The sequence below is a fragment of the Platalea leucorodia genome (genome assembly GCF_965183815.1).
Source record: "Platalea leucorodia genome assembly, contig: HAP1_HAP1_SCAFFOLD_180, whole genome shotgun sequence".
In the NCBI taxonomy this organism is placed as follows: Eukaryota; Metazoa; Chordata; class Aves; order Pelecaniformes; family Threskiornithidae; genus Platalea; species Platalea leucorodia.
In genome coordinates, this window is record NW_028121373.1 from 8272 (window position 1) to 149803 (window position 141532).

Consider the following 141532-nt stretch of genomic DNA (forward strand, 5'->3'; position numbering starts at 1 on the left):
TTGTTGAGACTGCCGAGTTAATAGGTCTATGGCGTCAGCGGTTTTGTTGGTGATAATTTCTAGGGCTGCTTGTAGTCTGATTATTCGGTTTAGATTATAGATTGGTTCTCTTGCCCCTGCAATGGCTCGTTCGGGTTCCAGGTTGCTGGTCCATAATGTTCAATTATTCGCTCAGGGGGCCATTCGTCATTCCCCCATTTTTGTCTCCCACCTAAATTTACCTTGGTAGATCGCGTCTTACGGGCAATACTTCTATCCCCGAGGTTATCATACACTTTTACGCCTAATTGGGGTCCACCAGTTTCCGGCAAGAGGAAAAATAGGGGCCTTATGATTCCTATGTAACAAACTCCTGACCACCCCGCGGGTAAGAATTTGTATGCCGTATTCCCACAGATCCAATAATGCCGTTTTTTGGCTTTATTTCCCTGAGCAAATGGCCCATCTTTCCCTGGTGGAAACTGAAAGTAAGTTGTGTCTTTGTCACCCAGAGGGCTGAAAAAGGTGGTTGCCCCATCCCTTATTCGGCCGGTACAATACCAAGCCCCAAAGGTACTGAACATTCAATATTTACATTATTTTTACATATTTTTTTTCAATATTTATTTTGCAAAGAAAACTAAACAATTACATTTTCTAAGCAAGTACAACATTTCATGTTACTTGGCTATTAAGTTTTCCCGTATACAGGACTATTTAATGATGAAAATAAAGGCAGATCAAAAAAAGTAAGAATTATATATATAGTAAATCATACGTTGAACTCCTTGAGATGTCCAACATAAATAGGTATCATTGGAAAGTTATTGGGTATTTTTTCTTAAATAAGCACACACACATATACGTGCTTAGACATGCACCAATTAGATGTCTTTGTACTATTGCATAAAGACTGTAGTGCACTGAAACATCTAACATTTAGCCTGTTTGACATAGATACTACATCTAGAATTATTCATAGAGCTGCAATGAAGTACAAACATGTATACACACATATGGACCACCAATTATAAAAACTGACATACACAGTGGGATATTCTAATGGGTTGGTGTCCCTGAGTTAAAATGATCCAAAGTAGCAGGTGCATCGTGGTCATATCACCGCCCTTAAAAAAACAGAAATAGGAACAAGCTCGCTCCTTGGGTAAGAAGGAGGGAATAATCCATTTGGTGTGGATTTTGTTGGTTCTCCCACTGGTATCTTTCGCTTTCCATGTATATTTGTTTAGGGGGTGTATCTAATATGAGAGGCACAGCTCCCACGGTGGGAAGCTCGACCAGAACCGGCTGGCTGGGGGAGTAAGATGATGCACCAGGGCAATTGGGGTTTCGAGAGACACGTACCATGGTTGGCGCCTGTGGACAAAATGCCGCAATTTTCGAGCACCCATTTGTACCCCAGTGATTATTGACATTGGCCACTGCCTCCCCCACCCGCTCGGCCCATCCCGGTTGGTGGGGTTTAGTAGATCTCCCTTATTATTACAGGTGAGTTGTCTGATAAACGTCCGCCCTCCGCCTCCCTCCTCACCCTGAGGGGGCGGAGGTTTTAGTTTCCCGCCACTCTTTTCATCCTTCTTAAACCCTTCCTCCCTGTCCAATGCTGGCGCAGAAGGTGGGTTCGGTTTGGGAGGGGGTCCTTGCCTGGACCACCTCCGCACCAAGAGCTTCAACTTTTTGGTGGGGAGCCCATCCATCAAGTCTCGGGGCACCCCCTTTTGCAGTCCCATTTGCCACAATCCTTGTCGGAATGGGGGTTTCTCCCTTTGCGTTAGGTCAGGGCTTCCCCCCGAAAAAGCCAGCGATTTATATGCCGTCCTCGCTGCCCGCACGGCCCTAGTTTCCACCTTGTGGTAAGTCCTGCCTACTGGCCCATATTTCCTCCCATAGTTTATTAGTTCCTGAGCTATCTCCCCCCAGGTCCACACCTTCCTCCCCCGCTGCCGCTGTTCCAATGTTACTGTTCCCTCCAGGGCAGCTGCAATTCGCTCTTCGCGAGGCACATTTTGGATTCTCCCCTGTAATTGGATCCCGATAGGTTTTAACGAGTTGGGGAGTCCTCTTATTAGTGGCGTCAGCCACTCGGGGTCTACCGGTAACAACATCGGAGAGCTTAAATTTGGTTTAAGTTCCCGGTCATACATCATTTGCAGGCATGCTGCCTTTTGTACGTTTTCTAGTAGTTGCTCAACCGAACCAGTTACAGCTAGGGGGTCCCCCCTCTCTAATGGGTTCAGCCCCCCCGCCCAATATGCTGCCCTCTGGGTCAGAGACCATGGGGCCCGGCGATCGCCCGTGGTGAGGAAGACGCCTTCAAAATCATATTTTGGCGCTTTTCCTCCTCTAGCGCCCGTTTGGTCTCTAGTAGTTGCTCTCGCAGCAGAGCTATCGCCGCTTGCAACGCAGTGGCCACAGCCTCCGCTTGGCAGGGCGCTCATTTCTTGTCCTCCACCGCCGCTGCCAGACACGCTCCTAACACAGCACAAATGATGGCTTTCCCTTTCCCCTTCTTCACCCTAGCTTCTTTATGCAAAACCGCTATTCGGTCCATAACACTTTGCAGTTGGAACCAATGGTCCCGTGCCCAATCTCGTCCCGGGGGCGAGGGGCGAGAGCGGTATGTTTCTAAAAACTCATATAATTTCTCCGTCTCTTCACAAAAATCGCCTGCCTTTTGGGCAGCCATATCCTACAAAGGGGAGTTCGTCCCGGGAGGGTCAAACCTTAGAAAAACCAAGTTTCCCCTATACGCTCCCAGGAGGCCAGTCCGCACACTACTACAAGACAAAGAGGAGCCTACAAAGGGGATATCGTCCTGAGGGGGTCACACCGTACAATCCAAACTTCCCCTATACTCCCCCAGGAGGCCAGACCATAAACTAGTATGAGACAGAGCAGAGCCTACAAAGGGGATATCCTCCTGAGGGGGTCACACTATAAAATTCAAGTCTCCCCTATACGCCCTCAGGAGCTCAAATCACAAACTGCTACGTGTGTTTCAGTGCAAAGGTCTCAACACCCACTCCTTCCTTGCGCTTCGTTCGTCTCCGGCTGCTTCCCTCGCGGGAGAGCAGAACCGCGGATCGGAACTCCGCACTCGCTTCGTACTTGCTCGTACGTCTCGTTCACACACACTCGCTCAGCACACCGTAAGGTTGTATGACACTCTCGTCTCAAGGGATCCTGTCCATGACGCCAATTAAAATGTCCTGATCCAATGTCGGGAGAGGTTTCGATACGATCCCAAGGACGAGATTAAGACGCAAACGAGGTCAAATGCCGTACAACCTTTTGACTTTATTTTGGCGAATGAAGGGGTGAGGACCGGGTAGGGAGATGGGGGGGGGGGTAGGAAAGAAAAAGAAAAAAAAAGAGAGAGAGAAAAGGGAGAAAAATAGAAAGAGTGTGCTCAGGTGGGTGAGAAAAGAGCCACGTAGGGGAACTAGCTACTGCCACTCCGAGTCCGGCGTTGTCCCGTCGATCAAAGGTCCAGTCGGTCCAGTCTCTGTGTCCGCAGGAGCAGCTTCCAAGGAGGTGTGCGGGGAAGGACGAGAAGAGAAAAGAGAGAGAGTGAGGACCTCAAAAGGTGCACACGGTCCTTTTATAGGGCCATGCACATGCGCAGAACAGGTCTGCATACATGCAGTTTGGGCTTCTGCTTTTCGCGCCCTGGTCTCTGCGCAGGCGTGCGTGCAAGTTCATGGTCCCGCCTTTCGTGTCCTGGTCTCTGCATGGGCTGTGGTGGTTTCGTCGGGGGCTGGATGTCGGACCCAGAAGATGGCGGTAGAACGGCAATGTCGAGACAATTCTGGTTAGTCCTCGAGACCTCCTCCACACGAAAATCCTCCCAGAAGATCCCATAGGCAGTGGGATGTACCCGCTTTACGAGATCCCTCCAGGAACCGCATATGCTTTTCCCTGCAGCCAGAGACTTCCTGTGCAGAGGGCTGTGAAGATTTCTCCCACAGTCAGCTCTCTGCATGCTCTCACCCCACACGAACGTTAACCTCTCTCTGCCTTGCTCCTCTCACTTTGGTGCCTGCAGGCAGTGCCCTCAGCCCCGCTGTTCTTTGCAGAGGAGCTGCTCCTGGGCAGAGCTGTCTCTCTGCAGTGCTGCCCTCTTGCCATGAGCTCCCTCCATCCCAGGAGCCCAGCCCAGCTCAGCAGCAGAGGCCCAGCCCAAGGCACCACTTTCTCTGCCCCCTCTGGGCTCCCTCCAGGTGTCCCTGGGGCTCCAGGGGAACCTCTTGGGAAACAGCCTGAAGGATTCATCGATGTTCCCCGCCTTAGCTGGGGAGACACACTTACTCCCAGCAGTGGAATTTCTCCTGCCAGGAGAAAGATTTGGGCATGAAAATCATGTTGTCTTTTCCCGTCGTTAGACAGGACACCCAGAGAGGGACAGGGAATGATCTCCTTTACCCCTGCTGAGGGAAGGGATTCAGCTGAGTCAGTCAAGGCATCTCCTTCTGGGTTTGTAGTCCTTGGGCTAGAAGGGGACTAAACTTTATCCCATGCCTGCCACAACCCCACAGGTGGTGGGTTTCTTCTTGCCTCAGTTCATACATGTGCACAAAATAGGCTCCTGCATGTGAGTTCCTTGTCTCAGCTCCCATGCTCATTACTGGGGGTGGAGGCCAGGAGGGAGCTGTTCACACACAAACACCTGGTGACATTGGAGGTGCCAGAGGTGGTCAGGCAAAAATGCCAGGAGGCCTGCGTGGAGGAACAAGGACCTCCCGGCCAAACTCAGACATGAAAAGGAGCACAGAGAGGGTGGAAGCAGGGACAGGTAACCTGGGAGGAATACAGAGAGACTGTCCAAGCATGCAGAGAGGCAGTCTGGAAAACCAAAGCCCAAGTAGAATTGAATCTCATGAAGGATGTTAATGGCAACAGGAAGGGTTTCTGTACTGACAGAGCTGGCAAAAGCTTTGAAAACAGTGGGTGCATTGCTGAAGGAGGTGGGGGAGCTATTGACACAGCACATGGGAATGGCCGTGGCACTGAATGCCGCCTTCACCTCCTCCTTTACTGGCAAGACAGGCCTTCAGCAATCCCAGGTCCCAGAGACCAGTGGGGAAAGTCAGGAGCCAGGCAGCCATACCCCTGGTGCAAGAGGATCAGGTCAGGGAATACGTAAGCAATCTGGACATACCTAAGTCTCTGGGCCCTGACGGCATGCAGCCACGAGTGCTGAGGGAGCTGGCAGATGTCATTGCGAGGCCACTCTCAATAATCTTTTATGAGTCATTGAAAACAGAGGAAGTGGCCGAAGAGTGGAGGAAATCAAATGTCAGTCCTATCTTCAAGAAGAGCAAGAAGGAGGACCCAGGGAACTAGAGGCCACTCAGCCTCACCTCTCTCCCTGGCAAGGTGATAGAGCAGCGAATCCTGGAAACTGTATTTCCAGGCACATTGTACTGGTTTTGGCTGGGATGGAGATAAGGGGAAGTTTAGGTTGGATATTAGGGAAAACTTCGTCACTGAAAGGGCTGCCAGGCACTGGCAGAGGCTGCCCAGGGAAATGGCTGAGTTTCCATCCCTGGAAGTATTTAAAAGATGGGTAGACGTGGGGCTTGAGGACATGGTTTAGTGGTGGACTTGGCAGTGCCGAGTTAACGGTTGGACTCGATGATCTTCAGGGTCTTTTCCAACCTTAACGATTCTATGATTCTATGATTCTATAATTTTCTTCATAGCAGCCCGTATGGTGCTATGTGTGGGATTTAGGACCAAAAAAGTGTTGACAACACCCCAATGCTGTAGCTAGTGCTGAACTGGGTTTGCACAGCATCAAGGCCTTCTCTGCTTCGCTCTCTTCCTCCCCAGCGAGTAAACTGTATTTGTGGATGAGGGAAGAGCAGGGGACGTCATTTAGCAAGGCAAAGCTTCACACTGTGTCTTGGTGTCCAGGTGCAGGTTTTGGTAGCGGGGGGGGCTGCAGGGGTGGTGTCTGTGAGAAGAGACCAGGGGCTGCCTCCATGCCAGGCAGAGCTGCTTCCAGCTGGCTACAAACAGACCCATCGCTGGCCAAAGCTGAGCCCAGCAACGAGGATGGTGGAACCTTAGTGAAAGTGTATTTAAGAAAGGTCACAACCGCCAAAGTGGGAGAGGAGTGAGGGAAAAAACAGTGTGAGAAACAGCCCTGCAGGCACCACGGTTGGTGAAGAAGGAGGTGCTTCAGGCACCAGAGCAGGTTCCCTGCAGCCCATGGCAGAGAGCACGGTGGAGAAGGTAAGCCCTGCAGTCTGTGGAGGACCCAACACTGGAGACGCAGGATATTTCCTGCAAGAATGGTGGCTTGAGGAGAGCCCATGCTGGAGCAAGTTTGTCTCAAAGGACTGTAGCCCACAAGACGGACCCCATGGGAAAAGTGTGAGAAGGAAGGAGCAGCAGAGAGGACCTGTTCTGGACTGACCACAGCCTCCATTGCCCATCCCCCTGCACTGCTCAGGGGTAGAAGAGTTGGGAACAAAGGGGTGAAGCTGAGCTGGGGAAAACAGGGTGGTGGGAGGGAGGCCTTCCATGGGGAAGGAGATAAGGTCTTCCACCAGTCCCACAATTCTTCCACCTCGAGCCTTTGCAGCTGCCCATGCCTGGCCTGCCCACTTAACTTTGCCACTGTCACGTTTGTACAAGGCCCCCACACATCTTGGCACAGCCAGTGCGAGCTGGCCTCCACCAAACGTGGAGCCCACGGGGCCTTGGAGGCAGGGAGGGGCCAGGTCCCCTCTGCCGGAGGCTGGGCACAGCTTTTCCCTGGGAACCTCCCTGAGGAGCTTCCTCCTGTGTGTCAGCCTGGGGCCTGGCACCGCTGCCACAGGGACAAGGGCTGGGGGGGCAAGGCAGGGCTGAAGTAGCTCAGCTGGGAGAGCGTTAGACTGAACATCTAAAGGTCCCTGCTTCAACCCCGGGCTTCAGCAATCATTTTCTCCCTTACATTTTTCCAGATATTGCCTTCCTTCTTCCAGCCTGCCCCAGCCCTGCTTGCTCCTTCACCTCTTGCCAGAGCACCATCCCTGCTCTGTAGCTGTAGATCTGTGGCTTAGAAGGAGCCTTCCTCCAGCACCAACAGTCCCCAGCCCCTCCCGGGGCAGGACTCGCCCTTCAGAGCTCCTCTGGGGTGGTCTCCAGCTGTCCCTCCTTCCCTGCTCCACAGGGATCGAGATCTCTCCTCTGCGGGGTCTCTGCAAAGCCCCTGTCTCTCTCCTCTTTGTCATTCTCAGTGGTGCACAGACTGCTCCCATCCTCACACACCTCCTTCACCTGGACCCCATTTCCCAGACCAGAGGCCACCGTCCCCGCAGTCCCAGGGAGACGCACGCCCTGGAGCTGAGGCCTCAATGGCAGCATCCTCCCTCCGGAGCTCTGTCCCAGTAAGACCTCTGATGTGCCCAGGACAGCTGACAAAGCCGTGCTGAGGATCATTCAGCTGGTGGTCTCCAGCTGTCCAGCAGCTCCACAGGAGTTTGGCTTTTAAAGTAACTGAGCGCCAGTGAGAGGGCAGGGGGAGGGAGAGACCGTCTGTCCAAGCAAGGTTACTGTCTGGCCAGCTTTGAGCATGAGCTTGAAAATGCTTGGCTGCAGGGTCAGAGCCTGCAGGACTCTCACTGCTCCCAAAGAGTCCTCCTAGGTTGTTGCTGAGCAAGAATAGGAGAGTCACTGATAAGGATGGGCCCTGGGGCCATGTGTGCAAAGCAGACTGGATGAACAGCCCATCCCCTTACCTCCTCCACTCAACCCCTCCAGATGTTCACGGTGACTGTGGTCTGGTTTTGATTCCCCCAAACCCTCTCTGCCAGGCAGGGGCTCAGTGGGGAACAAATCTATGGCACTGGGCGACACAATTGCCCCAGCTGTAGCACCACGAGGACACCATCCCTGTGTGTGGCCAAACCGTCGGCCTTTCAGTTAACAGCTGACCATGCTCACCCACCCTGCCACAGAGACCCTTAGCACCTGGACCCCCAGGGTCACCCCAGGGCTGGAGGAGCTCCCAGCAGGGAATGGGGCAACACTGCTCTGGGAGAGGAAAGAGCAACTGGGGAACCCCGAGGTGAAGAGATGGACACTCATGGGACCTTGGAGAGAGACATTTTGGCTGGAAACTGTGGCTGGCAGGATGAAAATGTGTCTGTCAGCAGGAGTATTCCCCAGGGACCATGGGCTCTCGCAGCCCCACAATTTGACCCCAAGACTGCTGTCCCTGAGACGTGCCCCTTCCCCACCACCATGTCTTTGTGCTCCGCTCCTCCCGATCAGCCTCAGGGAGACACCCTGACATCGGGCCAGGCAAGCACCAGCTGTGGCTCAAACCCCTAAAGGCTTTTAATAAGAACAAATATGGAGGCACGATGCAAAAACAGGGGAACAAATATTGAGGAAATGCCCAGCTGTTTCTGCTGCCTGTGGGAAAAGGGAGATGGTTCCTTGGTGCTCACGGCTCTCCCAGCTGCACAGACCTCTCCTCCCTCCTGGCTGCACCCAGCTGCATGGCAGGGACGGGCTCTCCTGGCGCGGGGCTCAGGGACTGTTGTGCACTGAGCTCTGGTGGCACATGCTGTGTGTCCTCAGGGGGATGTGCCAGAGACACCTCTTCAGCATCGTCATAGCCTGTGCTCTCTGGGGACAGGGACCAGGCATCTCCCTCAGCTCCAGGGGCCCCAGCACGTCTCTGGGAGCACAGCTTTGCCCCTGCAAGCACCAAGGCAGCCATTGCACGTTTGCCCCATGCTCTCCTCCTCTGTACATCAGCTTCCTCCCTTCTCCTGGGACAGGACTGGTGACAGTCTGGAGATGTTCAGTGCCCTCTCCCACTCCCGTACCCCCAAGGAAAACTCCTGGTGCATTTTCCCCCATCCCAGGAGGTTGAGCTCTCAGTACAGCAACGATTCATCCGGCACCAGGGATGGCAGCCCAGGAACCAGCAGCGCTCTCTTTCCCTCTCACCTCCAGGTGCATCTCTGGGTCCTGCTGCCTCCTCTGGCGCCCTGGCCATTTCCCAGCCTCCCTGCCCAGGGGCAGCATCATCCCCAGGGTCAGAAACCTCCCTGGCATCATCATAGCCATCCGCTGGGTCACCTCCGGGCAGGACAGGGATGTCTGAAAGGAGAGGGGAGCTGGTGACAGGGAGAAGATACATTTGCAGAGCAGTGGATGGGAGGATGCGCAGGGACGTGGGGCTCAGACACCGGTGTTGGCAGCACCACAGGAGACACCACTCCATGTCCTCCCCAGCTCCAACAGTGACACTCAGTGACACCGCTGTTCTTCACATGTCTGCAGGGAGGAGAGATCCACTCCTTCCCGCACCCTATTACCTGCTGCTGATCCCAGACCATCCTCCTCCTTGCTGTCCCCGGGGTAGGGCTGCAGCTTGGTCAGGGACCCCTCTGAAGAGGAGCCTGGAGAGAGGCACAGCGGCTGTTAGGGCAGTGCGCTCTGCTGACCAGGCTTGTGGTCAGTGCTGCTGGGGACGGGGGACCCCCAGAGGCAGGGCTGAGCGGGGAGAAGGGCTCAGGACTCACCCTGCTCCCCTGGGACAAACCCTGTCTCAAAGGGGCTCCCAGAGCTGCCCTGGGACAGCCCCTTCCCTCCCCCCTCAGGTGTCCCATAGGGGTGCAGGGACAGGCAGAGAGGGGCTGTCCCCAGCTGGGAGGGGAGGAACTGGTGGGGAGGAAGCTCCTCGCTTGGGCCCAGGACCTGGCTGCTCTCCCCACAGCCCCCACAGCCCCAGCACTGCAGGGACCATGGGCCAGGGGACTGCAGGGGGTCAGCCATGGGTGGGGGGTGAGGGGGAAGAGCCTGGCAGATGTGCCCCCCGGGAGGAACCCACACCCACCTGAGCCACTGAACCTCGCCTGCTTCTCCCACGCCGGGCTGTAACCGATCTCCTCATACACGGCCTCAGGGAAGGGCTCCCAAGCTCTCCCAGAGCCTGTGGACAGCAGCAGGGCTGGCCCAGGGACAGGCCGAGACGGGACAGGATCCCACTCTGCTCCCCCAGCTTTGGTCCTCTGGGCCAGCAGACGGCTATCGCCAGAGCACAGTCCTGCTCCCCGAGCCCACCTCTGCCATTTCTGTCCTCAACCCATCCCTATCTCCTGCGACAGCCTTTCAACATCCCCTCAGAAACAGCCCCTGTGCCCCTCTGGCCCCTGGGTCAGCTCCCTCATGCAGAGCTTGGAGCAGCTCGCACCTTTCCTCTCCCTTTTCTGCCTCATGGCCCCTTCCCTGCTGGGTGGAGGTCAGCGCTGGACAGAGGAACAGCCTGGGGGCCTGAAACCATGGGGATCGACCCTGCTGCCCCGCATCCCTCCTGGCATCTCCCCTGCCCCACAGCTCCCTCCACAGCTGCCCAGAGAGCTGCCAGTGTGAAGTCCTCATCTGTTTCCCCTTTGCGCCCATCTCCCCCAGCCCAACTCTGCTACTTCTGTCCTCCTCCCATCCCTATCTCCTCCCATGTCTGGACTCTCTCTGCCCCTTGCTGCTGGTGGCCCATGGTCAGGCAGTCAAGGAGGCAGTGCATGGGAATGAAGGCAGCACACACCCTTATCCCCCCAGCTCTGCCTGTGCCACTCACTCACACCTCACAGCACCCCTGGCCTTGCCAGGAGGCATCTTTCCCCGCCACCCACCTCTGCGCCCAGCCCTGGCGCTTCGCAGTTGCCCGGCCAGGAGGGCCAGGACAAGGCAGAGAAGGGCCCCCAGAATGATGCAGATGATGACGGGCAATGAGACTCTCCCGCTGGCAGTCGGACGGCCCCAGGTGGGATCTGCATGGCAGGAGCACAAAAAGGGCAGCACCAGGCCTGGGAGAGGTGGGGGACTGGGACACCCCAGTCCTGACCCCCATTACACCAGGGGTAGACGACCCCAGGAGTGAGTCATGAGGAAGATCCCACCCTGATGGGGAAATCACAGACCTCCCCAACCCCCGCACCCCACTGCTTTCCCAGTGCCTCCTCCTGGGAGTTTCACATCCTGGCAAGGAGCCCCTTCCCTCCCGCCATGGGTCACAGCTGGCCCTGAGAAGACCCAGCACCAGTGCGGAGGACAGGTTACCTGGTCGGAGCGTAGGTGCTGCTGTCGTGGGTGCAGCTGTAGAAGAGGAGAAGGAGAGCTGGGCTGAGAGGGTGGGTGTGCAGTTATCCCTGCATGTATTCCTGACACATCCCACCCAAATTGCCCCTCCTGCAAAACTGGTCAGGGTGGCCAGGACAGGGCCCAGGGCCCTGCTCTGGCTATTGGGCAGGATGGCGCAGGGAGCCCAGGAGGTGCCCCTGGGGGCTGCAGGGCCCTGCAGGCAGAAGCCAGAGGACATCCAGCCCCACAGAGGCTGCTGCCCACTTGGCACCAGGCTCCCAGGCTGCACAAGGACGGCCTTGCTCGCAGGAGCTCTGCCAAGAGCTCCAGCAAGGGTCCGAGCCCTGCCGCTCACCTGAGCAGCGCACGGCAGCATCCTCCTTGTGCCGGCAGGCACCGCTGTCCCCAGGCCGAGCCCAGCAGTCCTGCAGAGATGGCTCCGTCCCCCGGCACTCCACCTGCTCCAGCCAGATGGGGCCCGTCCCCTCCCCAAACGCAGCCTCGCCCAGGGCAGACACCGCGGGGCCACAGCCCAGCTGCCTGCAGGCCACCTCGGCATCCTGCATGTCCCAGGAGTCGTCGCACACCGTCCCCCAGGAGCCGCGGTGCCAGACCTCCACTCTGCCCGAGCACCCACTCTCGCCTCCCACGGCACGAATCTTCTCCCTGTCTGGAGAAGGCAGAGACCTCCCAGGGCACCGGGACAGCAGGCAGAGCCCTGCCAGGCCAGAGGGGCATGCAGAGGAGCAGCTACCTGTGCAGCTCGTGGAGTTTGGGCACACGGTCCCCAGGGCCGTGGGTGTTTCTGGCCGTCTCCCTGCAGACGGAAATCCTGCTGTGAAGGGGCTGCTGAAGGGGGTCGTGCAGCAGAGCGTGGGGCTGAGCTCTGCTCACGCCTCCCCGTGCCGCCTCGCTCACGGCAGCAGCTGAACCCCAGTCATTCAGGGGACACGCACGGCAATGTGGGGGACCCTGACTGCTCAGCCCCAGAGGGGCCCTGGTTCACAGAGCAGCAGGAGGGTGTCCATGGAGGGGACGCTCCTTGGAGCCCTGGCTGGGCTCTTCTGAGACCTCGCCTGCAGACACCTCTGCCTGCCCCGGGCGCTGCTGGGAGCCCGGCTGGCAACTGCTGGGGAATGTGTGGGGCTCTGAGAGCTGAAGTCCCATTTGTGCCACCACAAGCAGCAGGGTCTGGCACGTAAAGTCAAAGCCCCTGTGGGCCCTGTCTCTGCGCTTGACTGTGCCCAGCAGGGAGCAGGAGCTGGGGGGATGCTGGTGCCCGCGGAGCTCCAAATTACCATTGCAGGTGATATGGGTCTCGTCTCGCAGGTCATCACACGACTGTGGGTCCCAGGGAGCAGAAGGACACTGCCAGAAGGAGCTGTTTCTCTCCCCACACTCCACGCGATCCAGCCAGGTGAGGCCAGACACCCTACCATAGGGCAGGCGTGTTTCCAGGGTCCCTCCATCCCCACAGCCCAGCTCCTTGCATGCCAGCGACACCGTTTTGGGAGTCATTGAGTTGGAGCAAACAGTCCCCCATGTGCCATTGTAGAACACCTGCAGGCGCCCGGAGCAGTTGGTGCTGTTGTGCAGCCTCAGGGCCATGAAATCTGGGAGGAAAGAGCCCAGAGGGGAACAGGCTGGTCTGGGGCTATGGGAGCAGAGGAGCCTCTTCACCCCCCAGGCCCTCAGCCAGGCAGAGGCACGGCCAGCAAGTCACCCTTTTGCCAGGGGCAGAGAGAAGTCCCTGACGGACAGACACCCATGCCCTCCGCGCTAACCCTTGGGGACAGCTCAGCTTACAAGGGGCCCCCAGTGGGACCGAGGGGGTTTGTGCATGGGTGTCCCCAGGACAGGCTCAGGCAGGGGCTCAGAGGCAGCCAGGGACAGCCTCGGCCGTTGCTGGATCTCCCCTTGTCCCGGTCTCCCCGGGCACTGGGCTCCCACCACAGCTCCCAGCACAGACCTGAGCAGACGACTCCTGCATCCTCTTTGTGCCCGCAGTCGTGCTGCCCCCAGGACCCTGCCGGGCAGTCCCAGAGAGCAGCTTCGGCCCCGGAGCAGTTCACGCTGTCCAGCCATATCTGACCAGAGCCTTCCCCGAACTGAGTGGAGCCAACCGCCTTCACCGCCCCTCCGCAGCCCAGCTGGTGGCAAACGACGGCAGCATCAGACAGGTCCCAGCCGTCATCGCAGACAGTCCCCCAGCTGCCCTGGTGGTAGATCTCCACTCTGCCAGCACAGCGCCCGGGCCCGTTCACCAGCCGGACCTGCCGGCTCCCTGCAGCAGGAAGAAACCCCAGCTGCCATCAGGGGCCGGCTGCCCACCCAGCCCATCATCTGGGGGGCCTGTGCAGTGCCACTCACCCCAGCAAACGACCCCCACGTCCTCTGCAATCCCTGCTGCCAGCGCGCTCACGGGCAGGGAGGTGTTGCAGAGGGTCAGGTTGGCCTCGTGCCCTGTGCACCGGACCCCTCGCAGCCCCACAGGACCCGTCCCTCTCTGAGGCTTCGGGGGGTTGTAGGCTCTCTCTGCCTCTCTGCACCGCAGCTGCCGGCACACCACGCTGGCCTCCTGCATGTCCCACTGCTCATCCAGGACTCGGCCCCACGTCCCGTGCTGCAAGATCTCCACTCGCCCGTCGCACCGGCTCCCTCCACCCACCAGCCGCAGGGCTGTGGAGCTGCCGGGGCCTGGGGAGAGCAGCCATGCCCCAGCCCTCAGCAGCACCAGACAGCCCACAAACCTGCAGCACCTCTCCAGGCTCTCCAACCCTCACAACACCCTGCAGCTCACCCACCTGCCCCCCAGCCCCAGGCGGTCAGCATCAGGAGCAGCTTTCCACAGGCTTGCTTCCCCAGTCCCTGAGCCTTCCTGAGCAAGACCCTCTCTTTGCTCTTGGTGGGGCAGAGCCACCCAGCACGTCCCTGCTGAGGCAGATGGGGCAGCTCCCGCAGGAGGGAGCAGCAGCCGGCGGTGGCCTGGGGACAGGCAGCCCCAGGACAAGCCTTGCCTCACCTCAGCGCTGCCACTGGCACTGCTGAGCCATGGGGCAGAGCACACACGCCTCTGCCCCTCTGCATCCCTGGGGATCTGGGCCTGGGAGTCTGTGTCCCTGGCAGGGAGCACAGCAAGGGGGGCCTTTCCGATCAAACAGGAGAAGTTTGGGCCTGATCCCCTGTGTGGGGCAGAGATTCCTGGTGAAGCTAGGGTTTCTTTCGTCAGAAATTCACCCTGCTGCTACCATGAGGTCCTCTGCTTTGGGTGGCCATGTCACACCCAAGGGACAAATGGATTTAACACAGCGTTGTGCCAGCACTCACCTGAGCAAATGACAGCAGCTTCGTTCTCATGGGAGCACGGTGAGGCCCCCAGGGCGGTCACTGGGCACTGTCCCAGGTGGGCTTCAGTTTCATCACAGTGGAATGAATCTCTCCAGACAGGTCCCGTGCCTCTCCCAAAATGCCCTCCTCTGGGAATGGACTCAGCAAACCCGCAGTCGAGGTGACGACAGAGAACGTGGGCGTCTGAGAGATCCCAGCGGGAGGCACAGAGGGTGCCCCAGGTCCCCAGCACCTGGACCTCCACCCTCCCCTCACACGCCGTGCTGCCGTTCACCAGCCTGAACCCTGTGTACTCTGGGGACAGAGAAGAATGAGATAGGGCGGACTTTGCTTTTGCTTCCACTGGAGCTGGAGGAGCAGCCAAATGGAGAAGAACCTGCATTTCTCCTCTTTCTGCCTGATTTTAGGGCTGCAGACAACCACATCACCCCTTCTGTCCTCACGCCCAGCACAGCATGGCACTGTCCCTGCCCCGCTCCCCTTGGCCCCAGCACACCCCCAGATATGGAACACCCCACCCTCAGTCCTTACGTGTACAGGTGACACCAGCGGCGTTCGTGTGGGTGCAGGGCTGGTCTCTGCGGGATCCCCTGGGGCAGGAGATGAGGAAGGATTCATTCCCCACACACTGCAGCTCTCTGTCCCACATGGCACCAACACCTTCTCCAAAGTGAGCTGCCCTGGGCACAGACAGGGCTGCGCCAAACTGCAACTCCCCGCAGACCACGTCGGCAGCTTTGGGACCAAAGTCTGAGTCACAGACAGTTTTCCACTGGTCCTCGTCACGGATCTCCACACGTCCTGAGCAGGGGCTCTCCCCTCCGACCAGCCGGACAAATCCTGGAGCAATCAAAGTCCCCGGAGAGTTCCTGGAGCCCTCTGGCTGTTAACATGCCCACGTCCCACCTGGTCTGCATGGTGGCCACAGCAAAGAGCCCCACAACCCTCCCAGCAGCTCCCAGGGGCTGCTGATGGCACAAACACACCAGGGACACCCTGCCACTCCTCAGCCATCAGCACAGCACTTGTGGCCTTGCTTCTCTCCCAAACCCCAACCGTAGGCACTGCTCGGACCAACTGCTGCCGTTTTGGAGACCCTGGGCTTCCTGGCAGCACTGCGAGCACTTGGGGCCCAGGGAGACTGGCCAAGGCACTGTTGGCTGCTGCAGCCTGATCTGCCCACTGAGCTCAGGGCCTGGCTGAGGAACCCTTGGAATTCCCAGTAACGCACCCTTCCCTCAGGGAGGTCTCAGGCTGCTGGGGCACTGCTGTTAGATGGGCCATTTCACGGGTACAGCTATGGCACAGCTCTATGTACAGTCAGTGTCTGTGCCAGCCCCCCACTCTGGCACCTGCCCAGGGAGGGGGTCCTCAGCCAGGGCCAGAGTGCACTGCCAGGCACGCACATCCCCATCAACGGCCAGGCAGAGGGCAGGAGAGCGGGCAGAGGGGCAGCCCTGGGTTGACACGAGCTCCCGGTGCAAGGACAGGCACCGAGGACAGTGCAAGTGCTGGCAAAGCCCCTGGGGCACAGGGCAGCCGGGGCTGGGGCAGGCAGGAGAGGCTGGGCAGTGGGTCACCACTGACAGCACGGGGCCATGTCCACGTGGGCTGGCTCTCATGGGGTGACCCTGAGAGAGGAATGGGGTGCCATGTGCCCCACCCTGCTCCTCTGCTCAAGGCCAGCGCTTTCCCCCTCTGAGCAGCCCCTTTGCTTAGGCCGAGGGACTCATGCCTGCCAGGAGGCACAACCCAGAATTCCCCGGCCACAATGTGCCCTTCCCTGGGGCTGTGGGTGGCCACATGAGCCACTCTCGGTGCCTCTGGCATGGGGGGACCTGGTCCGTGGCAATGCCAGACAGGTCCTGGTTGAATGGGAGGAGAAAGATGGGCACCAACAGACACCAAGGGGCAGGGAGGGGGTTTCATCTGAGCCCCAGGCACCAACGTAGGTCCCCTCAGGGACCAGGAAGGGTGCGTGCACCCAGGGTGGGCTCTCACGGGGCTTTCCTCAGGGACTAGCAAAACCAACAATGTATGTCCCAGCTCACCAGTGCAACTGGCCACAATGGGCCCTGCTGTGGCATCCACTCATTGCTTCCTGAGGGCACAACCAGTTCCCTCCCCGCATCCTGGCCTCAAAGGTGGGGAAAGGGCTGACCCCTTACCTGAACATGTCACTCCAGCATCCCAGCTGTGATCACAGTTGTGTTTACCCCATCCACTGTGTCTGCAGTCAGACAGGGCAGACTCGGTGCCACGACAGCCAACATCATCCATCCAAATGGGGCCAGATCCTGGCCCAAAGTGTCCGTACTTAGGAGCTTCAACAGCAGACCCACAGCCCAGCTGCTTACAAACCACTGCAGCATCGTCCATGCCTCAGGAGTCACTACACACGGTCCCCCACTGGCCCTGGTGTTTCACCTCCACTCTCCCAGCACAGCGCCCGCCGCCAGCCTCCAGCCTCACCTCCGCAGCCCCTTCAAACACCAAAACACGGGACCGGTCAGGAGAGGGCCCAGCCCCAGGCTGCAGGTCTGGGAGTCGAGTCACAGCACCAGGCTGGGAGCCCTCTCCTCTCTGAGCTGTCCCTGGGGAAGTGTGGGGGTCCCTCCTCTCCCCACGGGCTGTGCAGGCTGCGGGTGCCAACTCCGGCCATGCTGGGCCCTTCACTGCCCCACAGCCCTTGGCACCTCCTCCCACTCCAACAGCCCCCTGCCCATGCCCACCCACATACCGTGCCCCCAGGCCCAGCACGGGGCACCATCTCCTCCCCAGCCAAGCACACCCTAGAAAGCCCCATGCCCCCAGGCCCGCAGCTTCCCCTGCCCACCACCTGCCCTGCCACCACCCAAACCCACACCCCCCCAGGGCTTTCCATGTCCTCAGGGAGCACCGAGATGATCCCAAGGATCCCCCAAACCCATATCGTCTCCTTGTCCCAGCCATCAGCCCAGCCCCTGTGCTTGGCCGGGGCCCCCAGGAAGGACCCTGGGGATAGGAGCAGCACACAAACCCCCCGGGGCACCCTGGAGACTGGCTGTGCCCTGGGGATTGCTGAGTGCTGCCATCACCACCTGGGCCACTGCCAGCCTCAGGGGCACAGAACTGGGGAACAAGGGGTCCCAAAAGGGTCACCCAGGATGGGGGTGTCCATAAATGCAGCCAGGCACAGGCTGCCTTAAACACAGAGAGGCACAGGGAAAGGCACAAGGTCCATGGACCTGAGCACCTTCTGACCCTTGTCTCAGTGGAGCCTGGAAAGAAAGCCCATTCCCAAAGGGATCCCGATGACCCCGCTGGTACCCGCTGGCCCTGGGCTGTGAGACAAGGGAACCGGCACTTACCCCTGCACAGCTGCACCCAGAGGAGCAGCCACAGCACCCGGGGGGACAGGAGTGCCTCCATCCCCATCCTGAGCCTCCTGCCCTGCTGGCACAGCCCTGCTGCGCCCCACTCCCTGCCACGGCTCCTGGGGACTCACGGGGACAACGACGATGGGAGGGTAATATATCTCTGCAGATGCCAACCCAGCTGCAGGAGGAGCCAATCAAAGCAGCAGCAGCACCTTTTGAGACGTTATCGGGAGCTATCTCCCCTCTGACACAGCCCAGCCCTCCAATGAACTTCTCCAGCGCCGTTCATGACCATATATGAGGGACATATATGTCCCGCTGCACATGTGTCCCGCTACGGATGTCATGGTCGCTACGTAAGGGAATCGTCATGGGAGAAGCTGAGTGTGGAGGGGAAGTGAGTCCATCACCCCTTGCACCCTGCTGTGGGGACTGGGAGCACTGAGCATCTTCTACGGTGGGCTCATCCAAGAACCCAACGTGTGAGTTTCCAGTTCCCCCATGAGATGTGGGAAGCAGGGAGCTGGGACTGCACCGGGGCCTGCGTCAGGATGGGAAGGAAACAGCCCCTGCCACTGCTACAGACCCCACTGTGCTGGGAGCAGCAGCTGGGCAAGGGCCTTGGGCAGGGGAAGAGCTCCATCCCAGGAGGGCTGGCTCGCCCGTCCCTCCCTGCACAGCCCCACCCTGGGTCCCTCGCAGGAGCCCGAGCTGGGCCATGGCCTGGCCCTGGCAGCAGACCTGCAGCCCAGAGGCTCAGTCAGGCCCCTGACTCTCAGCCTGTCACCAAGGGGCCGTTCTTCCCCACAGGCGCATCGGGAGCTGGAGCCTGCAGGTGCACAAACCACAGCCCACGTGGCCTCTCAGCGCTCGCCGTGCTCCCCGTGCAGCGCCCGGGCAGGAAGTCTGTGGTTTCCTCCTGGCACCGTGCCCAGGCACATCCCTGCGGTGCCCCCGAGCCACCCCCACCCCGACTGCTCCAGCCAGGGCTGCAGGGGCTGCTCCTTCGGCCTCGCAGACACGGGGCCGGGCAGCTCCCGGCCCCCGGCATGCCCCGCTGATGCACACGGCCGCTCTGCACTGAGCCCCACGGCCACGTGGTGCCATCAGTGACGGGACCTCAGACCCTCCTCCTGCCACAGCTGTGTGCTTCTGAGTTATAGTGACGGTGACCTCACACCCTCCTACAGCCACCACTGGGTGCTCAGCAGTTATAGTGACGGTGACCTCACACCCTCCTACAGCCACTACTGGGTGCTCAGCAGTTATAGTGACGGTGACCTCACACCCTCCTGCTGCCATCGCTGTCTGCTCAAGAGTTACACAGTCACACGGGGGTGGGTGCTGTGCACGGGCTTCTGCTGCTGATGGTTCTTCCAAAAAGCCATGTTTGGGTGGGGTTTAAACATTATTTTGATGACATCAGAAGCACCCACACAAGCCCTATGCCTGCTCTTGGCCTGTAAGCTGATCCAGTACTCGTGAAATCACAAGCTTGTACACAAGCCATGTGCATGCTCCTGGCCTATCCATCACTCAGCCACAGGTGATGTCATAACATCTAAACCTGCCATGTGCCTGCTTCTGGCCTATCAGCTATTCGGACACCAATGACCCAAAACCTACACAAACACCTACACAAGCCATTGTTCTGCTCCTAACCTATCAGCTACTCAGGCACCAGTGTCACCACAGCAACCTACACCAGCCATGGCCCTGCTCCTGGCCTATCAGCTACCAGGGCAGCAGTGACTTCACAAGCACTTACACAACCCATGGGCCTCTTCCTGGCCCATCAGCTCATCGGTCACAAATGACCTTGCAAACACCTACACAAGACAGGTGCTTACTCCTGGCCTACCAGCTTCTCAGGCACCTGTGACCTCAAAATATCCAACAACAGACATCTTTCTCCTGGCCTACCAGCTACCACCGACACCACAAAGACATTCACAAGCCATGTGCTAGCTCCTGGCCTATCATCTGCTCAGGCACCAGTGACCTCACAATCACTTACACAATCCATTGGCCTACTCCTGGCCTACTAGCTCCTCAGGCAGGAGTGACATCAGAAGCACAGACACAATGGCCCATTTGCCATGTACGTCCTGTTGAGGTACTCAGGCTCCAGTAACCTCACAAGCACATACCAATGTATTTCCTATGTACTCGTGTGGTGATATATTACATATATATTGATATATATTTTATATAATATTTATAATATATATCAGATTGTATATATGATATTTTAATATAATATTATAATTTTCACATTATATAATTATAATACCAGTTACATTTATATTATATATTATTATATTATTAAATTATAATAAAAACTATAATTTAATATATTCTGCTACTATAATAATAGTTATTATAATGTCTTTTATTATATTTTATTATAACATATATGATATTTTGTAATATATTATAATATCTTTATATAGTTTACATATTGTAATGCATATAATATTATATAGTATATATATTATACGTAATATATATATGTTGTGATATATATTCGATATCGTGTGGCAAATGAGTCTGTTATTCCTTGGAGGTGGCCGTAGCCCTTGGGCACGTTCCAGCTTGTCCACGCCCCACCACCTTTCGGGCACCCCTCTGCCCTCCTGAAGCCCCCCCCACCCCAGACCTGTCAGGGCTTGTTCTGCAGCCTGGGAAAGTGGGGGAACCCCGACCTGGCCTCTTCCTTTTGTTTCTCTTCACATTTAAACTTTAAGTGCTCACTCCAGTAGCGCTTATTAAAAAAAGGTTTTCTCCATTTTATACCTATGGGTTTTTCTATGGCTGTATATATTTGCTTTCTGTAGCTTCATAAATATTTACATATACATAAAAAATTCTATACTTAAGTACCTATACAGAAGTATATATATAAAAATACCATACCTATTTAGAAATAAATAAAATATGTATTTGTATGCATTTGTACACTTACTTATAAATAGATATATGTTATATAAATGTAGATATCTTTATATCTGAGCACTTCCTGGACCAAAGGAGGTGGGCAGCCAATCGCAGGGCTGCCTGAGAACATGTGGCTATGAAGGCGTCATGAAATGGCTGTCAGCCAATCACAATGCAGGATGAAAAGACGTGGGGAATGAGGCTGTCAGAAGTGGCGGCCTCCCCATAGGAAATGACAGGGGGCTTCCTTTGGGTTGTGCCCCTGGGGACACTGGGACGGGTGGCCGGTCCTGCCAGCCAATCACAGGGGCTGCCTGAGAACACACGGCTCTGATGGTGTCGAGACATGGCCATCAGCCAATCACAGAGCAGGATGAGCTTTAACAAAAGGGCAGCTCACTGCCATGGAATGGCGGCACCCTGTCCCAAAATGGCGGCCAACCCAAAATGGCGGCCCCTGTGGATGCAGGGGAAGGGCCTTCCGGGTCTGACGTATCTCTGGGCCAAGCGGCAGGGGTGGCCGGTCCTGCCAGCCAATCCCAGCGGAGCACATGGCCGGCAGAGGAGAGCGACTTCCGGGGCACAGGGCCCCTGCGGGTGCTGGGAGGGGGCGGGGCTTCCAGCGGAAGCGGGTGGGCGGGGCCCCTGTCCCGTCGTGTCTCCCGCAGCAGCGGTGCCCCTGCTCTGGCGTGTTCCAGGGCAGGGATCCCAACAGGCACCGGGAAGGCCCGTGGGGAGGTGAAAATGCTTCTTGGGAGCCGTGGGCAGAGAAGGGCTCACGGTGGGGTCAGAGCTCCCGGCTTTGTGCCGGACGTAAGACCTTTCCCCGCCTCCCAGGGCTTCAAGGCCGCACCACCTTCCTCAGCAAAATAATTACAGAAACACCTCCAACAACAAAAAATCCCCCCTTAAACTCCAAAACACCCTAGGAAAAGAGGATGAGGGGAGAGAGGCAAGGGTTAAAGGAATAAAACCCTCAGAGTTCCTGCATCTGGTCAATGTGACGGATACACTTGACTCCGAGCCGCACTTTGGTTCAGGCTGAGGCAGGAGCAACAGCCCTCACGTCCTTGGGGTGAACGTGTGAGCTGGAAAGCCCCTGGCTGACGTACAAGGGAGTGAAGGTGTCTTGAACAAGATTCCAAAAGGTGGTTTCGAAAGCCAAAAATACAAGATGCCAGAGCTAAAATGAAGATATCGTGTCTATACTATTGACTGGCAGGCAGCTACTTCACCCTCTAAATATTACCATCAGGATGGGCCCAATGTGAACTCTCCCTGCATGGCAGCCGGACGGCAGGCCAGGTGACTCTCCCCTCGAGCAGGGACGCCTCTCAGGGTTTGAGATCCCTTTCCTGAGACTGAGAGATCCTTCCTTAGCCAAGGCAGAGAGATCCCTCACCTGCGACAACATCCTCGGTAAGTGACTGAGAGCATGCTGAATTAATACTATGAAACATTACTTAATCCATGTCGCTACTCGGATATTATAAACATGGTATGGATAATTCCATTAGACATGAACTGTTGATCAAGTCTGAGACTAATTAATAAGGTGAACCTTGCCATCAAACTTATTGAACCTTGGTAAACCACTGTTAAAACTTTGTTAAGTTCCATCCAACTCATTGAACTCTGTCATATTATTATTTTACCTCAGTATAACCTATTGCTGCTTCTCTCTTTTAAGTGGGGTGCATTCCACTCTTCTGCCACACCACGGAAGGCTAAGCTCCTTCCTTTGTGCTCTCTCCTAGTAGGACACCTGTGAGGAAGAACCTTTTTCTTCTTTGTTCGTTGCTTAAAGAAATGGTGAAGGAAGGTCAGAGAGGTGAAGCATGGAGGTGTGTGCTTCTGGGTGTGTTACTAATCCCTAAACGTGCTCTGCGCCTTCTGAAAGGCGAGAAGGGCCTTCTTCTAGAGGGCAATGTCGCTGCTGCGTGCAGAACCCCTTCTGACTGCCCAGGTGAGATGCTCCACAGGCATGCTGCTTTCATGCTGTGTGTTTGAAGGCACAGGCCAGAAAGCCAAGAATTAATATCGTAGCAGACAGAGGAACGGGCACTGAGCGTTTCCAAGGCGAGTGAGATAAATTGCACTGGGACGGTGGGAGCTGCTCCTGGAGTCACACACAGAAACGTCCAGGCTCTGTGAGGTGTCCACGTCTGAGCTGTCCTCATGCACTCCTCATGTACACAGGGGTGTTCAGAGATACAAGTCCTTCCCTTGCCCAGGCACAGGCAGTGCATTGCAGCAGTCGTAGTGTCTCTGGCCTCCTGTTGCCACTCCCAGAGGCTGGCAGGCACCTCAGCCTTGCGGTGTATCGCCCTGCTCTGCACTCCTCTGAGATGCCCCAAGGCATGAGGAACGGACACGGGGACCTCAGTTCTAGGAAGCACATCTCAGTGCTGCATGAGGGTGGTTTCCCAGGGGGTGTTACTCTCAAGGGGAAGTGACTTGGAGACACCGTGTGTCCCACAGACACTCATGGGATCCCCAGGAGCAGCTGATGGCATTTGTGCTCACTCGGGTCCCACGCACACACCACGTGCATGCTTGCGATGTGTCTGTACAAGGCAAACATGGACTTCTGACCTAGTCATTCGGTGTCCCTCCATGGAAGGACAAACAACCTCTGGGAGCTGGGGTGAGAGGCCAGAGCTGGCAATGGTGGTTGTTATTGGCTGGTGTGTGACGATTACCCTGGGGCAGCTTTCCTGGGGTGTCCAGCACACATGGGCAGAGACCAGGTCCTGCTCTGCTGGTCCTTCATGTCTCTGCCAGGAGGCCTGGCTGGGTGTGCGAGGACACTGCTGTGTGCCCCTACCCTGCACGCTCACACACTTCAGCAGTACATTGATGTTTCCCTTTCCCCAGCACTTCCCAGCCCCTTCCCAGCTCTCCCCACTCCCCAGCCCTCTCCCCAGCCGAGCAGGGCAGCCCCGTCTGGTCTGGCCCTGCAGCAAGGAGGAAATGGAGGTCAGTGGCAGTGTCTCTCCTGCTGTCATGTCCTGCAGAGGCCATCCCAGGAGCCTGCAGCCCCCTGGGCCAGCCCCGCTCCCCAGGACAGCACAGAGTCCTGGCCCTGGGGCTCCTCAGGCAGCTCCCGCTGCCCCAGCCACAGGGCACCCTGCCCCGAGCTGGCACCCACAGCAAAGGGTTTCTCTTCCCATCTCTCCCCTGCACACACATGGCATCCTGCTCTTCTGCCAGGACATCCCATCTCTCCACAGAGCCTTTCCTCAAGGTGGGCACATCTGTGCTGGCCTGGCCGGCCATTTCTGCACCCCTTTCCCATTCTCTGCACAGCCCCTGAGCTGGTGGTGCTGCTCTGCAGAGCAAGTGGGCTGTGGGACCTGGGGTCACAGGGTGACTCCACAGGGCTGTGCTGGTCAGGCTGGGAGGCAGACCCAGCTCAGGGACATCACTGCCACTGCCTGCCTCCCACAGAAGCTCTTCTGTGGCCACAGAGGGTGCTCAGAGGTACCCTGCCTTATGGCCAACACCACGAGATGCGTTTGGGTGCTGCACTGGATCCAGTCTACAAAAGTGCACTGACGGTAAAATGAATCACTCACCAGGCTCCTTTCCCTGTGCCTGCTGCACCCCCTGGGCTTGCAGAGCCCTCGCTTGGTGGTTCACACCCAGATTTAGCACTTTATCTCTGGGTCCCTCCACCTTGCACAGGCCTGTGCTCAGTGGGCTCCACTCACTGCTGACCTCCTGGCACACACTGTCCCTGCAGATCACCTGTGCTCTGCTGGCAGCTCCTGATCCCTTCCAGAAAAGCACTCAGCTGCCATCAGCCCTATCACATGCTGTAGAGCCCCAGGCAGGTTAACTGGAGACCCTTCCCCATCTGTGTGGGTGCTGTCCCCCTACCAGTAACACCTGAGACATTGCTCAGTCCCTGGAAGACCATACTGGGACCCATCCCACTGAGCCCAGGGAGAAACAAGCAAAGCAACAGTCCTCTGGAGACTCTATTCCTTGGGCATGTTCTTGAGAACAACTTTGGAAAAAGACCTCAGCCTTCAGGCACTGCCCTGAGGAGATCCCCTTTCCTGATGGAAATGGTGCTAGAGAGGGCAGCTCTGTCACAGATCTGCTGTGCAGGGACTCTGGATGCAGGAGCTGCCTCTGCAGCTCCAGAGAAGGTCTTGGAGGAAAAATCTCAGACAAAAAAAGTCCCTGCAGGGTCCTTCTTAATGTTTAAATGCACAGAGGGTGTGGAAATTCATTTATGCTGTCTCTGGGTCAAACCAGACAGGTACAGAATTAATTTGAAATGGTATGAGTAATGAAAATTCCTTATGGACAACATTATCAGAAGTGAAAAAAAAACAAAATAAAAAAAAAAAAACAACCAGTAACATCAACAACTACAAAACATATAAAAGACAAGTTGGGCCTGTAATGAGTTATGAGTGATATGTAGTAGATGGGCAGTATATTGCTTCTAAAAAACCATCTAGTCATCAGTTTCCGCACTGCATCCTTGAGCTCCCGGTTCCTCATGCTGTAGATGAGGGGGTTCACTGCTGGAGGCACCACTGAGTACAGAACTGCCAGCCCCAGGTCCTGGGGTGCGGAGGAGATGGAGGAGGGCTTCAGGTAGGCAAACATGGCAGTGCTGATAAACAGGGAGACCACGGCCAGGTGAGGGAGGCACATGGTAAAGGCTTTGTGGCGTCCCTGCTCAGAGGAGATCCCTTAATGGAAATGTCCAATATCTGCATTCATGGCTCCTAAGCCTCTGGGCTGTAGAAGAGAGGCTTAGCATGTCTTGATGATAATTTTCTCTGTCTTTCATTTTCCACCATCACATCTGGAGAGTACTATTTGTAGGAGTAGAAATCCTCATTTTTATGACTGAAAGTGTGGAGTCTTGAGACAAGACAGGCCAAAGGGCTCAGCTCTCTGTGGCTCAGTGCAGAGTCAGGGGAGTTGCAGTGTCCATCAGTCTTGTTCCCAGCTGCCCTCTGCTTTCACTTCTGCTACCTCGAGGATGACTGCACACACAAATTAGTCTTAAAAAAAAGCAGCTGGACTCTGATGAAAGCAGGGGAGTCCTGTTTCAACAGGCAGATCTGCGAACTCTTCTTTTTCCAGCACAGAGGTGGAGTTGTGATGGAGAGGGCAGGACATGATCCCACTCACAGAGAAGCAAAGGAATCTGAGAGGAGACTGGTGACCCACAAGGGATGGCTCAGCCCTCCCTGGGATCCTACAGGAGAGCCGTGCCTTTCTGGGGGGCAGCACGCAAGCCCAGCAGGACGGGCAAAACAGACAGTCGGGTGTCCTGAGGATGGGATGTCTTAAACGGAGAGTCAGCTCATTGCCCAGCAGACAATGGCCAGCAGACATCTCCAGTGAAGGCCCAAAAGAGAGCTGCCTGAACGCAGCCTCTCCCAGTCCTTCTTTGCAGTTGCCTCCCACTCCCTGCCCACATCTCTGCTGGTTGGAGCTGGAGTTGCCAGGAGCTGTTTCTCTTTCCCCAGGTCTCCTCCCTGTCCCTGCTCACAGATCCCATCCCATGCGCTGTGCACTCAGCTCTGCCCTGCAGACACCTCCTGGCAGCAAGGCACTGCCCAGGGGGATCTCCCTGCTGGCAAGTCTTACAGAGAATATCAGGATAACCCTGAGGAGACCTCAAAGCTGATGTTAATGCTTTCTGTAGGCTGAGGTGGGTGAAGTAACTTCATGAGGTTCCTTGAAAAGCCTATTCATCACTCACAGTAATGCTGTAGGAGTCCCTGTCTCTTGTGCAAACCTGACAGCTCCATCACCATTTCCACCTACCATCACAGCTGGGAAGTGAAAGCACCGACCCTGGAAAGCGCCTTTGCTCCCAGGTAGCCCCTGCCTTGATGTGCTTCTTGAAGAGTGCCCTGTGAAATGTCCCAGGGGTGATCTGGAGCTGTGAGCAGCCCTCACCCATGCAGCACCCTCTCGACAGCAGAGTGACCCTGCCCTGCCCCACCGGGGGTTGCTCCTTCCATGCAGAGCTGCTCCCCGCAGTGCCATGGGGAGCTCCCCGGGCAGGCTGAGTGCTGACCCTGGCAGGGGGCAGAGTCCCTGCCCCAGCACACAGCCCCCTGGGGACATAGGGACCCTGCTCGGAAGGACAGCCCTGGGCACCTCCAGCTGCACACCATGGCTTCACAGCGATGCAAAATTGCCTAAGAAGAGCCCCCTCCTTACAGATGCCACAAGCTGTGGGCTGTGCCAGCTTGAGGAGATGCCTCCAGGAACTACAGCTGCATCGCCCTGCACCCAGAGACTGACCGTGTCCAGGGCTGCAAAGATTTCTCCTCTTTTGAGCTCTCAGTCATCCTCCCAGTCCTGACCGCCTTTAAGCTCTTAGTCTGCCTTGCTCATCTCCCTGAGAGACCCTGGGAGGGCCCTGCGCCCTGCTGCGCTTTGCAGAGGAGCTGCTCCCGGGCAGAGCTGTCTCTCTGCAGCGCAGCGCGGGTGCCAGGAGCTCCTTCCATCCCAGCAGCCTGGACCAGCTCAGCAGCAGAGGACCAGCCCAAGGCATTTTAATGCATCATAGAGTCATAGAATCATTAAGGTTGGAAAAGACCTTTAAGATTATCAAGTCCAACCATTAACCCAGCACTGCCAAGGTCACCACTAAACCATGTCCCTAACCACCACATCTCCCCATCTTTTAAATGCCTCCAAGGATGGAGACTCAATCACTTCCCTGGGCAGCCTGTTCCAATGCCTGACTACCCTTTCGGTGAAGAAATTTTTCATAATATCCAACCTAAACCTCCCCTGGTGCAACTTGAGGCCATTTCCTCTCATCCTATCACTTGTTACCTGGGAGAAGAGACCAACCACCACCTGGCTCCAGCCCCCTTTCAGGTAGTTGTAGAGAGCAATAAGGTCTCCCCTCAGCCTCCTCTTCTTCAAACTAAACCACCCCGGCTCCCTCAGCCGCTCCTCACCAGACTTGTTCTCTAGACCCTTCACCAGCTTCGTTGCCCTTCTTTGGACACACTCCAGCACCTCGATGTCCTTCTTGGAGTGAGGGGCCCAACACTGAACACAGGATTTGAGGTGTGGCCTCACCAGTGCCGAGTACAAGGGGACGATCACTGCCCTGGTCGTGCTGGCCACACTATTCCTGATGCAAGCCAGAATGCTATTGGCCTTCTTGGCCACCTGGGCACACTGCTGGTCATATTCAGCTGGCTGTCGACCAGCACCCCCAGGTCCTTTCCTGCCAGGCAGCTCTCCAGCCACTCTTCCCCACACCTGTAGCGTTGCACAGGGTTGTTGTGACCCAAGTGCAGGACCTGTCACTAAGCCTTGTTGAACCTCACACAGTTGGCCCCGGCCCATTGATCCAGCCTGGCCAGGTCTCTCTGTAGGGCCTTCCTACCCTCCAGCAGATCAACACTCCTGCCCAACTTGGTGTCATCTGCAAACTTACTGAGGCTGCAGTCAATCCCCTCGTCCAGGTTGTTGATAAAGATACTAAACAGAACCGGCCCTAATACTGAGCCCTGGGGAACACCACTGGTGACTGGCCACCAACTGGATTTAACTCCATTCACCACAACTCTCTGGGCCTGGCCATCCCACCAGTTTTTTACCTAGTGAAGTGTACGCCCATCCAGGCCATAAGCATCCAGTTTCTCCAGGGGAATTCTGTGGGAAATGGTGTCAAAGGCTTTACAAAAGTCCAAGTAGACAACATCCACAGCCTTTTTCTCCTCCACTAAGCAGGTCCCCTTGTCATAGAAGGAGATCAGGTCAGGCAAGCAGGACCTGCCTTTCATAAACCCACGCTGACTGAGCCTGATCCCCTGGTTGTCCCATACGCGCTGCGTGATGGCACTCAGGACGATCTGCTCCATAACCTTCCCCGGCACCGAGGTCAAGCTGACAGGCCTGTAGGCCCTGGATCCTCCTTCTGGCCTTTCATGTAGACAGGCATCACATTTGCTAACCTCCAGTCAGCTGGGACCTCCCCCATTAGCCAGGACTGCTGATAGATGATGGAGAGTGGCTTGGTGAGCAGCTCTGCCAGCTCCCTCAGTACCCTTAGGTGGATCCCATCCAGCCCCACAGACTTGTGCGTGTCTGAGTGGTGTAGCAGGTGGCTAACCATTGCCCCTTCGATTATGGGGGCTTCATTCTGCTCCCCATCCCTGTCTTTCAGCTCAGGGGGCTGGGTACCCTGAGAACAACTGGTCTGACTATTAAAGACTGAGGCAAAGAAGGCATTAAGTACCTCAGCCTTTCCCTCGTCCTTTGTCTCTGTGTTTCCCCCTGCATCCATTAAAGGATGGAGATTGTCCTGAGCCCTCCTTTTGTTGTTAATGTATTTGTGGAAACATATTTTTAATTATCTTTTACAGCAGAAGCCAGATCAAGCTCCAGTTGGCCTTTGGCCCTCCTAATTTCCTCCCTGCATAACCTGTTTATCTTCCTCCTGGGCAACTTGCTCCCTTTTCCACCTCTGTGCAATGCCTTCTGGTGTTTCAACTCTTCAGCCAGAATATCCCTGTTCATCCACACCAGCCTCCAGCTAGGCCCTGCTCTACTCCCAGAATATCAGACTGATGTGTTACTGGGCTTTCATGTTGTTTTCCCCAGAGATCCAAGGGGGCTCCATGTAACTTGGCTCTCCAGGATCCTGCCAAGCAGGTCTTGAACAAGCTGAAACCTGCTCTCCTGCAGTCCGAGGCTGCAATTCTGCTGTTTGTCTTTTTTCTCTGCCGTCATCACTGCAGCCATGGCTGCCCTCAGCATTGACATCCTCATCCACTTCTGCCTTGTTTGCAAGTAAGAGAGTCCAGCCCTAGTCAGTCATCAACTGCCTGTGTCAAAAAAGAGAGGGGCAAGGCAGGTGAAAGGGACCTGTCTCTGTGCTGCCTCTGAGGACACCTCTGTTAGAGCCATCTGACCAGCTGAAGCAGGCAGGAGGGCAGGCCATGCTCACGGACACCTTGCTCGGCCCTATCTCCTCTGGAGCAGACCTGTCAGGAAGCCGCATGTGGCTCCTTGCCTAGGCCTCCTTTGAGTCCCATGTTCTGCCCCTGATGCCCGGACACAACACGGGGATCATCTGCAGGCTTGCTTTGGCCACTCAACCTTCCCAAAAGTTGCACATGATATATTATAACCAACCAGAAGGTTTTTCATAGCGTGCTGCAGAAGAGTTCACAGTGTGTGCACTAAGGTACGGCCTGAGATGGGTGGGTGTGTCAACCACTGCAGAGCTTTCTGGGACAGCACGAGCATACTGCAGAGGTAATTGAACCTTGCTTGGTTTTATCCATGCTGTCAGGAGGTTGCCTTGGGCCAAAGCAGGCTCAGAACCAGACCTGAGAATTCAGCTTGGATGGGGTTCACCTGGAAAGAAGAGCCCAGGAGTGAGCTAATACCCAGGCTGTGTGTGGGCTGATCAGGTTGCTGGACAATGAAGGGAACCAGGTGATTTAAAGTGCTGTGAGCTTAAATTCCACTGGGGAGGGTCAAGACCCCCTGTCAGCTGTAAGAGGAGCCTGAACAAGAACGAGTGGAAAGACACCCAGAGAGCCATTGTCTAAAGCAAGGTGAGACAGATCCCAGGTGGAGTCCGTGTGATATGGGACTGCACCTGAAAGAGAAACTCTGCTGTTTATGAACACTAGGAATGCATTTAATAGTTACAGGTGGCATTCAGCTTCCCTGATTCCCACAACCTATGTGTAGGAGCTTCAGGGTCCAGACCATGGCCTCTGAGGTGCTTAAAGTAGGATGCAATGCGCCTCAGGGGCAATGTAGAGCTGTCTGAGGCAGTGCCTCTCAGGCTCCCCTTGCAGTCAGTGGAGTGGAGATGTTCACCTGACTGGTCTTTGCTGGTCACATAAAACACAGGAGGAGCTGTTCCCCATAAACATCTGCTCTCTCATCTGCTGCTAAGTTATCGGACAAGACATCCTAGGATGATAAGATCATTGAGCTTCAGAGTAGACCTTGGGAGGTCTATAGAAAAACCCTCTGCTCAAAGCAGGGTCAGGTATATGGTCAGACCTGGTTTCTCAGGGCTTGGTCCATCTGGGTCTTGAAAACCTGCAAGGACGGAGGACTTCACAAGCTATCAGGGTGACCAATGCTTGTTCCAATGCTTGGCTAGCCTCCTGGTGAAAAAGGTGAGGCCCTCCTTGCTGTGAGGTGTGCCTCATCCATCCCTTCTTGTTGGAATCCCTTCTCACAGAGAAAGTGATCCAGCCCCCTGACCATCTTCAGGGCCCACTCCAGCTTGCCAACTCCTTTCCATTCTTGGGGTGCCCAAAACTGGACACAGTGTTCTGGATGTGGTCTAGCAAGTTCCACGTAGAGGGGAGGAGTCCCTCCCCTCCATCTCCTAGCCGTGCTCCTGGTCATACAGCCCAGGGTGCTGCTGGCCTCCCTTGCTGCCAGGGCACACGGCTGCCTCCTGTCCAGCTCCCTGCCCACCAAGACCTTTCCCACAGAGCTGCTCCCCAGCCAGGCAGCCCCCAGCCTGTGCCATTGCGGGGTTAGTCCCCTGCAGGGGCAGAAACTGGCATCTGTCCTTGTGGGATTTCATGAGGTTCCTGTCAATACGTGCTCTCCTCTCCTCCTTGAGCCCTTTCACTGAGCAGAGGCCTGGGAGACCTTTTTAGCAAAGTCTAAGGCAAAGAAGGCGTTGAGTCACTCAGCCCCATCTGTCTGATGTTATGACACGCACCCGCCGCCATCATTCAGCGGCATGTTCCTTGTTCAGCTTTTTACTGCAAACACAGTGACTGAAGCTCTTCATTTTGCTCTTGTTGTTGCCTGCAGCCCCTATCAGCTCCAGCTAAGCTTTGGTTTTCCTAAACACATACGTGCAACGCTTAGGTCATATTTTCTAAATTCCTCCTTCGTAGCCTGTCCCTGCTTCCACCCCCTGATCGTTGTGTTGTGGCTCCCATCTGTGACCCATCCCTGCAGCAGCACAGCCCCACTGCCCAACACTTGCCCCCAGGGCCCCCATCATCAGACACTGCACAGGACAGGGTGTGTTTGGGCTGGGGAAACGTCCCCCACCAGAGTCCCCATGCCAGACTTCAGTGTGCATCCCCACCAGCCCTCCTTCTTTTGCAGCCCCCCAGTGCTCAGCCTCAGCCAAGCCCCAGCCGTGTCCCACACAAGGGTTTGCAGACAGCCCTGCCCTGGAGTCTGACAAGGTCTGGGCAAGAAGAGAGGCCTGGCAGGGCTGGCTTTTCCCCTAGCACAGAAATCAAGACCAGCAGGAGGAAGGAGATGGCCACAGAGCAAAAACACTGATAAACTGGGGTGAGTGGCCAGTGCTGGAAATGGCTGATGGGAGAGGCTGGTTGGCTGCTAAATGCCCTGGGGCACTTTCTTGATCTGTCCACGCCACCAAGGGCACAGACCAGTCTCTCCTCTCTTGCACCTGCATGTCTCAGCTCCCTTCCAAGAGACTGGGCTCTGCAGCACACACCCACTGGAACATGTCCTCGCCCTGCATGGTCACGCAGCTCAGCTAACATTGGTGTTGTCCTCTCCCAGGCACTTTTGAGCCCAGTCCAACCCCTCCCCACCTCTTTCCATGTCCCCTGCCCACTCCCCAGCCCAGCAGAGCAGCCCAGTGTGGGCTGGCCCCACAGCAGCACCTGCTGCAGGGTGCTGCAGAGCTCTGGGCATTAACCCCCCAGCCCCAGCCTCTCTAAGGGCACAGAAGCTGCTGGGGGGGCAGGGAGGGGTCTCAGCCTCCCCATCAGCCCCAGGGATGGAGGCTCCCCATGGCATGAGTAAATGGGGGTCAGTGAAACTGCAAGACCCCTGGTCTCAGTTCCAGGAGACCCTCACCACAGACTGCCTTTGCCCTTTCAGCCCCAGCCCCTCTCCCCAGGCCAGAACAAGAGTCTTGGCCCAGCGACAGAGCAGCCTGCCTCGAGTGGGTGCTTGGAGAAAGAGATTTCTCTTTTTCATTGATTCTTCCCTGCAGGCACAGAAATGCTCCCTTGTTCTTCTCTGGAGTCACCCCTGCTCCTCAGAGAGCCTTTCTGCAGGCGAGCGTGTCTGTGCTGGCCAGGACGGCCATTCCTGGGTCCTCTCCATGCTCCCTGTAGGGCTCCAAGCTGGCAGTGCTGCTCTGCGGAGCAAGGGGGCTGTGGTGCACTAACCATGCTGGTCAGGGTGGGGAGCAGACCCAGCTGGATGGGGATCGCTTCTGCTGAGCCCTTTTCCATCTTCCCTGATCGTTCAGTAGCCAAGGATGGGGCTGAGCAGGACTATGGGGTCTCTCTAATGGCACAAAAGATGAGGGAGAGCTGCCCTAGATCCAGCCTGTGGGGTTTCCAAGAGGTCCATGGCCGTGGCTCCAGAGAAGCAGCAGCCCTGACTCAAAGGCAGCAGAGAGGGAGTGCCTGCCGAGGCAGCAAGGGCACCTCTGAGGGCCACAGAGCTGCTCCTCCATGCAGCATCAGGACTTTTGGCTCCTTTACCCCTTCTGCATGCTGGCACTGTGCCCCCAGCTCCAGAGCAGATTTGAAGAGATGGGAGCTCAGACAAATTCTTTTCTGCTGTTTTCTTTATTTATGCAAGGAGAATGGTTCTGTAGGCACAATAAGATAGTAGCTCAGAAAAAAAAAAAAAAAAAGCTGAATGCCAAGAAGTTGAATGAATAACACTATTTGCAATTAATATTATCACAGGTATAAAAAAGAAATATAAAATAAAGAACAGAACAAAAGATAGTCGTGACTTTTCCTGAGGTAACCTGGGAGTTTTATAAGGATGATGGGTACCTTAAGGATGCTGAAATAGTATGTGTTCAAATAGTTTCTTCAGGGCATCCTTGATCTCCTTGTTCCTCATGCTGTAGATGATGGGATTCACTGTTGGAGGCACCACCGAGTACACAACAGCCACCACCAGATCCAGGGACTGGAAGGAGATGGAGGGAGGCTTCAGGTAGGCAAAATAAGAGGTGCTGACGAAGAGGGAGACCACAGCCAGGTGAGGGAGGCACGTGGAAAAGGCTTTGTGGTGTCCCTGCTTAGAAGGGATCCTCAGCACGGCCCTGAAGATCTGCACGTAGGACAGGATGATGAAAACAAAACACCCGAAGAGCAAACAGGCACTAACTGCAAGAAGCCCAGCCTCCCTGACATAGAAGTGTGAGCAGGAGAGCTTGAGGATTTGTGGGATTTCACAGAAGAACTGGTCCACAGCATTGCCTTGGCAGAGGGGGAGGGAAAATGTATTGGCAGTGTGCAGCACAGCATTGAGAAACCCACTGCCCCAGGCAGCTGCTGCCATGGGGACACAAGCTCTGCTGCCCAGGAAGGTCCCGTAGTGCAGGGGTTTGCAGATGGCAATGTAGCGATCATAGGCCATGACAGTGAGAAGAAAATACTCTGTTACGATCAGGAAGGGAAGCAGAAATATCTGCGCAACACATCCTGCGTAGGAGATGGCCCTGGTGTCCCACAGGGAATTAGACATTGAATTGGGGAGAGTGGTGGAGATGGAGGCCAGGTCTGTGAGGGAGAGGTTGAGGAGGAAGAAGTACATGGGGCTGCGGAGGTGGTGGTCGCAGGCTACGGCGGTGATGATGAGGCCGTTGCCCAGGAGGGCAGCCAGGTAGATGGCCAGGAAGAGCCAGAAGTGCAAGAGCTGCAGCTCCCGCCTGTCTGCGAATGCCAAGAGGAGGAACTGGGTGATGGAGCTGCTGTTGGACATCTGATCCCTTTGTTCATGAGGTACTGCCAAAGGAGGAAAACACGCTCACAAGTTAGGACTGCTCTGAGCAAAGCTATTCCCATTCCCTGCCCCCTCCAGCTCGCCACCCCACCTCCCCAGCATACATTGCTTTTCTCCTCTCTTTCAGGACCTTAGTGCATCCCCCAAGTTGGAGCTCTGGTTTGTGCTGGCTGAGTCTGATGGGAGGAGCAGGGCTTTGCCCACAAACTCTGAACGAGTCATCCCTGGTCTACAGCACTGGGCACGTGGGAAAGTGGGTGACAGACATTAGGGCTTACACAAACCTAAGGACACAGCGGAATATTTTGGAAGTGGCTCTGATGCTGAGTAAACCTGGATGTGTTTTATCAAGCCAAAGGGCCAAGCTGGACAGACCAGCACTGAGAAGACGACATCCAGTTGGTGTCCATGGCCAGCAGCTCCAGGGAAGCAGTAGCCCGAACACACAGATTATATCTGTAACCCACTTGTAATATAGAGGAGCTGAGAGATGCTGCTCAGCATCTTCCAGCAGGACAACACTAGGGAAACTCCTGGATGTGCTAAAAATGCAGTGATGTGAGCAGAGCCAGCTCAGTCCTCGGCCCCACACACTGCACTGTCCAGAGCCCCACAGGTCAGAACGAACTGAGGGGCTTTGCTCCCATGGACACAGCTGCATCTCAGGACCTGCAGCATTGGTGTGTGAGCTGCATCTGAACTTGCCTTGTTCCCAGAGAGTCCAAGGGTAAGAACCAGGGAAGCATGGACAGGAGGGGAAGATGGAGAAATGCCTCGATGCTCTTGCCAAGGGAGCACTTGGGAGTTTATCCTCCTGGGGATCAACCTGCAGAGAATTCGACTCAGCTTGAGAACCCATGGCCTTGACGGCAGAAGCTCTGCTGGGTGGGAGAGGAGACCAAGGGGTTGCTCAACAGAAGGCATCTGCACTGCACAGGACGGCAGGGAGGTGCCAGAATCCCCTTCCCAAGACCTTTATGGTAGCAGTTCAGTCTCACTCCCTGCCCATGTCTCTGCTGCCTGGAGCTGTCCCTGCTGGCAGTTGCTTCTCTGTCCCCACATCTCCTCCCTGTCAGTGCTCACAGACGCTGTCCCACCGGCTGTATGCTCAGCTGTGCAGACCCCTCCTGGAAGCAGGGCACTGCCCAGGGGCAGCTCGGTGGTTGCAGGCTCTGATGGGAATGTCAGACCAACCCTGACGAGGCTGAAAAGGTGCTACTGGTGCTGTCTGTAAGGCACAGGGTGTTGATTTCTGATGCTCCCAGGTTTATTAATCTCTAAGAGAAACAGATTTGGAGTTTAAGTGCCTCCTCCCAGAGATGTGAATTTCTATGTCCCATTGCCCATCCAGACAAGCAAGAGCAGAAGACAGAAAGAACATGATCCTACCTTTCAAGTAGGCACTGCCTTGATGTGCTTCTTGAAAAGTTCCCTTGGAATTATCCTGAGGACGATCTGAGGCTGTGAGCAACCCTGACCCATGCAGCACTCTCACGAAAGCAGAAGGATCCTGCCCTGTCGGGGGTCATTCCTTCCACGCACAGCTTCTCCCCGCAGTGCCGTGGGGAGCTCCCTGCTCTGGGACACAGCCCCCTGCGGCACAGGACCCTGCTCTGAAGGACAGCCCCGGGCACCCCTGGCTGTACACCCGGCTTCACAGCCCTGCAGCCGTCCCTGGCAGAAGGCAGCCATCATGCCCTGTCTGTGCAGGGAATCCCTGCTCCGGAGCACGTCCTCCTCCTCTACAGCAGAGAGAGATCCCACAGGCTGTGGGCTATGGCAGCTTTATGAGATCCCTCCAGGAAGCTAATTTGCATTGCCCTGTACCCGGAGACTTACCGTGTCAAGGGCTGAGAAGATTCTTCCTCCATTGAGCTCTCAGCATCCTCCCACTCCTCACTGCCCTTAACCTCGCTCTGGCTGACGCGTCTCCCCTCAGTGCCTGCAGGCAGCACCCTCAGCCCTGCTGTGCTTTGCAGAGGAGCTGCTCCTGGGCAGAGCTCTCTCTCTACACCAGTGCCCCATTGCCGTGAGTTCTCTCCATCCCAGGAGCCCGGCCCAGCTCAGCAGAAAGGACCAACCCAAGGCATTTTAATGACCCCTCTGGTGGGTTTGGGGCTGAGTCAAAGAACCTCAGACACTGAGAAGAAGCTGAAGAAATCTCTCAACAAGTCAAAGTCAGATGAAAACTCCCTTATTGGAGCTTTAATGGGTCCCACTGAGGGACATTACTGACAAAGCCTCCCTGGGGCTCATTAGAGCAGAAAACGGGAGACACTCATGACAGGTAGGCAAAGGCAAGGAAAAGGTGGCTGTGATGTTGAGTAAACGTGGATGTGTTATATAAAGCCAAAGGGCCAAGCCCTTACCCCCACCCCCTGAGAAGGGAGATCCTGTCCCTCACACATTGCCCAGGGCTCTTCCTGGGGCAGTATGATGTGGGAATGTGCAATGTCAAGTGCAGGACTATGGTACGACACCTCCTAGGCTCCTGGGTATGGACAAGGAGGCCACGAGGCCCTGTTGAATTAAGGGTATGGTGTCTCCTCACAGGTATCAGTGGCAGAGACAACAGCCATAGCCAAAGTGATGAAGACCTCGGCTGCGCTGGGAGCTTTCAGCATTGCCACATTCCTCTGTCATCTCCACCACAGGTTGTCCTATGGCGTTGCATCACCCACGCCTCTTTCCCTGCAGGCTGCAGACTTTTACCCTGCTAACCCACCTTGCTCTCACCAGACCATCTTCCTTCCTTTACTGATCTCTCTCTGTCCTCCCTAGCCGTTCCTTGAAACACAAAGCCTTGGGCTGATCCGGACTCCCTCGGGGTGACCTGTTCCACCACAGCGCTGCCCTTTGAGTGACATTCCTTCTTTCTCCTCTTGTCCAGTATGGACCTTCCAAGCTACAGTTTGTGGCATTATTTCTTTCACATGCTGTTTCCCACTATGAAGAAAAGCTCTGCCACCTCTGAAACTACCCTTCAGGTGCTCTCAGGCTACTCCTATACCGCCCTGAGCATGTCTGTCTCTGCCACTGGGCCAAAGATGCCCAGGTCCCTCAGCCACTGCACAGAGGTCGTCTGCACTAAGTCACCACCCTAGCTTATCTCCACTGGACACTCTCCTGTTCCTCCCTACTTCTCCAACATGGGGAGCTGCACAGTGCAACGCACCCATGTGTGTGGGGCCACACCAGTGCTGAATCAAACAAGATGATAACTCAAGTTGTGTGAGTGGTCCGTGCTCCTCCTAATGCATCCCCATATGCAGCTGCCTTTGTCCATGGTGTGCACACACCACTGGCTCACATGGTGTCCCTTGTAGTGCCCAGGCCCTTCTCGTCAGGGTTACGGCTCAGCATGTCAGGTCCCAGGTGACCCTGATGTACAGGGTTATTATTCCCCCCGATGCAGGACTGGACACTTCTCCTTGAGACATTTACAGACGTTTCTGTTGGCCAAGTCCCAGAGTTTCTGAAGGTCCCCCTGGACTGGAGCTCCACTTGGTCAGCTGTTACTGTTTCCGTGCGGATGGCTCATCCTTGTTGGGGTGTCTCTTAACAGGGTAACAGCATGGGGAGTTGCAGGGCACTAGAAATATCACCTCCTGGAGAAACTGGGGGGGTCTGGTACTGATAAGACCATGGGTCTGGACCTAGAGGGGAAGTTGCCCTGATGTGAGAGAGCAGCATGGAGCTCTGCTTGGGGATGTACTATGAGTCAGCTGAGAGCTGAGGGGTCAGAAGAACATGGGCAACACCATGGTGGGTGGATGTCTGCTCCAGACCTCTTGATCAGGAGGATGATTTAGGTAAGGCCTTCTTCAAACAACTGCAAGGAGCATCATGTTTGAAGACCCTGGTCTTCATGGGGGACTTAAACTACCCCAATATCTGCTGAAGAGGCAACATAGCGAGGTGCAAACCACCCAGAATATTTTTGGAGCTCATTGATGACATCTTCATGACAAGAGTGACTGAGGAGCCCGTGAGGTGAGGTCCCCTCTGGGACTTCACACTTACAAACAAGGAAGAGCTGGTCACGAACATGAAAGTCAGGGATGAGAAGGTAGAATTGAGGCTCCTGAGAGAAGGGAGCAGGGCCAAGAACAGGACTTCAGGAGAGCAGGCCTTGTCCTGCTGAGGGACCTGCTTGGAAGGATCCCATGGGATAGGGCCCTGCAGGGAAGAGGGGTGCAGAGAGCTCTTTGATGGTCAAGAATCTCCTCTTCAAGCTCCAGAATGGTCCACCCTGACATGCCGGAAGTAAAGCAAAGGTGGCAGGAGGCTGGCGTGGATGAAAAAGTAGCTCGTGGCAAAAAGCAAGCATGAAGAGGAAACACAGGGAAGGTAGAAGATGGCGGCCTTCCGACCCCAATGATCTGCACTGCCAGCCTGTGGGTGAGTTCCCCTAGAGATACTCAGGCATGGCGGTAGTGAACTGTGGATCTTGTTTGGCAGCATAGAGTTGATTTTTGTAATAATGGAAGGCAAAGTATAGTGAAGAGGTCACCGTTAGATGAATTGTTGCAACACTGGCAATGTATTGATGAGATGGCCAAGTTGAGCTCTTTACATTCCAGAATCTACAAAAATCAGAGAGAAGTTTCCCCTTCAGGTTGGAAACTGAGGAAAAATCTCACAGGACACAGGCGAGTTCTAGCAGAGAGGAGGGCATCACAGAAAAAGTGATGAAGGTCATGGAATGCCCAAAGGCAAAGTGAACACCTGATAAGTCCTCAGGATAAGTTCCTCAGGAAGAAGTACGAGGGGCTGTGAAGGCTTGAGTCCTCCACTGTGATGAGCACCATCAGGCCATTCCTTATGAGGACCATGAGGTAGATGATCAGGAAGAGTGTGAAGCGCAAGCCGGTTGGTGTGATCAGAAAAAGAAATCCAAGTCCAGCACTGTGATTTCTCATGAAACTTCTTGGGGTCATTTTCTTCACATAAAATAATCCAAACAGGCTGTTAGAGGATGGCAGTGGCTCATCCACCATCACATACAGCTCACCTCAAGCACAGAATCATAGAATCACAGGAAGGTTTGTGTTGGAAGAGACCTTTAAAGCTCATCTAGTCAACCCCCCCCCCGCCCCGTCATGGCTGTAGTGGGTTGATCCTGGCTGGATGCCAGGTACCCACCAAGCCACTCTATCACTCCCCCTCCTCAGCTGGACAGGGGAGGGAAAATATAACGACAGGCTATAAGCTTGCGGGTCAAGAAAAGGACAGGGAGAGATCACTCACCAAATACCATCATGGGCAAAACAGACTCAGCTTGGGGAAGTTAATTTAATTTATTGTCAATCAAATCAGAATACAGTAATGAGAAATAAAATCAAATCTTAAAACACCTTCCCCCCACCCCTCCCTTCCTCCCAGGCTCAACTTCACTCCTGATTTTCTCTACATTCTCCCCCACGAGCAGCACAGGGGGATGGAGAATGGGGATTGTGGTCAGCTCGTCCCACGTTTTCTCTGCCACTCCTTCCTCCTCGCACTCTTCCCCTGCTCCGGCATGGGGTCCCTCCCACGGGAGACAGTCCTACATGAACTTCTCCAACATGAGTCCTTCCCACAGGCTGCAGTCCTTCATGAACTGCTCCAGCATGGGTGCTTTCAACAGGGTGCAGTCCTTGAGGAACAGACTGCTCCAGCGTGGGTCCCCCACAGGATCACAGGTCCTGCCAGCAAACCTCCTCCAGAGTGGGCTCCTCTCTCCACGGGTTCACAGGTCCTGCCAGGAGCATACGCCAGCGTTGGCTCTCCACAGGGTCACAGCCTCCTTCAGGCATCCACCTGCTCCAGCACAGGGTCCTCCACAGGCTGCAGGTGGATATCTGCTCCACCGTTAACCTCCATGGGCTGCAGGGGGACAAGTTGATTCTCCATGGTCTTCCCCACAGGTTGCAGGGGAATCTCTGCTCTGGGGCCTGGAGCACCTCCTCCCCTCCTTCTTCACTGACCTTCGTGTCTGCAGAGTTGTTCCTCTCACATTTTCTCACTCCTCTCTTCCAGCTGCTGTTGTGCAGCAGCTTTTTCCCCTTCTTAAATATGTTATCACAGAGGCGCTACCACCATTGCTGATTGGCTCAGCTTTGGCCAGCAGCAGGTCTGTCTTGGAGCTGGCTGGCATTGGTTGTATTGGAGATGGGGTAAACTTCCGGCATCTTCTCACAGAAGCCAACGCTATAGCCCCCCAGCTATAAAAACCTTGCCACAGAAACCCAATACAGATGGAGACAGACTTTTTAATAGGGTCTGTAGTGATAGGACAAGGGGTAATGGTTTTAAAGTAAAAGAGGGGAGATTCAGACTAGACAGAAGGAAGAAATTTTTTACGATGAGGGTCGTGAAACACTGGAAGCCCTGTAGCCCCCCTGCTACCAAAACCTTGCCACACAATTCCAATACAATGTCAAGGGACATCTTTCGCTACATCGGGTTGCTCAAAGCCCCATTCAGCCTGACCTTGAACACTTCCAATGATGGGACATCCACAACTTCTCTGGGAAACCTGTTCCAGTGTCTCACCACCCTCATCGTAAAAAATTTCTTCCTTATATCTAACCTAAACCTAAACTTTTTCAGTTTAAAACCATTCCCTTTTTCCTCTCACTGCAGGCCTTGGTAAAAATTCTCTCTCCCTATTTCCTGTAACCCCCCTTTATATATTGAAAGGCCATGAGAAGGTATCCCCAGACCCTTCTCTTCTCCAGCCTGAACAACCCCAGCTCTCTTAGCCTTTCTTCACAGGAGAGGTGTTCCAGCCCTTGGATCATTTTCATGCTCATCTTCTGGACCTGCTCCAATGGGTCCATGCCTTTCTTGCACTGGGGATCCCAGACCTGGACACAGTACTCCAGGTGGAGTCTCACGAGAGCGGAGTAGAGGGGGAGAATCACCTCCCTCGACCTGCTGGCCACGCTTCTTTGATGCAACCCAGGATACAACTGACTTTCTGGGCTGCAAGCGCACATTGCCGACCCATGTCCAATTGTTCATCCACTAATATCCCCAAGTCCTTCTCTGCAGAGCTCCCCTCAATCTATCCATCCCCCAGTCTGTATTGATACTGGGGATTGCCCCAACCCAGGTGTGGGACCTTACCCTTGGCCTTGTTGAACTTTATGAGCTTCACATGGGCCTGCTCTTCCAGCCTGTCAAGGTCCCTCCCAATGACGTCTTCCCTCTAGTGAATCAGCTGCACCACTCAGCTTGGTATCATCTGCAAACTTGCTGAGGGAGCACTCATTTGCACTGTGTATATCGTTGATGAAGATATTAAACAGTATTCGTCCCAGTACGGACCCTTGAGGGACACCGCTTGTTACAGATTACTACGTGCGCATTGAGCCATGGACACCACCATCCAGCATATCCCTTATCTATCTAATAGTCCATCCATCAGATCCATATCTCTCCAATTTAGTGGCAAGAATGTTGTGGGGGACCGTGTCAAAGGTCTTACAGAAGTCCGGATAGGTATCATCCATAGCTCTTCCCGTTGATGCAGTCACTCCATTACAGAAGGTCGCTAGATTAGTCGGGCACAATTTGCCCTTGGTGAAGCCATGATGGCTGTCTAATCACCTCCCTGTCTTCCATATGTTTTGACAGATCTTCCAGGAGGATCTGCTCCATGATCTTACCCAGCACAGAAGTGAGAATGACTGGTTGGTTGTTCCCAGGGTCCTCCTTTTTACCAGTTTTTAAAAATGGGTGTGATATTCCCTTTTTCCATTCACTGGGGACTTCGCCTGACTGCTATGACTTTTCAAATACAATGGAGATTGGCTTGGCAACTACATCGGCCAATTCCCTCAGGACTCCGTGATGCATCTCGTCGGATCTCATGGACTTAAGTATGTTCAGGTACCTCAGGTGGTCTTGAACCTCCTACAATGGGAAGGACTTCATTCCCTCAGTCCCTGCTTTGAGTTTCGGGGACTTCACAGAGGTGGGAAGAGTGGTGGCCAGTGAAAACTAAGGCAAAAAAATTCTATCTCAGCCTTCTCCGTGTCAGTTGGTGCTAGTTGTCCTGTCTTATTTGGGGGGGCGGGGGGGGGCTGGGCATGGAGAAGGGGAAGGGGAAAGGAGAATACATTTTCTTTAATCTTTCTTTTCTGATCAACATATCTGTAGAAACCCTTCTTATTATTCTCCACGTCTCTTGCCAAATTCACCTCCAACTTTGCCTTAGATTTTCTGATCCTATTCCTACACATCCAGGCAGCATCCCTATATTCTTCTAAGGATACACATCCCTGTTTCCACTGCCTGTGCATTTCATTCTTACACTTTTGTTTGACCAGGAGGTCTTTACTGGGCCATGCCGGTCTCCTGCCTTTCCTGCCTGATTTCTTACACATCGGAATCAAGAGCTCTTCTGTGCCAAGAAAGATTTCCTTAAAGAGCTGCCAGCTCTGTTCAGTCCTGTATCCCTGAGGGCAGTGTCCCAGGGCCTCCTATCCACTAACTCCTTAAACAATCAAACATTTGGCCTCCTAAAACTCAGGGTCTTGACCTTACTCTTTGCCTAGCCCATATCCTTTGAGATCGTGAATTACACCAGGGCATGATCACTGCAGCCCAGGCTGCCATCAGTCTTCACATCCTTAAGTAGTTCATCTGTGTTGGTAAGCAACAGGTCTTGTAACACATCGCCTCTGCTCTGGATGTCTACCACCTGGCCTAAGAAATTATCCTCAATGCACTCCAAGAGTCTCCTGGACCACTTACAGCTCACTGTGCCACTTTTCCAGCAGATGTGCAGGGGACTGAAGTCCTCCAGCAGGATCAGAGCCTGCGAGTGCGATGCTTCCTGTAATTGAAGTACAAACGCTTCATCAACAATCTCCTCTTGGTCGGGTGGCCTGTAGTAAACACCAGCCACGAGGTTTCCTTTCTTGGCTTAGCCCCTAATTTTTACCCATAACCTCTCAACCTGTTCATCGCTGTTTTTCAAAGACAGCTCTGTGCAGTACTAACAAATTAGGGTCAGGTCAGTTGTCCTAAATGTGGGCATCTTCTTTCATTTCTGTTGGTGAAGGGGGTTCCCCACCAGCCTATAAGAAGATGCTCCCAGGTGCTGCCCTGTCGCTATGAACTGCTCCATTAGAGCTTGCAGTTACCTTCAGGTATCTTGGACCACCTCCTGAACCTCAGATTTCACCAGGTGTTTGAGCAGCTCACTGCACCCTCCAGCTTCATTAATTAGCATCAGAGCTGAGACAAGGAGCTCACATGCAGGTGGCCATTTGGTGCACACCTGAACTGAGGCAAGAGGAATCCCACCTCCTGTGGGACTGTGGAAGGCATGGAGGGAAGCTGAGTCCCCCTCTAGCCCTAGGAGACCCAGAGTGAGATGCCTGCATTGCCTCAGCCGAATCCCTTCCCTCAGCAGGGGTAAAGGAGATCTGTCACTGCCTGGGTGTCCTGTCTAACACTGTGACAAGAAGAAGTGATTCTTAGACATAAATCTTTTTCTGAGAAGAGAAATGCCACTGCTGGGAGTCAGTGTCTCTCCCTGGCTGGGGAAGGGAACATCAGTGACTCCTTCAGCCTGTTTCACAGCAGGTTCCCCTGGAGCCCCAGGGACAACTGCAGGGAGCCCAGAGGGGGCAGAGAAAGTGCTGCCTTGGGCTGGTCCTCAGCTCCTGAGCTGGGCTGGGCTCCTGGGACAGAGAGAGACAACTCTGCCCAAGAGCAGCTCCTCTGCAAAGCACAGCAGGGCTGAGGGCACTGCCTGCAGGGACGAAGAGAGAGGAGTGAAGCAGAGAGAGCTTAAAGGCAGTTTGGAATGTGAGAATGCTGAGAGCTGACTGGGGGAGAAATCTTCACAGCCGTCGATACGGTAAGTCTCTGGGTAAAGGGAAGTGAAGCTGTGGTTCCTGGAGGGATCTCCTGAAGCTGGTACATCACACAGCCTGTAGAATCTTTAAGAAAAACACTCACAGGTTTCCTAGTGTAGAGGAGAAGGAGGACATGCTCCTGAGCAGGGATTCCCTACTGCACCATCAGAGGGACAGGGCATGATGGCTGCCTTCTCCCAGGAACAGCTGCAGAGGTGTAAATCCAGGTGTGCAGCTGGAGGTGCCCAGGGCAGTCCTTCAGAGCAGGGTCCCTATGTCCCCAGGGGGCTGTGTGCTGGGCAGGGACTCTGCCCCCTGCCAGGGTCAGCACTCAGCCTGCCCGGGGAGCTCCCCATGGCACTGCGGGGACAAGCTGTGGGTGGAAGCAGTCGCTCCCAGCAGGGCAGGGCAGGGTCTTTCTGCTGTTGAGAGGCTGCTGCATGCGTCCAGAGTGCTCTCAGATCCAGATCACCCCCAGAATGCTTCTGAGGTGACTTTTCAAGAGGAAAGTTTATGTGGGGGTTACCTGAAAGTGAAGGAGACTGTGCTTTGAGTTTTCTACTCTTGGTTAGCTGGGTGATGAATGAGAAATTAAAATGAGTGCAGTAAAAATGCTGACAATTTTTGCTCCAAAAGAACACTCCCCTGGTAAACTTACGAGTGGGTAATATCTGACCTAAATTCTGAGCAGGAAAGCTTATTCCCCTCCCTGCTGCACTGTATGGCAGGACTGCATACTCTGGAGCACACAGCAGATCCCCTGCTCCTCACAGCACATTCAAACAGACAGCAAAGGAACTCCAGAAAAGGAGCTGAACGAAGACGTTACCAAGGAATAAGACAATTGGAGCATTTCTATGAGAAACATTGAGTTTTATGCCAAGGTGTTTGTCCTAACCTGTCAATGACTTCTCTTCCTTGGACAGGTCCCTGTGCCCAGAGGCAGCAGATGTCCAACAGCAGTTCCATCACCCAGTTTCTCCTCTTGGCATTCGCAGACACGGGGGAACTGCAGCTCTTGCACTTCTGGCTCTTCCTGGGCATCTACCTGGCTGCCCTCCTGGGCAACGGCCTCATCATCACCGCCATAGCCTGCGACTGCCACCTCCACACCCCCATGTACTTCTTCCTCCTCAACCTCTCCCTCCTCGACCTGAGCTCCATCTCCATCACTGTCCCCAAAGCCATGGCCAACTTGCTCTGGGACACCAGAGCCGTCACTTTCTGGGGATGTGCTGCTCAAGTCTTTTGGTTTGGTTTCTCTTTTTAGTTGTAGCGGAGTATTTTCTTCTCACTGTCATGGCCTATGATCACTACGTTGCCATCTGCAAACCCCTGCACTACAGGACCCTCCTGGGCAGCAGAGCTTGTGTCCACATGGCAGCAGTTGCCTGGGGCAGTGGGTTTCTCAATGCTGTGCTGCACACTGCCAATACATTTTCACTCCCCCTCTGCCAAGGCAATGCTGTGGACCAGTTCTTCTGTGAAATCCCCCAGATCCTCAAGCTCTCCTGCTCACACTTCTATGTCAGGGAGGCTGGGCTTCTGGCAGTTAGTGCTTTTCTCTCTTTGGGCTGTTTTGTTTTCATCATCCTGTCCTACGTGCAGATCTTCAGGGCTGTGCTGAGGATACCCCCTGAGCAGGGATGGCACAAAGCCTTTTCCATGTGCCTCCCTCACCTGGCCGTGGTCTCCCTGTTTATCAGCACTGCAGTGTTTGCCTACCTGAAGCCTCCCTCCATCTCCTCCCCATGCTTGGACCTGGTGCTGGCAGTTCTGTACTCAGTGGTGCCTCCAGCAGTGAACCCCCTCATCTACAGCATGAGGAACCAAGAGCTCAAGGATGCCCTGAGGAAATTGATTAGACATTTTTTCAGCCGCCATAGACTGCGTACCTTCCTCTGCAAATGACTGCCAGTGTATCTTGTGGCAGGCCAAGCCTGTCATTCCTTCTCTTTTTTTCCCTTCTTTTTTTCTTTTTTCCATTTCTGATGATGCTGTCTGCAACGAAATGTCATTATTCATCCCCTCCTACTTAAGAATCCACCTGTCTTGTGTGATCCAGTGACTTTGTGTAAATGGGGAGTCAGTGTCTCTGTGTGTTTAAGCAAAATAAATGAACCTGCAGCAATTTCTTTGTCTGAGATCCATCATCATCAGACTATGAATGAAAAGGAAATGAAAGACCCTTCTGGCTGCAGCAGCTTGGGGCAGGCCACTCTGTCACTGGGGCAGCAGGAGCTGCTTGAGGACCCCTGTCCTGGGCTCTTGTGCTGGCCTGGGGAGAGGGGATGGCCCAGAGGGGCTGCAGACCTCTCAGAATATCCTGGAGAGGAGGTCACTGGGTCCAATTGACCACCACAGGTGTCCCCCATCTCTGGGGCTGAGCCTTCTGTGTCCCCCAGGAGCTGCTGTGCCCTTCAGAGGGGCTGGGGCTGTGGGGTGAGTACCCAGAGCTCTGCAGCGGCCTGCGGTGTGCACTGCCGTGGGGCCAGCCCACACTGAGCAGTGCTAGGAATTGGGCAGGGAAGGTGGAAGAGCTTGGAGGGAGCTGAGTTGTGCTGGAAAGTGCCCAGGAGTGAAAAACATCAGTGTATAGCTTGTACTGTGTGACCATGCAGGGTGAGGTCTCATACCAGGGGTTTGTGGTGCCGAGCCAGGGGTTGTGGAAGGGATCAAAGACAACAGGTGCAGGAGAGAGGAGGCCAGTCTGTGCCCTTTATGTATGGACAAACCGGGAAGGTGGCCCAGAGCCTTTGTCACCCCCCAGCCTCTCTCACCAGCCATTTCCAGCCCTGGCCGTTCACCCCAGGTTAATGGGTAAGTCTCGCTGTGAGGCCATCTCCATCCTCCTGCTGGACTCAGTGCCTGCATCGGGGAAAATGGCCAGCCCTGCCTGGGCTCCATCCTGGCCCAGACTGCAGCAGACCCCAGAACAGGGCTGTCGGCGAATCCCCACATGGGACGTAGCTGGGGCTGGGACTTCCAAAACATGATGGCCATGGAGAGAAGGGGCAAAGATGACTGTCATGGGGATGTTGTGGGGGACCTTTACCCAGCCCTGAATGCATACTGCTGTGTGGTGTGCCTTCACAACAGGGCTGTGAGGCCATGAGCGGGGTAGTGGTGCTGGGACAGTGCAGGGAAAAAGCGCTGAGAGGGACCATGAAGCAGCTGCCAAGAGGTGACAACAGGGACAGGTTACACAAGGGATTTATATAAGTTGCCTTGTTGTGGAGGTATGCTTTGGGGAAGAGCAAAGCTCACCTGGAGTTGGAGGCTGTAAGAAAAGTGAAGAGCAAAAAGAACTTCGATCGCTGGTGAGAGAGCAAGGCTGAACATGGAAAATGCAGGGCTGCCACTCAATGGGGAGGGGGATTTCATAACAGCAGATACAGGTGGGGCTGAGGGACTTAATGTTGACTTTGTCTGAGTCTTTACTGATGTTGTGGTTTAACCGCAGCCAGCAACTAAGCACCACAGAGCCGCTCGCTCACTCCCCCCACCCCAGTGGGATGTGGGAGAGAATTGGAAGGGTGAAAGTGAGAAAACTCGTGGGTTGAGATAAGAAAAGTTTAACAATGGAAGTAAAATGAAATAGAATAGTAGTAATAGTAATAATAATATACATAGTACAATAATAATATACAAAGCAAGTGATACACAATACAATTGCTCACCACCTGCCGACCGATGCCCAGCATGTCACCGAGCAATTGCTGCCCCCCAGCCAACTCCCCCCAGCTTATATACTGAGCCTGATGTCATATGGTATGGAATAGCCCCTTGGCCAGTCTGGGTCAGCTGTCCTGGCTGTGCCCCCTCCCAGCTTCTTGTGCAGCTGGCAAAGCATGCGAAGCTAAAAAGTGCTTGACTGGTGTAAGCGCTACTTAGCAACAACCAAAACATCAGTGAGTTCTCAACATTATTCTCATCCTAAATCCAAAACACAGCACTATACCAGGTACTAGGAAGAAAAATCAACTCTATCCCAGCTGAAACCAGAACAGTATCCACCCCTTATGCTATACCATCTACGTCATGCCCAGGGCTTACACTTTCCAATACATTCCAATTCATCACCACCACTTTTCCAGTCTTTTGAGATAGATAGATAGACAGACAGATAGACAGATAAATAGATAGATGATAGATAGATAGGTAGATAGATAGATAGACAGATAGATATACACACACACATAGACATAATTTCCCTAGTCTATGGGCTATCCCTCTAAAATGTTTGTTGAGTTCGTTTAGTCCATGACTTTGAGCTCTATCTGTCCTAACAGTCTTTCAGGGCAGGAGAGATGGTGTGCGGTGTTGGATTGTTGCATGCTGAAGCCAGTTCTGGTTCCATCACCGCTGCAGTTTGCTCGGTTTCCTCAGAGTTCATTCTTCATTAATTTGGGTGATTCTTACTGTATACTGTAGATATGGCACATAGTAATCATAGAAGTGATGACATCCAGTATTATATAGCAACTAACATGATACAATTCACTTCATTGGCTATTTTCACCCAAAATCAAATCTCCTTGAGGTACACATCGGACTTCCCCATCCTCCCGCATCACCCACCAAGTGCACCCAGGTCCTTGAGCAAAAGCAATCCCACGAATGCATTTACCTCTGCCTGAGGCAGGAGTAACCCAGACTGTCTTCCCCATCATATTTTTTAGGTGCACTACAGGGATTTTATCCCCCTCTACAGTACGTAAAAGTCTTGACTGGGCAGGGCCAGCTCAATTGGCAGATCCCCTGGTGTTGACTAACCAGGTTGCCTTTGCTAGATGTGTATCCCAATGTCTGAATGTCCCAGCACCCATTGCTTTTAGTGTAGTCTTTAACAGTCCATTGTATCGTTCGATTTTCCCGGAGGCTGGCGCACGATAGGGGATGTGAGATACCCGCTCAGTGCCGTGCTCTTTGGCCCAGGTGTCTATGAGGCTGTTTTGGAAATGAGTTCCGTTATCTGACTCAATTCTTTCTGGGGTGCCATGTCACCACAGGACTTGCTTTTCAAGGCCCACGATAGCATTCCAGGCGGTGGCATGGGGCACGGCATATGTTTCCAGCCATCCGATGGTTGCTTCCACCATTGTAAGCACATGGCGCTTGCCTTGGCAGGTTTGTGGGAGTGTGATATCATCAATCTGCCAGGCTTCTGCATATTTATATTTCAGCCATTGACCTCCATTCCGGAGAGGCTTGCACCGCTTGGCTTGCTTGATTGCAGCGCATGTTTCGCATTCACGGACAACCTGTGTAATAGTGTCCACGGTCAAGTCCACATTTCAATCACAAGCCCATCTATATGTTACATCTCTTCCTTGGTGGCCTGAGGTGTCATGGGCCCACCGAGCTAGAAATAATTCACCCTTCTGTTGCCAGTCCAGATCCACCTGAGGCACTTCAATCTTAGCAGCCTGATCCACCTGCTGGTTGTGTTGATGTTCTTCAGTGGCCCAACTCTTGGGTACGTGAGTATCTATGTGACGTACTTTTACAACCAGGTTCTCTACTCAGGCAGCAATATCTTGCCACAATTCAGCAGCCCAGGTGGGTTTGCCTCTGCGCTGCCAGTTGCTCCGCTTCCATTGCTGTAGCCACCCCCACAGAGCATTTGCCACCATCCATGAGTCAGTGCACAGATAGAGCATTGGCCACTTTTCTCGTTCAGCAATATCTAAAGCCTGCCGGATGGCTTTCACCTCTGCAAACTGACTCGATTCACCTTCCCCTTCAGCAGTTTCTGCAACTTGTCCTATAGGACTCCATACAGCTTTCCACCTCCAATGCTTCCCCACAAGACGACAGGATCCATCAGTGAACAGGGCATATTGCTTCTCATTTTCTGGTACTTTATTATACAGTGGGGCCTCCTCAGCATGCGTCACCTCCTCCTCTGGCGATATTCCGAAATCTTTGCCTTCTGGCCAGTCCATGATCACTTCCAAGATTCCTGGGCGACCGGGGTTTCCTATTCGAGCCCATTGTGTAATGAGTGCAACCTACTTACTCCACGTAGCATCAGTTGCATGATGGGTAGAAGGGACTCTCCCTTTGAACATCCAGCCCAGCACTGGCAGTCGGGGTGCCAGGAGGAGCTGTGCTTCAGTACCAACCACTTCTGAAGGAGCTCAAACTCCTTCATATGCTGCCAATATCTCTTTTTCAGTTGGAGTATAGCGGGCCTCAGATCCTCTGTATCCCTGACTCCAGAACCCCAGGGGTCGACCTCGAGTCTCCCCCGGTGCTTTCTGCCAGAGGCTCCAGGTAAGGCCGTTCTCCCCAGCTGCAGTGTAGAGCACATTTTTAATATCTTGTCCTGCCCGGACTGGCCCAAGGGCAACTGCATGAACTATCTCCCATTTAATTTGTTCAAAGGCTTGTCGTTGCTCAGGGCCCCATTTGAAATCGTTCTTCTTGCAGGTCACTTGATAGAGAGGGCTTACTATGAGACTGTAATGTGGAATATGCATTCTCCAAAAACCCAGAACTCCCAAGAAAGCTTGTGCTTCCTTTTTGCTGGTTGGTGGGGACATGGCTGTGATTTTGTTGATTACATCCATTGGGATCTGACGACGCCCATCTTGCCATTTTATTCCTAAAAACTGGATCTCCTGTGCAGGTCCCTTGACCTTACTTTGTTTTATAGCAAAGCCAGCTTCCAGAAGAATTTGGACTATTTTCTTCCCTTTCTCAAAAACTTCTTCTGCTGTGTTGCCCCACACAATGATGTCATCAATGTATTGCAGATGTTCCGGAGCCCCACCCTGTTCCAGCGCAGTCTGGACCAGTCCATGGCAAATGGTGGGGCTGTGTTTCCACCCCTGGGGCAGTCGATTCCAGGTGTACTGGACCCCCCTCCAAGTGAAAGCAAACTGTGGCCTGCACTCTGCTGCCAAAGGGATTGAGAAAAATGCATTAGCGATGTCAATGGTGGCATACCACTTGGCTGCCTTTGACTCCAGTTCATATTGAAGTTCTAATATGTCCGGCACGGCAGCGCTCAGTGGTGGCGTGACTTCATTCAGGCCCCGATAGCCTACTGTTAGTCTCCACTCTCCATTAGACTTTTGCACTGGCCATATGGGACTGTTAAACGGTGAGTGAGTCTTGCTGATCACTCCTTGGCTCTCCAGCTGACGAATCAGCTTATGGATGGGAATCAGGGAGTCTCTGTTGGTGCGATATTGCCACCGGTGCACTGTTGTGGTAGCAGTTGGTACCTGTTGTTCTTTGACCCTCAGCAACCCCACAACAGAAGGGTCCTCCGAAAGACCGGGCAGGGTAGACAGCTGTTTAATTTCCTCTGTCTCCAGTGCGGCTATGCCAAAAGCCCACCGGTACCCTTTTGGGTCCTTGAAATACCCTCTCCTGAGGTAGTCTATGCCAAGGATGCACAGAGCCTCTGGGCCAGTCACAATGGGGTGCTTCTGCCACTCATTCCCTGTTAGGCTCACTTCGGCCTCCAATACAGTCAGCTCTTGGGATCCCCCTGTCACTCCAGAAATACAGATGGGTTCTGCCCCTTTACAGCTTGATGGCATGAGGGTACACTGTGCACTGGTGTCTACTAAAGCCTTATACTCCTGTGGGGCTGATGTGCCAGGCCATCGAATCCACGCAGTCCAGTACACCCGATTGTCCCTTTCCTCCACCTGGCTGGAGGCAGGGCCCCTCTAGTCCTGGTCATAGCACTCGTTACTCACTTCTTGTAAATGCGAGTCAAAAATCCCTTTATTAGGATCGGAAACAGAATCAGCCCTTCTACCCTGTCTGAGGAACTGCTCGCTGGAAACTGGAGCCGCAACTCTCCTGGGAGAACCACCTTTTGTAGTTGTTTTTCCTTGCAACTCACGTACCCGTGCCTCTAGGGTCGAGGTAGATTCTCCATCCCACTTCCTCATGTCCTCTCCGTGGTCACGCAGATAAAACCACAGGGTGCCCCGTGGTGTGTATCCACTGTATCTTCTCTCTTGAACAGAGGGACGCTTACTCCTAATGGCTAAGATACTGCTCCGTACAGGTGAGGAGTAGGATATATCCTCTTCGAGTTGCTGGACCTTCTGGGACAGTTTCTCCACAGCCGATACGCAGGCCTGTAGGGAGGAAGAGAGACTTTCTTCGTATTGTCGGAGCTGGCCAGCCATTTCGTCCACTGTTGGTCCCTCTTCATCTTTCCAGGTCATTATTGCCAATGAGTTTGCATGTGATGATGGTGCGCTCCGTACAAACTTCCGCCACATGGGTCGTGTGCATTGGACTTCGTCTGGGTCTTTGGATAACTGCTCATTATCCAGGTCATTATAAATCACTTCCAGCACAGCTAATTCCCTCAGGTACTGGATACCTCTCTCCATGGTGGTCCACTTGCCTGGGTGACATATAACATCTTCCTTGAAGGGATATCTTTCCTTCACACCTGACAGGAGTCGCCTCCAGAGGCTGAGGGCTTTTGCCCCTTTTCCAATTGCTTTGTCAATGCCTCCTCCTCTAGAAAGGGATCCCAGCTGCTTGGCTTCCCTACCCTCTAATTCCAGGCTACTGGCCCCATTATCCCAGCATCGGAGAAGCCAGGTGATGATGTGCTCACCTGGACGACAACCGAAATCTTTTCGCATATCTCGCAGCTCACTCAGGGAGAGGGATCGGGTGGTTACCATCTCATTTATGGGTTCTGCCTCTTCCTCCTTCTGTTCTCTTGATGGCCCTGGCTCATCATCAGCCCTTACTAAACGAGCTGATTTCCTTGTGTATTTTTTCTTCTGTATAGGGGCAAGTGATACTGGCACGGATTGGTTCTCTGGTCCAGCCGCAGCGCCTATCGTGGGGGCTGGCACAGCCACGGGGGCCGGCGCAGGGGCTGGCGCAGCCGCAGTGCCTGTGGCAGGGGCCGGCACAGCCATGGGGGCCATCATTTTGTCGTCCGATCCAGAGACCTTCTCTTTCCCTTGAGGGTACTGAATAGTGTTGAATAGGGCTTGGTAGGCATGGGCCAGGCCCCAGCACATTGCAGTGATCTGTGTCTCTCTGGAGTTGCCAGGGTGACAACATACATTTTCCAAATACTTTACTAGTTTTTCAGGATTCTGCACTTGTTCGGGGGTGAAGTTCCAAAACACTGGAGGTGCCCATTGTCCTAGGTACTTGCCCATACTCTCCCACACACCCTGCCACTCATAACTATCCAGCCTTCGAGGAGATCTCTGGATGATATTCTTAAGCTGCTTATTAACCTTAGGTAAAACTGAAACAAAATTCCCAAGAACTATCAACGGATATATCTTAACTACCCAAGGATGCTCAAGATAATGAAAAATTGTTGTAATGAAGGAGAAAACATCATAGAAGAAAGTAACAAAGGTGCCATCCTGTATTTCCTCCATAAAAAAACTCTCAGAAGAGAAGGTATAATTGCTAATTGTCTCCATGAGGTGGTACCCAAAGGACAGTAATGGCTTCACTACAGAACCCAAATACCAGATAGCACTCAAGGCCAGTGTTTTAATAACCAGTCTTCCAGGCAACACATCACTCATTATGGCAAAGCACAGCAAAAACAAGAGCATAGTGCAGATCAGGTAGACTAGTACCGAGAACGGATGAATCAATATTACAACCGATAACTGTTAACAGAATGAAATTCCTTAATACCCTCTAGTTAATCTGTTATTATCTCAAACCCTTCGAGCCCCACGTTGGGCGCCAAAAAGGACTGTCGTGGTTTAACCCCAGCCAGCAACTAAGCACCACTCAGCCGCTTGCTCACTCCCCACCAGTGGGATGGGGGAAAGAATCAGAAGGGTAAAAGGGAGAAAACTCGTGGGTTGAGATAAGAAGAGTTTAATAACTAAAGTAAAATAAAAATAGAACAGTAGTAATAATAATAATAACAATAATAATAATAACAAGTAATAATAGTACAATAGTAATACAAAGCAAACGATAGACTCTACAATTGCTCACCACCCTCCGACCGATGGCCAGCCCGTCCCCCAAGCAGCGATCGTTGCCCCCTCCCCCAGCTAACTCCCCCAGTTTATATATACTGAGCATGACGTCACATGGTATGGAATAGCCCCTTGGCCAGTCTGGGTCAGCTGTCCTGGCTGTGCCCCCCCCCAGCTTCTTGTGCACCCGGCAGAGCATGGGCAGTTGAAAAGTCCTTTACCACTGTGAGCGCCACTTAGCAACTACTTAGCAAGAACAAAACCTCAGTGTATCCTCGACATTGTTCTCATCCTAAACCCAAAACACAGCCCCATACCAGCTACCAAGAAGAAAATTAACTCTATCCCAGCTGAAACCAGGACAATGCACGAGGGGACAACAGTGGATGTCCTTTACCTCCACTTCAGCAAGACTTTTGGCATGGTCTCCCTCGATATCCTGGTACCCACATTGGGCCATTACAGTCTGGATGGATCGACAAACAGATGGGTGAAACACCAGTTGGATGATGAGGCTGAGAGAGCAGTGAGCTGAGAGAGAAGGGGTCATGCCCTACCTGGAGGCCAGTGGGCCATACTGGGGCATTGTGGGGCAGCACAGGGGACTCTCCTGGGCCCTGTGCAGTTTAACACCTGTATCCATGACGCAGAGGAGGCAACTGTCACCACGTTTGTGGATGGCACTAAATTGGGAGGACCATTCCTGTGCCCTAGGGATGCCATTCAGGGCAAACCTGACAGGCAGAAGGACTGTCCTGTCAGGAACTTCACGAGATAGATGAAGGACAAAGGCCAGATGTACTGGTTTTGGCTGGGATAGAGTTTAACTTCTTCATAGTAGCTTGTATGGGGCTATGTTTTGGATTTGTGATGAAAATAGTGTTGAAAACAGATGTTTCAGTTACTGCTGAGCAGTGCTTACACAGCGTCAAGGCCTTTTCTGCTTCTCACTCCACCCCACCAGTGAGTAGGGTGGAGGTGCACAAGAAGTTGGGAGGGGACACAGTTGGGACAGCTGACCCCAACTGACCAAAGGGATCTTCCAGACCATATGACGTCATGCTCAGCAATAAAACAGGGTGGGGAGGGGAGGCTGGCGGGGGGGCCTCTGACTGAGGACTGGCTACACATCAGTCAGTTGTATTTAACCAACTGTTTTCATTTGAATCCCTTGTTTTTCTTGGGTTTTATTTTCCTCTCACTTTCCTTTTTTTTTTTCTTTTCCTTACATTTCTTTGCTGTTGTTGTTGTTGTTGTTGTTGTTATTATTATTATTATTATTTCTTTTTAGTTATTAAACTGGTTAAATCTCAGCCCATGAGTTTCTTTCTCACTTTTACCCTTCCAGTTCTTCCCCCATCCCACTGGAGGCAGGGAGCGAGTGAGCGGATGTGTGGTGATTAGTTGCCAGCTGGGGTTAAATCGGGACACCAGGTCTTGCACCTGGGACAGCCTAACAGCCTGCAGTTGCAGGGGCTGGGGACTGCCTGGCTGGGGAGCAGCTCTGCGGAAAAGGCCTTGGTGGTGCTGGGAGACAGAAGGCAAAACATGACCCAGCAGTGAGACCTGGTAGCAAAGGTGGCCAGCACTGTCCTAGAACATATAAAGAGGAGCCTTGCCAAAAGAGTGAGTTGAAGTGATTGTCTCCCCTTTCTCATTCCTTTTAGAGGGGAGAATCACCTCCCTCCACCTACTGGATATGATTTTTTTGGCAGCCCAGGATATGGTTGGCTTTCTGGGCTGCAAGCACACATTGCCGGCCCATGTCCAAGTTTTTACCCACCAATATCCCCAAGCATTTCTCTGCAGGGCTGCTCTCAATCCATTCATCTCCCAGTCACTACTGACAGTGGGGATTGCCCCGACCCAGTTGCAGGGCCTTGCACTTGGCCTTGTTGAACTTCATGACGTTTGCATGGACCTACAACTCAGCCTGTCAAGGTCCCTCGGGATGTCGTCCCTCCCCTCAAGCGAATCAACTGTCCCACTCAGCTTGGTGTCATCTGCAAACTTGCTGAGGGTGCACTCAATCCCACTGACTATGTCATTGATGAAGATATTAAACAGTACTGGTCCCAGTATGCACCCTTGAGAGACACCACTCGGTAAGTACTAGCACTAGTACTAGTACTCAGACATGGGGCCATTGCCTATAACTCTTTGGATGCACCCATCCAGCCAGTTCCTTATCCATCTGAGAATTCATTTGTCACATCTGTATCTCTCCAACTTAGCAGCAGCAAGAACGTTGTGGGGGATCATATCAGAGGACTTACAGAAGGCTAGACAGGTGATGTCTGTAGCTCTTCCCTTGTCCATTAATGCAGTAACTCCGTGGTGGAAGGCCACTAGAGTAGTCAGGCACAAGCTGGCCTTTGTGAAGCCATGTTGGCTTTCTCTAATCACCTCCCTCTCTTCAATATGCTTTGACATGTCTTCCAGGAATATCTCCTCCGTGATCTCACCTCTGTACAACACAAACATGGACTTCTGACCTAGTCATTTGGTGTGCCACTGTGGGGGGATAACCAACCTGTACGAGGTGGGGTGACAGTCCAGTGCTGGAAAGGGTGATTGTCATGGGCTGCTCTGTGACGGTTGCCTTGGGGCAGCTTCCCTGGGGTGTCCAGCGACCACGGGCTCAGCCCAAAGCCTGCTCTGCTGGTCCTTCCTCTCTCCCCCAGGAGGCCTGGCTGTGCAAGGACATTGCCACGTGCTCCCACACTGAATACTCAAACAGTTTAGCTGTGTTTTCCTCTTGAGGGCACTTTCTTGGGCTTGTTCTTGAGCGAAAAAGTAGAAGACCTATGATTTCAGGCACTGCCATCAGGAGATCCCCTTGTATGATGGAAACTCTGTTCTGGAGGTCAGCTCTGTCACAGAAGTGCCCATTGCCTGTCCCTGCCTGCAGTCACAGGACTGCCACACAAAAGGCCTGTGACCAAGCTGCCAGAGCAATCCTTCCCTACACCAAGAGAGGGGCTCAGAAAGAGAGTGGGAATTTAAAAGAGAGCAGCTCTGGAAAGACCAAGCGGTGGTGCTGCCTGGCCGTGCTGCTGTGCTGAGACTCTTTTCCTCTCCACCTCTGTACACAGGCAGTGCCGTGCAGCTCCAGAGAAAGTCTCAAAAAAACAAAAGTCTCAGACAAGAAAGTTGCTGCAGGGTCCTTTATTTTTTTAAATGCACAGAGAACATGTCTCTCCTTTCAAGGCTCTGGGTAAGACTAGAAAGGTAGATAGTGAATTAGAAATGGTATGAATAATGACAAATCTTTGTGCACAACATTATCACAAGCAAATCTGAGCAAAAAGACAACCGCCACAGCCACCAAACCTCCAGAAGACAGGCTGACCCTGTAATGAGATACATTATAAATGATATGCATAAGAAAATGGACAGTGTGTTGCTTCAGAAAAACATCCAGTCATCATTTTCCACACTGCATCTTTGAGCTCCTGGTTCCTCATGCTGTAGATGAGGGGGTTCACTGCTGGAGGCACCAATGAGTACAGAACAGCCACCACCACATCCAGGGATGGGGAGGAGATGGAGGGAGGCTTCAGGTAGGTAAACATTCCGGTGCTGATAAACAGGGAGACCACGGCCAGGTGAGGGAGGCACGTGGAAAAGGCTTTGTGCCGTCCCTGCTCAGAGGGGATCCTCAGCACGGCCCTGAAGATCTGCACATAGGACAGAACGATGAAAAAAAACCAGCTGAATACTACTAAGAGACTAACCACAATAAGCCCAACCTCCCTGAGGTAGGCATCTGAGCAGGAGAGCTTGAGGATGTGGGGGATTTCACAGAAGAACTGGTCCACAGCATTGCCTTGGCAGAGTGGTAGTGACAATGTATTGGCAGTGTGCAGCACAGCACAGAAGAAGCAACCACCCCAGGCAGCTGCTGCCATGTGGACACAAGCTCTGTTGCCCAGGAGGGTCTCGTTGTGCAGGGGTTTGCAGATGGCAATGTAGCGGTCATAGGCCATGATGGTGAGGAGACACAATTCTGCTGAAATAAAAAATGCAAACACAAAGATCTGGACAGCACATCCCAAAAAGGAGATGTCCCTGGTGTCCCAGAGGGAATTGGCCATGGATTTGGGGAGAGTGGTGGAGTTGGATCCCAGGTCAAGAAATGAAAGTTTGAGGAAGAAGAAGTACATGGGGGTGTGGAGGCGGTGGTCACAGGCTATGGCGGTGATGATGAGGCCGTTGCCCAGGAGGGCAGCCAGGTAGATGCCCAGGAAGAGCCAGAAGTGCAAGAGCTGCAGCTCCCGTGTGTCTGCCAATGCCAGGAGGAGGAAGTGGGTGATGGAGCTGCTGTTGAACATTTGCTGTCTATGGGCATGGGGCATTGTCCAAGGGGGAAAAGGCAGCAACAAATTAGGATGAACTTCTCTGAGCAAAATCAAGTCCATTTCCCCTGGACCCTCTCCCTGACACACGCACCCACCCTTTTCCTTTTCAAGGAGACCTTCCTTCAGCTCCGTGCCTGGAGCTCAGGTTGCTGCTGGCTGAGTGTGCCATGAGGAGCAGGGCCTCTGCCCGCTGGCTGCCGAGGAGTCAGCCCTGCTCTGCAGGAAACAGTTCATGAGAACGGTGGGTGCAGGGTCCAGTGCTGGTGTTTGACTTTGTCAAATGAAACTGCTCCCACCCTAGAAGGGCCTGTCAGCATCTGCACTCCCAGTGCTAAGGAACGGCGATGGCAGAAGGCAGTTGGAGAGGTTAGTTTTACAGCTTCCCTCCATCTCCAATGGGGAGTGTTCTTGGATGTCAGAAAGCCTCAGCATTTGTGCTGCACTCAGGGAGAACAGAGGGAGTCCTGCGAGGCAAGAGGAGTGCCTGTGGCTTAGTGTAGAGTGAGGAGAGCCGGTCTTTTCATCCATCTTGTTCCCAGCTGCCCTGGGCTTGCATCTTTCTGAGCTGCAGGGCGATCACACTCCCACTTTACCCTGAAAAGCCACCAGACACTGCTGAGAGCTGAGGGATCCAGTGCAGACCACTAAATGTCTCACCCTTTCTCAAGGTCTCAGCACCCCACTTTTAGCCTAGGACACACATGGCTCATTTCAGAAACCCATCAGCATTTTCTCTGTTGTAGCATCTCTGCACTTCTCCATGGGGCCTTCAGATAACATAAAGTGCTATAGGGCAGGTTTGCATCCTGGAAGGCAGTTCACAGCTTGGAAGGACACCCCAAGGAGATAGCCAGCTGTGCTAATGATGGCATCTGGTTAAGGGAGGGTCAGCTCATTCCCGAGCCTCACAGACTGCATTGCCCAGAGCGTCACAGGTTAGAGGAAAGCTGGGACACCTCATTGCCATAAACACACCTGAATGGGAGGACCCCCAAGATCAGTGCCTGACTCTGCAGCTGAAACTCCCATTCCCAGAGAGCCTGACATCAACACCAAGAGCAGCTGAGGGAGGCAAGGAGAGAGACAGGGGGCACTCAGGAAAGCCTTTCGCTTACCCAGCACTGCGCACCACCTCCCGGACAGTGACAGTGCAGGGCAGTCACCCTCAGCCCCTGGTCAGTGGGAAAGGGGCACATGGCAGGAGAGATGCACTTTGTCTCTCCTGCTGGCAGATGGACGGGGAGGTGACTAACACCCTAGACCCCATGCACTGGCTGGGGGCTTTGCTAGGCGGGAGAGGAGACACGAGGGGTGTTGCTCAGGGAAGGCATCAGCACTGCAGGGGTGGCCGGGAGGTGCCCATATCTCCCCTGCAACAGGATTTCCCTTAGCATTTCCCTCCCTCCCTGCCCTTGTCTCCACTGCCTGGAGCTGTCCCAGCCGGGAGCTGTTTCTCTGGCCCGGTGTCTCTTCCCTGCCAGTGCTCACAGACCCCAGCCCAGCCCCTGTGCGTAGCGCTGCACTGCCCTGCTCTGTGTGTGCAGGTGTTAAAGAACAGGTCACGCAAACCCTGATGAACCTGGAAAGGTGATGCTGGTGTTATCTGTGGGCTGGTGCGGGTGAAGGCACTTGCTGAAGTTCCCAGTAAACGTCAGTGTGATGGCTTAGGAGTCTCAGCCCTTTCTCTAACGCACACAACTGTGTTTCCATTCCCACCAAGCCGAGCCAGAGAAAAGTGGAAGCACAAATTGAGGAAAGCGGAGACTGAAGCAGGAGAGCCCTGCCCTGAAAAGTCCCCTCAGAAATGACCTGGGCATGAGCTTGATGTGTGAGTCACACTGTCCCATGTAGCACCCTCTCAGCATCATAAGGACCCTGCCCTACCCTGCCAGGGGTTTCTCATTCCACCCACAGATTGTCCCTGCAGAACCATGTGGAGCTCCTCGGGCAGGCTGAGTGCTGGTGACCTTCCTCGGAAGGCCAGCCCTGAGCACCCCTGGCTGCACACCCACCTTCACACCCCTGCAGCCATCCCTGGGAGAAGGCAGCCGTTCTGTTCTGTCCCTCTGATGGTGCAGCACGGAGTCCCTGCTCTGGAGCATGTCCTCCTCCTCTGCACTAGAGAAAGTGTGAGAATCTTCCTTAAAGATCCCGTAGGCTGTGGGATGTGCCAGCTTCTGGAGATTCCTCCAGGAACACCAGCTACATTGCCCTGCACCAAGATACTTACCATGTAGAGGGATGTGAAGATCTCTCCCATGCAGTGTGCTCTCAGCTCAAAGCCTTCCCACTCCAGGCTGCCTTTAACCTCTCTCTGCCTCACTCCTCTCCCCTCGCTGCCTGCAGGCAGTGCCCTCAGCCCTGCTGCCCTTTGCAGAGGAGCTGCTCCTGGGCAGAGCTGTCTCTCTGCAGTGCTGCCCACTTGCCAGCAGCTGCCTCCATCCCAGGAGCCCAGCCCAGCTCAGCAGCAGAGGCCCAGCCCAAGGCACCACTTTCTCTGCCCCTCTGGGCTCCCTCCAGGTGTCCCTGGGGCTCCAGGGGAACCTGCTGGGAAACAGGCTGAAGGCATCTCTGATGTTCCCTCCCTCAACTTCTCTCCTGGAGTGTCATTACTCCTATTAGAAAAACAGTTGGGCATGAGAATCACTTTTTTGTCCCATCATTAGACTGGACACCCAGGAAGGTGACCGGGAAGGATCTAATTTCTGCAAGCTGGGAGGATGTGTTCTGTTGAGTGAATTGAGGCATTTCATCGCGGGTCCTTAGACCTGGGGCTAGAAAGACATGCAGCTCTCTTTTGCCTGTGCCTTGTCTCTGCTCTGAAGCAAAGCCTTTGGACCCACAGGGTCATGGACACTTGGTACCAGGGTTCCTTATGGCAAATATGAGCTACACTGGTTCCACAGCTGCGTTGCTTCAGCCCAAATGTGCAGCAGTTCTTTCAGCCAGGGGCGTAGACAGGATGAGCGGAATGTTAATGTCGGAGATGGAGCTGTTATGCTGATGGAATAAACTGCCAAGGCATGGTGGCAGAGTTCAGGACAGCTGCTTTTCAAGGACAGCATCCTCCAAGCAAAGCAAGGGCCCAGATCAAAACTCAGTCTAAACTTGAAAGGCAATTGAAGGGCACCATAAGGAGTGTTTACTGCTTCAGGAACAGTTAAAGAAGAAACAAAGATCCTGTGTGGCCAGTGCTGAATTTAATAAGAGCAAGTGTAGATAGATGTGAGAATCTCTGTGTCCTCTTTCCTCAGACTTCCCCAGCAAGGTCTCCCAGGCTTTTGTGCCTTGAGGTAGAACTCTGGAGCAGACCAGGCAGCAGTGGATGGGGACCAAGTCAGGGGTGCCTTGAACAATCAATCTTTTACCAGTCTATGGGACAGGAGGGGCAGCATTGCAGGGAGCTGAGTGAGCAGGACAATGTCACAGCGAGGCCACACTCCAGCATCTTTGATAGGTCACGAAGACTCTGGGAACTCCCTGACGACAGGCAGCACCTGTACAATGCATACACCTTTCCAGAATGCCCAAATGATGAGCAGGGGAATGAAAGGTTGTGCCCCAGTGTGTGTGCACTCGGATCCCATTTCTCGGTGTCTGAAAGAGAAGGGGACTGGGTTTACCCAGGGAACCTTATTCCTGGCCATCCTCTTTGCTTTCTGTGGGGAAAGAATAGGATTGCTGGATGCAGGGAGAGCAGAGATGCTCTTTTACCTGGAAGTCATCAAGGCTTTCAGCATCATCCCTCCAGAAATTTCTTGTGTCCAAGTCAGGACAGTATGGGCTGCCTGGGTGGATAAGTCGTTGAGTAAAAAACCAGCTGGAGAGTAGTTGGGCTTGGAGGAGTGTGGTACATGCGTGGTGCTCTGCCTGGAGGCATCTAGCTAGTAGGGTCCTGCAGGGGCCTAGCTTGCAACCTGCCCTGTTTCACATCTTTTGAGTGACCTGGAGGATAGGAGAGAGTACTTTTTGGTAACATTTGTAGAAAACATCCCATTGAGGAGAGCAGGGCATGGCTGGAGGGCAGGGCTGCCATCCCAAAGGACATAGACAGTCTGGAGGGATGGGCCAATAGGAACCTCATGATAGCCAATAAAGATTCAACCAAAGTCCTGCTCCTGAAGTAGATGTAGGCTCTGAAATATCCTAGGACAGGGACTGGCTAGGTGGGTAGCAGCTCCACAGGAAAGGGTCTGCTGGTCTTTGGGTTCCATTAGGCAAAAGATGAGCCATCAGCAAAGATGGCCAACAACAGCCTGGGCTGTGTGAGCAGGAGCACAGCCAGGGCAAGGGATTCTCTCCCTCTGCTCAGCACTTGTGACGCCACATCCAGAATACTTGCCCAGGTTTTGGTTGCCCGCAATGCCAGAGAGACATTGGCAAGCTGGAGGATCTGCAAAAGTTCAGTGGAGGGCCACAGAGACGGTCAAGGTTGGAGCACTGGTCCTGTTAGGATGGGCTGAGGGAGCTGGGCTTGTTCACCCTGGAGAATGGAGGGCTTTGTGGGGAGGATGCAACAGACTTGCATTGCCTACGGTGAGGTTCCCAAGAAGACGCTGTGGTGCAAGGCAGGAGCACAGGAGGCAATGAGCTGAAACACGAGGGGGTCAGGCTCAATACAGGGAGAAACTTTTGCAACCTGACAATGGTCAGTCATGGGAAGCCATTTCCCAGAGAGTGTGCGCTGCCTCCATCCCTGGAAGTTTCTCGGACCCATGTGGATAAAATCATGAGCAACCTGGTGTGACCCTGCTTTGAGCAGGATGTTTCCTACAGATATCTAGCAAGGTCCCTTCCAGCCTGAATGACGCTCTCATTCCTCACCTCTCCATGTCCTCGACACTACGGAAAGCCCTCAGGTTCCCTCTGACTGTGGAAATAATTCACATCAGCTACAAGGCAGCAGCACAGGCACCACAAACGGTCCCGATGCCATCCCTGGCCTCATCTTTAAGTTACTGCTTCCCTTTTCCCCCCTCTCAAATTCTTCACTGTTCTCATTCTCACACCTTCCAAAAAGGCCAGCCTGCCCTGGCTGGCTGGGAGGGAGTTCATTGTCTTCATAGCAGCCCGGAGGGTTCCATGTTTTGGATTTGTGACCAAAACTCTTTTAGCTATTGCTGAACAGTGCTTAAACAACAGGAAGGCCTTTTCATGCTGTTTCTCATGCTTCCCTTCCAATGAGTGGGCTGGGGTTGGGCAAGAAGTTGGGAGAGAACTCAGCCAGGACAGCTGACCTCAAATGACCAAAGGGATATTCCGTATCACAGGATATCACACTCAGCAATATAAGATCAGGGAAAGGAATAGGAAGGGGGGACATTTGTGGTTATGACATTTGCCTTCCCAAGTCACTGTTAGATGTGATGAAGGCCTGGAAGGTTTCCTGGAAATGGCTGAACATTTCCCTGCCAATGGCCTGAATTCCTTTTTTTCTTTGCTTGTGAATGCAGCTTTGCTTCACTTATGAAACTTCCTTAATTCCAACCCATGAGTTTTTCTCACTTTTACCTTTCCAATTCTCTTCCCCAGGCTGCTGTTGGGGGAGTGAGCAAGTGACTGGGTGGCTGATTAGTTACTGGCTGGGGTCAACCCACCACACATGTAAATCCTTTCCACATGCTTTTTTTTCAGATGCTCCTGTGGTGTTTCTGGGATGGTTGCTGAAGTACTTTCTACCTTGGGCAGCAAATCCATGAAACAGGTCACCCCTTACATTACCTGTAGTGTCCTGCAATTGCTCACGGTGTTATCTTGTCAGAGTGTCGGGCATCTGCACACATACCGTGACATCGGAGCCACTGCCTTGCAGTGTTCCCAAAGAGAAGAGATTCAGCTGAAGCTGAGGGTCCCGACATCAGGCACTCATGGGAGCAGAATTCAGTCACTGGCAGCCAGGAATGTCACCTTTATTCATTTCTTCTCCTCCCCAGACCTGAGCAAGTGATGGGGAGAAAGGAAGAAAGGAGAGGGTTCCTCACTGCTTTTGCAGTCCACACACAGAGCTGAATTTTGTCCTACTATCAAAGGTTTAATCCAGGTTACTTTTGCTACCAAGCACGATTTTTTGAAAGTGTTCAGACATTGTGTTCGTCTCTTTTAAGGTAGTCTAGAAAAGCATCATCCAACATAAACAGCTGTCCTACAGACATGTGTGGAGAAGAGGTGAATTTTACTCATGAAGATTATTAACTAAGGAGTGCAAACTCCAAATTAACCTAACGGCACTGAGGCACCTACATGCTGCTATGGATGTCATAGATTCACATGACACAGGATGAGTGACACACCTAAATGAGGCATCTGGCAGGCTGGCTGGTGCTGTCAATAAAGAAAATTAAATGGTATTGGAGAGCAATGAGGTAAGTCAATGAAGAACTGAATCAAGAGCTTGCTGGAAAGAGCCAAAAGGCTGGGTCTGGGTGAAAGCTACCCCATTCTCTGGGGGTAAGGTACGGAGTTCGGACGGCTTCCCTGGCGGCTGATTCTCTGGACCTGCCCCACACAGCAGCCAGGTTTCTCAGCAGGGCTTTCCATTTCCCCTTCCAGAAATGACCATGTCTCTCCATTCAACACCCATGGACCCCTACCTACCACTTGAGAAAGCACATTTTGTTGAGAGGAAGACCTCCCTGAGGCACATCTGTCCTTGAGTTCCATGGGCTCGTGCAAGGCTTGGGGTGGAGCTTCTTTGGTGCTGACATTTCTGTTGCAGAGCACCCTCTGGGCCCAGCTGTACAAGCACTGCAGTGACAGGGCTGTGCCTGGGCACTGAGCCCTGCCTGAAAAGATGAGGGAACGAACACCAACATTGAAAGAAACTATGAGCGCATTTTCCATCAGCTGAAATGCACTGAACAGTTTTCATCCATAGACAATACTTTCCCGTGATGCCAACATGGACATTTCCAGCCCAAGTACTACACTCAGGAAAAGAAATACTCATCTCCCCTGTCACACCCCTGACCCTGCTCTGCCCAGTGTACTGTGTATTGACTCTCAGCACTCTTTCACATCTTTCCACACGTCCTGCTTGAACTGACCACTTCTAAAGGCATCTTTCCAGCAGGCTGCCTGGGCGTACGCATTTCCCAGTGTCCATCCAGCTTTCCTCCTCTCATTGGTCTCTACCCATTCCCACACCTCTCAGCTCCCCAGGTGCTGCCCTGAGCTTCAGGCAGTTTACAGCTTGCCTTGCCTTTCAGCAGGCTGCCTGATGGCCTCTTGAGCCATCTCCTCACTTGTGTTTCTACCTGTTTTCCCATGTATCTCACTGAAAGTGTTCCACTAAGGTTACCGACAGTGGGAAGTGGACTTCAGTGGAGGAAACTTGGACTGCATCTATTATTTTTTAATGAGCTTTTTTTTTTTTTTTTTTTTCCCCTGGGAGGTAAGAAACATTCTTCTGTGAGTGTGTGCAGCTGGTTCTCCAAAGAAAGCAGATGAGAATGTGTGCAAATGAGCTGAAGCTCTGAGCTACAGTCTTTAGTGGAAGGAGCTTAGAGTTGAAAAATCCTGATGCAAGTCCCAGGTGGCCACTGAGAGAAATGACTGGGGGGCAAGGCGGGGCAAGGATGATGATGGGACACGGGACAAAGATGGGCTGTACAGTGTCTGACAGAAACAACCTTACGCTTCCTACATCTGCAGACTTCATCAGGAGATATTCTGGATGAATATGAACTGGAGAAGGCTGATCTCACTTGTTCTGTAAGCAGAAAAATAAAGAAAACTGGAATAAAAAGAAAAGCTGATTTATTGTTCCTTCTTATTTAAATCTTCTCTCCTTGGCTACATTCCAGAAATTTCTCAAATTAGCTACAGAAGACTTGAAGAACCAGGAAAATGATGCACAGAGACATGGCTTGATAGGGTGTTCAATGTCAATGAGCTCTCTGGTGCCATGTTCCTGAACGGCAAAGACTGAAAGAATGAACAAGCCTCTAAAGAAGTGGAAGGCAGAAGCAAACACCAAGTTTCTGAGGGCGCTGGGGGCCCCACTGAGGGCCAACACTGACAAGGCCATGAAGGCAATGACCAGTCAATATGTTGGTCCCTGGGGGCTCATCAAGCAAAAACTGGGAGACACTGGTTGCAGATGCAAAGGCCATGTGCTGGTGGCTCTGAGGCCATGTAAGCCCTTGGTGTTTGTTTATGATCAGAGTGGCCAAGCCCTGACCCCCAGGACCTGGTACAGGAGGTCCTTCATGCCTTGCTCGGGACTCTGCCTCGGGTCAGTGTGAGTGGGGGCTGAGGCAGGTGGGTGGCAGATTCTGTTTCTTGAATGACAAAGCTGTGATTTTCCGGAGATGTCCCAATGCATGTGAGTTCACAACAACTATCTGGTTTCGTAGATTTGCTATTTAGAAGCCTTACCCTTGTACGTAAGGAGGATGTCAAAGCGAAAGCTCCCATAGGCTTGAGAGTTGCAGGGATGGGTAGCAAAAGCAAAATGAGCTGATAGAGGCTTAGAGGGCCATGCGGAATTGACTATTCAAAATCAAGCATTTGATTCACTTTGCCTCTTTGCTTTGACATCTTTTCACTTTGACCACACTCCTGAAATCTCTCTAATAAGCCACGTAAGAACTGAAGCCTAAAGGAAAATTCTGTCCAGAATTGGCTCCTTGTGGTGCTTTGTGTGGCAATGAGCCCTCTGGTGCCGAGTTCCTGAACTGCAGCTCCTGAAAGGCTGACCAAGCCTCCAGAGAAGTAAAAGAAGCACAGCTGAAGGTTTGGGAGGGTGTTAGCAGGCCCTGCTGAAGGCCATCGCTGAAGAGACCATGCAGGGAATGAGCAGACAAGGTTCCTGTCCCTGGGGGCTGGTGAAGCAGGGAGTCGGAGGCACTTGGGACAGGAGGAAATTTCAATGTGGAGATCACCGTGAAAGCCCTTGATGTGCTTCGCCAAGCAGGATGGCCAAGGCCTGACTCCCATTTCAGAGATCCTTTCCCTCTTGTGATGCTCTGAGCTCTTCCTGGGGCATTGTGATATGGGAGTGTGTGATGGCAGGCACAGGTCAGTGGTAGGACACCTGCCAGGCTCTATGGAGGGTGGGTGAGGAGGAGGCAACAAGGCGCTGGAGCTGTAAGGACCTCATGTCCTCTCATGGGTCTCAGTGGAAGAGACAGAAGCCATAGCTGAGTGGACAAGGGTCCCAGTTCTGTTGGGGTGTCAAAGCCCCACCAAGGCCCTTGGCCATCGCCACCACAGCTACACTGACCTGTGCCTGTGCCTGCTTCCTTGCTTCCAAGCAAGCACCAAGCTCTGGGTCTCTGAGCATTTGCCAATGCTTCTGAGCTCCCCACAACCCATCCAATTTCTTCCAAAGCCTTGCTAATGCTCCTTTCTCACCCAAGAGTTCCAAGGCCCAGACATGCGAGAATCCTCTGTTTAGCTCCACAGCCCAGCACTCAGCTGCCCATTCTCCTGCTGCTGCTGCCTCCAAATCAAGACTCAACCTGTTTCACTTCAGCATGACAGCCCCCGACATGTCAAGTCTTCTTCCTGCCTTCAATGCACTCACTGCTGCACCTGCACTGCTCTCCCCCTGCATGCCCCTGTGTCTCACCAACCCTTCCTCTTCCCCTGCAGTGGTGGGACCTCACCCCAGGAGGGCTGTGCATCCTCCAGGCTCCGGGAGGTTTCCTGACACCCACCCAAGTGTGAGGAGTGAAGGAGGGGAGGAGAGCCAGGTCAGGTCATGGGGCATGACTGAGCACAGACACCCCAAGCAGTGGGCGTTCCCCATCTGTCAGGCTGAGCCATGCACATGCGATGGAAATGCCTGTATCATCCCTGATTTGCACAGGAGGGGCCTTCCTTCCTGCCATCTTCCCAGGACAATCTTCTTCTTCTTCCTCCTCCACCATCAGACATCCACTGCTTTCCATTGCTGGCTTCAGACATGGTTTTAAGGATTCACTAACACCATCAGCGATCCCCTTTCTTTCTCACCGACATCCCCTGACCCTCTGTCCCAGACCTACACATGGCCAATCACTGCTGCTCAGGGCCACTCATAGATACTGCCGCTTTTAAGGAAATCACAGAAACACCTGAAGGATTATTGATGCATTATCGACAGAAGACGCACTAGGTTTGCATCTCAAGAAATGGGATGCCAGAGGCCAAGGGAAGGATGGTCTGCGCACTGTCATGGGATTTGAGAACCTGAAACGTGCTCTCTTCTCCCTGTCTCCTGGACATCTAAAGAGGACTCACACTTCTCTGCACTTCAATTTCAGGCGTTCCTGGAAATCTCAGGAGGCATGGCATACCAATTCCTGGGTTCAAGGAGCTGGTCAAATGCCTTTTGTCTCTTTCCGCAATGATGGCTTCAATGCCAGGCTCATTTGTAGACTCTGTATGTGGGTGCTGACATTCCTTGAGCAACTGGCTCTGAAAGGATTAACATGCTAGGCTGTTATTCTTGGAGGGTATAAGGACAGTAAAAAAGAAGTTGGCGTTGGGCAACTGAAAAGGGAAGCAAAAGATGTGGTGAGGGCTGTTTGGGGACACCTGTGAAGCAGCCCTCAACCTGATGTGAATGACTTCTGGGGTCAGGGAGAACCTGAGCGCTCTCTCTCTAATTGGAAACCATGAAAGGGAAGGAAGGACAGCATCATTCAGGCTGGAAGGGACCTCGGGAGGTGTCTGGACCAACCTCCTGCTCAAAGCAGGGTCAGACAGAGTACTCAGGCCTTTATCCAAACACATCTTGATCACATTCAAGGATCCCAGTGCACGCTCCCTGGGAAACAGCTTTCACTGCTTGACTATCCTTATGCTGAGAAAGTTTCTCTGTCTATCTAGCCTGACCCTCTCTTGTTTCAGCCCATTGCCTCTTGTCCTTGTGTCATGGACATGAGCCTGACTCCGTCTTCGTGGGAACTGTGTAATGCTGCTACATGTTTCCCACAAGATCCTCTCTACTCCTGTCTGAACAAGCCCAGCTCTCTAAGCCTCTTCTTACAATAAAAGTTCTCCTATCCTACTGACCTTGGTGGCCCTCCACTGAACTGGTTCCAGTATGTTGAGGTCTCTCTGGCATTGTGGCATGTCAAAACCTAGGAAAATATTCCAGATATGGTGTCAAAAGTGCTGAGCAGACTGGCTGTGCTCCGGTTCATAAAGCCCAGGATGCTGTTGGCCCTCTTTCCTGATTGCTCCTCTTTTGCCTAATGGAACCCAAGGACCACCAAAGCTTTTCCACAGAGCTGCTGCCCACCTGGGCAGTCCCTGGACGATATTGTGTCATGGGCTTAGTCGACCTCAAGGGCACAACTTACTGCCTATCCTGAGGTTCCTATTGGCCCATCACTCCAGCTTGTCTTTGTTCTTTGGGATGGCCACCCTGCCCTCCAGTGCAGTGTCTGCTCTCCTCAACGTGATGTCTTCTACAAATGTTATGAAAATGCACTCTCTCATCTCCTCCAGATCATTAAAAGCCCGTTAAACAGGGAAGGTTGCAGCACAGAGCCCTGCAGGACCCTACTAGCTAGGTGCCTCCAGGCAGAGTGCCACACATTCACCACCTCCCTCTGAGCCTGACCATCCATCTGGTTATTTACCCATCTACTCATCCACCGAGGCAGACCAGAAAATCCTAACTTGGGCACAAGAATATTGTGGAGGGGTAATGTTGAAAAGTTCACTGACTTCCAGGTGAAAAGACAACCACTGCTCACCCTGGGTCCAGCAATCCTGTCCTTTCAGCACAGAAAGCAAAGAGGATGGGGAGAGACAAGCTCCCCTAGGTAGATCCAGTCCCCTTCTCTTTCAGACACCCAGAAATGGGATCCAGGTGAACATGATCTAGGGCACAGCCATTTGCTCCTCTGCACATCCTTTGGGCATTTTAGAAAGGTGCATGCAACGTTTGCATTTTCCCCATTGTCAAGGAGTTTGCACAGACTCCCTGACCTTTAAAAGATGAAGGAGAGTGGCCTGGCTGTGCCATTGGCCTGCTCACTCGGCTCCCTGCCATGCTGCCCCTCCTGTCCCATACACTGGGAAGCATTTGCTCAAGTGATCCCTGACTTGATCCCCATCCACTGCTGGTTGATCTCCTCCAGAGTCCTGCCCTGAGTCACAGAGGCCTGGGAGACCTTGCTGGGGAAGGCTGAGGCAAAGAGGACACACAGAATCTCACATCTATCTACACCTGCTCTTCCTAAATTCAGCACTGGCCACACAGGATCTTTGTTTCTTCTTTAACTGTTCCTGAAGCAGTAAACACTCCTTATGGTGCCCTTCAATTGCCTTTCAAGTTTAGACTGAGTTTCGATCTGGACCCTTGCTGTGCTTGGAGGATGCCGTCCTTGAAGAGCAGCTGTCCTGAGCTCTGCCACCATGTCACAGCTCTGTCTGCTCAGGAACAGCTCCACCTCTGCCTGCCTGTGCCCCTGGCTGAGGGCACTGCTGCACATTTGGGCTGAAGCACTGCAGCTGTGGGACCAGGCAAGCTCTGACTTGCCATAATGAACCCTGGTACAAAGCATCCAAGACCCCGTGGGTGCAAAAGCAGAGACATGGTGTGGGCAAAACAGAGCTGCATGTCTTCCTAGCCCCAGGTGCCTATTTCATTGAACTGAGGATAAGTCCCAGGCTTGAAGAAATTAGATCTTTCCTTGTCACCTTCCTGGGTGTCCTGCCTAATGATGGGACAAAAAAAAGGGGTTTCTCATGCCAAAGTCTTTTCCTAATATGAGAAATGACAGTGCTGGAAGTGTCTCTCTGCAGCTGAGGGAGGGAACATCAGAGGTGACTTCAGCCTGTTTCACAGCAGGTTCCCCTGGAGCCCCAGGGACACCTGGAGGGAGCCCAGAGGGGCAGAGAAAGTGCTGCCTTGGGCTGGGCCTCTGCTGCTGAGCTGGGCTGGGCTCCTGGGATGCAGGGAGCTGCTGGCAAGTGGGCAGTGCTGCAGAGAGACAGCTCTGCCCAGGAGCAGCTCCTCTGCAAAGGGCAGCAGGGCTGAGGGCACTGCCTGCAAGAGCTGAGAGGAGAGGAATGAGGCAGAGAGACTGTAAAGGCAGTGTGGAGTGGGAGGATGCTGAGAGCTCACTGCATGGGAGAGATCTTCACAGCCCTCTACATGGTAAGTCTCTGGGTGCAGGACAATGTAGCTGGTGTTCCTGGAGGGATCTCCAAAGGCTGCTACATCCCACAGCCTATACGATTTTCAGGAGGATTCTCAGAGTTTCTCTAATGTAGAGGAGAAGGACGTGCTGCAGAAGAGGACTTCCCTGTGCGCTGTCAGAAGGATAGGGCATGATGGCTCCCTTCTTCTGGGATTTTGAAGATCGGTGTGCACCTGTGGGTGCCCATGCTGTCCTTCAGAGCAGGGTCACCACGCCCCAGCGGGCTGTGCACCAGGGCAGGGACTCTGCCGTCTGACCGGGTCAGCACTCAGCCCACCCAGGGAGCGCCCTTCAAAGCTGCGGGGAGAACCTGTGGGTGGAAGTAGGGCAGGATCCCTCTGCTGCCCAGAGGGTGCAGCGTGGGTCAGGGCTGCTCAGACTTCTACATCACCCAGCGGACATTTGCAGAGGGTCATTTTAAAGATGGATGTCAAGGTAGGAGGTTGCCTGAAAGGAAAGAAATCCCTGCTTTGAGTTTTTCCACTCTTGGTTGGCTGGGTGGGCAGTAGGAGATGGGAATTTATTTCTCTGCTCTGGAGAAGGCAATGAGACCCCAGTTCTTGCTAGGACTTGTCTGAGCTGCTCCTTAGCCCCTGCACACACAGAGATGCCCCTGGGCAATGCCCTGCTGCCAGGAGGTGCCTGCAGGGCAGAGCTGAGCACACAGCAGGTGGGATGGGCTCTGTGAGCATGGAGAGGGAGGAGATGTGGGGACAGAGAAAGGGATCGTGGCCAAGAAGAGCTCCAGGCAGCAGAGACATGGGCAGCTGAGAGCAGGGCTGATGGACAGAGCGGCTGTCCTCACTCTGCACTAAGGGACAATCCCTGTGCCCAGTCTCAGCACCCACAAGGTTTCCCTTGCAGTGCAGCAGAAATGCCAGGCGTTGCTGCATTCAAACCACTCCTCAGCTGTGCTGGGGCAACTAGAACAGAAGGCACAACCCAAACTCCCCACAGCTCTGCTCTGCAGTCAGGTGAATTGGGAGTGACAATGCTGAAAAGCTCTTTGATATCACAAGTAGATTTAATCTGAGATCACCCCGAGTTCCTATTTACCTGTTGCTGTATGGCAGGACTGAGTCCTGCAGAGCCCCCAGCAGAGCCTCCTGCTCCCTGGGGCACCCTCAGCCAGCACCAACCAGAGCTCACCAAAGCTCTTTCTGAAAAGTGAAAAGCAGTTCGAGGGGTTTCTATAAGAAAGTCAGTAGATTTTTCTGAAAGCAGTCTGCCCTAACTTCTCCCTTCTTCTACCTCCTTGAACAGATCCCCATGTGCAGAGACAGCAGATGTCCAATAACAGCTCCATCACCCACTTCCTTCTCCTGGCATTCGCAGACACGCGGGAGCTGCAGCTCTTGCACTTCTGCCTCTTCCTGGCCATCTACCTGGCTGCCCTCCTGGGCAATGGCCTCATCATCACCACCGTAGCCTGCAACCACCGCCTCCACACCCCCATGTACTTCTTCCTCCTCAACCTTTCTGTTCTTGACATGGGCTGCATCTCCACCACTGTCCCCAAATCCATGGCCAATTCCCTCTGGGACACCAGGGACATCTCCTACATGAGATGTGCTGTCCAGATCTTTCTGTTTGCCTTCTTGGTAGGAGCAGAGTATTATATTCTCACCATCATGGCCTATGACCGCTACGTGGCCATCTGCAAACCCCTGCACTATGGGACCCTCCTGGGCAGCAGAGCTTGTGTCCACATGGCAGCAGCTGCCTGGGGCTATGCTTTTCTCGATGCTGTGCTGCACACTGCCAATACATTTTCCCTCCCCCTCTGCCAAGGCAATGCTGTGGACCAGTTCTTCTGTGAAATCCCCCAGATCCTCAAGCTCTCCTGCTCACACTCCTACCTCAGGGAGGCTGCGCTTCTTGTGGTTAGTGTCTTTGTGGCCTTTGGGTGTTTTGTTTTCATTGTGCTGTCTTATGTGCAGATCTTCAGGGCTGTGCTGAGGATCCCCTCACAGCAGGGAAGGCACAAAGCCTTTTCCACGTGCCTCCCTCACCTGGCTGTGGTCTCCCTGTTTGTCAGCACTGTAGTGTTTGCCTACCTGAAGCCTCCCTCCATCTCCTCCCCATCCCTGGATCTGATGGTGGCTATTTTCTACTCAGTGGTGCCTCCAGCAGTGAACCCCCTCATCTACAGCATGAGGAACCAGGAGCTCAAAGACGCACTGAAGAAGCTCATTCAATCCGTAGTCTTTCAGCAGCAATAAGCATCCCATGTCTCCTCACAAGTGATTTCCAATGTATCTGGGGAATCTCCTGTGCTTTGGGCGTTTTATCTATGATAATTCTGTTTCTCCAGGAATGTCTGCATGCACTCCACTTCTCCAGAGGCATGAACCCAGTGTGTCTGACACAAAGGTCTTTGCACATGTGTCTTGCCCAATGGCACAGCTGGCCTCCTATGTCACATCTCTGTAATACAAGGGGATTTCCTCAGTGCCGGTGTCTGGAGGTTCGGCTCTTCTTCCAAAGCTGAGGTCAGGAACAGGCTGAGGAAGTTGTCCCCCACGAGGCTGTGCTGCTGTGCTGGTGTTCTCCATGGGCTGAGGGCAGTAGGGCTCAGCGCGATGTGTTCGGGAATGGGACTGGAGGGAGCTTTCACTGGTGGCCTCCCTATTTGGCCACTTCCAGCACTGGCCACTCTCCACAGGTTTATGTGTGAGTTTGACTGCACGGCCATTTTTGCCTCCTCCTGCCGGGCTCAGGGCCTGCACTGGGGGAATGGCCAGCCCTGCTCGACCTCTCTCCTTGTCCAGACCCTGGCAGACCCTGGGTCAGGGATGTCTGCGAAACCCCACATGGGGTGTGGATAGGGCTGGGTAGGTTCCAGGACCTGGGGGAGGCTGTGTCAAGTAGGAGAAACAGAGGGGGACAGGGTACAAAGCGATGTTGTCCTGGTTTCAGCTGGGATAGAGTTAATTTTCTTCTTAGTAGCTGGTATAGCGCTGTGGTTTGGGTTTAGCATGAGAACAATGATGAGAACAACACACTGATGTTTTGGTTCCTGCTGTGTTAAGTTGTTGCTAAGTAGTTGCTAAGTAGTGCTTACACTGGTCAAGGACTTTTCAGCTTCCCATGCTCTGCCCGGTGCACAAGAAGCTGGGAGGGGGCACAGCCAGGACAGCTGACCCAGACTGGACAAAGGGTTATTCCATACCATGTGACGTCATGCTCAGTATATAAGCTGGGGGAAGAAGAAGGAAGGGGGGGACGGTCTGTGTGATGGTGTTTGTCTTCCCAAGTAACCGCTACGCGTGATGGAGCCCTGCTTTCCTGGGGATGGCTGAACACCTGCCTGCTGATGGGAAGGAGTGAATGAATTCCTTGCTTTGCTCTGCTTGTGCGCGCGGCTTTTGCTTTACCTATTAAACTGTTCTGTTTTATTGTACTTCAATTATTAAACTGTTCTTATCTCAACCCATGAGTTTTCTCCCTTTTCCTCTTCTGATTCTCTCCCTCATCCCATTGGGGGGGAGCGAGTGAGCGGCTGTGTGGTGCTTAGTTGCTAACTGGGGTTAAACGACGACAGTCCTTTTTGGCACCCAACATGGGGCACGAACACATGACCCTGGGATTTAGAGTCCCATGCTCTACCGACTGAGCTCATGCAGATCACGCAAGAGAATCTATTCCTCACTCCGGATACACCCTTTGCCATTGATACCACTCCAGGGTTCTGGCTATTGCTGAACACTGCTCGCAGAGCATCAAGGCTTTCTCTCTCAAACACCCCCCACAGAAGACAGTAGGCTTGTGGGGTGGGGGGCAAGAAAATGGGAGTGAAGACAGCCAGGACAGCAGACCTGAACTGACCCAAGGGCTGTTCCATACCAAAGGATGTTGTGCTCAGCGATAAAACCTTGGCAAAAGCAGGAGGAAGGGGTGGTGTTTGTTGTTATGGTGTTTGTCTTCCCAAGCCAGTGTTATGTGTGCTGAGGCTCTGCCCCCCAGCAGGTGCCTAAACATCTGCCTGCCCCCGGGAACCGGTGCATGAATTCCTCTTTTTGCTTTGCTTGCACACATAGCTTTTTCTTTTCTTATTAAGGTGTCATTCTCTTGATCCATGAGACTTTTTCCTTCCTTCTCTCCATCCTCTAGGAGAGGGCAGCGAGTGAAAAGCAGGGTGGGTCTGGCTGAGGTCAACCCACCACAACAATCATAACCTACGCTCCAAATGGGGCCTCACCAGGGTTCCCTGGGACTGTGCAGCCAGGATGTGGGATGCACTGGAGTCCCTGCATGGGCTCAGGGGAGGGCCCGTGGAGACACCCAACACCCAGCGCAGAGGGACTGAGGTGGTGCCTGTGGGCTGACAGTGGGGCAGAGTGTGACAGATGCGCTTGAACCCTTGACCGGACTGCTTCGGTTTCCCAAGTAACCGCTATGCATGATGGAGCCCTGGTTTCCTGGGAATGGCTGAACACCTGCCTGACGATGGGAGGTAGTGAATGAATTCCTTGCTTTGCTTTGCTTGTGTGCGCGGCTTTGGCTTTACCTATTAAACGGTCTTTATCTCAACCCATGAGTTTTCTCACTTTTACTCTTCCAATTCTCTCCCCCATCCCACTGTGGGGGAGTGAGTGAGTGGCTGTGTGGTGCTTAGTTGCTGGCTGGGGTTAAACCACGACACCGCCACAGGGTGCTGCAGAGCTCTGGGCACTCACCCCACAGCCCCAGCCCCTCTGAAGGGCACAGCAGCTCCTGTCGGGCAGGGAGGAGTCTCGGCCTGCCCATCAGCCCCAGGGCTGGAGGCTCACCATGGCATGAGGAAATGGAGGTTAGGGAAACTGCAGGAAGCATGGCCTCTGGTCCAGGACATGCCCAACACAGACTGACTCTGCCCCATCATTGTCAGCCCCTCACCTCACGCCAGCACAGGAGTCCTGGCCAGGGGACAGAGCAGCCTGCCCCGAGTGGGTGCCTGCAGAAAGAGGCTTCTCTTTCTCATGGATTCCCCCCTGCAGTCATAGAAATGCTCCCTTGCTCTTCTCCACGGTCATCCCTGCTCTCCAGAGAGCCTTTCCCCAGGTCAGCATGTCTGTGCTGGCCTGGCCAGACATTCCTGGTTCCTGCAAGGCCCCATGTTGGCAGTGCTGCTCTGCAGAGGGAGCGGGCTGTGGTGCCCCGGGGCCATGGGGTGACCCTGCACTGGCCATGCTGGTCAGGGTCAGAAGCAGACCCAGCTGGAGCAGGATCACTGCCGCTGAGCCCTTTTCCATCATCCCTGATTGCTCAGAAGCCAACAACAGGGCTGGGCAGGACCATGGGGTGTCTCTAATGGCACACAGGGCAGGGGATGGCTGCACTGGATCCAGCCCATGGGGTTTCCAAGAGGTTGCCCTGAAACACTCTCCAGTCTTATGGCCCTTTGCCTGCTGTCTCCTCACAGCCTCTCCTGCCATTGCAGGGCCCTTAGCCTGTGGGCTCCTCACGTTCACCTTTTCCTCCGGGACACTCCTCCTTGGATGGTCACTCATTTTATGAGGTGACACTCACCGCCCACCCAGGCTCACACACTGTCCCTGGAGATCCCCTGAGCTCTCCTGGGAGCTCTCAGTTCCTCTTCAGGATGGCATCTGCCATCAGCCCCACTGCAGGTGGGACAGCACCAGGCAGATAAGTCAAAGACCGGTTGCTCATTCAGTGGACGTATGCAACCAAGAAGGGAGGTCTTCATCCATGCCTTGGTCCCTAACACATCACCGTGGGACTCTGAGATTGTCACCCTGAATCCATCAAGAACCCCAGAAGAGCAAAAGTCCTTCTGAGGGAGAACCCTATTGGGTGTATTCCTGACACCAGCTTTGGAAGAGGTCTCCAGCCTTCTGGCCCTGTCCTGAGGAGCCCCTTTGGTTATGACGGTGCTTGCATGGAGACCAGCTCTGATAGAGTGGTTCATGTGACCTGCTCCTGCCCTCAGCCACAGGGATGCCACCGTACAGATAACAGGACTGTCACAAGTTGCACCAGACCTTAGGGGCAGCACAAATAAAAGGGCACAGCAGAACAGCGTGGAATTGAGGAGAGACCAGCACTGAAAAAGCCACGTCCTGCTGCTGTCCTTGGCCATGGCTCCAGGAAAGCAGCAGCCCCAACTCACACGCAGTAGAGGGATAGTGCCCACCAGGGCTGCTCCTCTGTCAGGCAGCTGGGCATTTGTCCCCTGAACCCCTCCTGCAGTCTGGGGCTGTTCCCCCAGCTCCAGAGGAGATGTGAAGAGATGGGAGCTGAGACAAATAATTTTCTACTGGTTTCTTCATGGAGTTTATCTAAATGGGGAGCTTGGATCCATATGTACATGAGGACTTTGGGTCAGGAAAAGGCAGGTAGGAGGCCAAGAATAATATTATCACAGGTATAAACAAAAAATCAACCCCCCAAATATCCCACAAAGGAAAAATAAAGACACGTATGAAGAAAAGTCAGTCCAGGCTATTCCTGTAATACTGTGGGAGCCCGAGTGGGACAATGGGCACCTTCTTAATATGAAGTAGTTTGTAATCGAATAGTTTCCACACTGCATCCTTCATTTCCTTGTTCCTCATGCTGTAGATGAGGGGGTTCACTGCTGGAGGCACCACTGAGTAGAGCACTGCCACCACCAGATCCAGGCGTGGGGAGGAGATGGAAGGGGGCTTCAGGTAGGCAAAGATGGCAGTGCTGATAAACAGGGAGACCACGGCCAGGTGAGGGATGCACGTGGAAAAGGCTTTGTGGCGTCCCTGCTCGGAGGGGATCCTCAGCACGGCCCTGAAGATCTGCACATAGGACAGCACGATGAAAACAAAACACCCAAAGGCTAACAAAGAACTTAAAATAAGGAGCCTGGCTTCCCTGAGGTAGGCGTCTGAGCAGGAGAGCTTGAGGATCTGCAGAGGTTCACAGAAGAACTGGCCCACAGCATTTCCATTGCAGAGCAGCAGTGAAAATGTATTGGCAGTGTGAAGGAGAGCATTGAGGAACCCACTACCCCAGGCAGCTGCTGCCATGTGGACACAAGCTCTACTGCCCAGGAGGGTCCCGTAGTGGAGGGGTTTGCAGATGGCAATGTAACGGTCATAGGCCATGATGGTGAGAAGGGCACACTCTGCTCCAAGGAAGAAGAAAAGCAGAAAGAGCTGGGCAGCACATCCCAAGGAGATGTCCCTGGTGTCCCAGAGGGAATTGGCCATGGCTTTGGGGACAGTGGTGGAGATGGAGCCCAGGTAAAGAACAGAGAGGTTGAAGAGGAAGAAGTACATGGGGGTGTGGAGTTGGTGGTTGCAGGCTACGGTGGTGATGATGAGTCCGTTGCCCAGGAGGGCAGCCAGGTAGATGGCCAGGAAGAGCCAGAAGTGCAAGAGCTGCAGCTCCCATGTGTCCACGAATGCCAGGAGGAGGAACTGGGTGACAGAGCTGCTGTTGGACTTTGGCTGTGCATGGGGGCACTACTCAAAAAATGAAAGGACAGGTTAAAATCAAGACAGACTCCTCTGCGCAAAACCACTCCATTTTTCATCGCAATACCCTCCAAGTGAAGTGCATTTCCTTTCTCTGGTCTGCGCTGGCTGAGTGTGGTGTACCGAGCAGGACCTCTGCTCACGTGCTGCTGAGGAGTCAGCTTTGCTCTGCTGCAGTGGCTACATGGGAGCTGGTTTGTGACAGCTCCATTGCTCTCAAGGAATGTCAGACGTAAACCACCCTTAACGGAAAAGTTCAATATCTGCACTCGTGACTCCGAAGAGTGTGGGCTGCAGAAAAGAGGCTTAGCAAGTCTTTACAATAATTTTGTTTGTGGTTTTTATTTTCCACCATCACAACCGGTGGGTATCTTATTTAGGGATAGAAATCCTCATTTTTATGACTGAAAATGTGAAGAGTCTTGAGACAGGACATACAAAAGGGCTCAGATATTTGTAGCTTAGTACAGAGTCAGGAGAGCTGCAGTGTTACAGAATCATGGAATCATAGAATCATTTAAGTTGCAAAAGATCTTTAAGATCATCGAGTCCAACCGTTAATGTAGCACTGCCAAGTCCACCACTAAACCCTGTTCCTAAGCACCATGTCCCTGTGTCGTTTAAATACCTCCAGGGATGGGGACTCAACCACTTCCCTGGGCAGCCTCTTCCACTGCTTGACAACCCTTTTGGTGAAGAAATCTTTCCTAATATCCAATCTAAACCATTTCCTCTTGTCCTATCGCTTGTTACTTGGGTGAAGAGACTGACTCCCACCTCACTACAGCCTCCTTTCAGGTAGTTGCAGAGAGCAATAAAGTCTCCCCTCAGCCTCCTCTTCTCCAAACTAAACAACCCCAGCTCCCTCAGCCGCTCCTTATAGGACCTGTTCTCCAGACCCTTCACCAGCTTCATTGCTCATCTTTGGCCAAGCTCCAGCACCTCAATGTCCTTCTTGTAGTGAGGGGCCCAACACTGAACACAGTACTCGAGGTGCGGCCTCACCAGTGCCGAGTACAGGGGAACCATCATTTCCCTAGTCCTGCTGGCCACACTATTCTTGATACAGGCTAGGATGCCATTGGCCCTCTTGGCCACCTGGGCACACTGCTGGATCATGTTCAGGCGGCTGTCAACCAACACCCCCAGGATTTTTTTCTGCCAGGCAGCTCTCCAGCCACTCTTACCCCAGCCTATAGCATTGTGTGCGGTTGTTGTGACCCAAGTGCAGGACCTGGCCCTGAGCCTTGTTGAACCTCCTACAGTTGGCCTCGGCCCATCGATCCAGCCTGTCCAGATCCCTCTGTAGACCCTTCCTGCCCTCCAGGAGATCAACACTTCCTCCTAACTTGGTGTCGTCGGCAAACTTACTGAGGGTGCACTCGATCCCCTCATCCAGATTATTGATAAAGATATTAAGCAGAAGTAGGCCCAATACTGAGCCCTGGAGAACACTGCTTGTGGCCAGCCACCAACTGGATTGAACTCTGTTCACCACCACTCTTTGGGCCTCATCATCCAGCCAGTTTTTTACACAGCAAAGTGTACGTGGGCCCAAGCCATGAGCCGCTAGTTTCTCCAGGAGAATGCTGTGGGAAAAGTTGTCAAAGGCTTTACTGAAGTCCAAGTAGACAACATCCACAGCCTTTCCCTTATCCACTAAGCAGGTCATCTTGTCATAGAAGGAGATCAGGTTAGTCAAGCAGGACCTGCCTTTCATAAACCCATGCTGACTGGGCCCGATCCCCTGGTTGTCCTGTACGTGCCGCGTGATGGCACTCAGGATGATCTGGTCCATTACCTTCCCTGGCCCCGCAGTCAGGCTGACAGGCCTGTAGTTCCCCAGGTCCTCCTTCCGGCCCTTCTTGTAGATGGGCGTCATATTTGTTAACCTCCAGTCGACTGGCACCTCCCCACTTAGCCAGGACTGCTCATAAATGATTGGAAGTGGCTTTGTGAGCACTTCTGCCAGCTCCCTCAGTACCCTCGGGTGGATCCCATCTGGCCCCATAGACTTTGTGTGTGTCTACATGGTGTAGCAGGTCACTGACCATTTCCCCTTCCATTATGGAGGCTTCATTCTGCTCCCCATCCTTGTCTTCCAGCTCTGGGGGCTGGGTACCCAAAGAACAACTAGTCTCACTATTAAAGACTGAGGCAAAGAAGGCATTAAGTACCTCAGCCTTTTCCTCATCCTTTGTCACTATCCAATAAAGGATGGAGAGTCTCCTTAGCCCTCCTTTTGTTGCTAATGTATTTATAGGAACATTTTTTTACTGCCTTTTACGGCAGTAGCCAGATTAAGTTCTAGTTGGGCTTTGGCCCTTCTAATTTTCTCCCTGTGTAACCTCACAACATCCTTGTAGTCCTCCTGAGTTGCCTGCCCCTTCTTCCACAGATCATAACTCTCCTTTTATTCCTGAGTCCCAGCCAAATCTCTCTGAGCTCTCTGCCCACCAGTCTTTTTTCCCATCAGTGCTGCCCTTTCACTTGTGCTGCCTTGAAGATGACTTCACTCACAAATTTCTCTTTAAAAACCCCAAACAACTGAACTCGTATGGCAGCAGGGAAGCACTGGTTCAATGGGCAGATCTGTAATCTCTGTCCCAGCCCAGAGATGGAGTTGCGATGAAGAGAGCAGGACAGGACCCCTCACAGAGAGAAGCAAAGGACCCTGAGAGGAGAGTGCCAACCCCCAAGGAAAGGCTCAGCACTCCCTAGGATCCTACAGGAGAGCTGTGCCTTTCTGGGGGCAGCTCGCAAGCCCAGCAGGACAGGCAAAGCAGACAGTCAGGTGTCCCGAAGATGACATGTTCTAAAGAGAGAGCCCGAGCACTGCCCAGCAGACAACGCCCAGAAGACATCTACAGTGAAAGACAACAAGAGAGCTGCCGGAGAGCACCTTCCCCCACTGCTTGTTTGCAGTGTCCCCCCACCCCTTGCCCCTGTCTCTGCTGCCTGGAGCTCTCCCTGCCAGGAGCTGTTTCTCTGGCCCCAAGCCTCCTCCCTGTCAGTGCTCACAGAGCCCATCCCACCTGCTGTGTGCTCAGCTCTGCCCTGCAGGCACCTCCCAGCAGCAGGGCACTGCCCAGGGGCATCTCTGTGTGTGCAGGCTCTGATGGGAACCTCAGACCAAACCTGATGAGGCTGGAAAAGTGATACTGATGCTGTCTGTAAGCCACGGTATGTTGACTTCTGATACTGCCTGGTTTATTCACTTTGAAGAGTAAAAGAGTTGCAATTTCAGTGCCTCCTCCAGAACGGAGAGATGAATTTCTGTGTCCCATTGCCCACCCAGATAACCCAGAGCAGAAGACTGAAAGAACAGGATCCTTCCCTTTTGGGTAGCCCGTGCTTTGCTCTGCTTCTTGGAAAATCTTCTCCTGGGAATGCCCTGTAGTGATCTGCTGCTGTGAGCAGCCCTGACCTATGCAGCACCCACCCTGGCAGGACCCTGCCCTGCCAGGGGTCACTCCTTCCACCCACAGCTTCTCCCTGCAGCTCACTGGGGAGCTCCCCGGGCAGGCTGAGTACTGACCCTGGCAGGCGGCAGAGTCCCTGCCCCAGCACACAGCCCCCTGGGGTGCAGGGACCCTGCTCGGAAGGACAGCCCTGGGCACCCCTGGCTGCACACCCATATGCACACCTCCACAACCATCCCCGGGAGAAGGCAGCCGTCATGTTCTGTCCCTCTGATGGTGCAGCAGGGAAGCTGTGCTCTGGAGCACATCCTGCTCCTCTACATTAGAGAAACTAAAAGTAATACTGACAGATCCTATAGGCTGTGGGATGTGCCAGCTTTTGATGGTCCCTCCAGGAACTGAAGCTGCCTTGCCCTACACCCAGAGACTTACCACAAAAGGGCTGTGAAGATTTCTCCCCCAGTGAGCTCTCCTCCCACTCCCAACTGCCTTTAAGCTCCCTCATCCTTGCAGATCTCCTCTTGGTGCCTGCAGGCAGTGCCCACAGCCCTGCTCCTGGGCACAACCGTCTCTCGTGCCCACTTGTCATGAGCTCCCTCCATCCCAGGAGCCCAGCCCAGCTCAGCAGCAGAGGCCCAGCCCAAGGCACCACTTTCTCTGCCCCTCTGGGCTCCCTCCAGGTGTCCCTGGGGCTCCAGGAGAACCTGCTGTGAAAGAGGCTGAAGGCATCACTCATGTTCCCTCCCTCAGCTGGGGAGTTAAATTGCCTTCCACCAGGGTCATTTATCCCATCTGAAGAAGAGTTAGGTCCAAGAACCACCTTATCATTGTCCCATCTTTAGGCAGGACACCCAGGCAAGGACAGGGAATGATCTCATTTACCATTGCTGAGGGAAGGGATTCAGCCCCCATTCCATGTCTGTAGTCCTCAGCTTCCCCCCATGCACAGCACAAACCCACAGGAGGTGGATTCCTCTTGCCTCAGTTCAGGGGCGCACACAAGAGGCACCTGCATGTGAGCTCCTTGGCTCAGCTCCCATGCTCATTAATGGAGATGGAGGCCAGGACTGAGGTGTTCAGATGCAATGACCTGGTGACACCTGAAGTTCCAGAGGTGCTCCAAGGCACATGGAGCCAGCTGCAAGCCCTCGTGGAGCAATGCTGAGAGACAGGGCAGCATCTGGGGACATCTTCTTGGAGGCTGGTGGGGAATCTTTGGCCAAATGAAATGACATCAGATGCCCCCTTTCAGGACGATAGAACCTGTCTCTATTTGCTACCTTCTGGGCAGCCTATGCAGGGGATAGAACCTGTCTCTATTTGCTACCTTCTGGGCAGCCTATGCAGGGATTCATCTGCTGAAATGGAGTCATGTACCATAGGCAGAGCTAAGTTTCCCTCTGTCTTTTCATCAGCCAGGTTTACTAGATCTCCATTGACTCTAATGATGGTGGCGTCAAGAACGTTCTCACGTTGCCTGATCAAATTCAGGGCAGTTATTCCGCATGATGCCAATTCCAGGCCCGTAATGTCAGGTGAGGTGCCAAGGCTCTCACACGCAGCTACAGGCATTTGGCAGGGACAGCGATGGTCCTGTACAGGAAAGCCATCCCCATTCAGAGTGAGTGTGTGTCAGACACGCGGCAGCATCGCAGGCAGATTCGGTGCCTTGGTGCAAGGAACTGATTGCCAGCTCTGCAGTGTGGCAAGGCCTGTCCCTTCTCCATCCAGTGGATGTAGGGCAGTCCATGACTAGGAGGAACATCACACCGTGGTCTCCATGCTGTGGTTTTCTGAGGTTTTGCCAATGGCTCTGAGTACCCCATAACCTGAGCAGTTTCTTCCAAAGCCCTGCTAATGCTCCTCAATCACCCAAGATGTCCCAGCCCACGGACTCACTTGAATCCTCTCTTTATTGCCATATCCCAGCACTGAACTGCACATCCTCCTTCTCCTGCTGCCTCAGAATCAAAATTCAACCTGTTTCACCTCAGCCCAAGAGGCTTATTCATCCTTCGGGCTCATGGATGTTTCCTGAGGTCCAGGCAAGTGTGGGGAGTGAAGGAGGGACGGAGAGCAAGGTGAGCTCATGGGACATCTCTCACAGGACATCTAGAGAAAAGGTACGCTTCTCTGGACAAAATGCTGAGGTGTTCCCAGGGATCTCAGGAGGCATGGCACACCGATTCCTGGGTTCAGGGAGCTGGTCCAGTGCCTCATCTCCATTGCTGCAATGGTGACACTGATGCCTGGCTCATGTGCAGACTGCGTACAGGGATGCTGACGTTCACTCAGCAACCTGCTTGGACCTCAGAGCTGGCCCTGCTTGGAACCAAAGGTAGCACTAGAGACCTCCTGCATACAGAACAATTCCACCCTGAATTGTCCCAGGAGCCAGTGCTGGAGAGACCCTCACTTCCAGCTGAATCCTTTCTCCTGGGGCACACTGCAAGCCACAAGCGTGTGGAATAGACGGTGGGAAAAGGGACTACCGGGCGTGTCTGGTCCAGGCTCCCACCAAAGGGTGGGGAACCACCAAATGCCGGTCAGGTTGGCTGTGACTTTGTAGAGCTGAAAGCTGAAAGCCTCCAAAGATGGAGATCACAGAGAGGCTCTGCGTGTCTTGCTGCAGTGCAGCATCACCCTCCTAGTCAGTTTTACCTGAGGCCCAGTCTGAAGCCCCCAGGAAGACGCTGCTTTGCTGATGGCTCCCGTTTTGCCTAATGAAATCCAAGGACCACCAGAGCCTTTCCCACAGAGCTGCTACCCAGCCACACAGCCGCCAGCCTCTGTCATTGCCCGGGATTAGTGCACCTCAAGGCAGGACTTCAAATTTGTCTTTATAGGAAATCACGATGTTACATTTTGCCCATCCCTCTGGCCTATCTTTGTCCTTTGCAGTGGCAGGTCTGCTCTCCTCAATATGATGTCTTCTACAAATGTTATGAAAATACACCCTCTCATCCCCTCCAGGTCATTAAACACACATTAAACAGGGCAGGTGGCAGGACAGACCCCTGCAGGACCCTACTAGCTAGGTGCCTCCAGGCAGAGCACCACACATAGACAAAGGCCTTCTGAGCCCAACAATCTGTCTGCTTCTTTACCCATCTCCACATCCACCCAGGCAGAGCAGAATATCCTAACTTGGGCACAAGAATATTGGAGGGGGGTGATGTTGAAAAGTTCACTGACTTCCAGGTCAGAAGACAACCACTGCTCACCCTGGGTCCAGCAGTAATGTCCTTTCAGCACAGAAAGCAAAGGGGATGGCGAGAGACAAACAGCCCTGGGTAAACCCAGTCCCTTCTCTTTCAGACACCCAGAAATGGGATCCAAGTGAACACAATCTGGGGCACAGCCTTCCACTCCTCTGTGCATCATCTGGGCTTTTTGGAAAGGTGCTTGCAATGATTGCATTTTCCCCATTGTCAGGGAGTTTGCACAGACTCCATGGACTTTGAAGATGCTGGAGAGTGGCCTGGCTGTGCCATTGGCCTGCTCACTCAGCTCCCTGCCATGCTGCCCCTCCTGTCCCATACACTGGGAAGCATTTGCTCAAGTGATCCCTGACTTGATCCCCATGCACTGCGGGTTGATCTCCTCCAGAGTCCTGCCCTGAGTCACAGAGGCCTGGGAGACCTTGCTGGGGAAGGCTGAGGCAAAGAGGACACACAGAATCTCACATCTATCTACACTTGCTCTTCCTAAATTCAGCAGTGGCCACACAGGATCTTTGTTTCTTCTTTAACTGCTCCTGAAGCAGAAAACACTCCTTATGGTGCCCTTCAATTGCCTTTCAAGTTTAGACTGAGTTTCGATCTGGACCCTTGCAGAGCTTGGAGGATGCCGTCCTTGAAGAACAGCTGTCCTGAGCTCTGCCACCATGTCACAGCTCTGTCTGCTCAGGAACAGCTCCAGCTCTGCCTGCCTGTGCCCCTGGCTGAGGGCACTGCTGCACATTAGGGGCTGAAGCAACAGAGCTGTGGAACCAGACAAGCTCTGACTCGCCATAAGAAACCCTGGCACCAAATGTCCAAGACCCCATGGGTGCAAAGGCTTTTCTTCTGAGCAGAGAGAAGGCAAGAACAAAAGAGAGCTGCATGTCTTTCTAGCCCCAGCTCTAAAGACCCAGCATGAAATGCCTGTTTCATTAAACTGAGGATAAGTCCCCATCTTGAAGAAATTAGATCTTTCCTTGTCACCTTCCTGTCTGTCCTGCCTAATGATGGCACAAAAAAAGGGGATTCTCATGCCAAGTCTTTTCCTGATAGGAGAAATGACACTGCGGGAAGTAAGCATCTCTTCTCAGCTGAGGGAGGGAACATCAGAGGTGACTTCAGCCTGTTTCACAGCAGGTTCCCCTGGAGCCCCAGGGACACCTGGAGGGAGCCCAGAGGGGCAGAGAAAGTGCTGCCTTGGGCTGGGCCTCTGCTGCTGAGCTGGGCTGGGCTCCTGGGATGGAGGGAGCTGCTGGCAAGTGGGCAGCACTGCAGAGAGACAGCTCTGCCCAGGAGCAGCTCCTCTGCAAAGGGCAGCAGGGCTGAGGGCACTGCCTGCAGGCACCGAGGGGAGAGGAGTGAGGAAGAGAGAGACGGCAATCTGGAGGGGAAGGAGAGCTCAGAGCTCACTACGGGAGAAATCTTCACAGCCCTGAATACAGTAAGTCTCTGGGTGTAAGGCAGCACAGCTGCAGTTCCTGGAAAGACCTCCTAGAGCTGGCACACGCCACAGCTTATGGAATGTGTCAGGAGGACCCTCAGAGTTTCGCTAGTGCAGAGGACAAGGACATGCTCCAGAGCAGGGATTCCCCACTGCACCCCCAGAGGACTGGCTGTGATGGCTGCCTTCTCCCAGGGATGGCTGCAGGGCTGTGAAGGTGGGTGTGCAGCCAGGGGTGCCCAGGGCAGTCCTTCCGAGCAGGGTCCCTGCACCCCAGGGGGCTGTGTGCTGGGGCAGGGACTCGGCCGCCTGCCAGGGTCAGCACTCAGCCTGACCGGGGAGCTCCCCAGTGAGCTGCAGGGAGAAGCTGTGGGTGGAAGGAGTGACCCCCAGCAAGGCAGGGTCCTTCTGCTGTTAAGAGGGTGCTGTGTGGGTCAGGGCTGCTCAGAGCTTCAGCTCATTTCCAGAATATTTCCAAGAGGAGGTTTCAAGCAGAAGAGCAAGACAAGAATTACTCTAAAGATAAGGAACTTTCCTGAGTCTGCGTTTTAATTTCCTGCTCTTGGGGAATGGCAGGGGACAAATGATAAAGGAGATCTTAATTTTGACAAGTCACTGAGACTGCTGAACTGTAAATTTGAGTGATCAGTAGGTCTTCCAGGAGTCTCCTGATGTCTTTTCAGTCACTCCTCTGCCTAAGGACAGAAGCAACATTACTTTTGCTGGACCCATTAGGATTAGCGACCTGTCCTTTTTTCCATGAGCAAACAGGAACATGCACCCAGCCAGTGCCCTGCAAACAGGCAGGTTTCTGGAGGGCCAAGGTGAGTGCACAGAGGTTGGCATGGGGTCTGTGAGCACTGACAGGGAAAAGACATGGGACAGGGAAACACCTCCCAGGAGGAAAATCTCCAGGCAGCAGGGATAGGATCTGGGAATGAGAGGAAACTAAAACCAGAAGTGCTGTGGGAGGACAAACGCAGAAACGTCCATGTGATCCCCTCCAATGCAGACCCCTTCCTCTGAGCAAGCCCCCTTGCCTCCTCTCCCACCCACCAAAGCCTCTGCCCTCAGGGCTGGGGGCTCCAAGGCGTGAACCACCTCCTCTGCAGCCAGAGCTCCAGCAGAGCCGTGGTGCAGCTCTGCAGCCACGGGCCCAGTTCCCTCTGCAGAGCACAGGGGCTGAGAGCAGCTGCCCGGCAATGGTGGTGTCTGGGAGGTGGCGTGCACAGCTGGGGAAGGGGAACGCTGTCTGAGTGCCCCAGTGCCTCTGCCCTGGCCTCTCTCAGCCAAACCTCCCTGTGTTTTCCCTTGTCTCTCCACTGGTCAGTGTGATTGCTATTGTTATCTTGTTCTTGCTGCCAGGCTCTCTGGGGATGGGATTTTCAGCTGCAGAGTCACAGGCGTATCTTGTGAGTCCTTTCATGCAGGTGTGTCCATGGGAACACATGTCCCAGCTTTCATCCAACCTCTGGGGCTGTGGGCAATGCAGTCTGCGGGGCTGGGGAATGAGCTGAATCTCCCTCACTCAAATGCCATCATTAGGACACTTGGCCATCTCCTTGAGGATTCCTTCCAAGCTGTGAGCTTCCCTCCAGGATGCAAACCTGCCCTATAGAACCTTTGTGTTATCTGAAGGCTGCATGGAGAAGATCAGAGATGCTACAACAGAGAAGATGCTGTTGGGTTTGTGAAATGAGCCATGTGTGTCCTGGGCTAGAAGTGGGGTGCTGAGACCTTAGGAAAGGGTGTGACTTTTAGTGGTCTGAGGTAGATCCCTCTGCTCACAGCAGTGCTTGGTGGTTTTTCAGGGTAATATGGGAGTGTGCTCACCTTCCACCTCAGAAAGCTGCAAGCCCAGGGCAGCTGGGAGGAAGAGGGAGGGACAGACCAGCTCCCCTCACTCTGCACTAAGCCACAGGTGCTCCTCTTGCCTCGCAGGACTCCCTGAGTGCAGCACAAATGCTGAGGCTTTCTGACATCCAAGAACACTCCACAGGTGAAATGGGGGGAGTATTAAAAAACCCAAACCTCTCAAGCTGCCTTCATCAATCCCTGTTTCTTATCACTGGGAGTGCAGGTGCTGGCAAGCCCTTCTAAGTTAGGAGCAGTTTCATCTGTCAAAGTCAAACAGCAGGACTGTCCCCTTCTCCCACCGTTCCCATGAACTCACTGCTGCAGAGCAGGGCTGACTCCTCAGCAGGCAGCGGGAAGAGGTCCAGCTCCTCACAGATTGCTCGGCCAGCACAAGCCAGAGTTGCACCCACAGAGCTGAAGTAAGTTCTCCTGGATAAAGAATTGGGTGGGTGGGGGATGAGGCAGACTGTATCAGAGTGAGAATCTAAAAGAAAGCTTTGATTTTTCTCAGCGAACTTTCCCTTAACTCTTCATTGACTCTTCCTCTAAGAACAGGACCCCATGCCCAGAGGAAGCAACCATCCAACAGCAGCACCATCACCCGGTTCCTTCTCTGGTCATTCGCAGAAACACAGGACAGAAACACATGAAAGGGAATGAGTTTGTGCTTTGAGTTTTCTCCTCCTGTTTGGCTGGGTGGGCATTAGGAGATGGGAATTTTTTTCTCCACTCTGGAGAAGGCACTGAGACCCCAGTTCTCATTACAACTTTTCTCAGCCGCTCCTTAGGTTCTGCACACACAGAGCTGTGTCCGGGGAGTGCCCTACTGCCAGGAGGTCTCTGCAGGGCAGAGCTGAGCACACAGTGGGTGGGATGGGCTCTGTGAGCACTGACAGGGAGGAGACATGGGGATGAGGAAACAGCTGCTGGCAGGGAGAGCTCCAGGCAGCGGAGGCATGGGCAGGGAGTGAGAGGGAGCTTCTACCAGAAATGCCATGGGAGGGGGGATTCAGCATCTCCCTGCCATTCCCTGCAGTGCTGACACCTTCCCCAGAGCAATGCCTGGTCTCCTCTCCCACCCAGCAGATACTCCCACCCTTAATGTCACAGGGACTTGATCATGAGCTTCCTTCCCAGTAGCCCAACCACAGAAGAGGAGAAACCCTGAAGTGTCTGACTGTGTCTGCCTGTCCTGACTCCCTTGGCAGGAGTACTTTGGCATTTTCCCCTCTTGTCCCTGCTGCCCTTGTCCTTCCCCTTGCAACCACTGGTGTGGCAGGCGAGGATTAAGGTGCAGCTCAGACAGCAATGCTGCATGTTCTCTCGTGCAGATGGATCCATGGAGGAAGAGCATCCACGTCTCCTCCTAGTACTGGGGCCCTGAGCAGTGCAGTGTATGGGGCTGGGAGGGAGCTTACCCTTCCTTCAGGACACCCCATCTTTATGACATTCAGCTGCTTCCCTGGATCTTGGGGGTGGGTCCTGCTCAGCTGCAGGCTGCCCTCCAGAAGGGCACATCTCTCTGATGGCCTCTCTGTGTTATCTAGCAGCCCTGTGGAGAAGACACCTCGATGCTAAGGGTATGGAAATGCTGCTGAACCGTGTATGCAGGCAGCTGTAACGAGCCCCGTGTCCCTGGCTGGGAGGGCAGTGCTGAGATCCTCCTCACGTGCAATGAGACAGGATGAAGGGTCTGGAGATCTGCACTTGGAAACTAGATTCCTCTGCTCTCTGCAGTGTCTCGTTTCTTCTCAGGGAATATGTGAGTTCGATTGTCCTCCAGTTGAAAGAGGTGCCAGCACAGGGCAGCTGAGACCAGGACTGATGGACAGACTGGTTCTCCTTGCCTTGCATTAAGGGACAGTCCCTTTTGCCACTGTGGACCCACAAGGTTTCGCTTGGAGTGCTGCAGAAACTCCAAAGATTTCTGCCTTGAAAAGACTCCTTGGGTGTGGTGAGGAAACGATAACAAAATGAACGAAACAAAATCCCCACAGCGGTGCTCTGCAGTTGGGAAAATTGGACGGGACAATGCTGGAAAGCTTTCTCATATCACAAATGGCTTCAATCTGAGATCACCCTGTGTTCCTATTTACCTCTGTCTATAGGGAAGGACTGACTCCTGCAAAGCCCCCTGCTCCCAGTGGCACCCTGAGCCAGCACCAGGCCAAGCTCTTGAAAGGGACCTGCTCAAGGTCTTCCTGAACAGGAGAGGCAGGGGGGGTGTGGGGGGGAAGTGTTTCTGTGAAAGTGAATTGGTTGTTCTCAGAAAAGTCTACTGTAACTTGTCACTGTCTTTTCCTCCTTGCACAGGTCCCAAGCTGTGAGGCAGCAGATGTCCAACAACAGCTCCAACACCCACTTCCTTCTCCTGGCATTCGCAGACACACGGGAGCTGCAGCTCTTGCACTTCTGGCTCTTCCTGGCCATCTACCTGGCTGCCCTAATGGGCAATGGCCTCATCATCACAGTCATAGCCTGTGACCACCGCCTCCACACTCCCATGTACTTCTTCCTCCTCAACCTCTCCCTCCTCGACCTGGGCTCCATCTCCACCACTGTCCCTAAAGCCATGTCCAATTCCCTGTGGGACACCAGGGCCATCTCCTACGCAGGATGTGCTGCCCAGCTCTTTCTCTTGCCCTTCTTGATGTCAGCAGAGTTTTATCTGATCACTGTTATGGCCTACGACCGCTACGTTGCCATCTGCAAACCCCTGCACTACAGGACCCTCCTGGGCAGCAGAGCTTGTGCCCACATGGCAGCAGCTGCCTGGGGCACTGGGTTTCTCACTGCTGTGCTGAACATAGCCCATACATTGACAATCCCCCTCTGCCAAGGCAATGCTGTGGACCAGTTCTTCTGTGAAATCCCCCACATCCTCAAGCTCTCCTGCTCACACTCCTACCTCAGGGATTTTGTGGTACTTGTGGTTAGTGTCTGTTTAGTATTGGGATGTTTTGTTTTCATTGTGCTGTCCTATGTGCAGATCTTCAGGGCCGTGCTGAGGATCCCCTCTGAGCAGGGACGCCACAAAGCCTTTTCCACGTGCCTCCCTCACCTGGCCGTGGTCTCCCTGTTTGTCAGCACTGGCACATTTGCCTCCCTGAACCCCCTTTCCATCTCCTCCCCATCCCTGGATCTGGTGGTGGCAGTTCTGTACTCAGTGGTGCCTCCTGCAATGAACCCCCTCATCTACAGCCTGAGGAACCAGGAACTCAAGGAGTCCATTAGGAAAGTGATTTCATGGATGTTTGCAATATTGAAAATGTTTCCATCACTCTCCACAAATGAAATCTAATGTATCCCAATGCAGGCCTGTACTTTGTTTATTGATTTTTCCTTTCTTATTATTAGCAGTGCCTGTTCTGTTATTTATGCTTGTTACATTCCTACATAATCATTTGTATTCATCTCACTCTCCTGAGAAACAAACTCATCTCTTTCTATCACTGAAACCTATAAATGTGTCAGAGCCGCCTCTCTCACAGCATCTCTGTAGTAAAATGACATTTCTCCCCGATGTAGTTCCTGAAGATTTGGCTGTTCTTCCAAAGCTGATGTCGACAAGAGGCCTGGGAATTTCACCTCAAAAGGGCCTGAGTTAAAAGCTCACTGTCACCTTGGTAGCTGTTAGAGAACAAAGGTTGGATTTAGGACACATCCCTTGCTCTGTATTGATAGCGGACATGGTGAATGCTCACTGAGATACTGCCATACCATGGTGTCCCAATGCGTGACAGGGCAGAGGACATCCTCCAGGAGTGGAATCTGGAGCTGCCTGGAGAGACTGCGACATGTGCATGGACCACGTGTGCCTGGGGTGGTCACTGACTGGAGCCCCACAAAGTGAGAGATCGCCCGAGGTGGAGTCAACCAGAGGGAAAGCACTAAATCCAGGTATCTGCAAGGAAACACAGATGGACACAGCCAACCCTACACAGACCAACTCCAACAGGCCACAGCACCTTGACAGCCACCACACCACCAGCAGCACTTACACAACCATGAGCAACACAACCGTCCCCATCCCATCCCCCCTCTCAGGCTGATCTGGTGTGAAGGTTGCACGAGTGGTCTGTGCATTCCCAGCAGAACTTACCCGCAGGCTCACACCCCCCCGCAGTCCCTCCAGTGTGGGCCTGGGCTTAGATCTGCCCAGACTCACAGATATTACCCACGTGGTAGTTCCAACCCTGGGTCTCTCCAGATCCTGGGGTCCTCCTCCTCCTTGCTAGCCCCACTTGGCCAGCAAAGCATGTACATACATTCACGCCCAAACACACGCACACACACACCAGTGAGCCCAAGAAAGGTAAAAGTGAGACAACTCATGCGCTGACATAAAGATAGTTTAATAGGTAAAGTAAAAGCCGCACACACAAGCAAAGCAAAATGAGGAATTCACTCACTGCTTCCCACCAGCAGGCAGATATTTAGCCATTTAAAGGAAAGCAGGGCTTTATCACTCCTAACAGTTACTTGGGAACACAAATGCCATCACTGCAAACATCCCCACTTCCTCCTTCTTCTCACAGCTTTTATTGCTCAGCGTGATGTCCTATGGTATGGGATATCCCTTTGGTTACTTGGGGTCAGCTCCCCAGCTGTGTCCCTCCAAACTTGCCTACTCGCTGGCAGGGCAACATGAGAAGCAGAAAACGCCTTGGTGTTGTGCAAGGACTGCTCAGCAATGACTAAAGCATCGGTGTGTTATTAACACCCTCTTCATCACAAATCTAAACCGCAGCACCATACAAACTACTATGAAGATAACTCTACCCCAACAGAAACCAGTATAATAAGCAGGACAGACCACGGTGATCAGGCACAGGGTTTGGCCAGACCATCACTGACCAGCCACCTCCCCATGGGCACCTGGCCCCAAGAATCCTCCTCTCCTCTTCTCTTCCACAGGCTGCTTCTTCCATGATCCATCTGTATCCCTCCTCCCTTCCTCTCTCTGCCCAAGTCTCCTCTCCAATTCATAACCCTCAGCAATTTCTTTTTCCCCAATGGTCTCAGGTTTTCTCCATTTGTACCCAAATTTGATAGTTTGGATACCATTGCCTAGGTCCTCTGGGACTTCAATGGCAGCACTGATGGCTTCCCCAGCCACTGATGGCCTTGCAAGACTTGACTGCCAGGAAGGTCCCCAGTGCTCCCCTCTGTGCAGTTTGGCCACTTCTCCCATCTGCAGCCACCTGCGTGACCCAGCCAGGACACACGGTGCTGCCCATACTTCTGGTCCCTTCTCACGCTGTTCTCTGTCACATCCCGCAATTTCTCATGCCGCGTCCCATAGGTTCCCTTGTCATGTACAGGTGCCTTCACCCCAGGGCAGGGCCTCACCAGGGGCCCAGTCACCTGCCTGCAGCCTTCCCCTTCTGGTGTCCTTGATGCCCTCATGACACCTGCCTGCTCCTGGCCAATCACATTGCTGTCATGAGGTGACCTCACAAGCAGCAGCCCGACCATGGTGGTTTTGCCTGCCTCTACCCCTTTCCACTGCCTGAGCAGCCATCTGTGTCATGTTGGGGTTTGTGATGCGCTTGATGATGTCACAGTACCTGCCTGCCTGCCGCAAGTCAGTCCGGTTACTGCAAGAGAAATGGCATCACAATCCACCCCCCAGCCATGTCATCTTCACCTTCCTCTGCATCTCCCCTCTCCCAGGCTCTCAGCGCTGCCGCAGGGGTTTTCCGACAACCCAGGCGACATCCCTGGGCCTGCCTCAGCACCTGGCCAATTGGGTTGTTCCCGAAGAAGTGACTTCAGAAGCCACCTCCCAGCTACGATGCCTCTCCTTGCAGCATCCTCTTCTGGCAACAGGAGTGACCTCCCAGCCAGCCTCCCAGAACCCTTCCCCTTTACCTGCCTCTCCTCTCCCCTCCCCAGCGCTGGCATTTCTGCTGGGCAGGCAGCAGCGTGCTCCCCCACCGGGACTGCAGAGCCCTGCTGGGACAGCTGGAGTGGTGGGAGGGCAGCCATGGATGGCAAGGGCTCCTCAGGAAGGCAGGTAGGCAGGTGAGGAGGTGGAGGTGAGCTCTGTGCAAAGGGGAGGCTGGCATGCACAGAGCCTGGCCTTGGAGGAAGCCTCGTGGTCACAGGTCCTCAATTACGTGGCAAGTTCAGCCACTCCACAATCTGCTGGGAGGGCAACAGGGCTGGGCACAAGCAACCCAGGAGATTCCGGGAGGGTGTGGAAGACAACATTTTGACACAGACACTCGATGAGCTCACTGAGGCTGGTCTCTTACTGACAGACAAGGTGGATCTGGCTGGGGCTGGGAAGGATGAGGGCAGCCATGGCTGCAATGACCATGGGATGGTGAAGTAGGACAAGGAGCAGAATGACAGTGCAGGACTGCAGGAGAGCTGATTTCAGTTAGCTGAGGATCTGCTTGGACTGTCCTGGAGGACAAAGGGGCTGAGAGTCCCTCCTGGATCTTCAAGGACAACATCCTCAAAGCCCAGGAAGAAGCCAGTCTGATGCACAGGGCATCAAGCAGGGCCTGGCAAGAGGTCAGCGTGGATGAACAGGGACCCTCCTGACTTAGGAGGTCACACTTGTGAAGGAAGTGAAGGGAGGCTGGAGGGGAACGGGCTGCCCAGGAGGCAGAGACCCCTGGCCTGTGGGTGCAGGGATGGAGCCAGCAAAGCCTTAGCTCAGCGGTGGCTGGAAATGGCCATGCGTGGGGAGGGCAGCCAGAAGGGCTTCTCTTAAATGTGTTGTCAGCACAAGGAAGGCAGCTGAGGGAACCCTGGTCCCAGTGCCCAGCGGGGCAGGGGACGGAGAGACAAAGCCAGTACCAATAGCGTAATTCCTCAGAACAAAGCTTCTCCCTTGAGAGTGCTGGTAGGAAATGTATTTTGCTGAGTAACTGGACACACCTATACATTTTTCTATACTTTAGATTTACATTACATGGACAGAAGTATAGATTTTTCCATAGACTCACATAGAAAGACAGATAACACAGATTTGATGAGAATTGTGCAAATTTGGCCATCCAAACACAGAGTGTTTCACTGAAGCTTTGTACCCTGCTTTCCTCCATCAGGCACGAGTGGTCAACACCTCCGAGCGTGACTCACTCTGTGCCAAGAGTTAGAAGTGGCGTGGACAGTCCAGGACAGGGAGTGTTTTGGGGCCCTGGGCTCTGTGCAAGCCACAAAAATTAATGCTGTAGGCCTCAGGATGATGGAAATGTTGAGACCATTTCCAAAAAATGAAGCAACAAAGGAAGAGAATGAAAGATGTAGAGTGAAGGAGATGTCCTATTACAACTTTAAGCTTTGAACACTGTTCGTGTTGTTCTCCTCCTTGCTTTGTTTTGTCTTGTTTTAATGTACTGATCTCTGGGGGATTTTGTGTACTGCCTTTGTTTGCAAAGGAAAGTGGTCCTAGAATTGGGGTGGGATGCAGTTACAGGGACACAGGCTCCAGCTGCAGCTTCCGAGTGTCTCCTCTGTGACACTGCCAGGCCCAGGCTCTGGGCACTTCAGAGACACTGGGTCCTCCAGAGGCAGCACTGGATACTTATGGTCAGGCAGCGGAGCGCTGCCTGACAACCTGAGAAATTTTTACACGCGCTTAAAACTATGAGCATGACCTCATCAGCTGAAACGATTGAATACTTTTAATAAAAAGTCAGTGTTTTCCCATGAGATCAAACTGAGGGGTTTTCAGGATGTACATTAATCGCAAGAGGAGAACTGATGACCTTCCACTATATTTGCATTGCCAGTACTCTCTCTCTTAGGCCGTGCATTTCATCTCCCTCATCTTTCACCTATTTCCACTTGTCCTAACTGAACTGACCATGTCTGAAGTCACCTTCCCAGCAGCCTATCCGCACATAACCACTTGCAATTGCTCTCTAGATTTCCCTTCCCTTTACTCTTGGATCAGTCAGATACCTCTCAACAATCCAGTAGCTGCTTTGAGCATCAGGGAGTTAAAAGCTTGCCTATCTTTCAGTAGTCTGTCTAATTCTGTCTTTAGCCAACACTTTAATTGTTTATTTTATCATTTTATTTCTGTGTAAAAGATTTCTTGCACGGTTATCCCTTGTGGAAGGTGAACCTCATTCGTGACAGCTTGTACTTGGCATACAGTTGAGGAGTGTGTTATACTGTAATGGTGAATCTTATCAGTTTTACTTTGTTTGTTCAAAAATCAGAAAAGTCCCTCTTTGCCTTTGTGCAGCCAGGTCTCTAAGGAAAGCAGGCGGGGGCTGCTGCAAAGGAGCTGTAACATCCAGCTGCAGACTGCAGAGGGGAAGTCTGATGTAAGGATACAAGTCCCAGGTGGCTGATGAGAGACATGAGGGGGCTGGGGAGGTGAGGAGCAAGTTGTCCATGCTGTGTCAGACCTCAAGGGACAGCTTCTCCTGCCAGTCCAGACCTCCTAAGGAGAGACCCTGCATCAATATCAATCAGAGAATGCTGTTATTGCCTCTTCTCTACACTGAAAAGTAATAAACTACACCCTTTAAAATAAAAATTCATTTTTATTGGAAGTTCTTTGAAGTCTTTCTCCATAACTACACTAGGAAAACCTCTCTAATAAACTGTACAAGAGTAGAGGAAAATTACAGGAAGAGACATGGCTCGTTAGGGCTTGCTTCATTTTAAAAAGCCCTGTGGTGTATTTGGTGCCAAGTCCTTGAACCTCAGGCACTGAGAGGAGATTGCACAAACCTCTCCAAGAGTCAGCATCAAAAGCAAAACCCAAAGTACCTTGAAGTATTCATAAGCCCCACTAAGGGCCATTACTGGCGAAGCCTCCCCAGGGACTCGTTAGAGCAGAGAATTGGAGGCCATGATTGCAGGCAGGCAAAGGGAATGTGCAGGCAGCTCAGATGCTGAGAAAACCCTGCCTTTGTTTCATGAAGCAGCAAGGCCAAGCTCTGACCCCCAGTCGCGGGGAAGGCAGGTCCTGTCCCTCACGCATTGCTCAGGGCTCTTCCTGGGGCAGTGGGATGTGGGGGGTGATGCTGAGTGCAGGACAAGGCTATGACAGCTCCCAGCCTTACTGGGGGTGTGCAAGGAGGCAATGAGGCCCCCCCACTGCCTTAGGACAACATGTCTCCTCATAGACCTTGGTGGCAGAGATGATTGCCATAGTTAAAGGGAACAGCCTTGGCTTCTCTTGGCCACTTCCAGCCTTGCCAGCGCTCTTTGCCATCTCCACCACAGCTTGTCCTACGCTGCCCCACAGCTGCTTCTTTTGCCCTGCAGGCTGCAGACACCCATCTCGCTTCCTCACCTTGCTCTCACCCTGGCATTTCCATACATTCACCGACGTCTGTCCACCTTCACACTCTGTTCCTTCAAACACCAGGAGATGGACTGATCTCATACTCCTTCTGGAGGACTTCATCTACCACAGTGCTATTCTTTCAGTGACATTTCTTCTTTCATGTCCAGTCTCCATCTACCAAGCTGCACTGTGTGGCACTGTTTCTCTCTCCTGCTGTTTTTCACAACCATCCAGGAAGCAACCCTTCAAGCAGGCACCCCAACCCATCAGTCTTCTTGTGGGCTTTTTCCTGACCAGGCAGAAGTAACCTCACCGTGATCTTCCAAGGCTGCGAGCCTTTCTGCTTCTTGGATAGACATCACCAAGCTGCGTGCCTGCTGCTGTCCCATCCTGTACTCAGGCAGAAGAGACATGAAAGCCAAAATAGAAGCCCCCTTCCTGGAGTGAGCCTAGGTCCTTCGGCAGAGGGGGTCTCCCAGCCAATGTGCCAACCAGGTGCCTTCTGCTGGCCTGTCAGAGACACTGGCAGAGGTGAGTTTAGAAGCACATATCCCAGCCATGAGTCAAGGGCTGACCTATCGGCTGTTTCAGGAAGAAGTGACCTCACAGTGCCTTTCCCAGACACATTCCTGCTGTTGGCCTCTCATGTCCAGAGGCAGAAGTGACCTCACAGCCCCCTTCACAGCCATTGGCTTCTAGTGGATTATGAGTTCCTGAGACACAAGTGACCACATGGTACCGTACCCAGCCATCATCCTCCTTGTGGCCCAGTATGTGAGCAGATAAAAGTAAGCTTGTTTCACCAAATTTATCTAATAGATTTCCGACCAATGGTTTGAGTGGAGAAACGTTCTTCAGAGGAACTGCTGTATTTATATTGGTGCATTTTATGCCTCTACTTCTGCCTCTCTGTTTTTCCTTCTTCTTCTGTCTCTTCTGTCTTCAAAAAGCTCTCCAAGGAAAACATTCATTGAATCCTAGAATAACTCAGCTTGGAAGAGACCCCTGAACAGCACCTTGTCCAGCTATCCTGCTCAAGGCAGGGTGAACAAGATGAGGTTGCTCAAGGGCTCTGCCCAGTTGGGCATCATCCACAAAGGAGCTGAAAAGGCACTCTGGCACATTATCCAGGCAGTTAATGAAGACACTCCAGAGTGTTGGCCCCAGTGCTTGCACTGAGGGATGCCACTAGGAAGTGGCCACAAGGAGGACTCTACCACTGCTGACATTTGGGCTGGATCCACCAGCCAGCTCCCCACCCACTACATCACCCACTTCTTCAATCCAGGTATCACCTATCTGGCTATAAAGAGATTATGGGAAACAGTGTCAAAACCCTTGCTAAGGTCCAGGACCAAAACATCCCCTTCTTTCCACTACCCGCACAGGTTCAGCAATTCCTTTCTTGTCCTACAAGTACCTGGAAATGGCTGCAGCAGTATTTGGCCCATCCCCTTCGCAGGGACTGAGGTGACGTTGACCAGCCTGTAATTCTCCCAGTCCTCCTTCTTGCACTTCTTGAAGAAAGGTTTGATATCTGCCTTTTCCAGGGACTTCAGAACCTCTCTGATGGCTCTGGCACCTTTGAGGGCACAATCCAGAAAGGGTGACGTGAGCAGACAGGAGCATTTGCAATGAGCCTGTCTGAGGCGTGGGAGATGAACCTCCCTGGGCCAGTGGGGTTTGTTCCTGGAGTCACACACAGAAAGGGCAGGGTTCTGTCGGGCGTCCACATCTGAGCTGGCCTTGTGGACTCCTTATGCACCAAGGGGTGTTCAGAGACACAGTCTTTCCCTCTTACGCACAGAGGCAGGGCACTGCAGCAGGCATAGGGACTCTCTGGCCTCCTGTTGCCACTGCCAGAGGCTGGGAGGCACCTCAGCCCTGTGGTGTATCGCCCTGCTCTGCATTCATCTGAGATGCCCCTCGGCATGAGGAATGGACACAGGGAGCGCAGCTCAAGGAAGCACATCCCACTGCTGCCTTCAGGCAGTTTCCCATGGGACGTTGCTCCCATCGAGAAGTGACCTTGAGGCGCTGTCTGTCCCACAGGCCTCCATGGAACCCCCAAGGAATAGCTGATGGCATTTGTGCTCACTCAGGACCATCTCACCTCACATACATGATGTGCATGCTTACATCTCCTCTGTACAACACAAACATGGACTTCTGACCTAGTCATTCGGTGACCTTCCATGGAGGTGCAAAGAACCTCTCCGAGCTGGAGTGAGAGGCCAGTGCTGGGAATGGTGGTTGCAAGGGGCTGGTCTGTGGCCATTGCCCTGGAGCACCTTGCCCAGGGTGTCAGGCAAACAAGTTCACAGACCAGATCCTGCTCTGCTGCTCCAAGTCTCTCGCAGGAGGCCTGGCTGTGCAAGGGACACTGCTGTGTGCCCCAGCCCTGCACACTCACACACTTTGGATGTCCACTGGTGTTTTCGTTAATGGGGCACTATCTAGACCCTGTTCTTGACAGTGGCTTTGGAATAATACCTAAGCCTTCATGCACTGCCCAGAGGAGATCACCCTTCTTTATGGAAGCGCTGTTACGGAGGCCAGCTCCATCACAGAAGTGCCCATTGCCTGTCCCTGCCTGCGGTCACAGGACGACCACACAGCACGACTATGACCAAGCTGCCAGAGCACTCAGGGCTGACAAGGGATCAGAAGGAGAGTGTGGAAGTGGCAAGAGAACAGCCCTGGAAGACCAAGTGTTGGTGCTCACTGGCAGTGCTGCCATGACGGGACTCTTTTCCTCTCCACCCGTGCATACAGGAACTGTCCCTGCAGCTCCAAAAAGGCCTTGGAGGAAAGATATCAGGAAAAAAAAAGTCACTCAGTGGCCCTTTATTTTGTTTAAACACACAGAGAGAACAGCTCCTCATTTACACAGCCACTCAATCAGAAAAGCAAAGCAACCAGTGAATTAGAAAGGGGATGACAACATTATCATGATTAAACTGTGACCAGCTGCTAGGCAGAAGATGATGGGAAGCTTATTGCTCCAGAAAAACATCCAGTTATTACTTTCCACATTGTATCCTTGAGCTGCTGGTTCCTCATGCTGTAGATGAGGGGGTTCACTGCTGGAGGCACCAACGAGTACAGAACTGCCACCACCAGATCCAGGGATGGGGAGGAGATGAAGGGGGGCTTCAGGTAGGCAAACATGCCAGTGCTGAGAAACAGGGAGACCACAGCCAGGTGAGGGAGGCACGTGGAAAAAGCTTTGTGACGTCCCTGCTCACAGGGCATCCTCAGCACAGCCCTGAAGATCTGCACATAGGACAGCACAATGAAAACAAAACATCCCAAAAAAAGAAAACCACTACCCACAAGAAGTCCAACTTCCCTGAGGTAGGAGTGTGAGCAGGAGAGCTTGAGGATGTGGGGGATTTCACAGAAGAACTGGTCCACAGCATTGCCTTGGCAGAGTGGGAGTGAAAATGTACTGGCAGTGTGCAGGAGAGAACTGAGAAATGCACTGCCCCAGGCAGCTGCTGCCATGTGGACACAAGCTCTGCTGCCCAGGAGGGTCCCATAGTGCAGGGGTTTGCAGACGGCCACGTAGCGGTCGTAGGCCATGATGGTGAGAAGCCAATACTCTGCTCCTACCAAGAAGACAAACAGAAAGAGCTGGGCAGCACATCCTGCATAGGAAATGGCCCTAGTGTTCCAGAGGTAATTGGCCACGGATTTGGGAACAGTGGTGGAGATGGAGCCCAGGTTGAGAACAGAGAGGCTGAGCAGGAAGAAGTACATGGGGGTGTGGAGGTGGTGGTTGCACGCTACAGCAGTGATGGTGAGGCCGTTGCCCAGAGTGGCAACCAGGCAGATGGCCAGGAAGAGCCAGAAGTGCAAGAGCTGCAGCTTCCACGTCTCTGTGAACGTGAGGAAGAGGAGCTCAGTGATGGAGCTGCTGTTGAACATTTGCTGTCTATGGGCATGGGCACTTTCCAAGAAGGAAAAAACAGTGACAAGTTAAGGGAGATTTCTCTGAGCAAAGTCAAAGCCATATCTCATACACCCTCGCCCTGCTACACACAGACACCCTTTTCCTTTTCTAGCAGACCTTCCTTCAGCTCTGTGGCTGCAGCCCTGGTTGGTGTTGGCTGAATGTGCCATGAGGAGCAGGGCCTCTGCCCACTGGCTGCTGAGAGGTCAGCCCTGCTCTGCAGCAGTGGGTTCATGGGAAGAGTGGGGGCAGGGGCCAGTCCTGGTGTTCGACCTTCTCTCATGAATCCACTCCTAGTGCAGAAAGGCCTGTCAGCTTCTGCACTCCCAGTGATAAGGAACTGAGGTGGCAGAAGGCAGTCTGAGAGGTTGGGGTTTTTTACAGCTCCTCCTCCCCTCGTACCCTGGGGAGTGTTCTTGGATGTCAGAAAGCCTCAGCATCTGTGCTGCACTCAAGGAGAACAGAGGGAGTCCTGCGAGGCAAAAGGAGTGCCTGTGGCTTAGTGCAGAGTGAGGAGAGCCATTCTTTTTATCCATCTTGTTCCCAGCTTCTCTGGGCTTGCACCTTTCTGAGCTGGAGGGTGATCACACTCCCATACTACCCTGAAAAGCCACCAAGCGCTGCTGTGAGCAGAGGTATCCACTGCAGACCACTAAATTTCTCACCCTCTCCTAAGGTCTCAGCACCCCACTTCTAGCCAAGGACACACATGGCTCATTTCACAAACCCAACAGCATCTTCTCTGTTGTAGCATCTCTGATCTTCTCCATGCAGCCTTCAGATAACACAAAGGTGCCATAGGGCAGGTTTGCATCCTGGAGGGAAGCTCACAGCTTGGAAGGAATCCTCAAGGCAATAGCCAAGTGTGCTAACGATGGCATTTGAGTGAGGGAGATTCAGCTCATACCCCAGCCTCACAGGCTTCATTGCCCACAGCGCCACAGGTTACAGGAAAGCTGGGACAGGTGTTCCCATGGACACAAATGAATGAAAGGACCCACAAGATCCACCTGTGACTTTGCAGCTAAAAATTCCCATCCCCAGAGAGCCTGGCAGCAAGAACAAGATAACAATAGCAATCACACTGACCAGTGGAGAGACAAGGGAAAACACAGGGAGGTTTGGCTGAGAGAGGCCAGGGCAGAGGCATTGGGGCACTCAGACAGCATTCCCCTTCCCCAGCTGTGCACGCCACCTCCCAGACACCACCATTGCCGCGCAGCTGTTCTCAGCCCCTGTGCTCTGCAGAGGGAACTGGGCCCGTGGCTGCAGAGCTGCACCACGGCTCTGCTGGAGCTCTGGCTGCAGAGGAGGTGGTTCACGCCTTGGAGCCCCCAGCCCTGAGGGCAGAGGCTGTGGTGGGTGGAGAGGAGGCAAGGGGGCTTGCTCAGAGGAAGGGAGGGGATCATACGGAGGTTTCTGAATTCTCCCTCCCACAGCATTTCTAGTTTTAGTTTCCTCTCATTCCCAGATCATATCCCTGCTGCCTGGAGATTTTCCTGCTGGGAGGTGTTTCCCTGTCCCATGTCTTTTCCCTGTCAGCGCTCACAGTCCCCCTCCCAACCTCTGTGCACTCACCTTGGCCCGACAGAAACCTGCCTGTTTGCAGAGCACTGGCTGGGTGTGTGTTCCTGTTTGCAGGTGGAAAAGGGCAGGTCAGAAGAACCCTGATGGGTCCAGCAGAGGTGATGCTGGTGCTGCCCTTTGGCAGAGCAGTGGCTGAGGGCACTTTAGGAGGCTCCTATCAGACTTACTTATCACTTGCTCAGCAGTCTCCGTGACTTCTTCAAAGTTGTCAGATCCTTTTCCCTTTATCCCTTTTTCCACTATCATGCCACTTCATGTAGGAAACTGAAAACACAAAGTGAGGAAATCTTCGTTATCTTTATGGCAATCCCTGTCAGGACCTTCTCCTTGAAACATCCCTTAGGAAATATTCTGGGGGTAACTGGAGCCGTGAGCAGCCCTGACCCATGCAGCACTCTCTTGACAGCAGAAGGACCCTGCCCTACCAGGGGTCCCTTCTTCCACCCACAGATTCTCCCCACAGAGCCGCTGGGAGCTCCCCGGGCAGGCTGAGCACTGACCCTGGCACACAGACCGCTGGGGCAGAGGGACCCTGCTCTGAAGGCCAGCCCTGGGCATCCCTGGCTGTGCACCCAGCTTAACATCCTTGCAGTCATCCCCAGCTGAAGGCAGCCATCATGCCCTGTTCCTCTGATGGTGCAGCAGGGAAAACCTTCACTGGAACATGTCTTCTCCTCTGCACTAGAGAAGCTGTGAGAATCCTCCTTAAAGATCCCACAGGCTGTGGGATGTAGCAGCTTTTGGAGATCCCTCCTGCAACTGCAGCTTCACTGCCCTGCTTCCAGAGACTTACCATGTCAAGGGCTGCGAAGATTTCTCCCACAATGAGCTCTCGGCATCCTCCCACTCCACACTGCCTTTAACCTCTCTCTGCCTCGCTCCTCTCCCCTCAGTGCCTGCAGGCAGTGTCCTCAGCCCTGCTGCACTTTGCAGAGGAGCTGCTCCTGGGCAGAGCTGTCTCTCTGCAGTGCTACCCACTTGCCATGAGCTGCCTCCATCCCAGGAGCCCAGCCCAGCTCAGCAGCAGAAGCCCAGCCCAAGGCACCACTTTCTCTGCCCCTCTGGGCTCCCTCCAGGTGTCCCTGGGGCTCTAAGGGCTGACAGCACCTGAGAGGCAGCAGGGTCTCTCCTGGGGAGCGGGGGCTGACACAGACTGATGTCATCACTGCCTGTCCCTCTCTGAATGCTGGAGAGATGCATTTTAGAAGTGGCATTTTCCCAAACATGGTGTGGTGGTCTACAAGAGGTGGAAATGTTCCCGTCCCTTTACCCCTCTCCCCATCACATTGCCAGGCGGGACACCTCGGCAGTGACAGGAACAGATCATTTCCCCCCCAGCGCAGGGCAGGGATTCAGCAGAGCCCATAAGGTGTCTCCTCTCTGGTGAGGAGGCCAGAGATTGCAGTGGGGTTCAGCTCTCCCCCATACACCCCAGAGACCCACAGCACCTGGGATTCCTCTTGCTTCAGCTCAGGGTGCACAAAATAGGTGCCTGCAGACCAGCCCCTGCCCTGAGCACCCACTGGGATCCATGGGGATGGGGGGTGGCAGTCAGCTGCTCTCACACAAACTCCTGGTGGCATTTGAGGTGCCAGGGGTGGTCCAAGACTTGGGGATGTGTCTGCAAGCTGTGGTGGAGCACACCTGGGACACCCACACCTGCCTGAGCATCAGCTGTGGGGCTGGTGGGAAGGGTCCCTTGGCCACCTCAGGTTACACCCAATGTTTAGGGCATCTGAATGTCTGTCAGACCCACATTTCCATGGCAGCTGCTGGACTTTCAGCTGACCAAGAGGAGGAGTGCACGAGAAGGAGGGTCAGATCTGTCTTGCAGCACCATTCTCTGCACTCCCTAGAGCTCAGCTCACTGCAAAATTCAGGCACGTGCACATCCCTGCAGTGAAGGCACCTACCTTGTTTCAAGGCTCTATTTTAAATGGCACCAGAAAGGCCTCTAGTGCCATGCCAGGGGAGGCTGGGGTGCCCAGTGAAACTGCCTGTGGCTGCCAAACATGGCACAGGACCTCCAGGAAAGCCATGTCCCACTGGAGGGGGGTCTGGGCAGACACAGCAGGGCCTCCCAAAGGAGTCTGGTGCCTTTGTGCCAGCACCTGAATGCCAACACCCCGGCAAGGAGGCAAGGTCCATCTCGTCTACACCCACATGTGCTGCAAGACTGGGAGACGCATCACACCAGGGTCTCCACTCATGTCCCTGTACTCTCAACCCCTGACAGTTCTCTTCTCTCCTTTCCTCTACCCGCCTACCTGATGATACTGAAAAAACCCATGCCACTGGTGACCACAGGCTGGCTGGAGTGCAGGCTTTCCTCACCTAGGGACTTTCTCAGGGGTACCTTGTGTTCCTGGAGATTGGCACAAGGTGCTGCCAAGTCAGCTCAGGCAGCAAACTTCTCTCTTGCAAGGCCATCATGGCCCAGGCCTGCGTTTCTCTGCCTCAGAGACTGCAGGGTTTGTTGTCTTCATGAGCACCTCATTTCATCATTACATTGCCACCTGCCATCCTTCCCAGCACATCTTTGCTCTGAAGCAAAGCCTTTGGATATGCGGGGTCCTGGGTGCTTGGATCCAGTTTTCTCCATGAGAAGCCTTTGCTGAGCTGCTGCAACCGGAGTGTGCACCAATGCCCTCAGCCTGGGACACAGGCAGGAGCATCTGGAGCCCCTTATTCCATCACGGAGCTTCTGAGGGAACCACTGCGGTGATGTGGTGGGACAGGTTGCACAGCGTTGGGTCTCTCATGGTTAGATACAGGCTCTTTAGGAGACACTGAGGGTGATTGATGAAGGTGGGAGAATGAGACCGGGGCATGCCCTCTATGAAGGATGGGGCAGATCGAATGTATGGTGGGGCAGAAGACACGTTGCGTGAGTGTTTGTGGGTGAGGAACAGAGGAGAAACCTGTGAAGGTGACATGAAGGTGGGAGTTAGAACCACTCAGTCAGGGTGAGGAAGGGGACAAAGTCTTCTGTAGGCAGCCTGAGGAAGTCCCCAGATCAGCGACAGTTGCACTCAATGGATGGGCAAAGTGCGTGGGTGCAAACAGTCCCATGGGGTCCGGGAGAGTCTCGGGGTCAACTTCTTTTCCCAGCTACCAAGCTGGCCGAGAGGGTGAGTCAGGGCCGGTCAGGGATGTTGAAGAGTCAGCCTTGGCTGTGGTGACCATGAAATAGTTGCATCCCCGTTCCCAAGGGATGTAAGGCAGAGCTCAGGTTTGGGATCTCTCTCTCAGAGAAGCAGACATTGCCCTGCTCAGAGCTCTGGTAGTACGAGATCCCATGGAGAGGAAGCTCTGAAAGGGAAAAACCTACAAAAGCTGAGAGGCCTTTAAGGACATGTTCCTCCGGGCACAGGAAGGGTCTGTCCTCATATGCAGGGAAACAACCCTTCACCTCAGGAAACCCACTGAGCTGAACAGGAACCTCATGGCTGAGGTCCTGTGCCAAAGGCAGCATGCACAAGGTGGAAGCAGGGAGAGGCTCCAAAGGAAGAGCTTAGAAACCTTGTCTGGAGAAATAAGGATTGTGTTAGGCGAGTCAAAGCTCCCCAAAAGGTCAAGCTTGCAAGGGATGTCAGAGGGCAACAAGGTAAGCTGCTACATCTTCCTTAACCATGACAAAACCAAGGAAAGGTGAAGTGGGCCACTGCTGAATTTAGGAAGAGTAGATGCAGCTCGGTCTGAAGTACATGATGTCTTCTTTTCCTCTGTCTTCACCAGCAAGTTCTCCCAGGTCTTTGTGCCCTCAGGCAGGACTCAAGGAGGAAGAGAACAACCAGCAGTGAATGAGGATCAAGTCAGGGGCTCCTTAAGCAAGCTCACCCCTTCGGAGTCTACTGAGCGGATGGGCTGCATCCAAGGGCGCTCTTTCTCTGCAGTCCCCGGACAGGCTGTTAGCAAGCAGAAGGCCAAGGGACATGACACTGGAGAGTGATCCATGACACCCTAGCTGAAACACCACGTGTCAGGTTTAGTGCAGCAGCCAAACGCAGAGGCATATGGAAATGTGTCAGGGTCCTACTGAGCACCTTCCTTGGTCACAGGCCAGTTGGGAAGTGGAAGAGGGAAAGGGGCTCAGCAGCAGTGATCCCTGTCTGGCTGGGTCTGCTTCTCACCCTGACCAGCATGGCCAGTGCAGGGCCACCCCATGGCCCCAGGGCACCACAGTCCCCTCGCTCTGCAGAGCAGCACCGCCAGCTCAGGGCCCTGTGGGGAGCGTGGCCAGGGGTGCAGGAACGGCCGGCCAGGCCAGCATGGACACACTGATGTGGGGAAAGGCTCTCTGGGGAGAAGGGGTGTCCAGGGAGAAGAGCAGGGCACCATGGCTGTGGAGGGGAGAAATAAAAAGAGCACCCCGTTCCTGTGCCCAGAGCTCTGCAGCACCCTGTGGCTGGCATTGCCATGGGGCCAGCCCAGACTGGGCTGCTCTCCTGGGATAGGATGGGGAGAGGGCAGAGGAGGTGAAGAGAGCTGGGGAGGGGCTGGGCTGGAAAGTTCCCAGGAAACGAAAACACCAGCATACAGCTCAGCTGTGTGAGTGTGGAGGGTGGGGGCACGCAGCAGTGTGCTCACACAGCCAGGCCTGGCAGAGAACTGAAGGGCCAGCAGAGCAGGACCTGCTCTGTGCCATAGTCCCTGCACACCGCGAGCAAGCTGCCCCAGGGCGATCATCACAGACCTCCACCTATTCTCTCTTCAAAAACCTCTCCGAGGGAAAGATTCAGTGAGCCATAGAATAAATCGTGTCTGAAGAGACCCCTGAACATCATCTTTCCTCACTCTCTGCTCAAGGCAGGGTGAACCAGATGAGGCTGTTCAAGGCCTCCGCCCAGCTTTGCATCATCCAGAAAGGAGCTGAAAGTGTGCTCCATCACATCATACAGGGGGATAATAAAGACATTCCACAGCGTTGGCCCAAGTGCTGGTCACTGAGGGATGCCATCAGCAGGTGGCTGCACAGAGGACTTTGTACCACTGGTGACATTTGGGCTTGATCATCCATCCAGCTTCCCACCCAATGTCCACTTCTTCAGCCCAGGTAGCACTAATCTGGCTATAAGGACACCACAAGAGACCAAGGCCTTGCAAAATTGCATGTACACAACACGCCTTTCTTTCCCCTGCCCGTTGTGGTTCAGCAATCCCTTTCTTGTCCTTCAAGTGCCTGGAAATGGCTGCAGGAGGACATGTCCCATCCCCTTCCCAGGGACAGAGGTAGGCTGACCAGCCTGTAATTCTGCCAAATCTTGTTCCTACCCTTCTTGAAGATGGGATTGGCGTCTGCCTTTTCCAGGGACCCCAGAACCTCTCTGATGGCTGTGGCACTTTTGAGGGCACAATCCAGAATCGCGGGCAAGGGTGACTTAGCAGACAGGAGCCCTTGCAAGGAGCCTTTCCCAGGCAGCTGAGATGAATCTCGCTGGTCCAGTGGGGTTTGTTCCTGGAGTCACACACAGAAAGGGCAGGGTTCTGTCAGGCGTCCACATTTAAGCTGGCCTCATGGACTCCTTATGCACCCAGGAGTGTTCAGAGACACAGTCTTTCCCTCTTACACACAGAGGGAGGGCACTGAAGGAGTCATAGGGACTCTCTGGCCTCCTGCTGCCACTGCCAGAGGCTGGGAGGCACCTCAGCCCTGTGGTGTATCGCCCTGCTCTGCATTCATCTGAGATGCCCCTCGGCATGAGGAATGGACACAGGGACCTCAGCTCAAGGAAGCACATCCCAGTGCTGCATTCAGGTGGTTTCCCAGGGGATGTTACTCCCAACGTGAAGCGAACCTCAAGGCACTGTGTGTCCCACAGGCCTTCATGAAACCCCAAGGAAGAGCTGATGGCATTTGTGCTCACTCAGGTTCATCTCAGCTCACGTACATGATGTGCATGCTTACATCTCCTCTGTACAACGCAAACATGGACTTCTGACCTACTCCTTTGGTGACCTTCCACGGAAGGACAAAGAACCTCTGCCAGCTGGGGTGAAAGGCCAGTGTTGGCAATGGTGGTTGTGAGGGGCTAGTGCAGGATGATTGCCCTGGGGTGTCCAGCGAACACAGGCACAGACCAGACCCTTCTCTGCTGGTCCTTCAGGTCTCTCTCAGGAGGCCTGGCTGTGTGAGGACGCTGCTGTGGGCTGCAACCCTGCACACTCACATTCTTTAGCTGTACATTGGTGTTTTCATCTGTGGGCTGCTTTCTTGGGCATGTTCTTGAGAGAATCTTTGGAGGAAGACCTAAGCCTTCAGGCACTGCCCTGAGGAGATCACCCTTCTTTATGGAAGCGCTGCTACGGAGGCCAGCTCTGTCATGGAAGTGCCCATTGCCTGTCCCTGCCTGCGGTCACAGGACGACCACGCAGCACAACTGTGACCAAGCTGTCACAGCACTCAGGGCTGACACCAACACAAGGGATCAGGAAGAGAGTGTGGAAGTGGCAAGAGAACAGCTCTGGAAGACCAAGCGCTGGTGCTCCCTGGCAGTGCTGCCATGCTGGGACTCTTTTCCCCTCCACCCATGCACACAGGAACTGTCCTTGCAGCTCCAAAAAAAGCCCTTGGAAGAAGGATGTAAGGAAAAAAACTGTTGCTGCAGGGTCCTTTATTTTCTTTAAAAACACAGGGAGCAAGGCTCCTCATTTACACAACTCCTCGGTCAGAAAAGCAAAGCAGACAGTGAATTAGAAAGAGGATGACAACATTATCACAACAAAAAAACCACCGCCAACAACAAAAAACACAGAAGACAGGCTGGGCCTGTAACGAGCTACAATATAACTGCTATGCAGAAGCAGTTTATTGCTTCAGAAAACCATCTAGTTATCAGTTTCCACACTGCACGCTTGAGGTCCTGGTTCCTCATGCTGTAGATGAGGGGGTTCACTGCTGGAGGCACCAACGAGTACAGAACTGCCATCACAAAGTCCAGGGGTGGGGAGGAGATGGAGGGGGGCTTCAGGTAGGCAAACATGCCACTGCTCATAACCAGGGAGACCACAGTCAGGTGAGGGAGGCACGTGGAAAAGGCTTTGTGGCGTCCCTGCTCAGAGGGGATCCTCAGCACAGCCCTGAAGATCTGCACATAGGACAGCACAATGAAAACAAAACATCCCAAAAAAAGAAAACCACTACCCACAAGAAGCCCAACTTCCCTGATGTGGGAGTGTGAGCAGGAGAGCTTGAGGATGTGGGGGATTTCACAGAAGAACTGGTCCACAGCATTGCCTTGGCAGAGTGGGAGTCAAAATGTACTGGCAGTGTGCAGGAGAGCATAGAGGAACCCAGTGCCCCAGGCAGCTGCTGCCATGTGGACACAAGCTCTGCTGCCCAGGAGGGTCCCGTAATGCAGGGGTTTGCAGATGGCAACATAGCGGTCATAGGCCATGATGGTGAGAAGCCAATACTCTGCTGAAATAAAAAATACAAACAGAAGGACTTGGACAGCACATCCCATGTAGAAGATGGCCCTGGTGTCCCAGAGGGAATTGGCCATGGCTTTGGGGACAGTGGTGGAGATGGAGCCCAGGTCAAGTACAGAAAGGTTGAGGAGGAAGAAGTACATGGGGGCGTGGAGGTGGTGGTCGCAGGCGATGGCAGTGATGATGAGGCCGTTGCCCAGGAGGGCAGCCAGGTAGATGGCCAGGAAGAGCCAGAAGTGCAAGAGCTGCAGCTCCCGTGTGTCTGCAAATGCCAGGGGGAGGAACTGGGTGATGGAGCTGCTGTTGGACATTTACTTCCGCTGGGTATGGGCACTGTAATAGGAGGAAAAGACAGTGACAAGTCAGGGAGACTTCTCTGAGCAAAATCAAAGCCATTTCTCATACACCCTCGCCCTGCTACATGCAGACACCCTTTTCCTTTTCTAGCAGACCTTCCTTCAGCTCTGTGGCTGCAGCCCTGGTTGGTGTTGGCTGAATGTGCCATGAGGAGCAGGGGCTCTGCCCGCTGGCTGCCGAGGGGTCAGCCCTGCTCTGCAGCAGTGGGTTGATGGGAAGAGTGGGGGCAGGGGCCAGCCCTGGTGTTTGACCTTCTCTCATGAAACTGCTCCTAGTGCAGAAGGGGCTGTCAGCATCTGCACTCCCAGTGCTAAGGAACTGAGGTGGCAGAAGGCAGGTTGAGAGGTTTGGGTTTTTGACAGCTCCTCCTCCCCTCGCACCCTGGGGAGTGTTCTTGGATGTCAGAAAGCCTCAGCATTTGTGCTGCACTCAGGGAGAACACAGGGAGTCCTGCGAGGCAAGAGGAGTGCCTGTGGCTTGGTGCAGAATAAGGGGAGCTGGTTTGTCCCTCCGTCTGGCTCCCAGCTGCCCTGGGTTTGCCCCTTTCAGAGGTGGAGGGTGATCACAATCCCATATTACCCTGAAAAGCCACCAAGCACTGCTGAGAACAGAGGGATCTACCTCAGACTATTAAATATCTCGCCCTTTCTCAACATCTCACCACCCCACTTCTAGCCAGGGACACACAGGGCTCATTTCACCAAGGCATAAACGTTTCCTCCATTGCAGCATCTCTACACTTCTGCACAGGGCTTTCAGATAACAAAAGGGTTCTAGGGGACAGGTTTGCATCCCGGAGGGAAGCTCACAGCTTGGAAGGAATCCTCAAGGCAGTAGCCAAGTGTCCTAATGATGGCACTTGAGTGAGGGAGATTCAGCTCATACCCCAGCCCCACAGATTGCATTGCCCACAGCCTCAGAGGTTAGAGGAAAGCTGGGACACTTGTTCCCATGGACACAAATGCATGAAAGGACCCACAAAATCAGTGTGTGACTCTGCAGATGAAACTCCACCTCCCCAGAGAGCCTGGCAGCAAGAATGAAAGAACAATAACACAGACAAGTTGAAACACAAAGAAAAACACATTGAGGGTGTGGCTGAGAGAGGCCAGGGCAGAGGCATTGGGGCACTCAGACAGCGTTCCCCTTCCCCAGCTGTGCACGCCACCTCCCAGACACCACCATTGCCGCGCAGCTGCTCTCAGCCCCTGTGCTCTGCAGAGGGAACTGGGCCCGTGGCTGCAGAGCTGCACCACGGCTCTGCTGGAGCTCTGGCTGCAGAGGAGGTGGTTCACGCCTTGGAGCCCCCAGCCCTGAGGGCAGAGGCTGTGCTGGGTGGGAGAGGAGGCAAGGGGGCTTGCTCAGAGGAAGGGGTCTGCATTGGAGGGGATCTTACAGAATTTTCTAAATTCTTCCTCCCACAACATTTTTGATTTTAGTTTCCTCTCATTCCCAGATCATATCCCTGCTGCCTGGAGATTTTCCTGCTGGGAGGTGTTTCCCTGTGCCATGTCTTTTCCCTGTCAGCAATCACAGACCCCATCCCAACCTCTGTGCACTTACCTTGGACCTGCAAAAACCTGCCTGTTTGCAGGGCACCGGATGGGTGCATTTTCCTGTTTGCATGTAGAAGAAACAGCAGGTCCCTAACCCCAATGTGTCCAGCAGAGGTGATGCTGGTGCTGTCCATAGGCAGAGGAGTGACTGAAAAGACATCAGGAGACTCCTGGAAGACCTACTGATCACTCAAAGTTACAGTTCAGCAGTCTCAGTGACTTGTCAAAATTAAGATCTCCTTTATCATTTGTCTCTTCCCATTCCCCAAGAGCAGGAAATTAAAACACAGACTCAGGAAAGTTCCTTATCTTTGGAATTCTTGTCTTGACCTTCTCCTTGAAACCTCCTCTTGGAAATATTCTGGGGTTGATCTGGGCCTGTGAGCAGCCCTGACCCATGCAGCATCCTCTCAACAGCAGAAGGACCCTGCCTTGCTGGGGGCTGCTCCTTCCACCCACAGCTTCTCCCTGCAGCACCGTGGTGAATTCCTCGGACAGGCTGCGTGCTGACCCTGGCAGGCGGCAGAGTCCCTGCCCCAGCACACAGCCCCCTGGGGTGCAGGGACCCTGCTCGCAAGGACTGCCCTGGGCACCCCTGGCTGCACACCCACCTTCACACCCCTGCAGCCATCCCTGGGAGAAGGCAGCTGTCATTCCCTGTCCCTCTGATGGTGCAGCAGGGAGTCCCCGCCCTGGAGCATGTCCTCCTCCTGTGCGCTAGAGAAACCCTGAGAGTTGTATTTACAGATACCATAAGCTGCGGGGTTTTGCCAGCTTAAGGAAAGCACTCAGCAAAAAGCAGCAGCATTGTCTTGTAGCCAGAGACTTACCATGTAGAGGGCTTTGATGATCTCTCCCCCAGTGATCTCTCAGCATCCTCCCACTCCAGGTTTTTTTTTAAACTCTCTCTGCCTCACTTCTCTCCCCTCGCTGCCTGCAGGCAGTGTCCTCAGCCCTGCTGCACTTTGCAGAGGAGCTGCTCCTGGGCAGAGCTGTCTCTCTGCAGTGCTGCCCACTTGCCAGCAGCTCCCTCCATGCCAGGAGCCCAGCCCAGCTCAGCAGCAGAGGCCCAGCCCAAGGCACCACTTTCTCTGCCCCTCTGGGCTCCAGGGGAACCTGCTGTGAAACAGGCTGAAATCATCTCTGATGTTCCCTCCCTCAGCTGGGGAAAGAGATTTATTCCCAGCACTGTCATTTCTCTTTCCAGAGTCAGGTTTAGGTCCTATAATCACTTTTCCTTGTCTCAGCATTAGACAGGACACCCAGACAGTCACAGGGAGGGATTTCCTTTACCTCTGCTGAGGGAGGGGGTTCAGCAGAGTCAGCTGAGGCATCTCATCCTGGGTCTGTAGTCCTGGGGCTGGAAAGGCTCTCAGCTCACTCCCATGCAGACCAGAGACCCACAGAAGCTGGGATTCCTCTTGCCTCAGTTCAGGTGGGCACAAAATGGGCACCTGCATGTGAGCTCCTTGTCTCAGCTCCCATGGTGCTAATGGAGATGGAGACCAGGAGTGAGCAGTTCAGACACAAACACCTGGTGACATTTGGGGTTCAGGAAGTGGTCCAAGATGCATCTGTTACTCTGTAGAAGGAAGAGCTGGACATGGATATGAAAGCCAATGTCAGCCGTGGCTGTCACGACCATGAAATAGTGGGGTCTCACCTCCCCAGGGGAAGGAGAAGAGAAGAGTGCACAGAGGAGCAGACTTTGGCCTAGTCTTGTGATTTCTAGTGGGGGAGTCCATGTCAGCAGCACAGAAGGGCAGCAGAGCTCAGTACAGCTGGTCTTCAAGGACAGTGTCTTTCACGTACCAGCCCGTGCATACCAATAGTCAGGAAAACAAGCAGAGCTATCAGGAGAGAAGCTTGGGGAAACAGGAAACTCATGGGGAAGCTCCATAGCAAAAAAGGAAGCATCCAAGAGGTGGATGCTAGGATGAAAACAAAGGAGGAATTCAGAAATACGGTTGGTTTGAGAAAAACCAGAGCTCCCATAGCGCTGACACTTGCAAGGGAGTTCAAGGGCACAACGATGAGCTGGTACTACTTCAGGAACAGTGAAAGAAGAAATAAAGCTCATGTGTGGCCACTGCTGAATTTGCGAAGAGTAGGTGTAGATAGGTGTGAGGCACTCTTGGCCTTTATCTTCGCCAGCAAGGTCTCTCACTTTCATGTGCCTAAGAGGCAGAACGCCAGAAACCCAGCCGTGGATAGAGACCAAGTCAGGAGTTACGTGGGTAACCTCAACCCTTAGTAGTCCATTGGAGCAGACGGGATGAATCCAAGGCTGTTGAGAGACCAGGCCGATGTCATAGCAGGGCTACTCTGATACATTTTGGAAGGTCATCAGGACTGGAGAAAGCCAAAAGCAAATGTAGCATACAGCTTCTCAAAAGACCCAAGGGCTGAGCAGAGGAACTATAGGCTGCAGTGACGGAGGCCAGGAGCTGCGTGGCTGGGCAGCAGCTCTGTGGAAATGGCTCTGCTGCTCCCTGAGTTTCATCAGGCAAGACAGGAGCCAGCAGCAAAGGCGGCCAACAGCATGCTGGGCTGTATGAGCAGGAGCAGAGCCAGAAGAAGTGATTCTCCCCCTCTGCCCAGCGCCTTTTACCCCACACCCTGCACAATGGCAGTGAGACAATGGCAAACAGGAACCAGTTCACTGGAGAGCCACTGAGGTGGTAATCCCCCAATTCTCCTTCAAGTGTTTGTGTGATTTCCCTAAGAAGATCAGTATCTACAACAACAATGACAAAAGCATTAATCTGCCTAAATATCAATATCTGCAGGGGAGCAATGTGCATCTGTGGCAGCCCCTCTGGGCAATGCCAATGGGATCAGTATTTGCAATAGACAGCACGATCCCCAGTCCACAGGTTTGAAGGGGTTCAGATGAAGGGTGGTCTTGCAAAAGTCACCCTCTGTGTCCCCTACTGGCATGGACACTGTTGGTTTTCCTCTCCAGAGAGTGGAAGAGGCTGGATCCCCTTCTCAGGCCAGATTCCTTGCCAGGAAGCCACAGCCATGGGGGGAGCTTACTGGAAATTCACTCGGCATCCATTTTAATAGATTTGGTGCTTTTCTGTGACTACACTTTCTGCCCAGAAGGTCATAACAAGACAACAATTTCCTAAGTGATGGTCATAAAGGCCCAGTTATTGCCAAGAAAGCTCACCATGAGCTCTGGCGGGAGCTAGGAGGATTGTAATATTCACCAGGAAGATCCAGGAAGCTCAAGGCCTCTTCTGAAGAGTGAGTGGCCCTGAGCAGCAGTGATTGGCCATGTGTAGGTCTAGGACAGGGGGTCAGGGAGATTTCAGGGAGAAACAGGCTGATGGCTGATGGTGTTAGCAAATCCTTACAACCATGTGTGAGCCCCAAAATGGAAAGCAGTGAATGTCTGCAGGTGAAAGAGGAGGAGGAGGAGGATTGTCCTGGGAATAAAGCAGGAAGGAAGGTCCCTCCTGTGCCAAGCAGGGATGATACAGACATTTCCATCTTGTGTGCATGCCTCAGGCTGGCAGATGGGGAATGCCCACTGCTGGGGGTGGCTGTGCTCAGTCATCCACATGAGCTGACCTTGCTGACCAGCACCCTTGGGTACAACCTCTCCAGTCCCATGGACTGGTAAGGGTGTGGTTTGCCAAAGCAACCCCTGGCTTGATCGCCATCTACCAGTGGCTGTTCCTTTCCAGAGTCCTGCCTCAAAGCTCAAAGGCCTGGGAGACCTTGCTGGTGGAAACTCAGGCAAGGAGGACATAGATCTATCTACACCTACTCTTACTAAATTCAGCAGTGGTCCCCCATTCTCTCTGTTTCTTCTTTAAGCGTTGCTGATGTAGCAACAGCTCATCTTGGTTCCCGTTGCATTCCCTTTCCAGGTTCAATTGAGTTTTTGTGGGGATCATTGCTGTGCTTGAAGGATGCTGTCCTTGAAGACAAGGTGTATCCGGGCACATTGTGAAAATGAGCGGTCTGTTCCTTGGCTGTACCATCATGGGTGTGACGTGCTTTGTGTTCACACAATGCCTGCAGCTGCTGGGTAGAGGAGGAGCAGACCTTGCCTCTCTGATGGCATCTGACGGCTGATACCTCTGACTGACGGCATCAGTCAATGGCACACAGGCAGCAAATCGCACTCCCTGCGATGCCATCTGGGCTGTCTGTCACACACCCGCCCTGAATGGGAATTGCTTTCCTGGAGGTCCTCTGCTGTTCCTGCAAGCCCTGGCATCTCCTGTAGCTCTGGGGGCCTGGATTTGAACATTAAATTGCGTTGCTGCCCTAAATCCTGTTAGGCAATGTGGGGCTGTACCTGAGACAACTGGCAATGTAGTTAGTGGAGACCTGGTAAATACAGCGGAAGGAGAAGAGGGAGACTGAGCTCTCCCTATGGTGCATCCCTTCAATTGTTCAGATGAATAACTCTGTAAGCTGCCCTGAACATAATAAGTTCAACTGCCCTTCTTTTGGGCATCAGCTCTCCTTTCAGAAGGCCAAAGGAAATTCTCAACAGCCTCCAAGAGGATGCCCCCAGATCCTGCCCTGTCTGTATGAGCTGCTCCATTTCAGTTTACAGTTCCCTGCCCATGTCTTGGACCACCCCTGGCACCTCAAATGTCACCAGACATTTGCATCTCACTCCTCGCATCCCTCTCCAATGATGAGCATGGGAGCTGAGACAGGCCACTCACATGCAGGTGCTTGTGTTCTGCACAGCTGAAATGAGGCAAGAGGAATCCCACCTCCTCTGGGTTTGTGGCAGGCATGGGAGGGAGATGAGTCCCTTTCCACCACCAGGACTACAGATCCTGATTGAGATGCCTCGATTGACTCTGTGAATCCCTTCTTTCAGAAAGTGTAAATTTTTCTGTCACTGTCTAGGTGTCCTGTCTAATGATGGGACAAGGAAAGGTGATTCTCATGCCCAAATCTTTTCCTCATAGGAGAAATGACAGTGCTAGGAATACTTGTCTCCCCTCAGCTGAGAGAGGGAACATGAGTGATGCCTTCAGCCTGTTTCCCAGCAGGTTCCCCTGGAGCCCCAGGGACACCTGGAGGGAGCCCAGAGGGGCAGAGAAAGTGCTGCCTTGGGCAGGGCCTCTGCTGCTGAGCTGGGCTGGGCTCCTGGGATGGAGGCAGCTCATGGCAAGTGGGCAGCGCTGCAGAGAGACAGCTCTGCCCAGGAGCAGCTCCTCTGCAAAGCGCAGCAGGGCTGAGGACACTGCCTGCAGGCACCGAGGGGAGAGGAGTGAGGCAGAGAGAGTTTAAAAAAAAAACTGGAGTGGGAAGACGCTGAGAGCTCACCAGCAGAGAAATCTTCACAGATAGAAAGTCTGTGGCTGCAGGGCATTGCATCTGCAGATCCTGGAGGGATCTCCTAAAGCCGGCATGTCACACAGGCTGCAAGATTTGTAAGTACCACTCTCAGAGATTCTCTGGTGTAGAGGCAGAGGATGTGCTCCAGAGCAGGGACTCCCTGCTGCACCATCAGAGGGAAAGAGCAGGATGGCTGCCTTCTCCCAGGGATGGCTGCAGGGGTGTGAAGGTGGGTGTGCAGCCAGGGGTGCCCAGGGCTGTCCTTCCGAGCAGGGTCCCTGCAGCCCAGGGGGCTGTGTGCTGGGGCAGGGACTCTGCCGCCTGCCAGGGTCAGCACGCAGCCTGTCCGAGGAATTCACCACGGTGCTGCAGGGAGAAGCTGTGGGTGGAAGGAGCAGCCCCCAGCAAGGCAGGGTCCTTCTGCTGTTGAGAGGATGCTGCATGGGTCAGGGCTGCTCACAGGCCCAGATCAACCCCAGAATATTTCCAAGGGGATGTCTCAAGGAGAAGATCAAGGCAGAGATTAGTAGAATGATAAGGAGATTTCCTGAGTCTGTCTTTTGAGTTTCCTATTCCAGGGGGGTAGGGAAGGGGAGAGAAAAAGATCAATGGAAAAGGATCTCTGAAGTTTTAATAAGTCACTGAGACTCCTGAACTGCAATACTGAGTGATCAGTAGGTCTGTCAGAAGCCACGTAACATGCCTTCAGCCACTGCTCTGCCTATGGACAGCACCAGCATCACCTCTGCTGGACCCATCAGGGTTCTTCTGACCTGCCCTTTTCCACCTGCAAACAGGAACATGCACCCAGCCAGTGCCCTGCAAACAGGCAGGTTTCTGGAGGGCCAGGATGAGTGCACAGAGGTTGGGATGGGGTCTGTGAGCACTGACAGGGAAAAGACATGGCACAGGGAAACACCTCCCAGCAGGAAAATCTCCAGGCAGCAAGGATATGATCTGGGAATGAGAGGAAACTAAAACCAGAAGTATGTAGGAGGCGGAACGCAGAAAACTCCATTTGATCCCTTCCAGTGCAGACCCCTTCCTCTGAGCAAGGCCCCTTGCCTCCTCTCCCACCCACCAAAGCCTCTACCCTCAGGGCTGGGGGCTCCAAGGCGTGAACCACCTCCTCTGCAGCCAGAGCTCCAGCAGAGCCGTGGTGCAGCTCTGCAGCCACGGGCCCAGTTCCCTCTGCAGAGCGCAGGGGCTGAGAGCAGCTGCCCGGCAATGGTGGTGTCTGGGAGGTGGCGTGCACAGCTGGGGAAGGGGAATGCTGTCTGAGTGCCCCAATGCCTCTGCCCTGGCCTCTCTCAGCCACATCCTCAATGTATATTTTTCCTTGTTTCTCCACTTGTCTTTATGATTGATTGTTATGTCATTCTTGCTGCCAGGATCCCTGGGGCGGTGGAGCTTCAGCTGCAGAGTCACACACTGATTTTGTGGGTCCTTTCATGCATTTGTGTCCATGGGAACAAGTGTCCCAGCTTTCCTCTAACCTTTGTCGCTGTGTGCAATGCAGTGTGTGGGACTGGAGAATAAGCTGGTTTTGCCTTGATCAGATGGTGTCATTAGGACACTTGGCTATCTCCCTGAGGTTTCCTTCCCAACTTCCCTCCAGGTTGCAATCCTGTCCTATAGCACCTTTGTGTTATCTGAAATCCCCATGGAGAAGTGCAGAGATGCTATGACAGAGAACGTTCTTTTGGGTTTGTCAAATGAGCCCTGTGTGTCCTTGGGTGGAAGTGGGGTGCTGAGACCTTGAGAAAAGGTGAGACATTTAGTGGTCTGCGCTGGATCCCTCTGCTCACAGCAGTGTCTGTTTTTTTTTTTTCAGGGTAACACAAGAGTGAGATCACCCCCATCTCAAGAACAAGCCCAAGGCAGCTTGGAGGGAACAAGTCGGAGGGACAGAGCAGCTCCCCTCAGTCTCCACTAAGCCCCAGGCAATCCTTTTGCCTCGCAGGACTCCCTCTGCTCTCCCTGAGTGAAGCAGAAATGCTGAGGGTTTCTGGCATCCAAGAAAACTCCTCAGGTGAGATGGGGGGAGCTTTAAAAACCCCAAACATTTCAAACTGCCATCCGCTATCCCCGTTCCTTAGCACTGGGAGTGCAGATGCTGACAGGCCCTTCTGCGTTAGGAGCAGTTTCATCTGACAAAGTTGAACACCAGGACTGGCCCCTGCCCCACCATTCCCATGATCTCACTGCTGCAGAGCAGGGCTGACTCCTCAGCAGCCAGCGGGCAGAGGCCTTGCTCCCCACACTGTGCTCAGCCAGAGCTGCAGCCACTGAGCTGAAGGAAGGTCTCCTGGAAAATGAGTAGGCGGGGTGGAGGCTGTGGTAGAGCAGGGTGAAAGTGTATGAGAAAGGCTTAGATTTTGCTCAGAGAAGTCTCCCCTAATGCTTCATTGACTCTTCCTGTAGGAACAGGACCCCGTGCACAGAGGCAGCAGATGTCCAACAGCAGCTCCATCACCCAGTTCCTCCTGCTGGCATTCACAGACAGGCGGGAGCTGCAGCTCTTGCACTTCTGGCTCTTCCTGGGCGTCTACCTGGCTGCCCTCCTGGGCAATGGCCTCATCATCACTGCCATCGCCTGTGACCACCACCTCCACACCCCCATGTACTTCTTCCTCCTCAACCTCGCCCTGCTCGACCTGGCATCTATCTCCACCACTGTCCCCAAAGCCATGGCCAATTCCCTCTGGGACACCAGGGACATCTCCTACATGAGATGTGCTTACCAGCTCTTTCTCTTTGCCTTCTTGGTAGTAGCAGAGTGTTACCTTCTCACTATCATGGTCTATGACCGCTACGTTGCCATCTGCAAACCCCTGCACTACGGAATCCTCTTGAGCAGCAGAGCTTGTGTCCACATGGCAGCAGCTGCCTGGGGCAGTGCATTTCTCAGTTCTCTCCTGCACACGGCCAATACATTTTCACTACCCCTCTGCAAGGGCAATGCTGTGGACCAGTTCTTCTGTGAAATCCCCCACATCCTCAAGCTCTCCTGCACACACTCCTACCTTAGGGAGATTGGGCTTCTTGTGGTTAGTATCTTAGTGAATTTAGGGTGTTTTGTTTTCATCGTGCTGTCCTATGTGCAGATCTTCAGGGCCGTGCTGAGGTTCCCCTCTGAGCAAGGAAGGCACAAAGCCTTTTCCACGTGCCTCCCTCACCTGGCCGTGGTCTCCCTGTTTATCAGCAGTGGCATGTTTGCCTACCTGAAGCCCCCTTCCATCTCCTCCCCATCCCTGGATCTGATGGTGGCTGTTTCCTACTCAGTGGTGCCTCCAGCAGTGAAACCCCTCATCTACAGCATGAGGAACCAGGAGCTTAAAGGCGCACTGAAGAAGCTCATTCAATCCGTAGTCTTTCAGCAGCAATAAGCTGCCCATGTCTCCTCACAAGTGATTTCCAATGTATCTGGGGAACCTCCTGTGCTTTGGGCATTTTATCTGTGAGAATTCTTTTTGTCCAGGAATGTCTGCATGCAGTCCACTTCTCCAGAGGCATCAACCCAGTCTGGCTGACCTAAAGCACATGTGCCTGGCCCGATGGTAGAGCTGGCCTCCCATGTCACACCTCTGTAATAAAAGGGGATTTCCTCAGTGCTGGTGTCTGGAGGTTGGGCTCTTCTTCCAAAGCTGAGGTCAGGAACAGGATAAACCATTGCCCCCGTGAGTCTGTGCTGCTGTGCTTGGTTTCTCCATGGGCTGAGGGCAGTAGGGCTCAGGGCAATGTGTTAGGGAATGGGACTGGAGGGAGCTTTCAGTTACTGGAGTGAGCCTCCCTATTTGTCCACTTGCAGCACTCTCCAATCTCCACAGGTTTATGGGTGAGTTTGGCTGCACGGCCATTTTTGCCTCCTCCTGCTGGGCTCAGGGCCTGCGCTGGGGGAATGGCCAGCCCTGCTCGACCTCTCTCCTTGTCCAGACCCTGGCAGACCCCGGAGCAGGGATGTCTGCAAAACCCCACATGGTGTGCAGATAGGGCTGATTATGTTCCAGGACCTGGGGGAGGCTGTCTGAAATAGGAGGAACAGAAGGGGGACTGGGCACAAAGGGACGTCATGGAGATCATGCAAGAGAAACTGTTCCTCACACCGAATACACCCTTTGCTCCCCAGTGCCAACAAGGCACTGACAGGGGCCATGAAGCAGGTGCCAGGGGGTGACCTCCTGGAGTTGGGGGCTGCAAGAAAAGTCAAGAGCAAATAGAAGAGCGTCCATTGCTGTGTTAGAGACCAAGGCAAAACAAGGCAAATGCAGGGCTGCTGCTGAACAACAACAGTGATCTAATGAACAGGAGACACCAATGGGGCTGAGGGACTCAAGGCCTTCTTTGCCTGAGTCTTTACTCCCAGGTCTCTGTGCTCAATGAAGGGGTTCAAGGAGGAGAGCACGTATTGGCAGGAACCTCATGAAATCCCACAAGGACAAATGCCAGTTTCTGCCCCTGCAGGGGACTCACCCTGGCAATGGCACAGACTGGGGGCTGCCTGGCTGGGAGCAGCCCTGTGGGAAAGGTCCTGGTGGTCAGCGAGCTGGACAGGAGGCGGTCGTGTGCCCTGGCAGCAAGGGAGGCCACCAGCATCCTGGGCTGTGTGATCAGGAGCATGGCCAGGAGATGGAGGGAAGGGATTCTCTGGAATATTCCATCCAAATTTCAGATCCTCAATTCAGGAACAATACTGGCAAGCTGGAGTGGTTTTAGCAAAGGTCCCTGAGGACAGCCAGGGACTGGAGCACTTTGCCGGTGAGGAGAGGCTGAGGGAGCTGGGCTTGTCCAGCCTTGAGAAGGGAAGGCTGAGGGGGAGCTCATCCTGGCCTGCCAGTCCCTACAAGGAGGATATGGAGAATACAGAGCCAGGGTCTTCACCATGGTGCATGGTGGGAAGACAAAAGACAATGGGAGGAAGGTGAAAGAGAAGAGGTTCAGCCAGGACATAAGGAAACCTTTTTTCCCCATGAGCTCAGCCAAGTGCTGGAACAGGTTACCCAGAGAGGTTCTGCAGTCTCTGTCCTTGCGGGTTTTCAAACTTGGACTGAACCAAGCCTTGAACGGCTTGGGTCTGATCCTGCTTCTGAGAGGGTGGGCTGCAGCCTTCCTGAGGTCCCTTCAACCTCAGTTCTCTTACGAACCTATGAAGCTGGGCCCTGTTTCTAACTGGAGCAGAGCAGATGTTTATGGGACATGAATCCTCCCGCGCTGTAAGTGACCATCTAACCCAACATCTAGAGCAGTGAAGAGAGGTCGACACCTCAGTGTGACTCACTCTGTGCAAAGACTGAGGAGTCCTGGGCAGGGAAGGTTCTGGGGACATGGGGCTCTGTGCAAGACACAAAAGGATCTTCTTTTAATGCCTGTAGGCCTGTCAGATGTCAGTTAATGTCAATGAAAATGGAAGCAAGAAGAACTGAAGAGAAAGATCCAAAGCAAAGAAAGATGTCAACACATTTCTCAGCTTTTCTTCAGTCTGTTGTGGTTTAACCCAGCAGCGATAATGGAACCAGAGCTGGCTTCAGCATGCAACGATCCAACACCACTCACCATCTCTCCTGCCCTGAAGGACTGTTATGCCAGGTCGAGCCCAAAGTCATGGACCAAAGGAACTCAGCAGACACTTTAGAGGGATGGCCCATAGACCAAGGGACTGATCTCTGTGTGTTTATATCAAAAGAGAGGAAAAGTGGTGGTGATTCATTGGAATGTATTGGAAAGTGTGGGACCTGGGCATGAGGTATATGGTATAGAATATGGGGTGGATACTGTCCTTGGTTTGGCTGGCATAGAGTTAATTTTATTGGGTTTTTTTTCCTGGTATCTGGTATAGTGCTGTGTTTTGGATTTAGCATGAGAATAATGTTGAGAACACAGTGATGTTTTAGTTGTTGCTGAGTAATGCTTACACTAGTCAAGGACTTTTTAGCTTCTCGTGCTCTGCCAGCGAGAAGCTGGGAGGGGACACAGCCAGGACAGCTGACCCAAACTGGTCAAGGGGATATTCCATACCATATGACATCATGCTCAGTATATAAACTGGGGGGAACTGGCCAGGGAGGGAACCATTGCTCAGGAACTGGACGAGCATCAGTCAGTGGGTGGTGAACAATTGCATTATGCATCACTTTTTTTGTATATTCTTTTATCATTACTATTATTCTTGTTATTATTATGACGATTTTCTCTTCCTTTTCTGTCTTATTAAACTGTCTTTATCTCAAGCCATTAATTTTACTTTTTTTTTTTTTTTTTCCCCTCTATTCTCTCCCCCATCCTGCTGGGGAGGGTGAGGAGTGAGCCAACACCTGTGTGGTGTTTAGCTGCCTGCTGGGTTAAATCACGACAGTGTCTTTGGAGGGGATTTCTTTTTTTTTTGAAAGGAAGGTGTTTTCCAGAACTGGGAATGGACGTAGGACACAAATGTCTTCAGCTACAGGGACACAGACACCTGGTGCCAGCAGAGATGCCCTGGGAACGTCTGCCCAGCCTCCACCTGCAGCCTGCAAGGTGCTCTGGTCTCCCCGAGGTCCTCTGGGATAGATGCCAATCCCAGGCCAGCACCTCAGCTACACTGAGACCCCTGAAAGTGGCACTGCCTTTTTGTGGTCCGACAACTGATGTCTGCCTGGAAAGGTGCACAATGCTTTTTTTTTTTTATAATTAAAAAAAAAAAAAAAAAACGAGCACATTTGCATCAGCTGAATCACTGGAGTACTTTCAAGAAACAACAATGTTTTCCCACCATGACAGGATAGGAATTTCCTGGAAGTGTACTAATGGCAGGAGAAGAAATATTGATCTTCGCCTGGACTTGTCTTACCACTACTCTGTCTAGTATCTCATCTCCCTCGTCATTCAGGTGTTTCCACCTCTCCTGAGTAAGTGGCCATGCCTAAGGACATCTTCTCAGCAGACTCTCTGGATGCATGCCCTTCCCATTGTTGTCAGGTTTCCTCCTCCGCTTGCTCTTGGATCATTCAGATGCCTCTCAACTTTTTGGTTTCTGCTTTGAGCTTTAGGGAGTTAGAGACTTGCCCCATTTTTCAGGAGTCTAATTAACTCTTTAGTCAACACCTTAATCATGTGTTTATATCTTTGCTTTCTTATCTGTCTAAAAGTGTTCTTGTACAGAAATCCCTTGTAAAAGGCGGACCACGTTAGCTGCTGCTTGGACTCAGCAGACAGCTGAGGAGAGAGTTTTCAAGCTGATTAAATGGCACCATGTTTAACTTTTGTTTGTTGGCAATGAAGAGAAACCTTTCAGTGGCTGTGTGCAGCCCAGTTCTCTAAGGAAAGCAGGTGGGAGCTGGTGCAAAGGAGCTGTAACATCCATCTGCAGAGCTCAGTCGAGAAGTCTGGTATGAGGAAAGGGATGCAAGTCCCAGGTGGCCGATGAAGGAACTGGTGGGCTTGGGGAGGTGAGGAGCAAGGTCGTCCAGACAGACCTCAAGGGACTACTTTTCCTTCCCTTCCAGACCTCCTGACGAGTCATCTTAGATCAATATCCACTGGAGCATGCTGCTTCTTCAGTAGACTGAAAAATCAGACAAAATACCCTTAAGAAGCAAAACTGATTGTTTTACTGAACTTTTCCTCTTTGCCTACCCCACTGAAACAGCTCCAATTAGCTGTACAAGACATGAAGTCTTGAAAAAAAGTGCAGGAACAGCAAGGCACAGTAGGCTTTCTGCATTGTAATGAGCCCCAGGGTGCATTTGGTGCTGAGTCCTTGAGCCTGAGATACTGAGGGGAGATTTGCACAAACCTTTCCAGAAGTCAAAGTCAGAAGCAAAACCCAAAGTACCCTGAAGCATTAAGGGGTCCCTCTGAGGGCCATTACTGACAAGGCCTCCCCATGGACTCGTTAGAGCAGAAAATTGGAGGCAGTGCTGACAGGCAGGCAAAGGCAGAGTGCAAGCGGCTCTGATGCTTTCTCAAGCCTTGATGTGTTTCTCAAGCCAAAACCCAAGCCCTGACCCTTGATTGTGTCCCTCATGCGTGGCTCAGGGCTCTTCCTGGGGCACTGGGATGTGGGCTGTGCAGTGCCAAGTAAAGGACAACGGTATCACACTGCCTGGCCTCTCTGCCAGGGTGCAAGGAGGCAAGGAGGCTCCGGTGGCATGAGGACAATGTGTCTCCTCACAGGCCTTGGTGTCAGAGGCATCAGCCATAGCCCAGGGGACCAAGGCCTCCATTCTGTCAGGGACTTCTCAGCACCCTTGGCCATCTCTACTGCAGGCTGTCCTAGGCTGTCCCGCGCCTATGCCTGTTTCTCTTCACGCTGTAGACACCCCACCCGCTTCCCCCCTGCAGCATCTTCCTCCCTGTACTGATGTCTCTCTGTCCTCACTGGTGACTCTTCCTTGAAACAGACTCATTTCCTGATCCAGACTCCCTCTGGGTGACCTCTTGCACCACAGCACTGCCCTTGGAGTGACATTGCTTTCTTCCTCATGTCCAGTCTGGACCTCCCAAACTGCAGGTTTTGCTAGTTTTCCTTTTTCATGGTCTTTCCCAGGTGCCACCACCTCTGAAAGCATATTTCAAGCTGTCATGGCCTACACGATCCCACACTCCCCAGATCTTCCGATTCACTAGGCCTAAGAAGCCCAGGTCTCTCAGTCTCTCTACACATGGCCCCTAACCCCAACTTGGCAGACCTCTGGATCATCTTCAGCTTCTCGCCATTCCTCCAGAATGGGGACCCCCACACTGGGACACACTATTCCAGATGTGGCCACACCAGTGCTGAGGCAAGACGGATGACAACTCCCTTTGTCTGATGGCCATGCTCCTCCCAGTGCAGCTCAATATGCACATGGGTATGTTCACGTTTAGCACCATCACTGGCTGCTATGGCACCCCTTGTAATGCCCAGGCCCTTTTCTTTGAGGTTGCTCCTCATCCAGCCCAGTCTGAGCCTGCCTTGATGAGGACATACTAGTTAAATGAAATTGCACGCCAAGACAGGTATTACCACGGAGGGCATCCCAGAAATACCACATGAAGGTACAAAGCAAGACAAACCATATCTGATGAGAAAAGGGTAACCAGAGGTGGACTATTTGTATGGGAGGGCATGAGCATGATCAAAGGGAAGAACTTGGGAGGGGCAAAAGAGGGAAAAAGAAAATACAAGGTGAAGGCAAGGACATGGCCGGGGCTGTTCAGGGGTACCTGCCAAGCAGCCCTTCACCTGCAACAGGCTGATTGGAGTGGGGCAAGAAAGCTGCACTTGCACTGACCATAGTTATGCCTGACTGACTTCCAGGGTCATGGGGAACCTGAGTGCTTTCCCTCAAATCCTCAAGAGAAAAGCCATGGTGGCTGGAAACACGGAATCGTTCAGGCTGCAAGTGACCTCCGGAGGTTTCCAGTCCAACCTCCTGCTGACAGCAGGGTCACCCGTGGGGTCACAGCAGGTTGCACAGGACTTCATTCACGTTGGGCTTCAAACCCACCAAAGATGGAGATGGCACCTCCTCTCTGGGAAACCTTGATCATTGGCCCTCATCATCCCATCATGCACAACAGGGAAGAGCCTGACTCTTCCGGATCACCTCCTGGTAGGTGTGGGAAGGCTGTTCCAATGGTCTCCCCAAAGCCTTCTTTTTTTCCACTGAGTCAACAAATCCAGACAACCAGGACAGTGGAGACAATGGTGGCCAGGAAGCCTGCAATCCACGAGCCCAAGAGGAGCTGAAGGCAAAGCTGACCGTTCATGAGCATGGGGTACTGCAGAGGGTGGCATATGGCCACATAGCGGTCATAGGACATGAGAGCCAGAAGGACAAACTCGATGTAGCCCAGAAGGGAGTAGAAGTAGCCCTGAGTTAAGCAGCCTGGGAAGGAAATGGCTTTGCTGCCCATCAGCAAGTTTCCTATGGCTTTGGGTAAGATGGATGTAGCGATGAAGATGTCCAAGAAGGAGAGGTTACAGAGGAAAAAGTACATGGGCCTGCAGAGGTCTCTTCCAGGCAGAACGAGGGCAATGATCAGCAAGTTTCCCACTAAGATCACCAGGTACGAAGCAGGAGAGGGATTGCCATTAGGCGCTGCTGATGGTGGCGGGAGGGGAAGCCCAAGAGAAGGAACTCTGTGACAGTTGTGTGGTTCAACATTTCTGCATCAGAGCTGCAGTGAGCAAGGGCAGATGGTCAGTGGAGAAAAGAATGCTTGAGTAGGTTACAAGAAGATGAGACAGAGCGAAAGAATGTAGAAGGATGAGAAAAGGTATACACGGAGATATTCATGCAAAGGCTGGAAGGAAAACAGAAGAGAGGAGAGAAGAATCAAGCTAGAGCAAGAAGGCCCCATTTTACGCACTAGGAGCAAATGTAGTACGGGGGTTAGAGCAGGGATCCACTATAAACACGATGCAAGTTATTGTATTTGAGCTCTTTACCCAACAGTCCCTTTACAGTCAGTGGGGAAAAAACAGACGTTTCTCAACTGGTTTTATTCTAATCTATTTAAAGGTATCTTTTAGGATGAGCTACAATGCATTCTAGTGCAGGAATAAAACAGCTTAGCCAAGTGCCTTTAACCTTTTGATTAGGACAGAAGCAGAGAGAAGGCGGCATGAAGATGGTGACAAATGAGGGGGCGTGTGGGAAGTAAAGGTAAGAAGGCGAGTGAGAGAAGAGGAAAGTTTTATTCCCTGGGAAAGGTTTGGTTTTCAGGGAAAGTCAGAGCCAAAGAGGGAGAAGACAAACATTCAGTGTTTAAAACTAGTCCATTTTCAGGACTGTCCTTCCATCCACGCTTGAACTTTGTCAGGTAGAACAGAAAGCTTTATAAACAGATTCCTCCTCTGTCACTGACAACTTTCTTGCTGAAGAACAGTTTTGATAAACCTTTCTGGCTGTCGGAGGGAAAAAGAAAAGAAGATTTGAAAAGCAGCAGAGAAGAGGGGAATAAACAAAGGAAAAACCTAAGAGCATAACAGGATTGAAAAAGATGGGGGGGTAGGGAGGTGGAGAAGGGAAATTCATTCAGTTGGGGGATAAAAATTACCTTGTAGAGCAAACAAATAAAGAAACTAAATAAACTAATAGGAAATTGAGCCTTCTCTCTCCTGTGGTGTTTGGGGTTTTGTTTCTTTTTCTGGTTTTCTTTTCTTTCCTGTGGAATGAAGCCTGGTTTGGTAAGGAGTTCATCCTTACCAAGTCAAGAATTTATTATCTGAGGGCTTGGAACGTTTGAATTCTTGGTGCAGTGCTTCTTTCCAAACAGCCTTCCCCTATGCAGGCCATCTCCTTCCTGTCCTGCCGGTTTTGCTCACAAAACCTACACAAGCCTGAAAACCTCAGACCCATTGGGCTCTGTGCAGCTTAGCTGAGATGGGCCAAGAAGCCCACATCGAAGGAAGGGGCAGAGATCCTGACACAGGTCTCGCTTCCCAAGAAATATCACAGGGAAAGGAGGAATGTCAAAGGAGGGTGGCAGGTAAGAAGGCAGGCAGGCCAGGAATTAAAAACAGCCAAATCAATGAAAATCGAGGTGAAATGTGACAAACCACTGACATGAATCTATGATGTGCTGGGAGCATTAGCGGGTTGAAAGAGAAGCCCAGCAGACTTTGTGTGAAGCACCATCCCCTTTCTTCCCACAACCCCTAAAGAACAGTCTATCGGGGCTCCTTTCAAGGCCCTTGTAAAGCCTTTGTGGGTCAGCTGGGAATGCCATTTGTGCTGAGGCACTTCCTCCAGACTGAAGGAGTCTCCCATTTTTCTTCCCCTTTTGTGGAGAACATTTCTAAGGCCTTCGGTACATTCCCCGAGGAGTCATGGCCTTGGGTGCTAAAGGGTTCCTCAGCAGAGCAGCTCTGAGAGGGTGAGGGGAGATTAATGACAATGATAGCTGGTAGCTCGGTGACCTAACCCCTGCAGAAGTCGAGATCCATTCTGTGAAGTATTCTGTGAGGGAGAAGCACCAAATCTTAAAAGGTGCTGTCAAGAGATGTTTAACGGTGAAAGCAGCTTCTGTGGAGTGACTTCCATGCTACCCGCCTTGTCTTTACAATGTTGGACACCTAAAGGATAGGTGGTTTTTAGTGTCAGAGTAATCTCCTTAGTTTTCCTTGGGTTTGTCAATGAAGTTCAGGACACAGTTCAACTTATTGCAGAAATGGATTTCTAAAGGTAGAGGAGAGGAGTCGATTCCTCTTCTGCACTTGCAAGGGGAGCCCTGACTGACAAATCAACACCTGGCTTCTTCATTGCAGACCTCTGGGAGATTTGCAGAGATCATTCATTGCTGTCTAGGGGCCACCTGACTGTCTCCTTCCAGTCCAGAAGGAAGCCGGTGTCCTGAGGGTTTGGTGCTAAAACTGGCAACACTGTGAAGGCCTCTCAGCCCATCTTAGTGCATGTCAAAAAAGGACAAGGTATCTCTCTTTGGGTGGAATTGTTCCTCTCAAGCTGAGAGAGAGGAATCTCATTCTTCAAGGCTTTGGGAGTCTCCTCCTTGATGACATGGAAGAAGACTTTCCTTCTCCCTGAGTACAGACAGGCTCTTAGTCCCCCTTTCTCCACAGGGCTCATGAAAATAGGACCTCCTTTGCACTCCATGTCGGCAGGCCAGCCCCATCCTCTGGCACCCTCTGGCAGAGCACAAACCTCTGCCCATGGACTTCTTCCTGATCTCCCGACTTCACAGTGGACTGGCTGACCCTGCACTTGTCTAAACTGGGCCCCAGATCACTTCTCCTTTCAACCCCTTTCTTCCTTTCCCAGTGCAGGCAGGGGGTGTAGAGCAGGGGCTGATAGAACCCACTGCTCCCTCCATTTCCTCACAAGTCTTCCAGGAAAGATGGACCCATGCCTTTGCACTTCCAGCCAACGCGCCACTTTGTGACAAGCTGGCGCACAGAGATGTTTAGCCAGTCTTCCCACACCTCGAGACCCATTTTGACCACAGCACTTTGTTTGCAAAGGGTTGGCGGTCGGGGGAAGTGAAGAATGCAGAGAGTGTGATGTGAGTAATTGTCCATATTACACACATCCACCCGGACTGGAAGAGTGAAACCATGTGCACCACCGAGGGTGATGGTTAATTCACAAGCAGGGTGGCTCCTCTTCTGTGTGAGGCCAGATTGCAGGGACGAGGGGCCCATGAGCGTCCATCACTCAAGACCCAAATGCAGGACCCGAGACTTAGCCCTGTTGGACCTCCTACAATTGGCCTCGGCCCATCGACCCAGCCTGTCCAGATCCCTCTGTAGGGCCTTCCTACCCTCCAGCAGATCAACACTCCTGCCCAACTTGGTGTCGTCTGCAAACTGACTGAGGGTGCACTCGATCCCCTCATCCAGTCATTGATAAAGATAATAAACAGAACTGGTCCCAATACTGAGCCCTGGGGAACACCACTTGTAACCAGCTGCAAACTGCATTGAACTCCATTCACCACCACTCTTTGGGCCTGGCCATCCAGATAGTTTTTTACCCAGCAGAGAGTACACCCATCCAAGCCATGAGCAGCCACTTTCTCCAGGAGAATGCTGTGGGAAAGAGAATCAAACGGTGTCAAACACGCAGTTGTGCTGGAGAGCCCTGACATCTCGCATAGCACTACAGGCCTGTATTTGGCCGTTGAGTAGCTGCCCTGAATTAGGTTAGCCAACGTAGGGATGTCCACGGGCGTTGTGCCATTACAGTCAATGGTGATCTAGTATATGCAGCTGATGGAGAAGATGGCTGATGGCTATGGCAATGGCTGCAATCTGCCCCCCTGACTACCTCAATAGGCTGCCCTGAACATAAGGAGTAGGGAAAAGTTCAGATGTCCTAAACATGGGCATCTGCTGTTGGCCAAAGGAAGTCCCCTCTAAGCTCAAGCATGATGCCTCCAGATGCTTCCCTCTCTGTGAACCGCTGCATTACAGCTTGCAGTTACCTGCACATATCTTGGACCACCTCTGACACCTCAGATGTCACCAGGTGTTTGAGTCTGAACAGCTCACTCCTTGCCTCCATCCCCAGCAATTACCACGGGCGCTGAGACAAGAGGCTCCCAGGCACCAGGTTCCTATTTTATGTCCACCTGAACGGATGCAAGAGGAATACCACCTCCTGTGGGTTTGTGGCAGCCATAGATGAGAGCTGAGGTCCCTTCCAGCCCCAGGACTACAAACAAAGGATGAGGAGCCTCAATTGGCTCAGCTGAATCCCTTCCCGCAGCAGGGGTAAAGGAGCTCTGTCACTGTCCAGGTTTTCTGTCCCATACCAGAAGTAAGGAACGGTGATTCTCATGCCCAATTCTCTCTCTGATAGGAGAAATTGCATTGCTGGAAAGAAGTATCTCTCCAGAGGTGGGAGAGGGGCCACAAGTTATTACTTCAGCCTGTTTCACAGCAGGTTTCCCAGGAGCCCCAGGGACACCTGGAGGGAGCCCAGAGGGGCAGAGAAAGTGCTGCCTTGGGCTGGGCCTCTGCTGCTGAGCTGGACTGGGCTCCTGGGATGGAGGGAGCTCATGGCTACCAGGCAGTGCTGCTGAGAGACAGCTCTGCCCAGGAGCAGCTCCTCTGCAAAGTGTGGCAGGGCTGAGGGCACTGCCTGCAGGCACCAATGGGTGAGGAGAGAAGTAGCAGAGAGGTTAAAGGCAATCTGGCATGGGAGGACAGGTGAGAGCTCACTGCGGAAGAGATCCTCACAGCCCTTGACACGGTAAGTCTCTGGCTACAGGGCAATGCAGATGGGTTTCTGGACAGGGGAACACCTCCCGGAGGAAAATCTCCAGGCAGCAGGGAGAGGATGAGGGAATGAGAGGAAACTAAAACGAGAAGTACTGTAAGAGGCAGAACGCAGAAACCTCCATTTGATCCCCTCCAATGCAGACCCCTTCCTCTGAGCAAGCCCCCTTGCCTCCTCTCCCACCCACCAAAGCCTCTGCCCTCAGGGCTGGGGGCTCCAAGGCATGAACCTCCTCCTCTGCAGCCAGAGCTCCAGCAGAGCCGTGGTGCAGCTCTCCAGCCACGGGCCCAGTTCCCTCTGCAGAGCACAGGGGCTGAAAGCAGCTGCCCGGCAATGGTGGTGTCTGGGAGGTGGCGTGCACAGCTGGGGAAGGGGAACGCTTTCTGAGTGCCCCAATGCCTCTGCCCTGGCCTCTCTCAGCCACACCCTCAATGTATGTTTTTCCTTGTTCCTCCACTGGTCTGTGTTCTTGCTATTGTTGTCTTCTTGCTGTCAGGTTCTCCAGGGATGGGAATTTTTAGCTGCAAAGTCACAGGTGGATCTTGTGGGTCCTTTCATGCAGGTGTGTCCATGGGAACACATGTCCCAACTTTCATCCAACCTGTGGGGCTGTGGGCAATGCAGTCTGTGGGGCTGGGGAATGAGCTGAATCTCCCTCACTCAAATGCTGTCATTAGGACCCTTGGCTATCTCCTTGAGGATTCCTTCCAAGCTGTGGAAGCAGGATGAAAACCTGCCATATAGCACCTTTGTGTTATCTGGAAGCACCATGGAGAAGCTCCCCTCCCTCTGCACTAAGCCACAGGCACTCCTCTTGCCTCGCAGGACTCCCTCTGTTCTCCCTGAGTGCAGCACAAATGCTGAGGCTTTCTGACATCCAAGAACACTCCCCTGGGTGCAAAGGGAGGAGGAGCTGTCAAAAACCCAAACCTCTCAACCTGCCTTCTGCCACCTCAGTTCCTTAGCACTGGGAGTGCAGATGCTGACAGCCCCTTCTGCACTAGGAGCAGTTTCATGAGACAAGGTCAAACACCAGGGCTGGCCCCTGCCCCCACTCTTCCCATCAACCCACTGCTGCAGAGCAGGGCTGACCCCTCGGCAGCCAGCGGGCAGAGCCCCTGCTCCTCATGGCACGTTCAGCCAACACCAACCAGGGCTCCAGCCGCAGAGCTGAAGGAAGGTCTCCTAGAACTGGAAAAGGGTGTCTGCATGTAGCAGGGCGAGGGTGTATGAGAAATGGCTTTGATTTTGCTCAGAGAAGTCTTCCCTAACTTGACACTGTCTTTTCCTCCTATTACAGTGCCCATGCCCATAGACAGCAAATGTCCAACCACAGCTCCATCACCCAGTTCCTCCTCCTGGCATTCGCAGACAGGCGGGAGCTGCAGCTCTTGCACTTCTGGCTCTTCCTGGGCATCTACCTGGCTGCCCTCCTGGGCAACGGCCTCATCATCACCGCCGTAGCCTGTGACCACCGCCTCCACACCCCCATGTACTTCTTCCTCCTCAACCTCTCTGTTCTCGACATGGGCTCCATTTCCACCACTCTCCCCAAATCCATGGCCAATTCCCTCTGGGACACCACGGCCATCTCCTACCAGGGATGTGCTGCCTAAGTTTTTCTGTTTGTCTTTTTGATGTCGGCAGAGTTTTGTCTCCTCACCATCATGGCCTATGACCGCTACGTTGCCATCTGCAAACCCCTGCACTATGGGACCCTCCTGGGCAGCAGAGCTTGTGTCCACATGGCAGCAGCTGCCGGGGGCACTGGGTTTCTCAATGCTCTCTTGCACACTGTGAATACATTTTCACTCCCCCTCTGCAAGGGCAATAGTGTGGACCAGTTCTTCTGTGAAATCCCCCACATCCTCAAGCTCTCCTGCTCACACTCCTACCTCAGGGAAGCTGGGCTTCTTGTGGGTAGTGGTTTTCTTTTTTTGGGATGTTTTGTTTTCATTGTGCTGTCCTATGTGCAGATCTTCAGGGCCGTGCTGAGGATGCCCTGTGAGCAGGGACGCCACAAAGCCTTTTCCACGTGCCTCCCTCACCTGACTGTGGTCTCCCTGTTTGTCAGCACTGGCGTGTTTGCCTACCTGAAGCCCCCCTTCATCTCCTCCCCTCTGCTGGACTTTGTGGTGGCAGTGCTGTACTCAGTGGTGCCTCCTGCAGTGAACCCCCTCATCTACAGCATGAGGAACCAGCAGCTCAAGCATGCAGTGTGGAAAATGATGACTGCCTGTTTTTTCGAAGCAATAAACTGCCCATCGTCTTCTGCATAGTAGTTATAATGTAACTCATTGCAGGACCCGCCTGACTTCTGAATTTTTTGTTGTTTGTGGTGGTTTCTCAATTGTGATAATGTTGTCATCTCCTTTCTAATTCACTGTCTGCTTTGCTTTTCTGACTGAGTGGCAGCGTAAATGAGGAGCCATGCTCCCTGTGTTTTTAAACAAAATAAAGGACCTGCAGCAACTATTTTTTTCCTGACATCCTTCCTCCAAGGCCTTTTTGGAGCTGCAGGGACAGTTCCTGTATGCATGGGTGGAGGGGAAAAGAGTCCCAGCATGGCAGCACTGCCAGGGAGCACCAGCGCTTGGTCTTCAAGAGCTGTTCTCTTGCCACTTCCACACTCTCCTTCTGATCCCTTGTGTTGGTGTCAGCCCTGAGTGCTCTGGCAGCCTGGTCACAATGGGCACTTCCATGACAGATCTGGCCTCCGTAGCAGCGCTTCCATAAAGAAGGGTGATCTCCTCAGGGCAGTGCCTGAAGGCTTAGGTCTTCTTTCAGAGTTGCTGTCAAGAACAAGCTCAAGAAAGTGCCCTGGGGAGGAAAACATAAGTGAACATCTAATGTGTGTGAGTGTGCAGGGCTGGGGCACACAGCAGTGTCCCTTGCACAGCCAGGCCTCCTGCGAAAGATTTGAAGGACCAGCAGAGCAGGGTCTGGTCTGTGCCCGTGTTTGCCTGACACCCTGGGCAAGGTGCCCCGGGGCAATGGCCACAGACCAGCCCCTTGCAACCATCATTCCCAGCACTGGCCTCTCACTCCAGCTCGGGGAGGTTCTTTGTCCCTCCATGGAAGAACACCAAAGGAGTAGGTCAGCAGTCCATGTTTGCATTGTACAGAGGAAATGTAAGCATGCACATCACGTACATGACGTGAAATGAACCTGAGTGAGCAGAAATGCCATCAGCTATTCCCTGGGGTTCCAAGGAGGCCTGTGGGATAGACACTGCCTCCAGCTCACTTCACGTTGGGAGCAACATCCCCTGGGAAACCACCCAAATGCAGCACTGGGATGTGCTTCCTTGAGCCGAGGTCCCTGGGTCCATTCCTCATGACGAGGGGCATCTCAGACAGGTGCAGAGCAGGGCGATACACCGCAGGGCTGAGGTGCCTCCCAGCCTCTGGCAGTGGCAGCAGGAGGCCATAGAGCCATTATGCCTGCTGCAGTGCCCTGCCTCCGCACATGCAAGGGAAGGGCTCGTGCCTCTGAACACCCCTGTGTGTATGAGGAGTGCATGAGGCCAGCTGAGATATGGGCACCTCACAGATGTGTGTGACTCCAGGAACAAACCCCACTGGCCCAGGGAGATTCATCTCACCCGCCTCGGACAGGCTCATTGCAAATGCTCCTGTCTGCTCCTGCTACCCTTTCCGGGTTGTGCCCTCAAAGGTGTCAGAGGCATCAGAGAGGTTCTGGGGTCCTTGGAAAAGGCAGACATCAAACCTTTCTTCAAGAAATGCAAGAAGGAGGACTGGGAGAATTACAGGCTGGTCATCGTTACATCTTTCCCTGGGAAGGGAATGGGCCAAATACTGCTGCAGCCATTTCCAGGTACTTGTAGGAGAAGAAAGGCATCACTGAACCTGTGCGGGTAGGGGAAAGAAGGGGATGTTTTGTTCCTGGACCTTAGCAAGGGTTTTGACATGGTTTCCCGTAATCTCTTTATAGCCAGATTGGTCCCCAGTCCAGGTATCTGGACTGAAGAAGTGGGTGATGTAGTGGGTGGGAAGGTGGCTGGTGGATCCAGCCCAAATGTCAGCAGTGGTAGAGTCCTGCTGGTGGCCACTTCCTAGTGGCATCCCTCAGTGCAAGCACTGGGGCCAACACTGTTGACTGTCTCCATTAACTGCCTGGATAATGTGCCAGAGTGCCTTTTCAGCTCCTTTGTGGATGATGCCCAACTGGGCAGACCCGTTCCGCAACCTCATCTTGTTCACCCTGCCTTGAGCAGGATAGCTGGACAAGGTGCTGTTCAGGGGTCTCTTCCAAGCTGAGTTATTCTAGGATTCAATGAATGTTTTCCTTGGAGAGCTTTTTGAAGACAGAAGAGACAGAGGAAGAAGGAGAAACAGAGAGGCAAAAGTAGAGGCATATAATGCACCAATATAAATACAATGTTCCTCTGAGGAACATTTCTCTGCTCAAATGGTTGGTAGGAAATCTATTAGATAAATATGATGAAACAAGCTTACTTGTATCTGCTCACATACATCTATCTGCTTGCTGAAGGGTGACGGCTGGATACGGTATCCTGTGGTCACTTGTGTCTCAGGAACTCATAATCTACTAGAAGCCAATGGCTGTGAAGGGGGCTGTGAGGTCCCTTCTGCCTCTGGAGGTGAGAGGCCAACAGCAGGAATGTGTCTGGGAAAGGCACTGTGAGGTCACTTCTTCCTGAAACAGCTGATAGGTCAGCCCTTGACTCATGGCTGGGATATGTGCTTCTAAACTCACCTCTGCCGGTGTCTCTGACAGGCCAGCAGAAGGCACCTGGTTGGCACATTGGCTGGGAGACCCCCTCTGCCGAAGGACCTAGGCTCACTCCAGGAAGGGGGCTTCTATTTTGGCTGTCGTGTCTCTTCTGCCTGAGTACAGGATGGGACAGCCACAGGCACGCAGCTTGGTCGTGTCTATCCGAGAAGCTGAAAGGCTCACAGCCTTGGAAGTTCATGGTGAGGTTACTTCTGTCTGGTCAGATGAAGGGCTGCAAGAAGGCTGATGGGTTTGGATGCCTGTTTACAAGGGTGGTTTCCCAGATGCTGGAACTTTCCCTGGATGTAGGAAAGAACAGGAGAGAGAAACAGTGCCACACAGTGCAGCTTGGATGGTGGAGATTGGACATGAGGAGGAAGAAATGCCACTCAGAGGGTGGTGCTGTGGTAGATGAAGTCCTCCAGAAGGAGTATGAGATCAGTCCATCTCCTGGTGTTTGAAGGAACAGAGTGTGAGGGTGGACAGCCGTCAGTGAATGTATGGAAATGGCAGGGTGAGAGCAAGGTGAGGAAGCGAGATGGGTGTCTGCAGCCTGCAGGGCAAAAGAAGCAGCTGTGGGGCAGCGTAGGACAAGCTGTGGTGGAGATGACAAAGAGCACTAGCAAGGCTGGAAGTGGCCAAGAGAAGCCAAGGTTGTTCCCTTTAACTATGGCAATCGTCTCTGCCACCAAGGCCTATGAGGAGACATGTTGTCCTAAGGCACTGGGGAGGCCTCGTTGCCTCCTTGCACACCCCCAGTAAGGCTGGGAGCTGTCATAGCCTTGTCCTGCACTCAGCATCACCCCCCCACATCCCACTGCCCCAGGAAGAGCCCTGAGCAATGCGTGAGGGACAGGACCTGCCTTCCCCGGGGCTGGGGGTCAGCGCTTGGCCTTGCTGCTTCATAAAACAAAGCCAGGGTTTCCTCAGCATCTGAGCTGCCTGCACATTCCCTTTGCCTGCCTGCAATCATGGCCTCCAATTCTCTGCTCTAACGAGTCCCTGGGGAGGCTTTGCCAGTAATGGCCCTCAGTGGGGCTTCTTAATACTTCAAGGTACTTTGGGTTTTGGTTTTGATGCTGACTCTTGGAGAGGTTTGTGCAATCTCCTTTCAGTGCCTGAGGTTCAAGGACTTGGCACAAAATACACCATGGGGCTCATTAAAATAAAGCAAGCCCTAACGAGCCATGTCTCTTCCTGTCATTTTCTTCAAGTCTTCAGGAGTTGTACAGATAATTAGAGCTGTTTCCTAGCATAGTTAGGCAGAAAGATTTCAAAGAGCTTCTAATAAAAATGAATGTTTATTTCCAAGGGTGTAGTTTATTACTTTTCAGTTTAGAGAAGAGGTGACGGCAGCATTCTCCAATAGATATCAATGCAGGGTGTCTCCTCCGGAGGTCTGGACTGGTAGGAGAAGCTGTCCCTTGAGCTCTGACAACCTCCCACCTCACCTCCCCAACCCCACCATTTCTCTCCTTGCCCACCTGCGACTTTTCCTTACAGCAGACTTCTCCACTGATCTCTGCAGCTGGATGGTACAGCTCCTTTGCACCATCTCCCCCCTGCTCTCCTTAGAGACCTGGCTGCACACAGGCACAGAAGGGTTTTTCCTATTTGCAAGCAAAGGAAAAGTCAAGCACGGTTAAGTTCCATAAAGAAAACCGACTCTGCAAGCATCTGCGAACTGCAAGCTGCCTCTAATGAGGTTGCCTTTCTACAGGGGATAATCTTAGGAGAACTATTTCTAGGTAGGGAGATACAAAGAAGAGAGATATAAACATAATTAAAGAGTTGGCTAAGGAGACAATTAGACTGCTGCAAGACAGGCAAACTTTTAAACCCCTGATGTCAAAGCAGCAACTGGATGGGTGAGAGGAATCTGAATGAACAAAGAGTAAGGGGAGCAGAACACTGAAGAATAAGGGAAAGGGCTTTTGTCTAGGCAGTCTGCCTGTGAAAAGATGACGTTAGAAATGGTTCTTCTACCAAGAGAGGTGAAAAGATATGACAGATAAAAATTAAATTAATATAAATCATTTTAATTTCTTTTAATAATGTAAATTTAAACTTAATTTAAATATAAATTCAATACACTGTATAACAGGCAGAACAGTGGTAATGAAGTGACACTGGAAGATCGATATTTCATTGGAATATCCCTTTTGAAAGGTCATGGGATTGCTAGAGGTCTCTTGGGAGTGAGGACAAGCCAATGTTTCACCCATCATTGAAAGAGGCCAAAAGTGCAACCCCGGGAACGCCAGGCTGTACAAGCTCACTTGGGGGAGGAGTGAGCCTTCCCATGAGTGCTCTTGGGGGACATTGCTGGGCACCTCAAAGAGCAGAAGGTGTCCAAATGCAGTCAGCATGGATTAGCCAAGGGTAAATCACGCCCCACCAACGTGATGGCCTTCCTGATGAAGGAACTGCTTTTATGCACGAGGGGACAACAGTGGATGTCCTTTAACTCCACTCCAGCAAGACTTTTGGCATGGTCTCCCTCAGTAGCCTTGTACCCACATTAGGCCATTACAGTCTGGATGGGTCAACAAACAGATGGGTGAAACCCCAGTTGGATGATGAGGCTGAGGGAGCAGTGGAGAAGGGGTCATACCCTACCTGGAGGCCAGTGGGACATACTGGGGCATTGTGGGGCAGCGCAGGGGACTCAGCTGGGCCCTGTGCAGTTTAACACCTGTATCCATGATGCAGAGGAGGCAACTGTCACCACGTCTGTGGATGGCACAAAATTGGGAGGACCATTCCTGTGCCCTAGGGATGCCATTCAGGGCAAACTTGACAGGCAAAAAGACTGTCCTGTCAGGAACTTCATGAGACAGAACACGGACAAAGGCCAGGCCCTGTGCCTGGGAGAGCCTAACAGCCTGCAGTTGCAGGGGCTGGGGACTGCCTGGCTGGGGAGCAGCTGTGTGGAAAAGGCCCTGGTGGTGGTGGGGGACAGAAGGCAAAACATGACGCAGCAGTGAGACCTGGTAGCCAAGGCAGCCAGCAGCGTCCTGGAGTCTCAGCAAAAGAGCGAGGGCAGTGATTGTCTCGCCCTGCTCATCACTCCTTAGACCACTGTACGCAACCGTGTCCATTTTTGGGCCCCCACTGGGGAAGGGGAGGAGGGAGGGAGCACCTGTGGGGCTGCTGGGCTCTTGGCCAGAGATCACCAGCACAGCAAGGGAGGTGTTGGTAACTGGCAGGGAGTTGAGTGGAGAGTCATCGAGCTGCTGAGGGGCTGGAGCACTTGCCTGGGAGGAGAAAGTGGAGGAAAGGGCCTCGTTCAGCCTGCAGAAGGGAAGGTCTTGAGAACCTTACAGTGACCTGCCAGTCCCCATGGGGAGGTTTTCAGGAATATGAAACCGGTCTTGTACCCATATTGCTTGGCAGGAGAATAGTAGTCAAT

The 141532-nt window shown here is 53.2% G+C and overlaps 5 protein-coding genes and 1 pseudogene across 6 annotated transcripts; 3 read left to right on the forward strand and 3 right to left on the reverse strand.

The window, feature by feature from the left end:
- Positions 1-9017: 9017 nt before the first annotated feature.
- LOC309603711 (scavenger receptor cysteine-rich domain-containing protein SCART1-like) lies at positions 9018-24654 on the reverse strand (the record flags this gene model as incomplete). The annotated part of the gene is made up of 12 exons (XM_082338642.1): positions 9018-9088; positions 10699-10778; positions 11068-11125; positions 11514-11758; positions 11843-11937; positions 12007-12014; positions 12427-12701; positions 13058-13372; positions 13459-13775; positions 14412-14719; positions 15053-15186; positions 24615-24654. Coding segments are annotated over 12 exons (1946 nt in total), but the record flags the coding sequence as incomplete, so codon positions are not given.
- Positions 24655-45278: 20624 nt separating this feature from the next.
- On the forward strand, positions 45279-74013 carry LOC309603710 (olfactory receptor 14J1-like; the record flags this gene model as incomplete). Its single annotated transcript, XM_082338641.1, has 2 exons — positions 45279-45448; positions 73248-74013. The coding sequence occupies 2 exons, from the start codon at positions 45279-45281 to the stop codon at positions 74011-74013; spliced, it is 936 nt and encodes a 311-aa protein (XP_082194767.1).
- Positions 74014-78228: 4215 nt separating this feature from the next.
- On the reverse strand, positions 78229-78978 carry LOC309603712 (olfactory receptor 14C36-like; the record flags this gene model as incomplete). The annotated part of the gene is made up of 1 exon (XM_082338643.1): positions 78229-78978. The coding sequence occupies one exon, from the start codon at positions 78976-78978 to the stop codon at positions 78229-78231; it is 750 nt and encodes a 249-aa protein (XP_082194769.1).
- Positions 78979-91521: 12543 nt separating this feature from the next.
- Positions 91522-92487, forward strand: LOC309603713 (olfactory receptor 14I1-like; the record flags this gene model as incomplete). The annotated part of the gene is made up of 1 exon (XM_082338644.1): positions 91522-92487. The coding sequence occupies one exon, from the start codon at positions 91522-91524 to the stop codon at positions 92485-92487; it is 966 nt and encodes a 321-aa protein (XP_082194770.1).
- Positions 92488-101427: 8940 nt separating this feature from the next.
- LOC309603714 (olfactory receptor 14C36-like) lies at positions 101428-102039 on the reverse strand (the record flags this gene model as incomplete). Its single annotated transcript, XM_082338645.1, has 1 exon — positions 101428-102039. The coding sequence occupies one exon, from the start codon at positions 102037-102039 to the stop codon at positions 101428-101430; it is 612 nt and encodes a 203-aa protein (XP_082194771.1).
- A 32644-nt stretch (positions 102040-134683) lies between these two features.
- LOC309603715 (olfactory receptor 14C36-like) lies at positions 134684-135640 on the forward strand (annotated as a pseudogene). Its single transcript has one exon. The product of its transcript is annotated as an olfactory receptor 14C36-like (transcript).
- The last annotated feature ends 5892 nt before the right edge of the window (positions 135641-141532 follow it).